The 140,611-nt window shown below is 44.2% G+C and overlaps 10 protein-coding genes, 1 long non-coding RNA gene and 1 pseudogene across 17 annotated transcripts; 10 read left to right on the top strand and 2 right to left on the bottom strand.

Moving 5' to 3' along the window:
* Window positions 1-4,790: 4,790 nt before the first annotated feature.
* epm2a (EPM2A glucan phosphatase, laforin) lies at window positions 4,791-11,952 on the bottom strand. Its single transcript, XM_047014501.1, has 4 exons — window positions 11,526-11,952; window positions 10,612-10,786; window positions 6,697-6,941; window positions 4,791-5,955 (listed from the first exon to the last, which is right to left on the bottom strand). Exons 1-4 carry the CDS (start codon window positions 11,770-11,772, stop codon window positions 5,672-5,674), a joined length of 951 nt encoding a protein of 316 aa, XP_046870457.1. The 5' UTR covers window positions 11,773-11,952; the 3' UTR covers window positions 4,791-5,671.
* Window positions 11,953-19,039: 7,087 nt separating this feature from the next.
* LOC124462827 (hydroperoxide isomerase ALOXE3-like) lies at window positions 19,040-24,310 on the top strand. 2 transcript variants are annotated; one of them, XM_047014493.1, is made up of 15 exons: window positions 19,040-19,132; window positions 19,245-19,411; window positions 20,126-20,330; window positions 20,461-20,542; window positions 20,855-20,977; window positions 21,367-21,470; window positions 21,641-21,813; window positions 21,916-22,059; window positions 22,140-22,343; window positions 22,558-22,644; window positions 22,789-22,955; window positions 23,048-23,169; window positions 23,258-23,358; window positions 23,493-23,568; window positions 23,774-24,310. In XM_047014493.1, the coding sequence occupies exons 2-15, from the start codon at window positions 19,265-19,267 to the stop codon at window positions 23,797-23,799; spliced, it is 1,761 nt and encodes a 586-aa protein (XP_046870449.1). In that variant the 5' UTR covers window positions 19,040-19,132; window positions 19,245-19,264; the 3' UTR covers window positions 23,800-24,310. The 2 variants fall into 2 exon arrangements, with proteins under 2 accessions (XP_046870449.1, XP_046870448.1); XM_047014492.1 differs by having other exon boundaries at window positions 19,042-19,132; window positions 23,493-23,663.
* Window positions 24,311-28,847: 4,537 nt separating this feature from the next.
* Window positions 28,848-35,542, top strand: LOC124462829 (hydroperoxide isomerase ALOXE3-like). Of its 2 annotated transcripts, none has more exons than XM_047014495.1 (15): window positions 28,848-28,958; window positions 29,072-29,239; window positions 30,272-30,476; window positions 30,602-30,683; window positions 30,964-31,086; window positions 32,337-32,440; window positions 32,661-32,833; window positions 33,148-33,291; window positions 33,372-33,575; window positions 33,790-33,876; window positions 34,021-34,187; window positions 34,280-34,401; window positions 34,490-34,590; window positions 34,725-34,800; window positions 35,006-35,542. In XM_047014495.1, the coding sequence occupies exons 2-15, from the start codon at window positions 29,093-29,095 to the stop codon at window positions 35,029-35,031; spliced, it is 1,761 nt and encodes a 586-aa protein (XP_046870451.1). In that variant the 5' UTR covers window positions 28,848-28,958; window positions 29,072-29,092; the 3' UTR covers window positions 35,032-35,542. The 2 variants fall into 2 exon arrangements, with proteins under 2 accessions (XP_046870451.1, XP_046870450.1); XM_047014494.1 differs by having other exon boundaries at window positions 34,725-34,895.
* A 4,537-nt stretch (window positions 35,543-40,079) lies between these two features.
* LOC124462826 (hydroperoxide isomerase ALOXE3-like) lies at window positions 40,080-45,689 on the top strand. 2 transcript variants are annotated; one of them, XM_047014491.1, is made up of 15 exons: window positions 40,080-40,190; window positions 40,304-40,471; window positions 41,504-41,708; window positions 41,834-41,915; window positions 42,228-42,350; window positions 42,746-42,849; window positions 43,020-43,192; window positions 43,295-43,438; window positions 43,519-43,722; window positions 43,937-44,023; window positions 44,168-44,334; window positions 44,427-44,548; window positions 44,637-44,737; window positions 44,872-44,947; window positions 45,153-45,689. In XM_047014491.1, the coding sequence occupies exons 2-15, from the start codon at window positions 40,325-40,327 to the stop codon at window positions 45,176-45,178; spliced, it is 1,761 nt and encodes a 586-aa protein (XP_046870447.1). In that variant the 5' UTR covers window positions 40,080-40,190; window positions 40,304-40,324; the 3' UTR covers window positions 45,179-45,689. The 2 variants fall into 2 exon arrangements, with proteins under 2 accessions (XP_046870447.1, XP_046870446.1); XM_047014490.1 differs by having other exon boundaries at window positions 44,872-45,042.
* A 4,534-nt stretch (window positions 45,690-50,223) lies between these two features.
* LOC124462830 (hydroperoxide isomerase ALOXE3-like) lies at window positions 50,224-57,349 on the top strand. 3 transcript variants are annotated; one of them, XM_047014497.1, is made up of 15 exons: window positions 50,224-50,337; window positions 50,451-50,618; window positions 51,651-51,855; window positions 51,981-52,062; window positions 52,343-52,465; window positions 53,716-53,819; window positions 54,040-54,212; window positions 54,527-54,670; window positions 54,751-54,954; window positions 55,169-55,255; window positions 55,400-55,566; window positions 55,659-55,780; window positions 55,869-55,969; window positions 56,116-56,191; window positions 56,397-56,436. In XM_047014497.1, exons 2-15 carry the CDS (start codon window positions 50,472-50,474, stop codon window positions 56,420-56,422), a joined length of 1,761 nt encoding a protein of 586 aa, XP_046870453.1. In that variant the 5' UTR covers window positions 50,224-50,337; window positions 50,451-50,471; the 3' UTR covers window positions 56,423-56,436. The 3 variants fall into 3 exon arrangements, with proteins under 3 accessions (XP_046870453.1, XP_046870455.1, XP_046870452.1); XM_047014496.1 differs by having other exon boundaries at window positions 50,227-50,337; window positions 56,116-56,286; window positions 56,397-57,349; XM_047014499.1 differs by lacking the exon at window positions 56,397-56,436 and having other exon boundaries at window positions 50,226-50,337; window positions 56,113-56,266.
* A 2,907-nt stretch (window positions 57,350-60,256) lies between these two features.
* Window positions 60,257-65,366, top strand: LOC124462831 (hydroperoxide isomerase ALOXE3-like). The gene is made up of 15 exons (XM_047014500.1): window positions 60,257-60,278; window positions 60,391-60,558; window positions 61,367-61,571; window positions 61,684-61,765; window positions 62,046-62,168; window positions 62,563-62,666; window positions 62,837-63,009; window positions 63,151-63,294; window positions 63,375-63,578; window positions 63,793-63,879; window positions 64,024-64,190; window positions 64,283-64,404; window positions 64,493-64,593; window positions 64,706-64,876; window positions 64,990-65,366. The coding sequence occupies exons 2-15, from the start codon at window positions 60,412-60,414 to the stop codon at window positions 65,167-65,169; spliced, it is 2,010 nt and encodes a 669-aa protein (XP_046870456.1). The 5' UTR covers window positions 60,257-60,278; window positions 60,391-60,411; the 3' UTR covers window positions 65,170-65,366.
* Window positions 65,367-66,070: 704 nt separating this feature from the next.
* On the top strand, window positions 66,071-70,413 carry LOC124462838 (annotated as a pseudogene).
* LOC124462836 (F-box only protein 30-like) lies at window positions 69,292-75,137 on the bottom strand. 2 transcript variants are annotated; one of them, XM_047014505.1, is made up of 3 exons: window positions 74,936-75,137; window positions 71,766-74,197; window positions 69,292-71,659 (listed from the first exon to the last, which is right to left on the bottom strand). In XM_047014505.1, the coding sequence occupies exons 2-3, from the start codon at window positions 74,154-74,156 to the stop codon at window positions 71,441-71,443; spliced, it is 2,610 nt and encodes an 869-aa protein (XP_046870461.1). In that variant the 5' UTR covers window positions 74,157-74,197; window positions 74,936-75,137; the 3' UTR covers window positions 69,292-71,440. The 2 variants fall into 2 exon arrangements, with proteins under 2 accessions (XP_046870461.1, XP_046870460.1); XM_047014504.1 differs by lacking the exon at window positions 74,936-75,137 and adding an exon at window positions 74,791-74,898.
* Window positions 75,138-80,204: 5,067 nt separating this feature from the next.
* On the top strand, window positions 80,205-102,904 carry LOC124462833 (metabotropic glutamate receptor 1-like). Its single transcript, XM_047014502.1, has 10 exons — window positions 80,205-81,065; window positions 84,132-84,381; window positions 93,715-93,950; window positions 94,285-94,293; window positions 95,499-95,745; window positions 96,557-96,722; window positions 97,542-97,668; window positions 99,882-100,248; window positions 100,379-100,942; window positions 102,079-102,904. The coding sequence occupies exons 1-10, from the start codon at window positions 80,339-80,341 to the stop codon at window positions 102,899-102,901; spliced, it is 3,516 nt and encodes a 1,171-aa protein (XP_046870458.1). The 5' UTR covers window positions 80,205-80,338; the 3' UTR covers window positions 102,902-102,904.
* A 2,128-nt stretch (window positions 102,905-105,032) lies between these two features.
* On the top strand, window positions 105,033-118,503 carry rab32a (RAB32a, member RAS oncogene family). The gene is made up of 3 exons (XM_047014503.1): window positions 105,033-105,432; window positions 112,349-112,626; window positions 117,116-118,503. The coding sequence occupies exons 1-3, from the start codon at window positions 105,219-105,221 to the stop codon at window positions 117,263-117,265; spliced, it is 642 nt and encodes a 213-aa protein (XP_046870459.1). The 5' UTR covers window positions 105,033-105,218; the 3' UTR covers window positions 117,266-118,503.
* A 4,153-nt stretch (window positions 118,504-122,656) lies between these two features.
* Window positions 122,657-128,797, top strand: LOC124462835. The gene is made up of 4 exons (XR_006955490.1): window positions 122,657-122,771; window positions 125,015-125,154; window positions 126,868-126,955; window positions 128,635-128,797. It is a non-coding gene; the product is annotated as an uncharacterized LOC124462835 (long non-coding RNA).
* Window positions 128,798-128,801: 4 nt separating this feature from the next.
* On the top strand, window positions 128,802-140,172 carry adgb (androglobin; the record flags this gene model as incomplete). Its single annotated transcript, XM_047014489.1, has 10 exons — window positions 128,802-128,816; window positions 129,199-129,300; window positions 131,299-131,393; window positions 132,209-132,383; window positions 132,479-132,563; window positions 134,980-135,130; window positions 138,018-138,060; window positions 139,235-139,436; window positions 139,838-139,901; window positions 140,068-140,172. Coding segments are annotated over exons 3-10 (828 nt in total), but the record flags the coding sequence as incomplete, so codon positions are not given.
* Between the last annotated feature and the right edge of the window lie 439 nt (window positions 140,173-140,611).

Raw genomic sequence — 140,611 nt, 5'->3', positions numbered from 1 at the left:
AATGCAGGTGCAGTTTGCTGTAATTTGATCAAATTACCCAAATGTCGCCAGGGCTGAAGGGCTTTGTTCTTTGCAACACAGAGAGTAGAACAAAGTTGGTTGGAATTTCATTACAATAATGACTTTGCTCTCTCCATGTGCCAGCACTGTTCTCTCACACAATGCTGGAATGTGGCACTGTTCAAGCTTGTCTTCCCTTGCTTTTCATAAATAGAAAACAATGAATAATTAATTTAGAAATCTTTTAGGAACCAAACACTCTGATGGTGTGAGTAAAAGGCTACATTTCAATCTGCACTTTAATTTGTTTTTGGTAATTAACTGATGTGAATTGCCAGGAAAGTCTAACTACAAAACACTTGCACAACAAACTTTTTCATTATTACTTGCATATGCAAAGTTAGATTTATTTAATTGATTACATAAACTTGAACAGCCCAAAGATTAAAACAACACCTGAATGGAAAAACAGCCAAGTGTCACATGTATCCCAATTTCTTCTTGCTGCAAGTCCAGTTCTCTCCTTAGAGTCACGAGGTCAAGCTAATCATTTTGGAGATCACGCCCCAGCCCTCCTGTCACAACAGTCTCTGATTGGACATTTGACCTTTTTTTGTCACTCAGGGCAGAGGCAGTGTGGTTGGACAGAGTTGCCATGGGTAACTCTATAAGACAAGCTCACAATGGGGCTATGATTTTACTGCAGGAATTCAATACCTTTGATAAACAAGTGGACAGCCTTCACAAGCACAGGAAGTGGAGTGAAGAAACCTTAGTAATAAACCTTGGATCCATGGACCCTGATGTCTCTTATATATTACATCTCTCTATCTTGCATCAACTCTGAAATGGCAGCTCATTTTAAGTACCCAGGCCTGGTAGATGGTGGCTCATATAAATAAAGAGCAAAAGAGTCACTGGCTTGCTGAGGCCAGGGGTGTACAGTAACACATTACTAGACACTGCTACAGCTCCCCGCCAAGATGTGGAATCTATTGATCTGGGATACAGCTTTATTTACAGAGCCCAGGAACGTTGCTGCCTCGATACCTGCAAAGTGGATCTGCTGTCAGGTCCAATTCAGGGATGATAAATGATACACACTGTTCAGCAAGTCAGCCAAACTGTCTGACACAGTGGATTCAACAGCATGAGTTCTTCCAACGCATACAATTGACTGTGTAAAATTATGAAATGTCTTGCCTCCGTTTTCTGTTGCAACAGTTTATGGAGGGAGCTTATGCAAAGATACACCAGGCTTTAGAAACAGAAACTGGGTTTGATTCATAGGTACACTGAGATTTATACACAGAAACACTGGGGTTCACATACAGGTACACTGGGGTTCACATACAGGTACACTGGGGTTCACATACAGGTACACTGGGGTTTATATACAGGTACATTGGTTTACTTTTTTGGCCCAACCACACCCATAGAGAACATTGTATGTTTCTAACAGTCTGTCACTCTCACAGTCTGTCTGACACAAAACACACATACACACACAGCACATGGTGGACTGTACCAATGCGTCACCTTCCCAACATCCAAATGAGGATATGTTCTGCAGATGAAATCAATGTGCGGTGGCGGTATATAAGATAGAGTGGACAACAGCCACTTATTGACAGCCAAGACGGATTCTACCACAGCCAGCGACTCCAGCGGATGCTGATTGAGGGTGGGGGCTTGTCAAAGGAAAAGACTTGCTCCATCCATTTCCTGCTTTTCAGCCCAGTCGTTCCTTTTCTCATGATGACTGGTAATGCACCTCAAATGAGTGGAAGCACTTGAGCGTTGAATGGAACTGAGGGAGGTCATCCATTCTGCCTCGGAATTTCAGGAGCTGCCATAGATGTGGTGTTAGGTAGACCCTGTGAGTCGATTTCAACAGCACAGCCTTTGAGGCGGGCCTTGAATGTCTTACTGTGTGTGATGGTATCGTACACAAGCTAGTGAAGATAGACGACTCATTGAGCTCCCTTAATAAATGCAAAAGCTTTTGTGTTTATGTCAATTCTATAGAAGTTCTGTCAATAGCATTTCTGTAATGTGCACAAACACCTGTGTTTTGATTTGTGGCAGGACTAACCATAAAAAGGGCAAGGGACCAACTGTTGTCAACTGTTGCTCAGCCACAGGCTGCTTGGCAGCATGGTGACTGTGTGATTTTGCACTCAACATGGTCTTTAAATATCTGTAACAAATATCTGAGGTATTGGAATCCCATGAATTGCGTGTGTAAGATTGGGGGACTCAGATAGACCATGAAATTGTTTGCGTGTGTTTACAAGTTGCAGAGATGAACAAATCACAGAGGCACAGATGGTGTGTCAAAGGGATGAACAGGTGAATAGATGCAACTCTCGAGAGGCATTCCTGCAGTCTGAATGCAAAATGCCAAAAGACTGTGGAGTCCATGCACAAAGAGGCCCATCATTTCCAGCTGATCTGGAGGGAATTGGGGTCCATTATCAGACTGTGAAAGGCTGGCTGAAGTTTGAACAAGACACCATCACTGGTGTGAAACTCGTAGTACAATCCCTAGAATAGGAATATGCATCAGTTAGAAAGATAAATATGAAACATTGCTATATGGATCCTGTCAAAGCATGAATTGAAATTCAGAATAAAGGCCCTTTGACAGTTTTAAAACATCACTCATATGTCACAGACATGCAAGTAGTTCAATGTTCTCAGTACATTTGTACGGTGTAAGACTAGACTTGGAAGCTATTGCAGTGTAGCTGTACTTCTAATAGTGTTCTAACCTGAGCACTCTCTCTTGAATTATACAACACAAGCTAACAAAACAAGAATCATGCCATTCAAATCTGTACCCGGCATTGTCATTGCTGACAACACCAGGATATGAGACGTTCACGTCTTACCAGATGTTGTAAACTGACTGAAATAAACATGGATTTGCTTGTTTTTACCCCAGGAACATTTGCTACCTTATCTGAAGTGTACTTTATTTATATTTCAACGGTTGTTCAAGACAATTCTTTACCAAGAAAGCACTTTTTTCTTGAAACCTTTTTCTGCTCTACCTTCAGCCATCAACATATGAGTACAGAAGCCTGCCAGGGGGCTTCAGGGACAGAGAGAGAGAAAGATGTTCCTGAAGGCTTATTCCACCTCAAGACAAGCACCCCCATGTCTTTCCAATGCTCCTATGTGGTGCATGAAGAGCTATCAAATCCACCACCCACCTTCGTGAGACTAGGAATAGTTCAAACAGTTCTCCCTGATTCCTCTCTTCATAAATGCTCTCTATTACCAGGTGCCAAAGCACCTGTATGCCTATGTGGATGTCTATGTTTGCGACGGGAGTCCGGGGGTGAAAGTAATACATATAAAGTGTGGTTGTTTGTAGCAGGTGGCCAATCGAAGCGTCTGCAGGTAAGAAGATCCACGTCTCCATGATGAATGGCTGTCGGACGCAGACAGGCGCACACTTATAGAAGCCGGCGGAAGATGAATGTGAGATTTCTGTGAGAAGCCATGAGTTCACGCTAAATATACCACCCTGAAAATAAAGCCAATACACTTCAACAAAGCAAACACTCTCCTTTTTCATTGGCTGGAAAAAAAACGTACATGGTTTATTTATAAAAATGCATATTTTTAGCCTGGAATTGTAGACTGATTATCAATAAGCAGTTGAGGCAAGCACCCTTTAACTGTAAGGTCATGGCTTTCTGAGTAATTCAAAAAGGTCCTGGCACTTCAGGGGCTCATTAAGATAAATCTTCCCATAGCCGGTAAATGTGAGGCCTTCCGTCTGATAGGATTTATGTTTTTATTTGATATTTTCTTCATCAGGCGTATAGTTCTCCCCTAAAGATAACTGTGACTGACTCACTATAGGTCTTCCTTCTGGAAGATATGAATTGGCCTGCTTCCATGACAAAGCAGACATTTTACCAGTCTTCTGATAGTTTGAGCCTGGGATTTCCCTGAGATATTATTGGTGATATTTGGACAGCGAGAGTAAGTGGATTTAATTGTAGTAAATCAAACACGGTATTATTGTTTGAATATGCATAGATCACATACTTGCCCTATATCATGTAATATACGTAATTGGAAAGGGTCGACTTAGTCCTCCTTTCCTCCTGACTTTGCTAGAATATTGAACAGCTCTGTCCAAACCCGTCTTTGTAAACAACCCTGCCTAAACCTATTTGTTTCAATACCCATTAGCCAACCAAGAGTTACTTCATTGTATTGCAGAACTAAGACAAAAAACGACATCTGTGTGACACAACCATTACTGGAAAAATAGTAGTAAGGTAAACTGTGAAGTCACATTCAAAGAATGAGTGTGTGGTGGGGCTTAAATCAGGAGAATGAATGTGTCATTCTGAGAACACAGCACAATGGATCCATTCATGCTGACTGCTCACCTGGAACAGATGTGAGAATAGGAGAAAGACAAAGGGAAAGAGTTCATAGTTTACTGTAATAGCATGTACTAGAGCAATATGTATTGACTTCAACCCACCACATAAAGAGCACAATGAGAATAAAAGATTGGGGATTAGTTTATGTGTCATACATGAAGTGGTCCAGGGGAAGGATGCCGTTAGTGTTTATTCCCCCTAAATGGACAGACCTGAACATATATATATTTTTTTTTTTTTTACAATGGAAACACAAACAAGATGAACTGTATCTGAACATCTAAAAAGTTTGGAGAGTCTGTTTTTCATTTATTGACTGAAAACAGTAAACGTGGAGGGAGGAACTGCACAGCTTTTCCACGGCTTTAAGGTTTTGTTTGTTTGCTTGGCTTTATTTTGCAGGAAATGACAATTTCCTTTTCACAGGCAGCATTAAGACCTCTACACAACAAAGACAACTCTACCATTTTCCTTTACAGCTTTGGACGGTGAAAACACTGAATTTCTGTGAAATGCCACATAAGTATCTGGGACTCGGGAGTAATCCTTTATACGTATAGAGACAAATCTGGCACAGAAGATATCAGGTAAAAGGCAAGAGAGAAGAGAGAGACTTACTGGTTTATATTTCTCTCATTTGTTCGACTCTCGCAGGTACAAATGTGGTCATTGCCCACTTTGCAAACTCTACTATTCAAGCATCTGGGAGTTTTTCAAGTTTTTGATTTATTCAGCCATCAATGTTCTATTAGCAGTCGACAAAACAAAACTTCAAGGTGCCTTTTCAAATGTCAGCTGAATCCCTTGAATAACAAAATCCTAGGATTGGACAAAAAAACTGATAAAACGTCCAATGATGACAGCTAGACAAAACTACAGGGAATCCTTAAATACATCAAAATGTTCAATTCAAAATATTCACAAAATAACTGAAGGCAGTACAGTATGGACACAAACACACCTCAACTGGATGAATCGTTTCTTTAATCTGTTTTGGCAGTTAACAGAATGTTTTCAGGCTACCTGAATATTGACCAGAATAGGACAACCACTCAACTAAAAAGGCCGTTTTCATCAAATTGAACTTTTAGTTATATGACCATCTGGCAACTTGCACAATAATCATGGTGATTGGACAAATGTATTTTGGTAAAGCATTCGAACTTGAAATATGTCACACTTTAGGACCTCCGGGTCCATCGCCTCTAATCCATTCACAGTTTGCAACTATCCCTTTGAACCACAAGGGGGCTCTATTCTCAAGTCTGTGGGCAACAACCAGATGAGCGTAGCTGTCCAAACTTGAGTAGAAAGTCTTCCCGGGCGCAAACCAAGGCCTCTTCATCAATGTAGACCGCCGCCCTCCTGGCTGCAACAAAGTACTCCACCTTCCTCAGGCTCCAGCCCAGGATGTACATGAGGAGACCACACACGGCGGCAGTGGAGCGGCCTACGCCCGCGTTACAGTGAACATAGACGGTGTGACCGTGCTCTAGCAGACCGTGCAGTAGGAAGACAGCCTGGGGGAGCATTCTTATTCTGCCTGTACAGGGAAACATTTACATAGGGGGGAACCATGGTTAGTTACCATGTTATAGTTCATAGCACATGACTCACTCATCAAGTAATAGGAACCATATGGATGGATTACCTAGGATTGGAGACAAATGGCATTTAGGTCTGCACATGCTGCAGTCAGGAGCTATCCAAACTGTAGCATTCTCAATCACTCTGTCATTTTTCCTAGATATGTTGGACAGGTCTTCAAATCTATCAAACTTTCTGACAGCTTTTGAGTTTTGAAGTTTCTGAATGAATACCGTGAGACAAGGGTGTTCCACTGAAGGAGACTTGACTTGTATCCTTTTAGATCAGACGCCAGCTACCCTATTGTACCCTATAAAATAAGTTGGAGGAGACCTCTGCTCAGTAAATGAACACTCCGGTTTTGATGTAGGTGACATGGGTCAAGAGAGAAAGAATGATAATAGGTTCAACATTTTCTATTTAAGAATGATTGAAGTGTTTCTCAATTAGTACTACTATTCAAGTGTTTCTGAATGCTTTTTAGTTAAGTGTTAGAATGAATGGCTACTTCTATTTCACATGGCTTTTGCATCTTATGTTCTGCTATGAAAAGTTTGGGCTGTGACACACCTCAGTATTGTTTTAATCCTCCTTTACATTTGCAACATAAATGTGGTTTCTCTGGGTTGTCATAATATCCTATAGGATCTACAGGAGATCTTATTTACTCCTGAATCCTTCCCAAGATCCTCCTCACCCTCCGTGCTCATGTCTGGCGTGGGGATCCACACGTACACCAGGCCGCTGTCCTTGTACAGGTGCATCATGGTCTCTGGAGTCATGGGTTCTCCAGGGTCGTGCCGGCAGCCGTGCGAGTTGTTGACCACATCCCCTTCCGTCTGGAAGTTCATCACCGCTGAAACGCCCAGCTCCTGCTTCAGCTTGAGGGTCACATGCTCCAGCTGGCGAGGACAGCTGCCCAGCCAGACCCTGGGAAGGATCCTGAGGGAAGAGCAGGGAGCACGGAGGGTTAAGGAGGAGTGCGTGGAGGGTACAGTGAGGATGACTGCGGAGATGCTCGGCTGTGTTGTAATGGACCCATGAACAGAGTGCAGTCTGAAGGTCCAGGAAGGATGGGAGAGCAAGGTGAGGGAGGAGTGGTGAGGCGTGAGGTGAAGGGTGCTGGAGCCTTAGGGACAAGGGGTGAGAGTGACAGAGCTTGTCAGAAGCCCAAGGAGAACGGAAGTATTTTTAGAACCACTCTCCCAGATCGACCACATGCCAGCCAGCTAAAGCTGTTCTCTCATCTTATTTTTCTGTGCAGGAAAAATAGGCAGGGAGGGAGGGGCTCTCCCTTCTTAGAAGAACCTCTATTCTATTCCTCTCTCCCTCCCTACTTGTCATTCTCCCCATTGGTGATATTCCCCTGACCTCCTCCTCTGCCTCTCATTTTCTGCCTTGTCACTCTCTGGCTAGACTTCGTTTAGCACTCATTAGCATGCATAAACTCTGCTGCAGAAGGAAGTGACACGTAAAAGAAGGGACGGCGTCACTCAGGGAGGTCCTCGAGTGAGACCGCAGGGACCCTTCTGGTTAGGCCGCCAGCGGGCAGGTACTAAGAGACCTCTGGGTATTATTGAAAAACTGGGGCAGAGTCGCACACACAGACAAGTCTGTGAGAGAGCGCACATGCTTAGAAGCTTAATGTGCTCCTCACCAACCTCCAGTCATCGCTTTAGACTACCGTTTGTTTTCAATGCAAAAACATTAAAGCAAATCGTTTTTTACTTTTTAAATGTAGTCACACCAATGAAATATGGGCCTACCAACGACAAAGGTAGAACTGACTGCACATTCTTGAACTGCCATGTTTACATTTCTGTGGTACATTTTCTTGAAGGTGTATCTTTTTTTTTACTCAATGTTTGTCTTCATTTGGCTGTGGTGATGATGCTACAGTAAGCTCATGTGGGAACATCTTTCACTGCGTAAACTTGGCCAGACATTAAAGCACTAGCATGGTGGCAGAGGAGTGCTTAAATCCTTGTTCACAATACGCAAACAAACATCCAAACCAATAGATATGTTGGAGAAATTGAAGATGTAACACATTTATCCTGTATAAGAATGATTCTGTGTTCAGCATTCCTTGTGTGTAGAGAGAAGCCTACCCCCAAATCTGGACTTTGGGTAACATGAGGCATACGTAAACAAGGTGACCTGGGCTGACCACTCTCTATTCGTATGAACAGGTTTAAATCTTATTATGAAGATGTAGGCAAAGTCATAACCTCTTAGAAATGCATTGGGAATCAGAAACTTGAAAAGAGACACAAAGTCTCTTTCAAACTATTAATGAGACATCTGAGGCACCTGGGACTTGTGTGCGTGTGTCTGTGTGTGTTTGTGTGATACAAGGGGCTACAACGACACAAGCCTAGAAGTCTAATTTAAAAAGTCATCATTTGAGGAGACATACAAGGACATTATGCCTCCTGATACTCAAGTCCTTGACCAAAGCTTGTAAGGTTTTGACCACAAATTAAAACTGCCTGGCCCCTGCCAACCACGCTCATTTTCATGCAGGATCTGTGCTCCATGCCTCTGAGGATCCAGATCCTTTTAGCAGTGTCCAGGAGCCCTCACCAAAGGGTGTGACCCTGGGTTAGAGGACACATGTATTTTTGATCTGAATGAGATGACTGAACGAGATGTGAGTGGAGTAGCTCCTGGGTGGATGTTGTGCTGTTGTGCTACTGGCTGAGAGAGCACACTCCCTTTCGCTCATGTCATTTATTCACTCGCATATTCACTTCTCATTCAACTCCATCTCTGTTTCCAGAGAGTTCCGAAAGGGCATAGAAGACTTTTAGTACAAGCAATTGTTCTGTTCCAAGGGAATTGACACAATTTTACCAGACCCATTATTATGCACAGCGAAAGGACTCTCACCATCTTTCAAAGGGAAAGTTTGAACGATCCAAAATATGATGACGGTAATTGTGATGACAATCTGCCTGTCATAAAAACATATTACCAGTGACCTCCCAGAGGTCTTTCACACTTCAAACCCATATCAATTTAGGGTCTTCAACCCTTTTAATCTCTCATTCCTGTAATGGATTTGGCACACACAAGCGGAATGAGCTATCTATGAGGTACCTGGAGGACAAGGTGTGACTGCTCCTTCTTTTTCCAAACCTATGAAAGGAAAGGTTGCAGGGGTTGACACATTCCAACCACTAATGGTTTAACTTCACGAGGGAATGGGCGTCTCTCTGAAATAATTGCAGAGTATCGCACGGAACCACCTTGCCACCAAGTAATTAAAAGCTGTGCGACATGTGACTGGGATGGTGTCTTTCCACCTAACTTTATGGAGAGAGTGGGGTGTCACTGAAGATGGGACCGAGAATAAAGGCCCATATTTTATCGACATGAGCTACAGTTTACAAGGAGAAAAGAGGAGGTACTCTTATAGGTAGGGTAGTGATCTATATTGGAAGTTATTTCTCTATTCATCAAATGTTAATGGTATAGGTAGGTTGACCGCCATTAACATCATATGTGTATAGCATTGAGGGATAGAGTTATGGCTATAGAATGACCTTGCAAAAAAACTATTTTCTCACAATGTTTTGTGTTAACCACTTCAGGAAATTCCACTGGGGATAAAGCATGTGAAAGACAATGTGATGGAAGACACACCTTCTAAGAAAACAACATCTTTACACATACAAAAAAATATATATAATTATAATAGAGATCCTTCAAAAGTTCCATTAAAGGGGCCATCCCACTATGTACGGAAACAGACACACAATGACAGTAACACATACAGACAATATTAAACCTGAACACGCACATTGCCCCCTAGGGAACTCATTAATGTTGTAATGTTGTGAAATTATGTACTCATCCATTGAACATCACAAAGGGCAAAGGCAAGCAAATAATAACTACTGACAAGTGTGTAGAATGACTGGAGAAGGATGCTAGATTAGAAAGTCACTGTGCTCCTCCAAACCTGGTTAGCTCTGGTTAACCCTAACTGACCCTGTTTTTCACAGTACTGGTCAGCTACAGTAGCCATACTGGCTATCCAGGGCCTTGCTTTACTGTTGTACATGTCAAAGTTCACTTGTATGCCATTTTCTGGTAACTTTCTGAATACAAAAGCCAGAACACCTCTGAATGTAGGGATGGTCCATGCAGATAATAACATCCTATCCAATAACCTAAAGAAGGCTGTAGGACTCAATGAAATTAAAATTGTAATAATGCAATCAGCAACTGTCTCACAGCAGACATTATAAAAAAATGTTGATGGTCAGAGGTCAATTCTATAAATAAAATATAATAAGCTAATAAGAAAAAAGGATGGCTAAGGATGGCTGGATAGTGTGGATGGCTGAAATACCTCTACTCCTTTTCTCTTCAACTATTTCCATCAATTTACATAATCCGTTTCTCCTTTTGCTCTCATCCCTTTCTCACAAATATTGCCAATGTGACCATTGACCTCTGACAGGGCAGATCTTCAGCAAGGTCATGTTTAAGGCTTGGTTGAGTGGGCAAAAGGATGTTTACCCTATAGGTGTATGCCTTCACCCCTACCTTTGACTACGTTACCTGAGGGAGAAGACAGAATTAGTGAGACCGGTTTGCTCACCTGGAGAAATGCATAGCTTGCTGGCCCGCCACACCAAAGTAGAAGTCAGTTGTGTGCTTCATCTCATCTGTGTGGCCAGTCTCCTCAATCCAATGGCCAATGGGGTGACAGTAGACACCGTCCACCAGATTGTTCTCATCATACACACAACATCGGTCATGATGGGGCCCATTGCCTGGATATCCAAGCCAAGATCATAATTATCCAAAACATAGTAAGAGTAAGTGACACAAATATTCTCTCAAATATTCTCTAGATTTACATATATTTAAAGTTAAGGGTTTTAAGCTGTTTAAGGCCCCACGATTGGTCCCCCCCCCTTCCCCCCCCCCCCCCCCCCCCCCCCCCCCTCAAAAAAAAGAAAAACATTGTTGTTTTTTTGTTTTCAGGTTAGAATTGGATACATAGGGTTTGATTGCAGCATGGGCCTGTGATACAAGAATGAGACAGAACTGTTTGACAAACTATGTACGACTATGTCCACCTGTCGGGATGGACTCTTGGGCCAGAAATGCACTTGTCACACATCAGCTCTAAAGCTGGCACGCCAGAGTGGGGCAAGCTGCAGCCTCCCGATTCCCGAAAGCGCTTCCAAAAACGTGTCTTTGCTGCCATCGAGTGGTAGTACGACTGACTTACAAAAACAAAACAATGTTGAGAAGTATTCGAGAGGGACCAATCATTTTAGATTATATGCACAGGCGATATCATTTTCTATTATGGAGTCTGTGTTATGTCAACTACATGCCTACTACATTTTCACTCACCAAGCGAAACATAGGGTGAGGTAGCCTATGCAGAATATCTCCCTTAACAAATGGTTCATTATTTAAGAGTCTTTAAGAGTGTTGATGGGGTTTCGTTAGGCCTATGTGTAATATTAAACTGTAACAATTTAACCAGGTGAGTAATACCTTCCCAGATGAAATTGCCAGCTATTCTTTTAATGAATTTGAACCACAGGCTGTCTTTGCACGGCTCCGCGAGCTGCACGTCGCCGATCCAGAGGCAAGGCTCGTGCATTGACAGGACAGCCTGTGTAGGTTTCATAAGAACCGCCTTGTTCGGATCCCAGTGACCCATCTCTGGACAGGAACCCAAAACATACACGTCAATGTCATTGCACTCCGGAGTGAGAATTACACCGAATCTGTAAAACATTGTTCAGAGATGAATGCACTGTCCTAACAGCAGTGTGCTTCCAGATTTGGCTAGTGGTCCGGATTAACCAGTCGTTTCAGTCGTTTCACTGTGTACTGATTGTAGGTCCGTTTCTCGTCTGCGCTAAAAGCAACATTTGACTAGCTACTATGGCTACAGATTTTATTTGTAGCCTGCGCTCTGCAGTGTACCTACGGAGGCTGAGAAGGGACATTTTTCATGGGTTGAATCCAATTTTGCGCAGATTAAAACAGCAATAGGCTACAGTGCATTAATTCACAAAACATATTTTATCTTGCTTTGTTTCATCCATCATCAAGTGTAGAAGTTTCACGAGTGAGAGCTAAGGGACACATAAGCATATTAAGTTGTGTTTCTGTATTTAGGCCCCTTTGAATGATGTAATTGACTTATCCCTGGGTTATTCCTATGGTTCCACAAACTGATATAACATATGTTTTTGTGGGATCTGTGAACTTCAGCAGGACTGTGCTGCTCTCTGCTGCCATTTGACCAGAGTTTCTGAGAGCCCCAGACAGCTTCAGAAGGAGCTGAACCTAGTTAATATGTAACTATTTGTATCAGATGCAATTCTTAATGACCCCCTCCTTGAAGGGTGTGGACAGAAGGAGTTGTAAGGAGAAATACAGGTGTGAACTTCCAAACAGAGTTGTTTTTCACTGCATACACAGGGACTTAGGTGTTACTGTTGCTGGTCACCGTTTTGTTTAACGAATGTTTTTGTTTTCGAGGGACTAATCAAGAAAATTAGTCATGCATCATGATTGCCTTAAAGACTAAAGCTGGTAAGGAGATATCTCCATATATTTCCTGTACCTGTCAGAGTTATCCAGGACACATGGTGGCTGGAGAGTAGGATATCCTGTCCAGTTAAATGAAAACCCTACATTTTAAACCTAAGTGACTAGTCTAAATTGTATATTTTGAGGATAAGGAAAATACCGATCATATCAATAGTGTAATAATAATAATAGTGAGTTTCCCCACTGAGAACTTCCCATCTGTCCTTCTTGTCTTGCTCCAGCAGAGATTCCAATACTGTTTCTCTTCTCCCCAACAGATGAAGAAGTTAAACTTTGGGTACCAGAGAAGGTTGTGGGGGCTGGTGATAGAGAGGATGTCACCTTCCATGTCACCTCTCGCCTGAGACCAGCGCTGTTGCCATGACAATCAGGTGGTTTAAGAGGACAGAGTGTATTTACCTGTATAAGAACGACCAGGTGATAGAGGCGAGGGGCTACGAGGGCAGGGCGAGTCTGGTCACCCAGGAGCTGGAGAGAGGCGAAGTGTCTCTGAAGCTGAGAGAATACGGGGGATCAGATAGAGGAAAGTACTTCTGCCAGGTCATCCATGGAGAACAGTTCAAGTAGGAGGCTATTGTGGGACTTTGGCACAAGGATAGTAAGTGTTCTAACAGCTACAGAACAAAACTGTCCACATGGACACAAACACAACACAAATACATGTATTATTACTGTAAATATAAGTTTGCATACATAGGGTTATGCTGCACATTCTAACCACTCTGTTATGAGTCTGTCTATACAGTATCTACAAACTTTAACGAGACACATTCACATTACTTAGCAGTTGTGTATATAAGTGAAAGATTACACTGATGTACTGCATGAGGTGATGGGGACCTATAACTTAGACCAGCTGCATGTCAAACTGTAATATGTCAAATTCAATCATTGCACTTGATCTGTCTGTTAATTGGAACTTAAACATGGCAATTCATCATCCTTAGGTAAGAGGAAGAACTACATGTATATGATTCATGGTATCTATATCTCAATGATTTTTCTTTTTACTTTTATTGAATCAGGTGTACATTCAGTGGGTAAGTACAAAACCTAATTTTTTGGTCCATGTTAATAGGGTGTTATTCAGAGTTACACTCCAAAAAGCTGTGTAAGTTGAGTAAACTAGCACTATCTGTTTGATAACATACTAAGTCATGACTTTTAGCATTATATTGACGTCTCTTACTTTTGACTACTTTTGACATTTAGTAGTTTTAGTGTTTCTTCTAAACAACAATATCATGGCGATATAAATACATTTTAATCATATTGAGGAAATCATGAAGTTGAAAAGCAAGGGGAAAAACTTCACCAAGATGGACAGAGAAAGTGTGTCCAGTGAAGCCCGAAGGTTGATGGGGGAGTGGAGCAGGCTTTTCATACAAAATGGGTTATTGTACCGACAAACTGGACCTCATAAGCAGCTGGTTGTTCCAACAAAATTCAGGCCCCTTGTTCTAAAATACCTGCATGATGACATGGGCCATGTGGGTGTTGAGAAGGTCCTGAATCTGAAGATTCTATTGGCCATATATGCAGCGGGAGGTGGAGGATTACGTCCTCAGAAAGTGTGCATGCATTCAGCAAAAACATCCCTCTATGAGAGACAAGGCACCAATGGGCTCCATCTCCACAAGCTCACCTTTTGAATTAGTCGCCATTGACTACCTCCATCTTGAACCGAGTAGTGGGGGTTATGAGTATATCTTGGTCATAATTGACCATTTTACACGCTTTGCCCAAGCTTATCCCACTAAAAATAAATCTGGCAAAACAGCTGCAGAGAAACTATTTAATGACTTTATCCCCCGTTTTGGCTTCCCGGAAAAACTCCACCATGACCAAGGTCGTGAGTTTGAAAATGGGTTGTTTCAGAGGTTAGAGCAATTGGCTGGCATCTCGCACTCTAGAACAACCCCGTACCACCCCCAGGGGAATCCAGTAGAAAGGCTAAACCGCACCTTGCTCCAGATGCTCCGGACCCTAAAAGAGGAAAATAAATCAGACTGGAGGAACCATCTGCCTTACATTGTTCACGCATATATTGTACAAAACATGACTCAACAGGGTACTCACCATTCTATCTCCTTTTTGGGAGGTCCCCGCGTTTGCCAGTGGACCTAGTTTTTGACCTGAACTCTACCACTGAAAAACAAACAAAACAAGTTTTTGCAGAGAAGTGGGCGAGATGAATGAAGGAGGCCTACTACATTGCCTCAAAGACCAGTCAGAAATCATCTGAGAAAGCGAAGCGTTACTATGATCGTGGGGTCAAGGGGGTCACACTTCAGCCAGGTGACCGGGTGTTGGTACGGAACTTGTCAGAGCGGAATGGTCCGGGGAAACTTCGAAGCGACTGGGAGAAGACCATCCACCGGGTTGTTAGCAGAGTGGGAGAGGTGGCCAGCCCGGTGTATAAAGTCCAAGATGAAAAGGGAGTCAAGCGTGCCCGTGTCCTACATAGGAACCTGCTCTTACCTGTCAGCGACCTCCAGCTGGATGGGGACACCCAAGCCAGCCCATCAGTGCACCAACGACCGGTGAGGACAAAGAGACCCCAGGGGCAGAGGTGCTCTGACGCTATGAGCCGAAGTGACTCAGATGAGAGCGAGGAAGAAAGCTATACTTTGCGTCCTATACCCCATCGTATCATAGATATTGGAATGCAGCCTGGCTCATCTCACTCAATGAGTCAACCACGCAGTGGTCAGTCGACATTAAGACCATTAGTAGCAGAGTTTCAACCCCCTGTTCTACCAGTTAATCCGCTGGAGCAACCTGCACAAGTTCAGGGAGTGCCAGAAGTCTGTGAAAATGTCAGTAATGACCTTGAGGGTGCGGAACGGGTGCAAGAGCAGGAAGAGCTCATGCCGAGAAGATCTGAACGCACAGTGAGACCAAGAGAAATGCTCACATATCAAAGCCTGGGTCAACCGTCATACCAACCTGTAGTCCACGCAGTAACATATCACCCCCCTTTCCTGAATGACCTGTTGCCATACCCCTCGTATCTTGCTTGGCAGCCTCATCAGAGACCAGTATTGTGGGGCTATTAGCACTGGGGAGTAGTTGCAAATAATCAAGATGTCAGGAGAGCTCCTCTAAAAGTGGGGGAGAGTGTCGCGGGCTATCTTCAGTGCCGCACGCCCATACACATCATGCTTGGTTCACTCCATTCCACTAGGGACAGCGAGGTGTCATTGGATGCATCCTGCAAGGCAGGGAGGGATAAAAGAAGGAATTGGAGAGCTTTTGTTTGAACTCCATGCCTTGACACCTGTGTTTGTTCCTTCACTTTTCAAGGTAATATAACCTTTTCTTGTGGGTTTTTAAACTGCTGCAAATGAGTGTGGATGATCTAAAAACAAGCATACTAGTAAGGGGGGTGTTGCGTTGGTAAAAGATGTCTGTGTGTGTGTTTGATGTTTGTACATTGTGATTAAACATGGTTTTGGGCCACGGACGGTGGTCGCCTGTGTTGACTGATGATGCATTTGGCAGTGAATATGAAATGATTTTTGTAGCCTGTCTTTTATTGTAGTCTGTTTTTACTGATTGTTAATAAAAGTGAACTCCATGCCTTGACACCTGTGTTTGTCTCTTCACTTTTCAAGCGTAAGGAACCTGTTTGTGCTGGCCCAAGTTCCCCTAGGCTTGAGGCCCGTAACATTATGGTTGCCGTTTTTTTTATCATGGTGCTATTATTAAAATATCAGAATACTAGAAATTGAATTATAAATTTAATCTGGAGATTTCCACGTCCACACAGCCTCTTTAATAACTTTGCTTGAGGAGGTTTGTTCATTTAATTAAATGTCCATTTTTCCTATTCCATCAGACCCTGAGTCTTAGTCTGGTTGAAATGAACGTCCAGTCAAGCTGGAGACTTGAGGGAATTCAGTGAAATGTTAATGCAATGCATTATTGTATATCTGACCTGATAGTTTCTACCATTACTGTTGAAGGCTATTCACAAAGTCCAGCTGACAAGCTTGAAAGAGAGGAATCTGCTTATTTGCTTGGTAAGTATTCGAAACGCCATTGATCAGGGAGGTACAGAGTCTATTGAATTGGGAGAGATTAGTTGTGAAGTCTTGTATAGCTACTAAACTTAAACCTCAAGTCTGTGTTAGTTCTGAATATAGAGGATTGATAAAGAACAACCATTTTTTTTACAAAAATATATGCCTGCTCAATGATGTTTTCATCAAATGGTCTAAACCCAACACATTATTCTCCCCCGGCAGAAAATCAGATCTACAATAAATTAATAGAGGAGAGAGACAAACTACTAGAAGACAGATTAAAGAGTGAGCGGGATCTAGAGAGTGAAAGCTATCAGAGGAAGTTCAGTCAAGACAATCACGTATTAGATTTGAGCATTTATTGTTACATGACATGGACATAGATTTAACTTTGGCGGAGTGAATGATCTAAGGGAAGCACTCCCTGCCTCCTCGATGCAACACATACATGACTTGACATATGAGGCAGGGAGCAATAGAGATATAATCCCCCTGGCGGACAGAAAATACAGACAGCATGGGGGAGAAGGGGATGGTGGAGGGCGGCAGCAGCACTGATCATACAACAAATGAGTGTGTGCGTGTGTGTGCCTATCCGCGCGTCTTTTAAAGACGCCTTATCGGATGTGTCCCAATGGATATGCACTTAACATGGGTGTGGTAGTGGGCGGAGTGAAGGAAGGTGGAGTAAGCCGCCTTACGTCCCCGATGATTGAATGACACGCGTTGCCCGATTGCCCTGCCTGAACTAGCTGCGCTTATGAGTTTGAGAAAAATGTGGCAAGTTTCAGTGAAAGTTGTGTCTATTTTTAAGCAAATTCTCTCTCAAGAAGTCACTCATAAAGATACCATCAGTTTAGAGATATAACAAGATATTTCCTCCAGGAACACATTACATTTATTGGTGACTTGTTGCACTGCATTGGCTAGTTTTTAACTGATTTAATTACTTGTACTCGCTGTAAATTATATTATTGTTGCTTGCTTTCCTACAGGTAGGCTACACTAACACTTTTGAGGTTCATGTTTAATTTGTAATTTGTTTAACTACATGCTCTTATGTTTCTTCCTATTGGCACTTATTTCCTTGTCACAATGCATGCTTCATGTTTTGATTACCCACAATGTTTTTGGAGGTATCTCGTTGTTTATGATCATTGACCTATGCACTTTTGTAAAGCTCTCTCTTGGAAGTCGCTTTGGATAAAAGCGTCTGCCAAATGAATAAATGTAAATGTAGATGTAAATTTGCCTGAAGTTTTCTTCGTGTCCACAAACAGCAGTTAGGGACCATTAACAGTTTCCCAGTACTCCTAAAACTGTCAACTGGTTCTAGCTCTCTAACCCAATGGCAATGACACATTTCAAACTCAATTTGTTTGAGTCTGTTTGTATTCAATAATATATAATTAAACAATGTTCAAGTTTTGTTCCATAGCACCTTGGTCATGTGACCTAATAAACCAGTGCCTGGTTCATTAGATTTTTGAGCCACAGACATACCAATAATCCAACAATCATAGTTAGACACATTGTAAGTACAATACTTAATACAATGTTTAATACAATTAATGGTAATTGTATCCAAGTCACAAAAACATTTGGCATTTTCCAGGGGAGGAGGAGGCAGGAGAGGCTGGAGCAGGGGAGTTGAGGAGAAAGAGGCAGGAGAGGCTGGAGCAGGGGAGGAGGAGGAGGCAGGAGAGGTGAGAAGGAGGTGGCAGGGGAGGCTGGAGCAGGGGAGGAGGAGGAGGCAGGAGAGGCTGGAGCAGGGGAGGAGGAGGAGGCAGGAGAGGCTGGAGCAGGGGAGTTGAGGAGAAGGAGGCAGGAGAGGCTGGAGGAGGAGGAGGCAGGAGAGGCTGGAGCAGGGGAGGTGAGGAGGTGGCAGGGGAGGTGAGGCGGAGGAGGCAGGAGAAGATGGAGCAGGGTAGGTGTGGTGAAGTCTGCTAGAAGGTGGAGATGTTTTCCAGCATGCCTCCTCATTCATCAGAGCATCAGGAGGCACTGCAGGTGCCCACAGGCAACATTCATGTTTTGCACATGGACACTTGCAAAATTACAACTTTGCATAGTGCTCGGTTCTCAAGCAAATTTTCAACAAAATTACCACTAGAAAATGTGCACATACACACACACACACACACACAAACACACACACAAAGACGGACACAGAGAGTCCTGGAATTGTAGTATACATCAGAAAATGAGCCTAGAGAAGATAAAATCTCCAGGAGAAGACCACCTCAGGCCATCCTGGGTAGGCTCGAAGTCAAACTTCATTCCAAGATTCTTAGTTTAAACCAACAATTAAAGGGAGGATGAGACTGACCTTCTCTATAACCTTAGGGGGTTATTTGCATTCCAGCCTGCTAGATGTGACCTGTTTTACAACCAAATTGTTATTCTTCAAGGGGAGGAGTTGTACAAATATATAAAGCTTCCAAAACAAAACTGATCTCTGGTCAAGAGAAAAAGCTAAAGCAAGCTTAATCTGAACAGGAGTTAACGGTAGGTTCTGTTTTCATGTATTGGGATGCAGGCTGTTTAAAAGACACATGCTGCAATTAATACCCTGGAATCCATGAAGTTGCACAGTAAGGTTTTTTCTCATCTGTTCTAGTGATTTTATACCAAACTATCATGGCAGAGTACAAAGTAGAAGTGACTACAGGCGATAGGGCGCTGTCTGAGACATCTGACTATATATATGTCACACTGATTGGAACAGACGGGCAGAGTAGCCGCACAAACCTGGACAACTATGGTCTAGATTTCCAAACTGGGCAGGTGAGTTAAAAACCTATGAACCGTTCAAAATCCATAGTTTTTTTCATGTGATGAGATATAAGAATGTTTCTTGAATCACATGTGAACCCTTTTAGTAGATCATTTTCTGCATACTAATCTGTGCTGGTTACTATGTTAGATTGATAAATGAAGGCCAGTGTCTCAAGTTGTATGAACTTACAAATGTATTTGACAATACTGTGTGCAAAAAGAAACCAGGCTAGGTTAATGAATATAGCCTATATACTTTGTGTTATTGCGCTGTAGATTGTCTCACTGTGCTCCTGGCTTCATCATGTCTGTCTTTGACATAGCAAAACGTGCAAAGAGTACTAATGTTCCCATTTTGTTTAAAAATCAACACAATTTAGCTAAAAATATTATATTTATAAAGATGGTGGATATTTTGACTTGAGCTGATAAAATAGAATCACTAGAACAAGCCAAAACTGAAATGCAATACTGCCAATCCATCGAGAACAAGCTGGGTGACAACACTGAAATGCAATATGACCGAAGCATTTAAGCATTTGCTTCAAGCTGAGGAACTAGGGGTGGGGTCTTGATCTTACCACTCCAATATCCGTCAGAAGGAGATGTTTGCATTGGGACATGAAAGTAACAGCCTCTCAGACACATGGCATCCTGCTCACTTATTATTATTATTCATTTAAATATTCTTATTCAATGATAATTGTCCATCTTGTATGTCAGACGAGCAGCTACACTGTCACCAGCACCTCGTCTCTGGGGCGCCCCCTCCTGGTCAAGCTGGAAAAAGAACAGTTCCTTTACTTGCCTGAAAACGAGTGGTTCTGCTCCAAGATCGTCGTGACGACCCCGGAGGGTGATGTCATCCTGTTCCCCTGCTACAGATGGATTTCCAGGGGGGAGGTTGTAGAGCTCAGGGGAGGGCAAGGTAAATCTGGAATTTGTATTTGTTAAACAAAATAAGCCTTCAGTTATTCATGAAATCTTGTAAATAAACATTGCATTTATTTAATAACGTTAGTAAATGATGTAGCCTAAGTCTTTTCACTATCTCTCAGCCACCAAGGTTTTTGAGGATGAGCTTCCTTTACTGGTTAAGCACAGGAAACAGGAGGTGGAGCTTCATAAGCAACTGTTCAAGTGAGTGATTGTGTCTTTGTACTTGCTCTGTGCTTAGGCCAATGCACATTATTATTGACATGCAGATACAATTAGCTGCATCTGCAATGTATTCACTTTATATTGTCTAGCTACTAGTTACCCTCCCAACATTTCCTCTCCAAAGGAAACCCTTTGAAACTATAAATGAATAAAGTTAAAAAAAGTCAATTTACTTCTTTAGAAAACTGGCTAAAGTAACTAGTTTCCTAATTCATTGAAGAATTACCAATTGAAATGTTTTGCTGTGTTGCTTCAGAACCTGTGTTTGCATTCTCTTTTTTCAATATTCAGGTGGGCTGAATATGCAAAGGGGGTGCCTTACATTAACAGCATCACTGACACCTTTTCCCTCCCTTCTGAAGTCCGATTTTCCTTCTCTAAACTTGGGGACTTCATCTACACCAAATCCATGGCGTGAGTTGCTGTTTATTCACTCCAAATTGACAAGTACTGTGCATTGTATGTTAATGATTGAGGTACTGAGTAAAACATGTTGTTGATACACAACACACGTACTGGTATGCGTGTGCGTGTATGTAGTGCTATATGTAAGGGATAATGCCCGACGAGGTGTACAATATCACCTGCGGAGGACGGTTGCTTACGCGGAGTCCATTATCAGGTGATATTTTACACCTCGTCGGGCATTATCCATTACATATATATACATACACACACACACAGTATACTTGTAGTTTGTGTAAAAAAAAATTTTAAGACACAGCTACAAAATAACCTTGCTAAGTTTTAATTGATTTGTTTTAACCTTTTACCGTTTTCCTGTTGTCCAATTTCCTCTCCAGTTTGGCTGAGCTCAACCTTAAGGGTCTTGCATCCTCCACTGAGCACTGGAAATCCTTGGAGGACATGAAGAAGGTCTTCTGGTACAAGAGGACACCCATAGCAGGTAGATAAACAAATCCTCTTGAACAAATGCTCTTTTGTGCTTTTTGTGCTTCTTTTGCAGGAATACAATATATCTCAAAGAGGGCTTTCATATTGTCTGTTGTAATCCTCTTTGTAATTTACCCAATATGTCTTGTATGTATAAAATGACAATCAAAATGCTCCTTCCAGAGTACATCTATGACCATTGGAAAGATGATGAATTCTTTGGGTCCCAGTATCTTAATGGAACCAACCCCAATGTGATCCAATGCTACTCCAAACTTCCCCCCAACTTTCCTGTCACTGACGAGATGGTACAGCCCTTCCTGGAGTCTGGGAGCTCTCTAGCCAGAGAGACCAAGGTCTGAGTTTAAATTGTTAATGTGGATCTGAGATATGCAAACTGAGTTTTCCTGTCTTCCATAACAGTGCAGTTAAGATGATATGTTTTGTTTTCCACACAGGAAGGGAACATATTCATTTGTGACTATAAGAAACTAGAGGGTTTGCCAACCAGGGTTGTCAATGGTGAGCCTCTTCCTCTGACTCCAGGATTCTGTCTTTTCTACAAGAACCCAGAGGACAAATTGCTGCCCATTGCCATCCAGGTACATTAATGCCAAAAAGATGTTAGCCTGTATTATAGACATACACCTCTTTGTTATTTGACCATTTTCATTTCTCACAGCTGGGACAAGTACCTTCGGAGCATTGCCCCATCTTTCTGCCTAGTGACTCAGAGCATGACTGGCTGTTAGCCAAGTTATATATGAGATGTGCAGATTTCAATGACTATCAGATTACTCACCATCTACTGAACACCCACCTGCTGGCAGAGGTCTTTGCAATGGCAACCTTTCGGAACTTTCCTGTGATACACCCCATTTACAAGGTACATTTTGTGTAAAATAGTGCATTTCAATATGGACACTTGGGTCCAGTTGTACACATTGATTCATGGCTAAAAACATGTAAATGGTGATATGGAATTTTAAAATATAGGCTTTTACCAAAGCATAGTACTTCGGTAACAATTGTCTTTGTGGAATTTTTGTAACACAATGTATTCACTTTTCTTCTCTCCACTGTTCTTATTTGCATTCCAGATGCTGACTCCCCACTTTCGTTACACTCTGCAGATAAATGTCCTTGCTCGTAAACGACTAATCAGTCCAGATGGACCCCTGACAAATGTACATTGCCATTCATAAGTTTACATTTCCCTTAATATCTCAGTGTGAAAAGTGAGAGTTCAACAGAACTAGATCAGGGTTGATCCAGATTATTGTGTTAGCCACAACAGTTTATTGTTGTGACTTGTGTGTTTGTTTCTTCAGGGTTTGATAGATGGAAATGGTCTGAAAGAACTTTTGAAGAGGTCACTGTCAGATTTAACTTACAGCTCCCTCTGTCTGCCGGAGGACATTACTGCACGAGGAATGCAGTTCATCCCCCACTATTACTACAGGGATGACGGCCTGAAGCTGTGGAAGATCATCAACAGGTAGCGCAAAGCTGTTCAGCTGTTTTTGGATTAACTTCAAACTGAACCCGAGCTCTGAAGGTCTATTCTCTGTGTTGTGTTTTGTTTTATAGCTTTGTCAAGGGGATGGTGGAGTACTACTACCCCTCTGACAGTGAGGTGTCCAGGGACTCGGAGCTCCAAGACTGGATTAAAGAGATCTTCATGTATGGTTTTCTTGGAAACAGCAAGTCAGGTACTCAGCCTTAAAGTTTGCAAATGTCTCTGAAGGAATTGTTGAATGTGACATGTTTCAGAGACAGTGACTGCTCTGGTCTTTCCAGGAATCCCTGAATCGTTTCATACAGTGGGCGAGCTGGTCAAGTTCATTACAATGATCATCTTCCTAGTCTCTGCTCAACATAATGCTGTTAACATGGGACAGGTGACATTCAAATAGTCAATAAGCTCATATATATATATACACATATATATTTATCACATGCTATTTCCCTATATGTAACCTAAATTACATGCATTCCATTGTTCTTTTCATTTTTTATATTTTATGCCTAGTAGTTTGACTACTCCAGTTGGATTGCCAACAACCCCTTGTTTCTGAACAACCCTCCTCCGACCACGAAAGGGAGGTCTGGTATGCACTCTATCTTGAAGACCCTACCAAATGTTGGCACCTCAGTCAACAACATGGCCTCAGTGTGGTTGCTCAGCAAGAAATTTGATGACTTTGTGAGGATGCCTATAGTTTTTTATAGGAGCAATGATAATAATTGAGTGAATTCAAACTTATCTCTGTCCATTCCATAATTTTCATCAAGACACCATTTCTTGTCCTCCAGGTTCCCCTTGGAACATACCCAGATGAATACTTTGATGAGGCTTCTCCCAAGAAGATGAAGAAGCAACTGCAGACCGAGTTGTCCTTCCTGAGCGAGTTCATCAATACAAGGAACTCAAAGCTGAAACTGCCATACATCTACTTGAACCCTACAAATATTGAGAATAGTATAACAATATGAGTGATTTTGTAGAAATAAATGTTTTGGAACTGGTGTTTGTAACACCCCCTAGAGGCAATTTATGTTCTGCACGTCTAAGTAAACTTTGAAAGGGTGTAGAGCCTGACACTGTGATAGCATAATGACAAATGTGAAGTAGGAAGGTTTTGCATTACACTTGAAGTTGAAAGGCTTCTGGAATATGAAGTAATGTGTGCCAGGAGATTGTAAAATTTCATGCAATAGTGTTGCAAGAGAGGGGGTTATTAAAATGAGAGTTGATTTGTGTTAGAGTAGGGGTAGTGGTAGTTTGTCCTTACTGTGAAAAGTTGTTGATGCTGTATTCACCTTGCTTTGCAAATAAAAAGATAGATTGGATTCTGGACTCAGACATACAAGGAAATATTAGGACCTTGATCGGAGGGGGGCGGGGGGGGGGGGGAGTTGTACAAATATATAAAGCTCTTTAGTCGAGAAAAAGCAAAAGTAAGCTAAATCTGAACAGGTGTTAACGGTAGGTTCTGTTTGCATGTATTGGGATACAGGCTGTTTAAAAGACTAAGACTGAAATTAATACACTGGAATCCATGAACTTGTACAGTAAGGTTTTTTCTGATATGTTTTATTGATTCAAACAATCAGTTCAAGACAAACTGATGGCATGAGTGAAAACTCTGTCTCTCAGCCATGCTTCAATACATGAGTTGGACAGCACAGATATAGAATGCACAGAATTACTTTGTAACAGGTCTTCAGTGGTCAGTGCGCTGATGCACTAGAACATTCAGCAGGTGAAGTGGTCGTTAATCACATAGCCCTAGTTGTACATGTACATGATTTTCCTTACTGTCTCCCCACTGTCTGGGCTTTGTGCCATATTCTGTTCAGAGGGGGCCTCGCTGCAGGACATCTTGACCTTACAGAGACTCAGGCTGCACATGTACACAGAAAATCTGCTTTACAGTTTGCTAGTAATTCCAAGCATTTCCTCTTGTGGAACCGTATTACAGTTATCAAAACTCCAACATCCTACCCATAGACCTAGGCTATTAAACCAAGATACTGTCTACACCATGTTGAACTTCTGGCTTGTCAGGTCTTGCGCTGTAGATTGTCTCACTGTACTCCTGGCGTCATCATGTCAATGTTTTAGACATAATCAAAAAGTGCAGAGTACTACTTTTCCCATTTTGTTTCAAAATCAACACAATTTGTCCAAACATATATATTCTATTCATAGCAATTGTGGATTTTGACTAAAATAAAATCACCGGAACAAGCCAAAACTGAACTGAATTATTTCACACAAAAAAAAAGGGGAAAAAAAGAAAGGTAAGTAACAAAAGGGTTCTATCTGCGCAACCAAAAGATGTCCCTATACTAAGAAAACATACATGGCACACACTCCTTACACAGGGCTAGAGACCGAACAGAACAGGTTTTAAATGTGGACAGACAGACGATTGGACGAGTGCAGGGTGTTGGCGACGGGGGAGTGGTGACGACAGCCAATCCTGGACGGAGGTTGATGAGCGTAGGTGCAGCGGTGACGGGGAATGGAGGCGGGAGCCAATCGCTGACGGGCACCTGGTTGCAGCAACGAGAATGAGGGGAAACAGAAGGGAAGACAAGCACACAACAATGCAGAACACGCATACAAGCACGGCGAGGGATGTAACACAAGTGAATAGGTACTCTTTCCGCCAAACATCACTGCCATTGCCTTGGCCCCAGGATCCTCTATGACATTCCTTGCTTGATGTGGGAGCAGAAACACATTGGACAGGACAGGACAGGATAGTTGATTCACCATTCACAAGTTTCTGGAACGCTGTCTGTTTGCCAACACAAAAAATGCGGGTTGTATCACATCCTGTGAAGGCGTGAATAAACAGCAACTGGGAACACAAGTCACTACCCAGAAGGCGTTTCATCTCACTAATGTTGTACACTTCAGTAGTTTTGGACTCTAGAGGCCTCTATTGTTCGTCCCAGCATAGTAGACGAAAAGAATGAGTATGTCTGTATCCTCCCCTATCAAGGTTGTGGGCTGATGTTCTTAGGCCTTAACTGGAGCTTTGACAATGTCCACGTCAGCATCACCTGATGCATTACTAACAGTGCAGCCCTTCTCCAGCTCCTCGGTCATAAGATTGAGAAGTTCTTGTTTGTTGCAAGATCTGGAAAGGAAATCATCCTTTCTTCCCATAAAATCAGTCTCTGCATTGAAGTTAACAATGGGGTGAGTGTTTCACCACGTCTCTGATGCGTATTGTCTTTGATGGAAGGAACTTTGATAAAACTTCAAAAACAACTGTTGCTTTACCATAATGGTGTATGGTAAAGTCTGCATATGGCCCTCTTTTTCCATGCCAAGCGGTGAACCAGGGAGCCACCGTCAAGGGTATATTGCTCAGTTGGTGGGATAGAATCCAGGACAGTTTTTTTAGATGTCTTGCTTGAGAAATCAGTGAATGCCTGCGCTAGTTGGGGCTTGTTGGCTTTACAAAAGATATCCTTGCCTTCGAAAAGGGCTGAGCTAGTAGCTCATTACTAGCCTGGCTTCCAGCCCAACTTAGCCCCGCCCACACCAAAAATTTGGTCGGGAAGTTGGGTCTGGAGGGGCTCGTATTGGGGACAAACTATATTAAACCAGGAGCTGGGCGGACCAATGAAATTGCCAGGGTGGGCTTTATACGACGATGGACAGATGATGGACAGCAACGTAATCAACAACGTCACGAAAGAGCAATGGGTGGAATTAGTTAACAAACTAATTCATAGTAGTTAATTAACAAACAACAGATTTCGTTGCTATGATTGGTTGTAGGTCTATCCAATTGAGCGAAGAGGCTTTTGTTTTATGAGTTCATTTGTTTTATTACATCTTCCAGGGAAAACTCAACTGTTCAGTTTTCAACATGATCATGAACTGTCCTGTTGCCAGACTGTGGCAACATAACTGTTCCCATGGAGGAGGGGTGGGGGTAGGTGGTTTAGGTGGTCAAGGATGAATTTAGCTGAAACAAAATGGTATACACTGAGCTGCCAACAACCTTTCAATGAAGCAAGCAATATCAAATGTCAGTATTCTCTTCCACCATAGTCTGAATTGCTGAAAATTGTGAATTCAGTTTTGTTGGGTTTAGTATAATGTATGTAAGTAAGTAAATTGTATTTATAAAGCACACTCACAACACAGCAAGGCTGACCAAGGTGCCAAACAAATGCACAAAAACAGTAATCCAAATACATATTTAAAAAGCACTATAATATACAAAGTAAAAACAAAATACAAAACAGTCAACAACAGCAAAACAAGCAACAGCACAACTCAAGTGGTGGGAAACGCCAGAACATAAAGGTGGGTCTTGGATTTAAAAATAGACAAAGATGGAGTCTGCCTAATAGACAGGGGAAGCTGAATCCACAGTTTAGGACCAACAACTGAAAAGGCCCTATCACTTGTGTGTATACAGCGTGATCGGGGAGTGTATAAAAGTAGCTTGTCCGCAGACCTCAGTGACCTAATGGGTGTGTGTAATTTTAAGAGGTCCGAGATATATGAAGGGGCCTGTCCATTAAGAGCTTTAAAAACAAACAATAACATTTTAAAATGTAATCTAAACTGGACAGGAAGCCAGTGCAAAGAGGCCAAGACTGGGGTAATGTGGTCAAACTTTGTAGTGGACGATAAAATTCTGGCAGCAGCATTCTGCACCATCTGAAGACGGTCAATTGAGGACTTGGGGAGACCATCATAGAGGGAATTACAATCATCTAAACGTGAGGTGATAAAAGCATGAATGACAGTTTCAAGGTCTTTAAAAGACAAAGCAGATTTGACCTTGGAAATCAGTCGTAACTGATAGAAACGATTTTTCACCACAGAGTTAATCTGCTTGACCAACCCAAGGTCCGAGTCAATAATGAACCCAAGGTTCCAGGGGCGTGTTTAGGGAGTGGCCTAGGGTGGCACGGGCCACCCCTGAAATCTGATTGGCCACCCCAATATATGATTGGCTATATGCCCAGTCAGAGGCGGGCCATCCCTGGTGCCACCCCTATTAAAAATGTCTGGACACGCCCCTGCAAGGTTCCTAACATGTGAGTTGACACTAGAGAAAAAAATTACTAATCATTTTACGAAGACTAGCTCTCGAGCCAGCAGGACCAAAATGATCACTTCGGTCTTTTCCTAGTTTAGTTGGAGAAAATTACTTGAAAGCCACTTTTTTATATCCGCAATGCAGTATAAAAAGAGGTTAAACAGTATCATTGGGTTTCAAAGGCAGATCAAGTTGTGTGTCATCAGCATACAAATTATGCCACCTTGATACTCATCTATAGCTTAACATCTATAGAAGATGCATTACATTACCTTATTCAAATTGAAATGAGGGACCATTTTAGAGGGTTCACACACAGGCCTCTGTCCGGGCTAATTCAGAGTTAACTTTTACATTGAATGTCAAGTCTGTGTTTTAGCAACAACAACAAAAGTTTGTGTCCAAAAACAGGTGGCCTACTGAGTAGGTATTACATGACATAGGCTAAATCGTTTACATCTCTGGTTTACCCCAAACAAAGATAAAACCTTACAGTAATCTCACAAAATTGTGCAATATTAATTCACAACTGTCAACAAAGTTACCACTATAAAATGTGCACACACACAAACAAAAAGACAAACAGAGAGTTCTGGAATTATAGTATAGATTAAAGAATGAGCCTGCAGAAGAGATATATCTTTTTCTGAGAAAACTTCAGGCCATCCTAGGTAGGCTCGGAGCCAAACTTCATTCCAAACTTCATTCTTTGTATAAACCAACATAACAATAAAGGCAAGATGTAAGAGATCATCTCTAACCTTAGGGGTTTATTGAGCCTGCTGGATCTGACCTTTTCCACAACCGAATTCTTTTTCTTAAAGGGGAGGAGTTGTACAAATATATAAAAGCTTCCAAAACAAACCTGATCTCTAGACAAGAGAAAAAGCAAGCAAAAATCTGAAGAGGTGTTAACGGTAGGTTCTGTTTTCATGTATTAGGATGCAGGGTCTTTAAAAGACACAGGCTGTAATTAATACACTGTAATCCATGAACTTGTACAGTAAGGTTTTTTCCTCATCTGTTCTAGTGATTTTCATACCAAATTGTCATGGCCGAATACAAAGTAGAGGTGACCACTGGTGAGTGGCTGCTGTCTGAGACATCTGACTATATATATGTCACACTGATTGGAACAGACGGGCAGAGTAACCGCACACACCTGGACAACTATGGTCTGGATTTCCAAACTGGGCAGGTAAGTTAAAAACCTATGAACCATTCAAAATCCAAATATTTTGTTCATGCCAGTGGATGATGGGATATAAGAATGTTTCGTGAATCACATGTGAACCCTGTTAGGAGATCATTTCTGCACACTAATCTGTGCTGGTTACTATGATAGATTGATAAATGAGGGCCAGTGTCTCAAGCTGTATGAACTTGACAATGTATTTGAAAATACTGTGTGCAACAGGAAACCAGGCTAGGTTAATGAATGTAGCCTACAAACTGTGTTCTGCCAAGTAGGCCTAAGCTATAAATACTGTAGGCAATAGCCTATTATAAGTAGTTCAGTCAAGACACTCACGTGATTGATTTCACCATTTATTCATATACATGAACATTTGTTTTAACACTGGCGGAATGGATGTACATGGAGAAGCGCTCCATGCCTTCACTGCAGCATGCATGACATGAGGCAGGGAGCAACGAGTTAAATGGGTGATATGACGCACGCTGCCCAAGTGCCATGCCCGAACTTGCTCCGCTCATAAGTCATATTCTCTGTTTGCTAGTCATTGCAAGCATTTCCTCTTCTGGAACCATATTTCAATTGGTATATTTCAAAACTCCAATATCCTACCCATAGACCTAGGCTATTAAACCAAGATACTGTCTGAACCATGTTGAACTTCTGGCTTTATCATGTCTGTGTCTTTGACATAAGCAAAGTGTACAAAGAGTACACAGTACGTTTCAAAGTCAACACTATTTGGCCAAAGATGTATTATAACAATTGTGGATTTTTGGACTTGAGCTGATTGAATAAAATCACCAGAAAAAGTCAAACTGAAATGCAATACTACCAATCCATCGAGGCATTTGCTTCAAGCTGAGGAACTAGGGGTGGGGTCTTGATCTTACCACTCCAGTATCCGTCAGAAGGAGATGTTTGCATTGGGACATGAAAGTAACAGCCTCTCAGACACATGGCATCCTGCTCACTTATTATTATTATTCATTTAAATGTTATTAATCAATGATAATTGTCCATCTTGTATGTCAGACGAGCAGCTACACTGTCACCAGCACCTCGTCTCTGGGGCGCCCCCTCCTGGTCAAGCTGGAAAAAGAACAGTTCCTTTACTTGCCTGAAAACGAGTGGTTCTGCTCCAAGATCGTTGTGACGACCCCGGAGGGTGATGTCATCCTGTTCCCCTGCTACAGATGGATTTCCAGGGGGGAGGTTGTAGAGCTCAGGGGGGGGCAAGGTAAATCTGGAATTTGTATTTGTTAAACAAAATAAGCCTTCAGTTATTCATGAAATCTTGTAAATAAACATTGCATTTATTTAATAACGTAAGTTAATGATGCAAGTCTTTTCACTATCTCTCAGCCACCAAGGTTTTTGAGGATGAGCTTCCTTTACTGGTTAAGCACAGGAAACAGGAGGTGGAGCTTCATAAGCAACTGTTCAAGTGAGTGATTGTGTCATTGTACTTGCTCTGTGCTCAGGCCAATGCACATTATTATTGATATACATTTAGCTGCATCTGCAATGTATCCACTTTACATTGTCTAGCTACTAGTTAGTCTCCCAACATTCTCTCTAAAGGAAAACCATTGAAACTAAATAAACTGTAAAAAAGAAGTCAATTTACTTCTTTAGAAAACTGTAACGAGTTTCCTAATTCATTGTGATGAATTACCCATTGAATGTTTTGCTGTCTATTTGCATTCTCTTGTTTCAATATTCAGGTGGGCTGAATATGCAAAGGGTGTGCCTTACATTAACAGCATCACTGACACCTTTTCCCTCCCTTCTGAAGTCCAATATTCCTTCTCTAAACTTGTGGACTTCATCTACACCAAATCCGTGGCGTGAGTTGCTGTTAAAACACCTCAAGTTGACAAGTACTGTACATTGATTGAGGTACTAAGTAAGACATGTTTTGAAATATACACAACACACGTATTGGTATGTGTGTGTATATAGTGCTATATATACACACACACACACAGTATACTTGACTGTATACTGTGTAAATTAGTATTGGAAATACAATGAAGTTTCAATGCTGAACAGTTATGTTTTATATAAGTAACCTTCACCCGACTGAATCTTGGCTAAGAATCAGTGGTAGCTAGGATGGTATTCCCCACTAATGGCTACTCAAGGAAATGAATGAGGGAGAAGGTGGCTACTAAAATAATGCACTTTATTTATAATATTGCACAATCCTATAAAGTGCTCACACAAGCCACTAATACAAAGTGCTGCACCAAAGCTGCAATTTTGCTATTATCACTGCTAAAAAATAACAAAGATCAAATGATCATAGTAAAATCACCCCAAAAGAGGGCACTCTCACGGCAAATACATAAAAGGACAGGAGTAGGTCCCGCCAAACAAAATCGGTGAAAAGCAAAACACAACTTGGAGGTGGTTTCATACACGTACATCAAAAGGCACACATTGTAGCAGAGCATAACCCAAACCCTGAGCTGCTGGTTTACACTAGTTGAACGGGTACAGGGAATAGTTCAAATATCTAATTTCGTACTAAATATAAGGTAGGGAAAAACAGTGGCTACTGACTCCTGAAAAGTAGCAAACTACCCATTAGTTACTTGCCCATCGAAGATACTGAATTTACAGGCTATCTGTTCAATGCTTCATGTAACTAAAATACCTGTACGTCTGTGCAGGGTCATAGACTGAGTAGTTTTAGCACGGTGCACTATAAAGACGTTAAGTGCATAATCAATACAGAGCAGTGCAGGCACACACATTTACCTTTATAACATTCAAAATAAAACACAAACACCGGTAAGGATGGGCTACTGCTGATTAAGCTATGCATAACCTGTTTTTAAAAGAACGCCTGTGACCCTTACCCGCTTTATGCGTTTGTCTCGCTCTCATAGCAAACAAAAGGCCTGCATTTAATTGAAATTAGCTATCAGGTGACTCATTAGGCTTGGTCACGTGAACCAGGTGACTCCCTGACATCCTACCCCTCACATAAAATTTGACATTTCCAGTCAAGTACAAAATAACCTTTCAGAATTCACTGAGTTTTAATCAATTTTTATTTTTTACGTTCCTGTTGTCCAACCTCCTTCTCCAGTTTGGCTGAGCTCAACCTTAAGGGTCTTGCATCCTCCACTGAGCACTGGAAAACCTTAGATGACATGAAGGAGGTCTTCTGGTACAAGAGGACACCCATAGCAGGTAGATGAACAAATCCCTCAAACAATACTATGCAACCAACCAATAAATTCTCAGCACAGCAGTACTTTGCTCTTTTGAAAACTGTGCTTTTATGCCTTTTTTTGTTGCAGGAATACAATATATCTCAAAGAGGGCTTTCATATTGTCTGTTGTAATCCTCTTTGTAATTTACCCAATATGTATTTTATATATTAAATGACAATTAAAATGTTCCTTCTAGAGTACGTCTATGACCATTGGAAAGATGATGAATTCTTTGGGTCCCAGTATCTTAATGGAACCAACCCCAATGTGATCCAATGCTGCTCAAAACTTCCCCCCAACGTTCCTGTCACTGACGAGATGGTACAGCCCTTCCTGGAGTCTGGAAGCTCTCTAGCCAGAGAGACCAAGGTCTGAGTTTAAATTGTTAATGTGGATTTGAGATATGCAAACTGAGTTTTCTTTCATAACAGTCAGAGAGTCAGGTGGCTGAGCGGTTAGGGAATTGGGCTAGTAATCTGAAAGTCGCCAGTTCGATTCCTGGCGACCAGTTCGATTCCCGGGCGCGTCAAAATGACATTGTGTCCTTGGGCAAGGCACTTCACCCTACTTGCCTCGGGGGAAATTTTCCTGTACTTACTGTAAATGGCTCTGGATAAGAGCGTCTGCTAAATGACTAAATGGAAACAGTGCAGTTAACATAATACATTTTGTTTTGACCACAGGAAGGGAACATATTCATTTGTGACTATAAGAAACTAGAGGGTTTGCCAACCAGGGTTGTCAATGGTGAGCCTCTTCCTCTGACTCCAGGATTCTGTCTTTTCTACAAGAACCCAGAGGACAAATTGCTGCCCATTGCCATCCAGGTACATTAATGCCAAAAAGATGTTAGCCTGTATTATAGACATACACCTCTTTGTTATTTGACCATTTTCATTTCTCACAGCTGGGACAAGTACCTTCGGAGCATTGCCCCATCTTTCTGCCTAGTGACTCAGAGCATGACTGGCTGTTAGCCAAGTTATATATGAGATGTGCAGATTTCAATGACTATCAGATTACTCACCATCTACTGAACACCCACCTGCTGGCAGAGGTCTTTGCAATGGCAACCTTTCGGAACTTTCCTGTGATACACCCCATTTACAAGGTACATTTTGTGTAAAATAGTGCATTTCAATATGGACACTTGGGTCCAGTTGTACACATTGATTCATGGCTAAAAACATGTAAATGGTGATATGGAATTTTAAAATATAGGCTTTTACCAAAGCATAGTACTTCGGTAACAATTGTCTTTGTGGAATTTTTGTAACACAATGTATTCACTTTTCTTCTCTCCACTGTTCTTATTTGCATTCCAGATGCTGACTCCCCACTTTCGTTACACTCTGCAGATAAATGTCCTTGCTCGTAAACGACTAATCAGTCCAGATGGACCCCTGACAAATGTACATTGCCATTCATAAGTTTACATTTCCCTTAATATCTCAGTGTGAAAAGTGAGAGTTCAACAGAACTAGATCAGGGTTGATCCAGATTATTGTGTTAGCCACAACAGTTTATTGTTGTGACTTGTGTGTTTGTTTCTTCAGGGTTTGATAGATGGAAATGGTCTGAAAGAACTTTTGAAGAGGTCACTGTCAGATTTAACTTACAGCTCCCTCTGTCTGCCGGAGGACATTACTGCACGAGGAATGCAGTTCATCCCCCACTATTACTACAGGGATGACGGCCTGAAGCTGTGGAAGATCATCAACAGGTAGCGCAAAGCTGTTCAGCTGTTTTTGGATTAACTTCAAACTGAACCCGAGCTCTGAAGGTCTATTCTCTGTGTTGTGTTTTGTTTTATAGCTTTGTCAAGGGGATGGTGGAGTACTACTACCCCTCTGACAGTGAGGTGTCCAGGGACTCGGAGCTCCAAGACTGGATTAAAGAGATCTTCATGTATGGTTTTCTTGGAAACAGCAAGTCAGGTACTCAGCCTTAAAGTTTGCAAATGTCTCTGAAGGAATTGTTGAATGTGACATGTTTCAGAGACAGTGACTGCTCTGGTCTTTCCAGGAATCCCTGAATCGTTTCATACAGTGGGCGAGCTGGTCAAGTTCATTACAATGATCATCTTCCTAGTCTCTGCTCAACATAATGCTGTTAACATGGGACAGGTGACATTCAAATAGTCAATAAGCTCATATATATATATACACATATATATTTATCACATGCTATTTCCCTATATGTAACCTAAATTACATGCATTCCATTGTTCTTTTCATTTTTTATATTTTATGCCTAGTAGTTTGACTACTCCAGTTGGATTGCCAACAACCCCTTGTTTCTGAACAACCCTCCTCCGACCACGAAAGGGAGGTCTGGTATGCACTCTATCTTGAAGACCCTACCAAATGTTGGCACCTCAGTCAACAACATGGCCTCAGTGTGGTTGCTCAGCAAGAAATTTGATGACTTTGTGAGGATGCCTATAGTTTTTTATAGGAGCAATGATAATAATTGAGTGAATTCAAACTTATCTCTGTCCATTCCATAATTTTCATCAAGACACCATTTCTTGTCCTCCAGGTTCCCCTTGGAACATACCCAGATGAATACTTTGATGAGGCTTCTCCCAAGAAGATGAAGAAGCAACTGCAGACCGAGTTGTCCTTCCTGAGCGAGTTCATCAATACAAGGAACTCAAAGCTGAAACTGCCATACATCTACTTGAACCCTACAAATATTGAGAATAGTATAACAATATGAGTGATTTTGTAGAAATAAATGTTTTGGAACTGGTGTTTGTAACACCCCCTAGAGGCAATTTATGTTCTGCACGTCTAAGTAAACTTTGAAAGGGTGTAGAGCCTGACACTGTGATAGCATAATGACAAATGTGAAGTAGGAAGGTTTTGCATTACACTTGAAGTTGAAAGGCTTCTGGAATATGAAGTAATGTGTGCCAGGAGATTGTAAAATTTCATGCAATAGTGTTGCAAGAGAGGGGGTTATTAAAATGAGAGTTGATTTGTGTTAGAGTAGGGGTAGTGGTAGTTTGTCCTTACTGTGAAAAGTTGTTGATGCTGTATTCACCTTGCTTTGCAAATAAAAAGATAGATTGGATTCTGGACTCAGACATACAAGGAAATATTAGGACCTTGATCGGAGGGGGGCGGGGGGGGGGGGGAGTTGTACAAATATATAAAGCTCTTTAGTCGAGAAAAAGCAAAAGTAAGCTAAATCTGAACAGGTGTTAACGGTAGGTTCTGTTTGCATGTATTGGGATACAGGCTGTTTAAAAGACTAAGACTGAAATTAATACACTGGAATCCATGAACTTGTACAGTAAGGTTTTTTCTGATATGTTTTATTGATTCAAACAATCAGTTCAAGACAAACTGATGGCATGAGTGAAAACTCTGTCTCTCAGCCATGCTTCAATACATGAGTTGGACAGCACAGATATAGAATGCACAGAATTACTTTGTAACAGGTCTTCAGTGGTCAGTGCGCTGATGCACTAGAACATTCAGCAGGTGAAGTGGTCGTTAATCACATAGCCCTAGTTGTACATGTACATGATTTTCCTTACTGTCTCCCCACTGTCTGGGCTTTGTGCCATATTCTGTTCAGAGGGGGCCTCGCTGCAGGACATCTTGACCTTACAGAGACTCAGGCTGCACATGTACACAGAAAATCTGCTTTACAGTTTGCTAGTAATTCCAAGCATTTCCTCTTGTGGAACCGTATTACAGTTATCAAAACTCCAACATCCTACCCATAGACCTAGGCTATTAAACCAAGATACTGTCTACACCATGTTGAACTTCTGGCTTGTCAGGTCTTGCGCTGTAGATTGTCTCACTGTACTCCTGGCGTCATCATGTCAATGTTTTAGACATAATCAAAAAGTGCAGAGTACTACTTTTCCCATTTTGTTTCAAAATCAACACAATTTGTCCAAAGATATATATTCTATTCATAGCAATTGTGGATTTTGACTAAAATAAAATCACCGGAACAAGCCAAAACTGAACTGAATTATTTCACACAAAAAAAAAGGGGAAAAAAAGAAAGGTAAGTAACAAAAGGGTTCTATCTGCGCAACCAAAAGATGTCCCTATACTAAGAAAACATACATGGCACACACTCCTTACACAGGGCTAGAGACCGAACAGAACAGGTTTTAAATGTGGACAGACAGACGATTGGACGAGTGCAGGGTGTTGGCGACGGGGGAGTGGTGACGACAGCCAATCCTGGACGGAGGTTGATGAGCGTAGGTGCAGCGGTGACGGGGAATGGAGGCGGGAGCCAATCGCTGACGGGCACCTGGTTGCAGCAACGAGAATGAGGGGAAACAGAAGGGAAGACAAGCACACAACAATGCAGAACACGCATACAAGCACGGCGAGGGATGTAACACAAGTGAATAGGTACTCTTTCCGCCAAACATCACTGCCATTGCCTTGGCCCCAGGATCCTCTATGACATTCCTTGCTTGATGTGGGAGCAGAAACACATTGGACAGGACAGGACAGGATAGTTGATTCACCATTCACAAGTTTCTGGAACGCTGTCTGTTTGCCAACACAAAAAATGCGGGTTGTATCACATCCTGTGAAGGCGTGAATAAACAGCAACTGGGAACACAAGTCACTACCCAGAAGGCGTTTCATCTCACTAATGTTGTACACTTCAGTAGTTTTGGACTCTAGAGGCCTCTATTGTTCGTCCCAGCATAGTAGACGAAAAGAATGAGTATGTCTGTATCCTCCCCTATCAAGGTTGTGGGCTGATGTTCTTAGGCCTTAACTGGAGCTTTGACAATGTCCACGTCAGCATCACCTGATGCATTACTAACAGTGCAGCCCTTCTCCAGCTCCTCGGTCATAAGATTGAGAAGTTCTTGTTTGTTGCAAGATCTGGAAAGGAAATCATCCTTTCTTCCCATAAAATCAGTCTCTGCATTGAAGTTAACAATGGGGTGAGTGTTTCACCACGTCTCTGATGCGTATTGTCTTTGATGGAAGGAACTTTGATAAAACTTCAAAAACAACTGTTGCTTTACCATAATGGTGTATGGTAAAGTCTGCATATGGCCCTCTTTTTCCATGCCAAGCGGTGAACCAGGGAGCCACCGTCAAGGGTATATTGCTCAGTTGGTGGGATAGAATCCAGGACAGTTTTTTTAGATGTCTTGCTTGAGAAATCAGTGAATGCCTGCGCTAGTTGGGGCTTGTTGGCTTTACAAAAGATATCCTTGCCTTCGAAAAGGGCTGAGCTAGTAGCTCATTACTAGCCTGGCTTCCAGCCCAACTTAGCCCCGCCCACACCAAAAATTTGGTCGGGAAGTTGGGTCTGGAGGGGCTCGTATTGGGGACAAACTATATTAAACCAGGAGCTGGGCGGACCAATGAAATTGCCAGGGTGGGCTTTATACGACGATGGACAGATGATGGACAGCAACGTAATCAACAACGTCACGAAAGAGCAATGGGTGGAATTAGTTAACAAACTAATTCATAGTAGTTAATTAACAAACAACAGATTTCGTTGCTATGATTGGTTGTAGGTCTATCCAATTGAGCGAAGAGGCTTTTGTTTTATGAGTTCATTTGTTTTATTACATCTTCCAGGGAAAACTCAACTGTTCAGTTTTCAACATGATCATGAACTGTCCTGTTGCCAGACTGTGGCAACATAACTGTTCCCATGGAGGAGGGGTGGGGGTAGGTGGTTTAGGTGGTCAAGGATGAATTTAGCTGAAACAAAATGGTATACACTGAGCTGCCAACAACCTTTCAATGAAGCAAGCAATATCAAATGTCAGTATTCTCTTCCACCATAGTCTGAATTGCTGAAAATTGTGAATTCAGTTTTGTTGGGTTTAGTATAATGTATGTAAGTAAGTAAATTGTATTTATAAAGCACACTCACAACACAGCAAGGCTGACCAAGGTGCCAAACAAATGCACAAAAACAGTAATCCAAATACATATTTAAAAAGCACTATAATATACAAAGTAAAAACAAAATACAAAACAGTCAACAACAGCAAAACAAGCAACAGCACAACTCAAGTGGTGGGAAACGCCAGAACATAAAGGTGGGTCTTGGATTTAAAAATAGACAAAGATGGAGTCTGCCTAATAGACAGGGGAAGCTGAATCCACAGTTTAGGACCAACAACTGAAAAGGCCCTATCACTTGTGTGTATACAGCGTGATCGGGGAGTGTATAAAAGTAGCTTGTCCGCAGACCTCAGTGACCTAATGGGTGTGTGTAATTTTAAGAGGTCCGAGATATATGAAGGGGCCTGTCCATTAAGAGCTTTAAAAACAAACAATAACATTTTAAAATGTAATCTAAACTGGACAGGAAGCCAGTGCAAAGAGGCCAAGACTGGGGTAATGTGGTCAAACTTTGTAGTGGACGATAAAATTCTGGCAGCAGCATTCTGCACCATCTGAAGACGGTCAATTGAGGACTTGGGGAGACCATCATAGAGGGAATTACAATCATCTAAACGTGAGGTGATAAAAGCATGAATGACAGTTTCAAGGTCTTTAAAAGACAAAGCAGATTTGACCTTGGAAATCAGTCGTAACTGATAGAAACGATTTTTCACCACAGAGTTAATCTGCTTGACCAACCCAAGGTCCGAGTCAATAATGAACCCAAGGTTCCAGGGGCGTGTTTAGGGAGTGGCCTAGGGTGGCACGGGCCACCCCTGAAATCTGATTGGCCACCCCAATATATGATTGGCTATATGCCCAGTCAGAGGCGGGCCACCCCTGGTGCCACCCCTATTAAAAATGTCTGGACACGCCCCTGCAAGGTTCCTAACATGTGAGTTGACACTAGAGAAAAAAATTACTAATCATTTTACGAAGACTAGCTCTCGAGCCAGCAGGACCAAAATGATCACTTCGGTCTTTTCCTAGTTTAGTTGGAGAAAATTACTTGAAAGCCACTTTTTTATATCCGCAATGCAGTATAAAAAGAGGTTAAACAGTATCATTGGGTTTCAAAGGCAGATCAAGTTGTGTGTCATCAGCATACAAATTATGCCACCTTGATACTCATCTATAGCTTAACATCTATAGAAGATGCATTACATTACCTTATTCAAATTGAAATGAGGGACCATTTTAGAGGGTTCACACACAGGCCTCTGTCCGGGCTAATTCAGAGTTAACTTTTACATTGAATGTCAAGTCTGTGTTTTAGCAACAACAACAAAAGTTTGTGTCCAAAAACAGGTGGCCTACTGAGTAGGTATTACATGACATAGGCTAAATCGTTTACATCTCTGGTTTACCCCAAACAAAGATAAAACCTTACAGTAATCTCACAAAATTGTGCAATATTAATTCACAACTGTCAACAAAGTTACCACTATAAAATGTGCACACACACAAACAAAAAGACAAACAGAGAGTTCTGGAATTATAGTATAGATTAAAGAATGAGCCTGCAGAAGAGATATATCTTTTTCTGAGAAAACTTCAGGCCATCCTAGGTAGGCTCGGAGCCAAACTTCATTCCAAACTTCATTCTTTGTATAAACCAACATAACAATAAAGGCAAGATGTAAGAGATCATCTCTAACCTTAGGGGTTTATTGAGCCTGCTGGATCTGACCTTTTCCACAACCGAATTCTTTTTCTTAAAGGGGAGGAGTTGTACAAATATATAAAAGCTTCCAAAACAAACCTGATCTCTAGACAAGAGAAAAAGCAAGCAAAAATCTGAAGAGGTGTTAACGGTAGGTTCTGTTTTCATGTATTAGGATGCAGGGTCTTTAAAAGACACAGGCTGTAATTAATACACTGTAATCCATGAACTTGTACAGTAAGGTTTTTTCCTCATCTGTTCTAGTGATTTTCATACCAAATTGTCATGGCCGAATACAAAGTAGAGGTGACCACTGGTGAGTGGCTGCTGTCTGAGACATCTGACTATATATATGTCACACTGATTGGAACAGACGGGCAGAGTAACCGCACACACCTGGACAACTATGGTCTGGATTTCCAAACTGGGCAGGTAAGTTAAAAACCTATGAACCATTCAAAATCCAAATATTTTGTTCATGCCAGTGGATGATGGGATATAAGAATGTTTCGTGAATCACATGTGAACCCTGTTAGGAGATCATTTCTGCACACTAATCTGTGCTGGTTACTATGATAGATTGATAAATGAGGGCCAGTGTCTCAAGCTGTATGAACTTGACAATGTATTTGAAAATACTGTGTGCAACAGGAAACCAGGCTAGGTTAATGAATGTAGCCTACAAACTGTGTTCTGCCAAGTAGGCCTAAGCTATAAATACTGTAGGCAATAGCCTATTATAAGTAGTTCAGTCAAGACACTCACGTGATTGATTTCACCATTTATTCATATACATGAACATTTGTTTTAACACTGGCGGAATGGATGTACATGGAGAAGCGCTCCATGCCTTCACTGCAGCATGCATGACATGAGGCAGGGAGCAACGAGTTAAATGGGTGATATGACGCACGCTGCCCAAGTGCCATGCCCGAACTTGCTCCGCTCATAAGTCATATTCTCTGTTTGCTAGTCATTGCAAGCATTTCCTCTTCTGGAACCATATTTCAATTGGTATATTTCAAAACTCCAATATCCTACCCATAGACCTAGGCTATTAAACCAAGATACTGTCTGAACCATGTTGAACTTCTGGCTTTATCATGTCTGTGTCTTTGACATAAGCAAAGTGTACAAAGAGTACACAGTACGTTTCAAAGTCAACACTATTTGGCCAAAGATGTATTATAACAATTGTGGATTTTTGGACTTGAGCTGATTGAATAAAATCACCAGAAAAAGTCAAACTGAAATGCAATACTACCAATCCATCGAGGCATTTGCTTCAAGCTGAGGAACTAGGGGTGGGGTCTTGATCTTACCACTCCAGTATCCGTCAGAAGGAGATGTTTGCATTGGGACATGAAAGTAACAGCCTCTCAGACACATGGCATCCTGCTCACTTATTATTATTATTCATTTAAATGTTATTAATCAATGATAATTGTCCATCTTGTATGTCAGACGAGCAGCTACACTGTCACCAGCACCTCGTCTCTGGGGCGCCCCCTCCTGGTCAAGCTGGAAAAAGAACAGTTCCTTTACTTGCCTGAAAACGAGTGGTTCTGCTCCAAGATCGTTGTGACGACCCCGGAGGGTGATGTCATCCTGTTCCCCTGCTACAGATGGATTTCCAGGGGGGAGGTTGTAGAGCTCAGGGGGGGGCAAGGTAAATCTGGAATTTGTATTTGTTAAACAAAATAAGCCTTCAGTTATTCATGAAATCTTGTAAATAAACATTGCATTTATTTAATAACGTAAGTTAATGATGCAAGTCTTTTCACTATCTCTCAGCCACCAAGGTTTTTGAGGATGAGCTTCCTTTACTGGTTAAGCACAGGAAACAGGAGGTGGAGCTTCATAAGCAACTGTTCAAGTGAGTGATTGTGTCTTTGTACTTGCTCTGTGCTTAGGCCAATGCACATTATTATTGACATGCAGATACAATTAGCTGCATCTGCAATGTATTCACTTTATATTGTCTAGCTACTAGTTACCCTCCCAACATTTCCTCTCCAAAGGAAACCCTTTGAAACTATAAATGAATAAAGTTAAAAAAAGTCAATTTACTTCTTTAGAAAACTGGCTAAAGTAACTAGTTTCCTAATTCATTGAAGAATTACCAATTGAAATGTTTTGCTGTGTTGCTTCAGAACCTGTGTTTGCATTCTCTTTTTTCAATATTCAGGTGGGCTGAATATGCAAAGGGGGTGCCTTACATTAACAGCATCACTGACACCTTTTCCCTCCCTTCTGAAGTCCGATTTTCCTTCTCTAAACTTGGGGACTTCATCTACACCAAATCCATGGCGTGAGTTGCTGTTTATTCACTCCAAATTGACAAGTACTGTGCATTGTATGTTAATGATTGAGGTACTGAGTAAAACATGTTGTTGATACACAACACACGTACTGGTATGCGTGTGCGTGTATGTAGTGCTATGTGTAAGGGATAATGCCCGACGAGGTGTACAATATCACCTGCGGAGGACGGTTGCTTACGCGGAGTCCATTATCAGGTGATATTTTACACCTCGTCGGGCATTATCCATTACATATATATATATATACATACACACACACACAGTATACTTGTAGTTTGTGTAAAAAAATTTTTTAAGACACAGCTACAAAATAACCTTGCTAAGTTTTAATTGATTTGTTTTAACCTTTTACCGTTTTCCTGTTGTCCAATTTCCTCTCCAGTTTGGCTGAGCTCAACCTTAAGGGTCTTGCATCCTCCACTGAGCACTGGAAATCCTTGGAGGACATGAAGAAGGTCTTCTGGTACAAGAGGACACCCATAGCAGGTAGATAAACAAATCCTCTTGAACAAATGCTCTTTTGTGCTTTTTGTGCTTCTTTTGCAGGAATACAATATATCTCAAAGAGGGCTTTCATATTGTCTGTTGTAATCCTCTTTGTAATTTACCCAATATGTCTTGTATGTATAAAATGACAATCAAAATGCTCCTTCCAGAGTACATCTATGACCATTGGAAAGATGATGAATTCTTTGGGTCCCAGTATCTTAATGGAACCAACCCCAATGTGATCCAATGCTACTCCAAACTTCCCCCCAACTTTCCTGTCACTGACGAGATGGTACAGCCCTTCCTGGAGTCTGGGAGCTCTCTAGCCAGAGAGACCAAGGTCTGAGTTTAAATTGTTAATGTGGATCTGAGATATGCAAACTGAGTTTTCCTGTCTTCCATAACAGTGCAGTTAAGATGATATGTTTTGTTTTCCACACAGGAAGGGAACATATTCATTTGTGACTATAAGAAACTAGAGGGTTTGCCAACCAGGGTTGTCAATGGTGAGCCTCTTCCTCTGACTCCAGGATTCTGTCTTTTCTACAAGAACCCAGAGGACAAATTGCTGCCCATTGCCATCCAGGTACATTAATGCCAAAAAGATGTTAGCCTGTATTATAGACATACACCTCTTTGTTATTTGACCATTTTCATTTCTCACAGCTGGGACAAGTACCTTCGGAGCATTGCCCCATCTTTCTGCCTAGTGACTCAGAGCATGACTGGCTGTTAGCCAAGTTATATATGAGATGTGCAGATTTCAATGACTATCAGATTACTCACCATCTACTGAACACCCACCTGCTGGCAGAGGTCTTTGCAATGGCAACCTTTCGGAACTTTCCTGTGATACACCCCATTTACAAGGTACATTTTGTGTAAAATAGTGCATTTCAATATGGACACTTGGGTCCAGTTGTACACATTGATTCATGGCTAAAAACATGTAAATGGTGATATGGAATTTTAAAATATAGGCTTTTACCAAAGCATAGTACTTCGGTAACAATTGTCTTTGTGGAATTTTTGTAACACAATGTATTCACTTTTCTTCTCTCCACTGTTCTTATTTGCATTCCAGATGCTGACTCCCCACTTTCGTTACACTCTGCAGATAAATGTCCTTGCTCGTAAACGACTAATCAGTCCAGATGGACCCCTGACAAATGTACATTGCCATTCATAAGTTTACATTTCCCTTAATATCTCAGTGTGAAAAGTGAGAGTTCAACAGAACTAGATCAGGGTTGATCCAGATTATTGTGTTAGCCACAACAGTTTATTGTTGTGACTTGTGTGTTTGTTTCTTCAGGGTTTGATAGATGGAAATGGTCTGAAAGAACTTTTGAAGAGGTCACTGTCAGATTTAACTTACAGCTCCCTCTGTCTGCCGGAGGACATTACTGCACGAGGAATGCAGTTCATCCCCCACTATTACTACAGGGATGACGGCCTGAAGCTGTGGAAGATCATCAACAGGTAGCGCAAAGCTGTTCAGCTGTTTTTGGATTAACTTCAAACTGAACCCGAGCTCTGAAGGTCTATTCTCTGTGTTGTGTTTTGTTTTATAGCTTTGTCAAGGGGATGGTGGAGTACTACTACCCCTCTGACAGTGAGGTGTCCAGGGACTCGGAGCTCCAAGACTGGATTAAAGAGATCTTCATGTATGGTTTTCTTGGAAACAGCAAGTCAGGTACTCAGCCTTAAAGTTTGCAAATGTCTCTGAAGGAATTGTTGAATGTGACATGTTTCAGAGACAGTGACTGCTCTGGTCTTTCCAGGAATCCCTGAATCGTTTCATACAGTGGGCGAGCTGGTCAAGTTCATTACAATGATCATCTTCCTAGTCTCTGCTCAACATAATGCTGTTAACATGGGACAGGTGACATTCAAATAGTCAATAAGCTCATATATATATATACACATATATATTTATCACATGCTATTTCCCTATATGTAACCTAAATTACATGCATTCCATTGTTCTTTTCATTTTTTATATTTTATGCCTAGTAGTTTGACTACTCCAGTTGGATTGCCAACAACCCCTTGTTTCTGAACAACCCTCCTCCGACCACGAAAGGGAGGTCTGGTATGCACTCTATCTTGAAGACCCTACCAAATGTTGGCACCTCAGTCAACAACATGGCCTCAGTGTGGTTGCTCAGCAAGAAATTTGATGACTTTGTGAGGATGCCTATAGTTTTTTATAGGAGCAATGATAATAATTGAGTGAATTCAAACTTATCTCTGTCCATTCCATAATTTTCATCAAGACACCATTTCTTGTCCTCCAGGTTCCCCTTGGAACATACCCAGATGAATACTTTGATGAGGCTTCTCCCAAGAAGATGAAGAAGCAACTGCAGACCGAGTTGTCCTTCCTGAGCGAGTTCATCAATACAAGGAACTCAAAGCTGAAACTGCCATACATCTACTTGAACCCTACAAATATTGAGAATAGTATAACAATATGAGTGATTTTGTAGAAATAAATGTTTTGGAACTGGTGTTTGTAACACCCCCTAGAGGCAATTTATGTTCTGCACGTCTAAGTAAACTTTGAAAGGGTGTAGAGCCTGACACTGTGATAGCATAATGACAAATGTGAAGTAGGAAGGTTTTGCATTACACTTGAAGTTGAAAGGCTTCTGGAATATGAAGTAATGTGTGCCAGGAGATTGTAAAATTTCATGCAATAGTGTTGCAAGAGAGGGGGTTATTAAAATGAGAGTTGATTTGTGTTAGAGTAGGGGTAGTGGTAGTTTGTCCTTACTGTGAAAAGTTGTTGATGCTGTATTCACCTTGCTTTGCAAATAAAAAGATAGATTGGATTCTGGACTCAGACATACAAGGAAATATTAGGACCTTGATCGGAGGGGGGCGGGGGGGGGGGGGAGTTGTACAAATATATAAAGCTCTTTAGTCGAGAAAAAGCAAAAGTAAGCTAAATCTGAACAGGTGTTAACGGTAGGTTCTGTTTGCATGTATTGGGATACAGGCTGTTTAAAAGACTAAGACTGAAATTAATACACTGGAATCCATGAACTTGTACAGTAAGGTTTTTTCTGATATGTTTTATTGATTCAAACAATCAGTTCAAGACAAACTGATGGCATGAGTGAAAACTCTGTCTCTCAGCCATGCTTCAATACATGAGTTGGACAGCACAGATATAGAATGCACAGAATTACTTTGTAACAGGTCTTCAGTGGTCAGTGCGCTGATGCACTAGAACATTCAGCAGGTGAAGTGGTCGTTAATCACATAGCCCTAGTTGTACATGTACATGATTTTCCTTACTGTCTCCCCACTGTCTGGGCTTTGTGCCATATTCTGTTCAGAGGGGGCCTCGCTGCAGGACATCTTGACCTTACAGAGACTCAGGCTGCACATGTACACAGAAAATCTGCTTTACAGTTTGCTAGTAATTCCAAGCATTTCCTCTTGTGGAACCGTATTACAGTTATCAAAACTCCAACATCCTACCCATAGACCTAGGCTATTAAACCAAGATACTGTCTACACCATGTTGAACTTCTGGCTTGTCAGGTCTTGCGCTGTAGATTGTCTCACTGTACTCCTGGCGTCATCATGTCAATGTTTTAGACATAATCAAAAAGTGCAGAGTACTACTTTTCCCATTTTGTTTCAAAATCAACACAATTTGTCCAAAGATATATATTCTATTCATAGCAATTGTGGATTTTGACTAAAATAAAATCACCGGAACAAGCCAAAACTGAACTGAATTATTTCACACAAAAAAAAAGGGGAAAAAAAGAAAGGTAAGTAACAAAAGGGTTCTATCTGCGCAACCAAAAGATGTCCCTATACTAAGAAAACATACATGGCACACACTCCTTACACAGGGCTAGAGACCGAACAGAACAGGTTTTAAATGTGGACAGACAGACGATTGGACGAGTGCAGGGTGTTGGCGACGGGGGAGTGGTGACGACAGCCAATCCTGGACGGAGGTTGATGAGCGTAGGTGCAGCGGTGACGGGGAATGGAGGCGGGAGCCAATCGCTGACGGGCACCTGGTTGCAGCAACGAGAATGAGGGGAAACAGAAGGGAAGACAAGCACACAACAATGCAGAACACGCATACAAGCACGGCGAGGGATGTAACACAAGTGAATAGGTACTCTTTCCGCCAAACATCACTGCCATTGCCTTGGCCCCAGGATCCTCTATGACATTCCTTGCTTGATGTGGGAGCAGAAACACATTGGACAGGACAGGACAGGATAGTTGATTCACCATTCACAAGTTTCTGGAACGCTGTCTGTTTGCCAACACAAAAAATGCGGGTTGTATCACATCCTGTGAAGGCGTGAATAAACAGCAACTGGGAACACAAGTCACTACCCAGAAGGCGTTTCATCTCACTAATGTTGTACACTTCAGTAGTTTTGGACTCTAGAGGCCTCTATTGTTCGTCCCAGCATAGTAGACGAAAAGAATGAGTATGTCTGTATCCTCCCCTATCAAGGTTGTGGGCTGATGTTCTTAGGCCTTAACTGGAGCTTTGACAATGTCCACGTCAGCATCACCTGATGCATTACTAACAGTGCAGCCCTTCTCCAGCTCCTCGGTCATAAGATTGAGAAGTTCTTGTTTGTTGCAAGATCTGGAAAGGAAATCATCCTTTCTTCCCATAAAATCAGTCTCTGCATTGAAGTTAACAATGGGGTGAGTGTTTCACCACGTCTCTGATGCGTATTGTCTTTGATGGAAGGAACTTTGATAAAACTTCAAAAACAACTGTTGCTTTACCATAATGGTGTATGGTAAAGTCTGCATATGGCCCTCTTTTTCCATGCCAAGCGGTGAACCAGGGAGCCACCGTCAAGGGTATATTGCTCAGTTGGTGGGATAGAATCCAGGACAGTTTTTTTAGATGTCTTGCTTGAGAAATCAGTGAATGCCTGCGCTAGTTGGGGCTTGTTGGCTTTACAAAAGATATCCTTGCCTTCGAAAAGGGCTGAGCTAGTAGCTCATTACTAGCCTGGCTTCCAGCCCAACTTAGCCCCGCCCACACCAAAAATTTGGTCGGGAAGTTGGGTCTGGAGGGGCTCGTATTGGGGACAAACTATATTAAACCAGGAGCTGGGCGGACCAATGAAATTGCCAGGGTGGGCTTTATACGACGATGGACAGATGATGGACAGCAACGTAATCAACAACGTCACGAAAGAGCAATGGGTGGAATTAGTTAACAAACTAATTCATAGTAGTTAATTAACAAACAACAGATTTCGTTGCTATGATTGGTTGTAGGTCTATCCAATTGAGCGAAGAGGCTTTTGTTTTATGAGTTCATTTGTTTTATTACATCTTCCAGGGAAAACTCAACTGTTCAGTTTTCAACATGATCATGAACTGTCCTGTTGCCAGACTGTGGCAACATAACTGTTCCCATGGAGGAGGGGTGGGGGTAGGTGGTTTAGGTGGTCAAGGATGAATTTAGCTGAAACAAAATGGTATACACTGAGCTGCCAACAACCTTTCAATGAAGCAAGCAATATCAAATGTCAGTATTCTCTTCCACCATAGTCTGAATTGCTGAAAATTGTGAATTCAGTTTTGTTGGGTTTAGTATAATGTATGTAAGTAAGTAAATTGTATTTATAAAGCACACTCACAACACAGCAAGGCTGACCAAGGTGCCAAACAAATGCACAAAAACAGTAATCCAAATACATATTTAAAAAGCACTATAATATACAAAGTAAAAACAAAATACAAAACAGTCAACAACAGCAAAACAAGCAACAGCACAACTCAAGTGGTGGGAAACGCCAGAACATAAAGGTGGGTCTTGGATTTAAAAATAGACAAAGATGGAGTCTGCCTAATAGACAGGGGAAGCTGAATCCACAGTTTAGGACCAACAACTGAAAAGGCCCTATCACTTGTGTGTATACAGCGTGATCGGGGAGTGTATAAAAGTAGCTTGTCCGCAGACCTCAGTGACCTAATGGGTGTGTGTAATTTTAAGAGGTCCGAGATATATGAAGGGGCCTGTCCATTAAGAGCTTTAAAAACAAACAATAACATTTTAAAATGTAATCTAAACTGGACAGGAAGCCAGTGCAAAGAGGCCAAGACTGGGGTAATGTGGTCAAACTTTGTAGTGGACGATAAAATTCTGGCAGCAGCATTCTGCACCATCTGAAGACGGTCAATTGAGGACTTGGGGAGACCATCATAGAGGGAATTACAATCATCTAAACGTGAGGTGATAAAAGCATGAATGACAGTTTCAAGGTCTTTAAAAGACAAAGCAGATTTGACCTTGGAAATCAGTCGTAACTGATAGAAACGATTTTTCACCACAGAGTTAATCTGCTTGACCAACCCAAGGTCCGAGTCAATAATGAACCCAAGGTTCCAGGGGCGTGTTTAGGGAGTGGCCTAGGGTGGCACGGGCCACCCCTGAAATCTGATTGGCCACCCCAATATATGATTGGCTATATGCCCAGTCAGAGGCGGGCCACCCCTGGTGCCACCCCTATTAAAAATGTCTGGACACGCCCCTGCAAGGTTCCTAACATGTGAGTTGACACTAGAGAAAAAAATTACTAATCATTTTACGAAGACTAGCTCTCGAGCCAGCAGGACCAAAATGATCACTTCGGTCTTTTCCTAGTTTAGTTGGAGAAAATTACTTGAAAGCCACTTTTTTATATCCGCAATGCAGTATAAAAAGAGGTTAAACAGTATCATTGGGTTTCAAAGGCAGATCAAGTTGTGTGTCATCAGCATACAAATTATGCCACCTTGATACTCATCTATAGCTTAACATCTATAGAAGATGCATTACATTACCTTATTCAAATTGAAATGAGGGACCATTTTAGAGGGTTCACACACAGGCCTCTGTCCGGGCTAATTCAGAGTTAACTTTTACATTGAATGTCAAGTCTGTGTTTTAGCAACAACAACAAAAGTTTGTGTCCAAAAACAGGTGGCCTACTGAGTAGGTATTACATGACATAGGCTAAATCGTTTACATCTCTGGTTTACCCCAAACAAAGATAAAACCTTACAGTAATCTCACAAAATTGTGCAATATTAATTCACAACTGTCAACAAAGTTACCACTATAAAATGTGCACACACACAAACAAAAAGACAAACAGAGAGTTCTGGAATTATAGTATAGATTAAAGAATGAGCCTGCAGAAGAGATATATCTTTTTCTGAGAAAACTTCAGGCCATCCTAGGTAGGCTCGGAGCCAAACTTCATTCCAAACTTCATTCTTTGTATAAACCAACATAACAATAAAGGCAAGATGTAAGAGATCATCTCTAACCTTAGGGGTTTATTGAGCCTGCTGGATCTGACCTTTTCCACAACCGAATTCTTTTTCTTAAAGGGGAGGAGTTGTACAAATATATAAAAGCTTCCAAAACAAACCTGATCTCTAGACAAGAGAAAAAGCAAGCAAAAATCTGAAGAGGTGTTAACGGTAGGTTCTGTTTTCATGTATTAGGATGCAGGGTCTTTAAAAGACACAGGCTGTAATTAATACACTGTAATCCATGAACTTGTACAGTAAGGTTTTTTCCTCATCTGTTCTAGTGATTTTCATACCAAATTGTCATGGCCGAATACAAAGTAGAGGTGACCACTGGTGAGTGGCTGCTGTCTGAGACATCTGACTATATATATGTCACACTGATTGGAACAGACGGGCAGAGTAACCGCACACACCTGGACAACTATGGTCTGGATTTCCAAACTGGGCAGGTAAGTTAAAAACCTATGAACCATTCAAAATCCAAATATTTTGTTCATGCCAGTGGATGATGGGATATAAGAATGTTTCGTGAATCACATGTGAACCCTGTTAGGAGATCATTTCTGCACACTAATCTGTGCTGGTTACTATGATAGATTGATAAATGAGGGCCAGTGTCTCAAGCTGTATGAACTTGACAATGTATTTGAAAATACTGTGTGCAACAGGAAACCAGGCTAGGTTAATGAATGTAGCCTACAAACTGTGTTCTGCCAAGTAGGCCTAAGCTATAAATACTGTAGGCAATAGCCTATTATAAGTAGTTCAGTCAAGACACTCACGTGATTGATTTCACCATTTATTCATATACATGAACATTTGTTTTAACACTGGCGGAATGGATGTACATGGAGAAGCGCTCCATGCCTTCACTGCAGCATGCATGACATGAGGCAGGGAGCAACGAGTTAAATGGGTGATATGACGCACGCTGCCCAAGTGCCATGCCCGAACTTGCTCCGCTCATAAGTCATATTCTCTGTTTGCTAGTCATTGCAAGCATTTCCTCTTCTGGAACCATATTTCAATTGGTATATTTCAAAACTCCAATATCCTACCCATAGACCTAGGCTATTAAACCAAGATACTGTCTGAACCATGTTGAACTTCTGGCTTTATCATGTCTGTGTCTTTGACATAAGCAAAGTGTACAAAGAGTACACAGTACGTTTCAAAGTCAACACTATTTGGCCAAAGATGTATTATAACAATTGTGGATTTTTGGACTTGAGCTGATTGAATAAAATCACCAGAAAAAGTCAAACTGAAATGCAATACTACCAATCCATCGAGGCATTTGCTTCAAGCTGAGGAACTAGGGGTGGGGTCTTGATCTTACCACTCCAGTATCCGTCAGAAGGAGATGTTTGCATTGGGACATGAAAGTAACAGCCTCTCAGACACATGGCATCCTGCTCACTTATTATTATTATTCATTTAAATGTTATTAATCAATGATAATTGTCCATCTTGTATGTCAGACGAGCAGCTACACTGTCACCAGCACCTCGTCTCTGGGGCGCCCCCTCCTGGTCAAGCTGGAAAAAGAACAGTTCCTTTACTTGCCTGAAAACGAGTGGTTCTGCTCCAAGATCGTTGTGACGACCCCGGAGGGTGATGTCATCCTGTTCCCCTGCTACAGATGGATTTCCAGGGGGGAGGTTGTAGAGCTCAGGGGGGGGCAAGGTAAATCTGGAATTTGTATTTGTTAAACAAAATAAGCCTTCAGTTATTCATGAAATCTTGTAAATAAACATTGCATTTATTTAATAACGTAAGTTAATGATGCAAGTCTTTTCACTATCTCTCAGCCACCAAGGTTTTTGAGGATGAGCTTCCTTTACTGGTTAAGCACAGGAAACAGGAGGTGGAGCTTCATAAGCAACTGTTCAAGTGAGTGATTGTGTCATTGTACTTGCTCTGTGCTCAGGCCAATGCACATTATTATTGATATACATTTAGCTGCATCTGCAATGTATCCACTTTACATTGTCTAGCTACTAGTTAGTCTCCCAACATTCTCTCTAAAGGAAAACCATTGAAACTAAATAAACTGTAAAAAAGAAGTCAATTTACTTCTTTAGAAAACTGTAACGAGTTTCCTAATTCATTGTGATGAATTACCCATTGAATGTTTTGCTGTCTATTTGCATTCTCTTGTTTCAATATTCAGGTGGGCTGAATATGCAAAGGGTGTGCCTTACATTAACAGCATCACTGACACCTTTTCCCTCCCTTCTGAAGTCCAATATTCCTTCTCTAAACTTGTGGACTTCATCTACACCAAATCCGTGGCGTGAGTTGCTGTTAAAACACCTCAAGTTGACAAGTACTGTACATTGATTGAGGTACTAAGTAAGACATGTTTTGAAATATACACAACACACGTATTGGTATGTGTGTGTATATAGTGCTATATATACACACACACACACAGTATACTTGACTGTATACTGTGTAAATTAGTATTGGAAATACAATGAAGTTTCAATGCTGAACAGTTATGTTTTATATAAGTAACCTTCACCCGACTGAATCTTGGCTAAGAATCAGTGGTAGCTAGGATGGTATTCCCCACTAATGGCTACTCAAGGAAATGAATGAGGGAGAAGGTGGCTACTAAAATAATGCACTTTATTTATAATATTGCACAATCCTATAAAGTGCTCACACAAGCCACTAATACAAAGTGCTGCACCAAAGCTGCAATTTTGCTATTATCACTGCTAAAAAATAACAAAGATCAAATGATCATAGTAAAATCACCCCAAAAGAGGGCACTCTCACGGCAAATACATAAAAGGACAGGAGTAGGTCCCGCCAAACAAAATCGGTGAAAAGCAAAACACAACTTGGAGGTGGTTTCATACACGTACATCAAAAGGCACACATTGTAGCAGAGCATAACCCAAACCCTGAGCTGCTGGTTTACACTAGTTGAACGGGTACAGGGAATAGTTCAAATATCTAATTTCGTACTAAATATAAGGTAGGGAAAAACAGTGGCTACTGACTCCTGAAAAGTAGCAAACTACCCATTAGTTACTTGCCCATCGAAGATACTGAATTTACAGGCTATCTGTTCAATGCTTCATGTAACTAAAATACCTGTACGTCTGTGCAGGGTCATAGACTGAGTAGTTTTAGCACGGTGCACTATAAAGACGTTAAGTGCATAATCAATACAGAGCAGTGCAGGCACACACATTTACCTTTATAACATTCAAAATAAAACACAAACACCGGTAAGGATGGGCTACTGCTGATTAAGCTATGCATAACCTGTTTTTAAAAGAACGCCTGTGACCCTTACCCGCTTTATGCGTTTGTCTCGCTCTCATAGCAAACAAAAGGCCTGCATTTAATTGAAATTAGCTATCAGGTGACTCATTAGGCTTGGTCACGTGAACCAGGTGACTCCCTGACATCCTACCCCTCACATAAAATTTGACATTTCCAGTCAAGTACAAAATAACCTTTCAGAATTCACTGAGTTTTAATCAATTTTTATTTTTTACGTTCCTGTTGTCCAACCTCCTTCTCCAGTTTGGCTGAGCTCAACCTTAAGGGTCTTGCATCCTCCACTGAGCACTGGAAAACCTTAGATGACATGAAGGAGGTCTTCTGGTACAAGAGGACACCCATAGCAGGTAGATGAACAAATCCCTCAAACAATACTATGCAACCAACCAATAAATTCTCAGCACAGCAGTACTTTGCTCTTTTGAAAACTGTGCTTTTATGCCTTTTTTTGTTGCAGGAATACAATATATCTCAAAGAGGGCTTTCATATTGTCTGTTGTAATCCTCTTTGTAATTTACCCAATATGTATTTTATATATTAAATGACAATTAAAATGTTCCTTCTAGAGTACGTCTATGACCATTGGAAAGATGATGAATTCTTTGGGTCCCAGTATCTTAATGGAACCAACCCCAATGTGATCCAATGCTGCTCAAAACTTCCCCCCAACGTTCCTGTCACTGACGAGATGGTACAGCCCTTCCTGGAGTCTGGAAGCTCTCTAGCCAGAGAGACCAAGGTCTGAGTTTAAATTGTTAATGTGGATTTGAGATATGCAAACTGAGTTTTCTTTCATAACAGTCAGAGAGTCAGGTGGCTGAGCGGTTAGGGAATTGGGCTAGTAATCTGAAAGTCGCCAGTTCGATTCCTGGCGACCAGTTCGATTCCCGGGCGCGTCAAAATGACATTGTGTCCTTGGGCAAGGCACTTCACCCTACTTGCCTCGGGGGAAATTTTCCTGTACTTACTGTAAATGGCTCTGGATAAGAGCGTCTGCTAAATGACTAAATGGAAACAGTGCAGTTAACATAATACATTTTGTTTTGACCACAGGAAGGGAACATATTCATTTGTGACTATAAGAAACTAGAGGGTTTGCCAACCAGGGTTGTCAATGGTGAGCCTCTTCCTCTGACTCCAGGATTCTGTCTTTTCTACAAGAACCCAGAGGACAAATTGCTGCCCATTGCCATCCAGGTACATTAATGCCAAAAAGATGTTAGCCTGTATTATAGACATACACCTCTTTGTTATTTGACCATTTTCATTTCTCACAGCTGGGACAAGTACCTTCGGAGCATTGCCCCATCTTTCTGCCTAGTGACTCAGAGCATGACTGGCTGTTAGCCAAGTTATATATGAGATGTGCAGATTTCAATGACTATCAGATTACTCACCATCTACTGAACACCCACCTGCTGGCAGAGGTCTTTGCAATGGCAACCTTTCGGAACTTTCCTGTGATACACCCCATTTACAAGGTACATTTTGTGTAAAATAGTGCATTTCAATATGGACACTTGGGTCCAGTTGTACACATTGATTCATGGCTAAAAACATGTAAATGGTGATATGGAATTTTAAAATATAGGCTTTTACCAAAGCATAGTACTTCGGTAACAATTGTCTTTGTGGAATTTTTGTAACACAATGTATATACTTTTCTTCTCTCCACTGTTCTTATTTGCATTCCAGATGCTGACTCCCCACTTTCGTTACACTCTGCAGATAAATGTCCTTGCTCGTAAACGACTAATCAGTCCAGATGGACCCCTGACAAATGTACATTGCCATTCATAAGTTTACATTTCCCTTAATATCTCAGTGTGAAAAGTGAGAGTTCAACAGAACTAGATCAGGGTTGATCCAGATTATTGTGTTAGCCACAACAGTTTATTGTTGTGACTTGTGTGTTTGTTTCTTCAGGGTTTGATAGATGGAAATGGTCTGAAAGAACTTTTGAAGAGGTCACTGTCAGATTTAACTTACAGCTCCCTCTGTCTGCCGGAGGACATTACTGCACGAGGAATGCAGTTCATCCCCCACTACTACTACAGGGATGACGGCCTGAAGCTGTGGAAGGTCATCAACAGGTAGCGCAAAACTGTTCAGCTGTTTTTGGATTAACTTCAAACTGAACCCGAGCTCTGAAGGTCTATTCTCTGTGTTGTGTTTTGTTTTATAGCTTTGTCAAGGGGATGGTGGAGTACTACTACCCCTCTGACAGTGAAGTGTCCAGGGACTCGGAGCTCCAAGACTGGATTAAAGAGATCTTCATGTATGGTTTTCTTGGAAACAGCAAGTCAGGTACTCAGCCTAAAAGTTTGCAAATGTCTCTGAAGGAATTGTTGAACGTGACATGTTTCAGTGACAGTGACTGCTCTGGTCTTTCCAGGAATCCCTGAATCGTTTCATACAGTGGGCGAGCTGGTCAAGTTTATTACAATGATCCTCTTCCTTGTCTCTGCTCAACACAATGCTGTTAACATGGGACAGGTGACATTCAAATAGTCAATAAGCTCATATATATATATATATATATATATATATATATATATTTATCACATGATATTTCCCTATCCATAACCTAAATTACATGCATTCCATTGTTCTTTTAATTTTCTTTATTTTATGCCTAGTAGTTTGACTACTCCAGTTGGATTGCCAACAACCCCTTGTTTCTGAACAACCCTCCTCCGACCACGAAAGGGAGGTCTGGCATGGACTCCATCTTGAAGACCCTACCAAATGTTGGCACCTCAGTCAACAACATGGCCTCAGTGTGGTTGCTCAGCAAGAAATTTGATGACTTTGTGAGGATGCCTATAGTTTTTTATAGGAGCAATGATAATAATTGAGTGAATTCAAACTTATCTCTGTCCATTCCATAATTTTCATCAAGACACCATTTCTTGTCCTCCAGGTTCCCCTTGGAACATACCCAGATGAATACTTTGATGAGGCTTCTCCCAAGAAGATGAAGAAGCAACTGCAGACCGAGTTGTCCTTCCTGAGCGAGTTCATCAATATAAGGAACTCAAAGCTGAAACTGCCCTACATCTACTTGAACCCTACAAATATTGAGAATAGTATAACAATATGAGTGATTTTGTCAAATTATTTTTGTTTTGGATCTGGGGTTTGTAACACCCCCTAAAGGCAATTTATGTTCTGCACGTCTGTAAGTAGACTTTGAAAGGGTGTAGAGCCTGACAGTGTGATAGCTTAATGACAATTGTGAAGTAGGACTGAAAAGTTTTGCATTATACCTGAAGTTGAAGTTTGAAATGTCATGTAATAGTTGTTTTTGAATGTATTACAAGAGACGGGGATATTAAAAGGAGAGTTGCTTTGTGTTCCGGGAGTACAACAGTACTTAAGATTTGTTGGATCCGATGTTAGTTTATTTCCTCCAGGAACACAATGTCACTTACTGAGGGACTCTTTGGTTAGTTGTAACTTGTTGGTTAGTTGTAACTGAGTTACCTACTTTTACTCACTGTAGATTATATTATTGTTGCTTGCTTTCTTACAGGTACACTCCTGCACTTTTAAGGTTCATGTTGTTTAATTTGTAACTTGTTTAACTACTTGCTCATGTTTCTTCCCATTCGCACTTGCTTATCACAATGTATGGTCATGTTTTGGCTTCCCGCAATTTTTTTTGTGGCTATCTCGTTGTTTATGATCATTGACCTATGCACTTTTTGTAAAGCTCTCTGTTGGAAGTCGCTTTAGATAATAAAAGTGTCTGCTAAATGAATACATGTACATTTAAATTTGCTACAGTGGGTGTAGTGGTAGTTTGTCCTTACTGTGAAAAGTTGTTGATGCTGTATTCACCTTGCTTTGTAAATAAAGAAAAGATAGATTGGATGCTGGACTCAGACATTCAAGGAAACATTAGGACCTTGTTTGGAGAGACCCTGAAAGAACCTGAGCTGTCTGTCTGACCCATCAGCAGGCCTTTCCTCATTCATATAGGGATTTTCTAAGTGATGGAGGACCTATCCTGAAAGTTATCTGTGTATCATGGAACCGTCCACAAGTATCAAACAAATAGGAAAGGCTCAATAGCTGGAAATGTGTCTATCCAACCAAGGATAGTATAATGACCATTTGTCCTGCAAGTGTCCCTTTGATAGTCACGTTGTTGACGTTGACTGGGGGTTCTTTGACGCTTGTTGTGTGAAATAAAGATCCAAAGAGGTCCAAGTACAGTTCCAAGTGATTTGGTTTATTACTATTATTATAACTGGATGATACAACTTGTGGTTTGAAAATAAATAAAGTCCTAGAGCACAAACCAGCATCGAGGCCTATCCTCGACCACTGAGCCTGCAAGATAATCAGCAAGGTCAAAAGCTGTGTGCTCCCAGTCAGCCGCACCTCCAACAGGTCACTCTCCCATTTAATGGCCTTTTGACCTGTAGAGGGCACAAATTCTCGGAAAACAGAAACAAGTGCAAGCATTAAAGTAACATAGAAATGACTCCTACAGATGGACTTGATCACCAATATAAACATGATAACATCATTGATTGGGTTCCTTATAGTAGGGAGAGATGTGCAAAAGGTTATTATACGAAGGATAGAAGCATGACATTTGTTATGTCCTTGGATGATCTTAAGACACCCTAGAAGGAGTGCCCCCAGAAAATCTTAAACACAAAATAGGTTATGGAAGAAATGCAATATGCCGCGTAAACAGGTGACAATTGACTCAGAAGGCACCTAAAGGACTTCATTAAAGCATGACCTTTGGCACACATCCCCGGCCCTGGGGTGAGAGAGAAGAACTGAACATTATAGAACTGTCGATAGTTAAATTACACCTGGAGGTAGAATGTTGACTTGAGCATGGGGTGAGGGGGAGTGAGAGAAAGAGTGAGATGGGTCATTGAAATGGTCATTAAAGAAATATAAACCGTATAGGCTACATATTGCACACCCATTTTCAAATAACATGATATTACATTAATTGTTCTTATATTTCTACTGCTAACCTACCATTTTCAGGGTATCCACTGACTCGACATATTGCACATTCTTTTTGTCACCTGATAGGTACAGAACACAATTTGATAGACTACTTAGCATTCATGCAAATCAACAACTGTCCCAGACGAGTGTCTGGGTGACCAGTGACAAACGGGCTGCCAAAACATCCCTACAGTAGGACACCTTGTGAATGTACGATCAGTGTATTTGTAAAAGTGAAGCTTAACTACACAAAAGGACAGTCATTCAGTATCTATGATTAGGGTTACACCTGTGAGTCTTAATTTTCACCCCCTGAATACTATGCAAGAAGCCCCAGGTCTACTAGAAAACAGACCATTCCTGTTTCCCACCTTTTGCCACCTGAAACTGTTGGAGGCATCTGGTGTAACATGTTTAGTAAGTTCTGGTGCCTATTAACTCTCCAGTTAACCTTCTGGTCTCATCAATTGCAATATATGACGTTTAGTATGTGACAAATCCTTCAGATACATTTGGATATTCAGAGACATGAAATAGATGGAAATAAATTATCCTTCAGTAAGTCTATTAGTCAGACTTTTCTTCCCTCTAGGTCAGGACAGTCCAACCCTCTTCTTAAAGAGCCACCCGTCTGAACATTTATATTTTAATAATCAGCTGGTTGATCACCAAAATAATTTGTGTCACAACTAGGGCTGGAGTTTTAACAGGAATGTTTTTGATATGTGTACACAAGTATGAAAAAAAAGATTCCCATTTCAATGGAATCCATATTAATCTTAAAGTAACGCCGATGCAGTTTTTCTCAGTTGCTTTTGTGCCCACATGTCAGATCACAGTTGAAATTCTATAAAACCAGAAACTACTTGTTCAGCCTTCAAATCCTCTGGTCATTCATGCATATGATAAAAACAATTATGAGTGTGGGGGTTTAGTTGCTATGGCAGGTCTGTGTATTCTGGGTGTGGGGTTGCAGGTGGTCCTGGGCAACACATACTGTATGTAACCTTTTGGCAAAGGTCTTTTCTTTACGAAATGATCTCATCCAAACAACATCTAACCGTGTGGCACCACATGTCCTTTTGCACATGCCAAATTACAACTTTGCACAGTGCTCGCTTTTCCAGCAAATTGTTTACAAAATTACCACTCAAAAACATGCACACACAAAGACACACACACAGAGTCCTGGAATTGTAGTATAGATTAAAGAATGAGCCTGCAGAAGATGAGATCTCCAGGAGAAGTCAGAACACTTCAGGCCATCCTAGGTGTAAGCAGACCAGACTCAGGATCCAAGTGCAGAGGGTTTATTGTAGAACAGGGTAGTCCAGGAACAGGCAGAGGTTGATACACAGGCAGACAGGGCTATATAGGTAATCCAAAATCATAATCAGGTCGATGCACGGAACGGACAAAACGATATAAAACAAGGCTCAGACAGACTGTTTAAGAAAAGAGTAAACTTTGCAAAGTAACTACTAACTCTAAGTAACCCTTTCCTTCCGCTGCTTGCCTTTTTAACAAGGCCCCATACAGACACTCTGTCACTTACCTTATAAACTCAGTCACATTAACTTTCAGTATTATTCAGTAATGAAGTCAAACTTAATTCCAAACTTTATTCTTCATTTAAAACAACAATTAAAGGCTAGGATAAGGGGTAATTTGCTTAAAAACCTGCTGGATGAGACCTGTTTTACAACTGAAATGTTATTCTTAAAGGGGAGGAGTTGTACAAATATATAAAGCTTCCAAAACAAACCTGATCTCTAGTCAAGAGAAAAAGATAAAGCAAGCTTAATCTGAACAGGAGTTAATGGTAGGTTCTGTTTTTCATGTATTGGGATGCAGGCTGTTTAAAGACACAGGCTGAAATTGATACCCTGGAATCCATTAACTTGTACAGTAAGGTTTTTTCTAATCTGTTCTAGTGATTTTCATGCCAAATTGTCATGGCCGAATACAAAGTAGAGGTGACCACAGGTGAGTGGCTGCTGTCTGAGACATCTGACTATATGTATGTCACACTGATTGGAACAGACGGGCAGAGTAACCGCACACACCTGGACAACTATGGTCTGGATTTCCAAACTGGGCAGGTAAATTAAAAATCTATGAACCATTCAAAATCCAAATATTATTTTATTCAGTGGATGATGGGATATAAGAATGTTATAAGAATATTTTGTGAATCACATGTGAACCATGTTAGAAGATCATTTCTGCACATTAATATGTGCTGGTTACTATGATAGATTCATAAATGAGGGCCAGTTTCTCAAGCTGTATGAACTTGAAAATGTGTTTGAAAATACTGTCTGCAACAGGAAACCAAACTGTGTGTTCTGCCAAGTAGACCTAAGCTATAAATACTGTAGACACTAGGCTATTGTAAGTAGAAGTCATATTCTGTTTGGTAGTAATTGCAAGCATTTCCTCTAGTCTAGTGGAACCTTATTACAATTACCAAAACTGCAACATCCACCCATAGACCAAGGCTATTAAACTAAGTTCTGCACAATGTTGAACTTCAGGCTTCATCATGTATATGTCTTTGACATAAGCAAGACGTGCAAAGAGTACTAGCTTTCCCATTTTGTTTCAAAATCAACACAATTTGGCCAAAGATATATTCTATTTATAACAATTGTGGATTTTTTGACTTGAGATGATAAAATGAAATCACCGGAACAAGCCAAAACTGAAATGCAATACATCGAGGCATTTGTTTCAAGCCGAAGAGCTTGGTATGGGGTCTTGATCCTAGTGTCCGTCAGAAGGAGATGTTTGCATTGGGACATGAAAGTAACAGCCTCTCAGACACATGGCCTCCTGCTCACTTATTATTATTATTAGTATTCATTTAAATGTTATTAATCAATGACAATTGTCCATCTTGTATGTCAGACAAGCAGCTACACTGTCACCAGCACCTCGTCTCTGGGGCGCCCCCTCCTGGTCAAGCTGGAAAAAGAACAGTATCTTTACTTGCCTGAAAACGAGTGGTTCTGCTCCAAGATCGTCGTGACGACCCCGGAGGGTGATGTCATCCTGTTCCCCTGTTACAGATGGATTTCTAGGGGGGAGGTTGTAGAGCTCAGGGGGGGGCAAGGTAAATCTGGAATTTGTATTTGTTAAACAAAATAAGCCTTCATTTATTCATGAAATCTTGTAAATAAACATTGCTTTTATTTAATGATGTAAGTCTTTTCACTATCTCTCAGCCACCAAGGTTTTTGAGGATGAGCTTCCTTTACTGGTTAAGCACAGGAAACAGGAGGTGGAGCTTCATAAGCAACTGTTCAAGTGAGTGATTGTGTCATTGTACTTGCTCTGTGCTCAGGCCAATGCACATTATTATTGATATACATTTAGCTGCATCTGCAATGTATCCACTTTACATTGTCTAGCTACTAGTTAGTCTCCCAACATTCTCTCTAAAGGAAAACCTTTGAAACTAAATAAACTGTAAAAAAGAAGTCAATTTACTTCTTTAGAAAACTGTAACGAGTTTCCTAATTCATTGTGATGAATTACCCATTGAATGTTTTGCTGTGTATTTGCATTCTCTTGTTTCAATATTTAGGTGGGCTGAATATGCAAAGGGAGTGCCATACATCATCAGCATCACTGACCCCTTTTCCCTCCCTTCTGAAGTCCAATTTTCCTTCTCTAAACGTGCAGAATTCATCTACACTAAATCCATGGCGTGAGTTGCTGTTGAATCACCCCAAATTGACAAGTACTGTGCATTGTATGTTAATGATTGAGGTACTGAGTAAGACATGTTGTGGAATATACACAACACACGTATTGGTATGCGTGTACAGTACCAGTGAAAAGTTTGGATACATTTTCCATGTGTGGAAAATGTACTTTACTGTATATAGTGCAATATATGTGTGTACACAGACACACACACACACACATACAGTATACTTGTACATTGTGTTCATTGTTATTGGAAATAAAATGTCATTTTAATGCTTTAATTTTTTTAAATAGACACACAGTCAAGTACAAAATAACCTTTCGGAATTCAGTTTTAAACGTTTTCCTTTTTAACCTCTTACCGTTTTCCTGTTGTCCAATTTCCACTCCAGTTTGGCTGAGCTCAACCTTAAAGGTCTTGCATCCTCCACTGAGCACTGGAAAACCTTGGAGGACATGAAGAAGGTCTTCTGGTGCAAGAGGACACCCATAGCAGGTAGATGAACAAATCTTCTTGAACAAATGCTCTTTTGTGCTTTTTATGCTTCTTTTGCAGGAATACAATATATCTCAAAGAGGGCTTTCATATTATCTGTTGTAATCCTCTTTGCAATTTACCCAATATGTCTTTTATATATTAAATGACAATTAAAATGTTCCTTCTAGAGTACGTCTATGACCATTGGAAAGATGATGAATTCTTTGGGTCCCAGTATCTTAATGGAACCAACCCCAATGTGATCCAATGCTGCTCCAAACTTCCCCCCAACTTCCCTATCACTGACGAGATGGTACAGCCCTTCCTGGAGTCTGGAAGCTCTCTAGCCAGAGCGATCAAGGTCTGAGTTTAAATTGTTAATGTGGATTTGAGAAATGCAAACTGAGTTTAATTGTTAATGTGGATTTGAGATATGCAAACTGAGTTTTTCCTGTCTTCCATAACAGTGCAGTTAAGATGATATGTGTTGTTTTGCACACAGGAAGGGAACATATTCATTTGTGACTATAAGAAACTAGAGGGTTTGCCAACCAGGGTTGTCAATGGTGAGCCTCTTCCTCTGACTCCAGGATTCTGTCTTTTCTACAAGAACCCAGAGGACAAATTGCTGCCCATTGCCATCCAGGTACATTAATGCCCAAAAGATGTTGGCCTGTATAATAGACATACACTTCTTTGTTATTTGACCATTTTCATTTCTCACAGCTGGGACAAGTACCTTTGGAGCATTGCCCCATCTTTCTGCCTAGTGACTCAGAGCACGACTGGCTGCTAGCCAAGTTATATATGAGATGTGCAGATTTCAATGACTATCAGATTACTCACCATCTACTGAACACCCACCTGCTGGCAGAGGTCTTTGCAATGGCAACCTTTCGGAACTTTCCTGTGATACACCCCATTTACAAGGTACCTTTTGTGTAAAATTGTGCATTTCATTATGGACACTTGGGTCCAGTTGTACACATTGATTCATGGCTAAAAACATGTAAATGGTGATATGGAATTTTAAAATCTAGGCTTTTACCAAAGCATAGTACTGCGGTAACAATTGTCTTGGTGGAATTTTTGTAACACAATGTATTCACTTTTCTTCTCTCCACTGTTCTTATTTGAATTCCAGATGCTGACTCCCCACTTTCGTTACACTCTGCAGATAAATGTCCTTGCTCGTAAACAACTAATCAGTCCAGATGGACCCCTGACAAATGTACATTGCCATTCATAAGTTTACATTTCCCTTAATATCTCAGTGTGAAAAGTGAGAGTTCAATAGAACTAGATCAGGGTTGATCCAGATTATTGCGTTACCCACAAGAGTTTAGTGTTCTGACTTATGTGTTTGTTTCTTCAGGGTTTGATAGACGGACATGGTCTGAAAGAACTTTTGAAGAGGTCACTGTCAGATTTAACTTACAGCTCCCTCTGTCTGCCGGAGGACATTACTGCACGAGGAATGCAGTTCATCCCCCACTTCTACTACAGGGATGACGGCCTGAAGCTGTGGAAGATCATCAACAGGTAGCGCAAAGCTGTTCAGCTGTTTTTGGATTAACTTTAAACTGAACCCGAGCTCTGAAGGTCTATTCTCTGTGTTGTGTTTTGTTTTATAGCTTTGTCAAGGGGATGGTGGAGTACTACTACCCCTCTGACAGTGAAGTGTCCAGGGACTCGGAGCTCCAAGACTGGATTAAAGAGATCTTCATGTATGGTTTTCTTGGAAACAGCAAGTCAGGTACTCAGCCTAAAAGTTTGCAAATGTCTCTGAAGGAATTGTTGAACGTGACATGTTTCAGTGACAGTGACTGCTCTGGTCTTTCCAGGAATCCCTGAATCATTTCATACAGTGGGCGAGCTGGTCAAGTTCATTACAATGATCATCTTCCTTGTCTCTGCTCAACATAATGCTCTTAACATGGGACAGGTGACATTCAAATACTCAAGCTCTTCAATATCTATATAGAATTTCCCTATCTATAACCTAAATGACATACATTCCATTGTTCTTTTCATTTTCTTTATTTTATGCCTAGTAGTTTGACTACTCCAGTTGGATTGCCAACAACCCCTTGTTTCTGAACAACCCTCCTCCGACTACGAAAGGGAGGTCTGGTATGGACTCCATCTTGAAGACCCTACCAAATGTTGGCACCTCAGTCAACAACATGGCCACAGAGTGGTTGCTTAGCAAGAAATTTGATGACTTTGTGAGTATGCCTATAGATTTAGACAGGTGCAGTGTTTAATTGAGTGAATTCAAAATGTATCTCTGTCTATTCCATAATTCTCATCAAGATTACAATTTTTTCTCCTTCTTCAGGTTCCCCTTGGAACATACCCAGAAGAATACTTTGATGAGGCTACTCCCAAGAATATGAAGAAGCAACTGCAGACCGAGTTGTCCTTCCTGAGCGAGTTCATCAATACAAGGAACTCAAAGCTTAAACTGCCTTACTTCTACTTGAACCCTACAAATATTGAGAATAGTATAACAATATGAGTGACTGTCAAACTATTTGTTTTGGATCTGGTGTTTGTAGCACCCCCTAGAGGCAATTTATGTTCTGCACGTCTTGTAAGTAGACTTTGAAAGGGTGTAGAGCCAGTGCAGAACACTGTGATGGCATAATGACAAATGTGAAGTAGGACTGAAAGGTTTTGCATTACACCTTAAGTTGAAGGGCATCTGGAATATGAAGTAATGTGTGCTAGGAGATTAAAAAATGTCATGCAATAGTTGTGTATGTTATTTTACAGTAAAAAAAGATACACTGCTGTGGACGTTGTTTCCTTCATTAATGTGTTTACTGTGTTAATGGACTGAGGATGGGAGTAGGATTTGGTTTTCGGATTCGGACAAATCTTAACCAGTGGATTCGGTATTCAGCCGAACCCCAAAAATCTGGATTTGGTGCATCCCTACTTGATTTATTGATTAAATGGAATCATAGATGAAATGTCTAGGGGGAGGTTGTTTAGCTAGTAGTGAGCAAATGTTGTCTGCAAATATTCTCCGTAGCATGAATGTCACCAATTGTGAAAAAAGTTAGACTTTTTTTGATACCTTAGTTGTCATTCTTCACTTTCAGACTTCCATTGATGTTTTCTCCTAATTGTGTAAATTTGCACCTAACAGCAGGCCTTTGAGGATGAGCTCTCTACTGGTTGAACACGAAGAACTCTGAGTTGACTACCTTACATCTACATGAAACCTGCAGTTTGAGAATAGCAATTTGATTTCTCCTGTGGTTATGTTGTCACCTACACTATTAGACCTTTATACCTTTGATGGTACAAAGGTGCATTTACTGTGAGCAACATTTGCATGGCTTCTGTACATCAGTGACTTCTGCACTGTACATCAGATATCCCTGTGTAAACACAGCCCACGCTGTCTACAGGACAAAGGCTTCCTGTCACCATTCAGGAGTACATGACTGAACAAGACGGAGGTGATCAGAATCAGTGTTTTTGCAGGTATGTTCAAAACACTTCAGTTAGTCTGTTGAAAGGTTGCTTCAGTCCAAGTTAGGCCTGACCTATCTGTTGATCTGTGTCCAGGGGAATTAATAATATGGTAAAACTGTACAAGGAATCCATCCGTAGAAGTGTTAGCTTGTATTATTTTTGAATGGTACAGTCATCAAGACTATTGTACGGAGGTATGTCAAAATTATCTAAAGGACCAGCTAATACTAGCATTCCTCAGAAGTCTATATCTGTACGGAAAAATAACGGGCAAAGCATTCAAGATATTTTCATTTGTATTATCTCTCTTATTTTAAGTGTTTAACTTCCCCATGGGTAGTTACAAAGTAGTGGTGACCACAGGTGACATGCTGCTTGCTGGCAGCTATGACAATGTACACATCACGCTGATTGGCTCTGAGGGAGAGAGTGAGCCAGTAAACACAGGACAAGACTTAATGTTTCAGAAGGTAAGGAACCAGAGGAAACAATGAGGAGACTAACTGAACAACACAAAACAGTCCTTTATGGCACCAAAAAATAAAACTAACAACAACAACCATGTTTCAGGTCAAAAGCAGTTAAACACTAGACTCCTCCAACCCTTTGAGCAGCTCAATTTAACTATCTTGCATTGGACAGCTGATTTACTGAAATGCTTTACATGTGGAACGTTTTTGCATGTCACTACCTATTTAAGGTTACACATTTCGAATGACTTCCAATTTCAAGTGAGTAATTTGTTGCTGATGTACAGTTGGACCAAATAAGGAAAAACGCTGTCATTCATCTACAGACAAGCAGCTACACTGTCACCAGCGCCTCCTCCCTGGGACGCCTCCTCCTGGTCAAGCTGGAGAAAGAACAGTTACTTTTCATGCCTGAAAACCGTTGGTTCTGCTCAAAGATTGTCGTGACGACCCCAGAGGATGATGCCATCCTGTTCCCCTGTTACAGATGGATTTCCAGGGGGGAGGTTGTGAAACTTAGGGGGGGCAAAGGTGGGCCCACAGTCTGCATTAGTAAATGCCACATGCTAGTTCTTCAAACTGATTTATGAGCAACGTTTCTACAGTGACCTATGCACTTTGTAAAACTCTCTCTTGGAAGTCGCTTTGGATAAAAGCGTCTGCTAAATGAATAAATGTAAATGTAAACTTGTATGGAGAGATTTGTTTGTCATGACAGACATTGTGTCATGCTTGAATAACCAATAGCAATAACACTAGCATATTTTTCTCTTCCTACTGTAATTCATTACAGCTACTAAGAGCTTTGAGGATGAACTCCCTTTCCTGATTGGCCAGAGAAAAAAGGAGCTGGATCAGCAAAGAAACCTCTACCAGTTAGTCTTCTTCAGGGGCTCCACTATAAATGACTACACATCACATGACATGTCACATGACAGTTTCAACAAGGATGTATGTGTCTATGAATATGTGTATGCTTTAGATGCTTGTGTTTATGTGTGTATAAATGCATGTTATATCTCCCAGGTGGGTTGTGTATGCTGAAGGACTGCCCCAGATGAACTGTGCCGGTGATATATCAGCTCTGCCTGCAGGATTACCTTTTCCTGTTTCCAAAATAGCAGAGATGGAGTTTACCAAGAATACCAGGTGAGTTCAAAACTAGCAGATACATATTATATAACCTGTGGCACTCACTAGGGTCAAGTTGACATATATTCACGCACAAACCCAACTTGAACGATTAAGGTAAATTCAACAGCGCACATGTCATTGTCCATGTTGCTGTCCCTCTCAGTTTGATTGAACTTCAAATGAAGGGTCTTTCTACTTCCACCGAGCAATGGAAGGACTTGGAGGAGATGAAGAACATATTCTTTTTCAATAAAACACCCATCTCAGGTAGAGGAATAGAGCTCACCAGTGTGCCACAATCTGCCTTCTGTACAAATGTGTCTGCCTTCAGTAACGCTTTTAATGTGTATGATATAGATTATGTCTCGGAGCATTGGAAAGAGGATGACTTCTTCGGGTTCCAGTTTCTAAATGGAACCAACCCCAATGGGATCAGAGTCTGCAGGAAGCTGCCTCCAAACTTCCCTGTCACTGACGAAATGGTGAAGTCCATCATTGACGGAAACTCTCTAGCTACAGAGATGCAGGTTAGTAAAGCTATATACTGTATATACAAACCATTTCTCTACAGTATACATGACATGTATGTGGACTTTTAAACAACGCAAACATCACATTTTATTTTGAGTTCCATGCATTTTCCTTTGTGACTACAAGAGGCTTGAAGGCTTGCCCACCAGGACCATCAACGATAACCCTCTTCCTCTGACCCCAGCACTCTGTCTGTTCTACAAGGACCCAAAGAACAAACTGCTGCCCATCGCCATCCAGGTCTAGCTCACCCACTGAGGACGCTAATGACAGGAACACAATATCTCTTTCATAACAATTCATAGCCATTCATGATTTTTCCTTTTTCTGTGGTCTTGGACTCTTTCACCTCACAGCTGGGTCAGAAGGCCTCGGAACAGAACCCCATTTTTCTGCCTAGTGACTCTGAGTATGATTGGCTGCTGGCCAAGATGTATGTGAGGAACGCAGATTACATAGAGCATCAGTTTTGCTATAATCTACTCGGCACTCACTTCCTGGCAGAGGTCTTTGCTATGGCCACCTTCCGTAACCTACCCATGACACATCCACTCTACAAGGTAAGGCAACCTAGCAAACAACGTCAAAATACATCAATTAATCCCTGTGGCAAATTTTGCGTTTGGCATGCTTGTCTTGATGGACGCTCTAAAAATCAATGTACAGTAGGATTCATGTCTGTAACATGAACTCGGTGTGTTTTAATTCCCTTTCCTCCTCTAACTTTTCTCCGTCTACTCTTGTTCCAGTTGCTGATACCACACTTCCGTCAGACCTTGCAGATCAATGTTCTCAGTCGGGAGAGGTTGTTTGGCCCAGAAGGAGTTCTAACAAATGTAAGAAATGATACAGTTCAGCTACGAAGATAACCTACACAAATGACACCATAACGAATCAAATCCTATCTGTTTAGGAGACAGCTTTGGGAGTGGAGGGGATGATTGAACTCATGCGGAGGTCCTTGAAAGATATATTCAGCTCCCTCTGTCTGCCGGAGGACATTACTGCATGAGGAATGGAGTTCATCCCCCACTACTACTACAGGGATGATGGGCTTAAACTGTGGAAGGTCATCAACAGGTGGAGACATACCAGCTGCCATGAACCAACTTTGTTCACATGTTAAAATAAGCATCATGTTATTATTATGATTGTATTGAATCGTGTAACGATGTCCTTGTTTTGAACGTAGCTTTGTCAAAAGTGTTGTGGAGTACTACTACCCCAGTGACAGTGAGGTTTCCAGGGACTCTGAGCTCCAGGACTGGGTTGGAGAGATCTACACTTACGGGTTCCTCATAAAGAACACCTCAGGTTCTAAACCCCATTCTCCCCCAAGACAGCTACAGCTGTGAAGTTTAAACTGCTACTGGATCACCATTCAGTTATTATGCAAAAGAGGGACTAAATACAGCTAACTATTGATTTGCGTGTGTTTAAAAGCTGTTACCGATGTGAAACTTCAGAAAGTGGAAGAAATGATCAAGTTTATCACCATGATCATCTTCACAGTGTCAGCTCAACATTCGGCTGTCAATATGGGACAGTTGATATGCATGTAAATGAGTAGGACCAATTCTGAGGATTCAATCCTGTGACATTTGACATCATTCAGTGACTTTCTCCTCCTAGTTTGACTACTGTGGTTGGCCACCAAATAGCCCCTCACTGATGTGCAAGCCTGCCCCAACCACTAAGGGAAGCTCTAGCATGGAAACCATTTTGGAGACACTTCCAGATGTTGGCACTACGGTCAGAAACATGGCGTCCCTATGGCTCGTCAGCAAGAAATACTCTGACTTTGTGAGAGACATGCGCCCACATTTCCACTCTTAGTGATGTCACCTTTACTTTACACCCTTAGGTCACACCGCGAGGAACATCACAAACAATCGCCATCAACCTCTATTCGTCATGCACATTTGACGTGACTTACCGTAGTACATAGCTTCTGTTTCATGATTTACAGTAGGCTAGAAAGTAAGTGTTTGCTTTGTGGCCCTCAGGTTCCTCTTGGTTCTTACCCAGATAATCATTTTGATGAGGACCCACCCAAGAAGATGATTAAGCAGCTGCAAACAGACCTTACTTTCCTCACCATGTTGATCACTGAGAGGAATGCCAGTCTTCCACTGGCCTAAAACTACATGAATCCTGCTGAGATAGACAACAGTGCATCCATATGAGGGCACAACTGCCTTCCTGCCACTACGATCCAGCATGGCCGCAGATCCATGTTCAGTTTTCTTAAGAGATCTGCTATCATGCTTTTGAATACCAGTCTCGAATTTAATCTGTACAGAAATGTGTCTATGCTAAAAGCTTTTGTTCCAGAAATAACCTTTAAAACATTGTATTTTCAAAAAACCAAACCCACTAAGGGTTTTTAACCATGTGCACCTCTCACAGTTATCGCTGTCTTTTGGCATACAGTATATCATAGTTATAGCCACTAGTGAATCTTTGCAGAGCTGGCACCTGTGGTAAAGACTTTTAATTGAACAGTAAAACTACATGCATTGTTGGGATATTTTCATGCTAGTTTTTATTTTGGACCTGGTTCGTTTACACTTGTCCAATCCACCAAGAACCCACTGACCGTTGCATTTCATGACCCCAATAAAGGCATTACACGGAGGAAGAGTTTGGTTAACTGAACATGGGTATAAGATTGACCTGGGATTAGGAAATCTGATTAAAGTGCGATCATAACTTCTGTTATGCAAAAATGATGTAATATGGTAAACAACTTGCTTATTCCACGACTATGACCGAAAAGGCAGGACGCAGCCAAGACATCCGATGATTTCAGATTTGACAAGTCTCTCGCAGGGAATTGGAATATAAAACTGCTATGTACATGTTTTTTTCTCCTATAAAATCACGTTACGAAAATATAGGGGGACAATTTCACACCACACCATGCAAATAAATGTTATAGTGTACTTATTCTGCTCCTCCTATGGTTAAACTGCAGGTGAATGTGCTACCAGCTATAACCATATCAAACATGTCAAGTGTTATTTCTTCCTTTAAGGTTCTTCTCCGCCCACATCCATACGACACAGAACGGTCCTTTACAATATCAAAAATAAAGCTAACAACAACAAAACGAGGGTATTCAATGACACAGTGACTGTGGTGCATTTAAGAGAGGTTAAGTATTGGTTAGGTCAGGTGTTGCTCCTGGTGCAGTTTGAGAATTTCGAGGAGGCCACGGCCGTGCACAGGACAGGGACGTGCGGTGCACATGGAAGGCAGCGGGAAGGCCTCGCTCTTGCGTTCTACTGTGTTGTAGCGACACTTTCCAAGGTGGTCGGACATGCTAGGGACCTTGGCGAAGCGCCATTCGCTGACCGGGCTGAAGGCCGTGCTGAATCGCCACACCTGCAGAGACGGGCCAGGCATTGACAAAAGAGAGGATCTCATGTCAGCAAACACTTGAAATTGTTATCAAAAAATGTGTAGCGATCCATCCATGCATGTGTCTTACCCTGTCCTTTATCTGCCATGAGAAGGAGCCATTGGCGTTTGGGTAGTGCTTCCTCTCCCAGCGGAGCTCCACGATGCCTCTGGACTGAAGCAGGCTGGAACACACGTCCCTCATGGTCCGCGACACCATGGATAGCTGGCACAGGCTGAAGCCGTCCAGGAAACCGGCCACATGGCGCAGGATCTCGAAGGGGAGCCCGCTGAACTGGTCCACCTGAGATACGTTCACATGTTCGTCGTCTGGGCCAGGCTGCACGCCGAACGACCTGAGGTTCCGGTCGTGGATGACCTTAGACCCTTGCGTGGAAGGGCACAGCCTTCGCTGGGAGTAGGTGCAGCCGTAGTACGCTAGCGGGCACCGGTGCTCCATCCACCCGTTGAGGCCTGCGTGGATGTCCTCGTGGACGTTCTTGAAGTGGGACGAGTACTCGTCCCTGCGGAACAGCTGGCCGCACACAAAGGAGAACATGTGCTGGAAGCGGTTGGAGGGAATGTTCCGGATCTGAGGGACCTCCTCCAGGACTAGGTCAAGGCGCAGTGTACGGAAGGGGCTGGGGTAAGAGAGCTGGGGGGCGGCGTGGTCACAGGCGGACGCCGAGGCTACATCCCCTACCCTCGTGCTGGTCACCAGGATGGCAGCGGGGAAGGTGAAGGTTTGCGTGCCGAAGTCAACGTGGAAGCCGTCTACGTAGACCGTGTCGGAGATCCTGCGGCACTCTCGGGACTCTTCCAGACAGAACAGGAGGGCCGCGGTGATCAGGTCAATCTCCCCAAGGCCCATCGGGTCCTCTTCCTGCTCCAGGTCGGACGTGTCCACTGCCTTGTCCTCCATTTTGGGTCTATACCTATACAGCGACCGGTCAGAGAACAGAGTTCTCCGCCCATTACACAGGGTATACTGGCCTAGGCCTCGGAGCAACTGGTGATTCTGGAACTTGCGTTCAGTCCCCCTGTCCTCCAAGACCACATGCCCCGCCCGCTGTGCAATCTCCTGCTGCACCTGCAGGGGAGGTGCTAGAGGCAAGACTGAGTGAGGCGTTGGCTCCTGACGAGGAGCAGAGGGCAGCGGAGGAGCGAGAACAGAGTGGACTCGGTCTTGCACCGCAGCTGAACAGATTGGCTCCAAAGAGGACCCGCTAGGTCCTTCCTGTGGATTATCTGCTGCGTCTGAGGCGTGGCACTCTGCCCCGTTCTCCGTCCGTTTCCCATCCAAACAACCATTGCATAGACTCTGCTTGTCCCTGACCTCGGTAGAAAGCTCCATGGCCTGACCTGAAAGCTCTGGCAGTCGATCGGTGGCCTCCACCACAGCAGCGTGGCTGACGGCTCCACTGACTGCTGGGATTAGTCCTGCCATGCCATCTTTCACGTCCACGTCCGTGGGGTCCACTGGCTTTGATTGGTGGGAGCTGCAGCTCGGCTCCACCCTCAAGTCAGACAGGGCTCTGTTGATTGGGTCTGTGTCTTTCACCGTGTTGCCCAGCACGCCCAGCGCTGAGACCAGACTTCTCCTCAGCTGCACTGTGGCCTGGTGGAGCTGGCCGTAGCACTCCTTCACACCCACTCCCTCAGTTACAGGGGCTTTAGACTCCAGGCCGTTGGAAAGTTCCACAGCCCCGTCGCTGCCCTCACTGTGCGGGACCACTGATGCTTCGTTGACACATTCCAATTGGTTGTTGTCCGAGGTGCTAGCGCTGCTAAGGACATCCAACGCTGCTGCCAGACTTCTTGCTGTCTCCACTGTGGCCTCGTACAGTTTGCTGTACTGCTCCTCGTTCAAACCGTTTATCCCGTTAGCAATTTTATCTTTTGCCGAGGTTGGCGGCAACACTGGTGGCAAGGCCAGGGAGGAGCAAGGTTCAGTAGTTGATGCCATGGGGGGACAAGCCACTGAAGTAGCCGCGGGTTTGACTGAGTCTGATAAACTGTTCCTCTTGCTCTCTGCTACCGGCGGACTTCTCTCAATGGTGGGCGCCATGGCAACCACCTTGAGGGACTCAAGCAGCGTGCGCTGGTCCTGCAGAGCAAGCGCCATGTCCAGCTGCTCCACTTCCTCCACGCCTCGACTCAGGCTCTCATACGAGGTGTAATCCAGGCAGCTCACAGGCCACCTGTTCCACTCCATGGTGCAGCATACCACACCGGCAGGACACACTTGCAAGTGCGCCGGCATCCGGTGGCGTATCAAGGTGGCCGGGCATCCGAAGCCACTGTTGAGGCAGGGCACCCTCTCCAGGGGGCAGAGGAGGCGGTGCTCGCTCCCTTTGCATGCGTGGAAGGAAGCCCCGCAGACCAGGGAGCAGGTTACGAGGTCACAGGAAACACCTCGCTCAGGTCTGGTCATGCACCTCTGGCTCACACAGGTCACACAGTGGGCATGCTGCTGCTCCATCGTCAGGGGGAGCGAAGTGTTTAAGTGGTGGGACCACCGCACTACAAAACACAAACAATGTATTTTAACCTCTTCTATTGATTCTTGTTAAAACGGAACAGTACACAACATTAAATACTACTTGGGTAGTCTACTACTTCTTGAATTTAAAGGTCATATATATTAATTGAAAGTGTGTGAATTGGTAAGCTACATGCGGAGAGCATAGCATGCACATGGCATCAGTTATTGTATCAACAATTTGATTAGACGGGAGTTTGTTTTACTTAGCTTAGCACAGCTAAATAATAGAGTAATGTAATCATTTATCAACCGCAAGAGCTAAATTGGTTGACAACTCCAGGAAACGAGGATTTAGGCTCACTTGGGCTACCTAGCCATCTTGTCAACCAGAAATGACATAGTCTAAGAAAGCAGGCTAACGCTTAGTTAGCTAAGCCTGCAAACAAGCCATATACACTAGACTATCGTTAATGCTAGCGATCTAATACGCGTAGTTCGAATATCTAAAGCTAACTGTATGCTAATCAGTAAATTGCTGTCACTATGGGGGAAAAATGCAAATGGTTGTAAAGATATGATTTATTATTGTTAACCAGCAATCGTAGCTAAGAATCAATATATTCTTTCTTACATGATTCTAACCGTGTCGCATCATAAATGACGAAAGAACTCTGTCTCAGATGTCCCATCAAGAACTCTACTCGCTAGCAAACTAGCTAACAAGCTAGACAGAACTTTTTGCTTTTTTGTTTACCTAGCTAGCTGGTGCTACATACCGTGCCGTTGATCTGATCCGGCCGCTCACTGCAAATTATGTTAAAACCTTGCTTCTTGTCCAGCATCCATTCAAATCACAAATGGAGTTTACCAAATATTTTCCTAGACATTCAATCTCTGCCTTTCCGTCAACCTACTCTAGTGGTATTTCTCTGACTGGCCGCTGCTTACAGTCATTGGACTGCTGTCTGACCGACAAGATCCGATTCCGAGGAAAGATCACAGTCGCTCCCATTGGACAATGATTGTCATACCGTAGGGTGGACTAACATAACATGTATTATCAGTTTAGATTTATATTTTTAATACGTATGTAAACTAACGTAACTTAAATTGATCCGTAGTCAGATTTTAGTTCAAGGCTACTTCTTCACATTCTCACAAAAACAGTTTTTGGGCGTAATTTGGGGTAATTTTTTTAAACGTTCCACTGCTTTAATTTTGTGTCTTTCCTCTTGTCTAGTGCAAACCATGATAGACCAAGCAAAGGAGCTCTTTAATATGGCACCCCCGTTAATTTATTTTATTAACATTGTCAAAAGACATCCATCCTTACAATAAGATCAAAATTGTTTCATATACAGATATTTTTTCAAAGAAAAAAACATCAACACATGATGAGGTATATAATAGGTGTCAATATAAAGAGGAAAGGTTCAATTATTTGTAGATGTCCATAGTTCTCACAGGTTTTCGGCTTGAAAGTCCTTTTAAAGTTTCAAAATACATTTTTATATCAGCTTTAATGGAAGATATTAGGCATCCTTCCAGACCATTTACATTTATAAAAACTTAAGTAACAAACATGTTTAAGGTGGTTCTTGTTTATATCTTCTGTCAAAATAATAAAAATGTCTCCATGTTAATATCAACATCAAACCATAAAAAATGTACATAACCCCCGTTCATTTCTATGTAAGTGCTCAGTGGCGCAGTGAGGCATGCGAGAGCGAGAAACGGACCGCGTCGTATTTTAACTTATGGCTCGTCCGGTCTTGCGCAGTAGAGTGGCTTGCCATGCTGCTCGTGCACGCTCGCAACCAGCTATATACGTCATACCTTGCGACAGCCAGTTGTGCGCATGTAAGCTAGGGCAAATGTGTCTACTCTAAAGCATTACCATAGACATATTGGCTGTTTATCAATCCGAGGAACTTTAAGAACGTACTTGCGTTCATGAGAAGAATGTTTTTGCCAAGCGTCCTTGCCAGAACGGTCTTGCAAGACCGTGAGGACGGAGAACGTGAGATGCGTGTGTTCTTACATGTACATGTATTCATTTGTGTTCTTGGCTATTGCTTAATACCCTGGACTCTGCGGTATGACAACACTGGCAATATCAGCACAACATTTGATAAACTGTTGCTGGATTGTGTTTGTGTATAAGGTAACATTTGTGTTTTATGTAGGCTCCTACTAGACTTAATAAAGTGAAAAACAAACAAAATTCTTGTGAGAGTGGAATCAATGTGGAGCATTGGCTCCCTCGCGAGGCAGGAACACTGGGAGAGAACCATAGAGTATGTACCACAACAGCAGAGACAGGAACAGTAGTGTGTTGGATCTCATGAGATGAATGGTTTAAGCATGGTAATCCTTCCTCACAAATATGGATGTTGATTTGACTATCAACAAACCAGTGCAATGTATGAGCAAGGAATGTCAAAGGCTAACATAAAGGTTATTACATTGCCTATTGTATACTAGATTTAAATGCATGGCCACAAGTAAGTAGGGCTTATCTCAAGCAGATTTATAGGTTTAAAGAGGTTTCATACCAGATTTTGTATCAGCAGGCATATTCTATTTTTGTTAGAGATCATTTAGAAGATAGCCTAAAGGTAAAAACGTTGTTAAATCATTTTGATACACTAATGCATGCTACAATTAAATATCTGCATAAACGTAATTTAGTAGAAGACATAAGGCAGGGTTAGATTTGAAAGGGTCTTTAGTAGCCTACATTAGTTCAAATAATATGTAGAATAGTTTACATTCACACAATCTGTCAAGTCGAATACAAAGGCTGGAGGACAGCAGCGGAATCTATGACAACTTGCATCAGTCGATTTTCCATTGCTTTGTTCGAGAAAGTGACAGTTATCCGAGGGGTAACACCACAAGGCAGTTACAGCTTTACAGAGATATGTCGTTTTACCGGGCACTGGTCAGACCATCTGTTCTTTGACAATGGTTCTCTGTAGCGCATATCAATTCGAAAAACATCCACGCCAGTCATGGATTAGCTTTCAGGGGATACTTTGAAAGCCCGAGGCAGAGTTTGGCCGCGAATGAACTCCTCGCACTGTCCCCCCAAGCCTTGTAGGCCTGCATCCAAGACTACGTCTCTGTCTCTCAAACATGTCTCTGTTAATCTGAATCAACATCAGATTCATGACCCCGGGCTTGCGAGTTCGTCTCCATAGCCTAATGTTTATTTGTGATGTGGCGCGCTGGACCTGACTCACGACTCTGGACCATATCAAGCAGCGGGGGAAGATCGGCGTGCCCTGAGGTTTGGGGCGCATCTGCTGGAGCTGCTGCGTGGGATTCTCCCGTTGGGGTGCATGTGAACTCACTCACTTCGTTAACGGAGGAACACGTCATCCATATGGCCTGTCTTTCATTTGGTCTTTCTCACGTTATCTTTCCTGTTTTTAACCACACGGGGGCGTGATTGTTTCACTAAAACGATTATTTATTAAAAAAAAATAGTAGCAGGTCTCATACAGTTTATGCTTGTTGGACTCTAAAGTAGTGATAGTCATAGGGGAAATGAATGTCATGTTTTAACTGTTAATGTTAGGCCTATTCCACCCTTAAATGCCTTTTTCCGTTTTGCCGAGATAACATGATTGACATAAATGCACTCGGCATTAGTCTTAAAAACGCGCCTCATGTAACGCTGTCCATGGTACTGAAATGTTCTTAAATCCAAACTTGGGGGACAATTAGTTCATTAAGGCAATACATGTGTTATATGTATTCATAGATTAAAATACTGAGGTGTTGATATATGAATAGCCTACCGATTGAGTCAGTCATATCCTATTTTCATGTCAAGTAAATACATTTAAGTGCCATGATTCGGACACAGATATCGGTAGGGACAGGCCGATATATTTTATTAATCTGTGCAACAATGCAATTTGTCTGATACGGGTGTGATTCTCTTCAACGATACACTACGTCGCTGTGATTGATGACTTTAAACGTCCTTCTGAAACATGTTTTCAAGGTTTTGACTGGTCGTAACGCTTGTCTTGTTGCATGCCGATGTAGAAAAATAATGGCACGTTGACCATGTGCTAAAAACCAAGAAGGGTAAAGTCGTAGCATATTGTGACATCCATTCATAACAAGTGACGCACCCTCTCTTTCTCGTATTTTTCACTAATCCTGGGTGTGTGTGACAAATGAGTGAGATAATGGTTGAAATGGAGCTGATGGGAGCTTTCCATTAGAGCAAATCAATGAAATGGACCTTTCTCTCTTTTATTCCGTGTATTTATCTCTCTCTCTTCCTCTCTTTCTTACACATGCACATTTCACACGAACATTTCGAGTGCCTGTAAGATGGCAGGCAGTGTATGTCGGTTGTTTACTTATTGAACGCCTGCTGCCTGCCTGCACTGGTCCCCTCGCAAGGCACTGGCTTTGTGAACTATTCGTTTTTCTATTTCTCCAAAACATCGTTTGATAGTTTATCTCCCCATGCCTTCTTTGTAGTTGTTTTTGCCAAAGTCTAAATTCTGCCGCTATAGTTTACCAATTTGTTTAGGTAGCCGTGTAAATTACTCACTATTTTAGACTGGGGGACCTCAGATTTAAAAACGTGTCATAATTCTTTAAATGAGAACTCTCGAGACTGACTCACGGCCGGTCCGCAGGCAAGTCTGGGCCCCTGTACTTTGACGTCAACCCGCATGAATCAGAGAGATTCTCAATCCTCTCATCACTGCTGTAAAGGAATGTGCTTGAATGATGACTTCCACTACGTTACCTCGTCAACCATCAACAAATAAACGAGGGCGTTCACATCCCCTGAGCGTGGATGCTGCAAAACGGGATTGGGATTCTTTGGTCATATCATCAATCTTACCTGTCTTTTCTGTTCATCGCAATGCTCAATTGCGGCACAATGCAGGATCAAGCTGATTAACCCCTATCCTAAAAAATGAAAATGATCATCTATAAATAAGTGACTTATAGTGCTTCTTAAACGCCTGCCTATTAAAGCTGCAGTTTATGTGACCCGGTTTTTGAGATGTGGTGAGAAAAAGTGGCAGAGGGAGAGAGGACGAAAAGGAGGGGTGAAGGGCTCTCGTGCTCTCACTGGAGGAGAGAGAGAAAAAACGTTCGCTGGTGGAGCAATACAAACTCAAGTATCACATCCAAGGACCGCGCGGCACAGAAGACGGAGGAAGACACGCGATATGTCTTGCGGATTCAGGTACGTCTCAAGTTCTTCCAGTCCAAATCCCTACACGAAATGACAGAATGAGGGTACAATACAGACAGTGTCAATTCAGGTTCGACCGTGAAACTGGCAGATAAAGGCAGGTAAGTGCGTATATAGCCATCCTCACACTGTAGCCTATAAGAAGCTGCCTCTTTCGACACAACGTATTTCATGGAATGTTTTGAATGAGACCAGGAGTGTGTGAGTGCTGTGTTCTGGCAAATGAAGGTGAAAAAGCAATTTTTATGTTTGACAAGAAGGATCTCTCAGCCAATAAAGAAATCATTGATTTTGTAAACTGTGTTCAATTAGGCTCTTAAAAGACTTCACGATACGGTAATGATATCCCGTCAGTGTTTCCAAATATAGATAGTTGTTTGTTAGGCTATGATTTCATGTGTCCCATTTCAGTAGATTTATTACTCTAGTTAGTGGATGAATTTCAACCTCTACATTGAGTTGGTGGTATAGCCTCTAGCTCATTACCGGCACCTGTTCGAAGGCGTTTCCTCACTGAGCTTGAGTGTGTGTGTGCGCTGTCCTTGGTGCTGAACTGTACTTTTCTTCAAAGGACATGGGGGGAAATGATGCCATCCGTAACATTTGGGGGAAACTATTACAATGTCACTTGGCGTACTATATTATAACTACTGATTGATGTTGATATGTAGGCCCATAGTATTCCCTCAACGAGGGAGTCTGCTGACGTTGTTAACTAAGAAAACTGAGTCGTTCACGTGGCTGTCTTGCTAATGGTCGTTTGCATTTCACAGTAGTCTGTTTTAATCTCTCTGCAGGTGTATGTGGATATGGTCCAGGCATTGTGCTCTCACATCATGGTCACTGGGTTAAACGTGGATATACACTGACAGACTGCCAACGCTCCTGCTCAACTGCCACGAGCGGATAGTATGCCCGCACAGCTGGCACTGTTCACGCGATGTGGAATATGGCACGCGTAAAGATGGGTTTCCTCGCAGTCCTCTGTCTCCCGACTTTATTCTTCGACGTATTCGTGCTGTCCCACAGTGGCAATATCTACGAGAGGGCGGCAGTCCCGCGGGCCGTATCCCGCTCCGTGGCCCGGATGGATGGCGACGTGATTATCGGTGCGCTCTTCTCCGTTCACCACCAACCGTCTGCTGAGAAAGTGGCCGAACGAAAGTGCGGGGAAGTCCGCGAGCAGTACGGCATACAGAGAGTGGAAGCCATGTTTCACACTTTAGACCGGATCAACGCCGACCCCTATTTGCTCCCCAACATCAGCCTGGGCTGCGAAATCCGAGACTCCTGCTGGCACTCCTCCGTGGCCTTGGAGCAAAGCATCGAGTTCATCCGGGATTCTCTCATCTCCATCCGGGATGACAAGGACGGGTCTAAGTGGTGCATCGACGGGACACCATCCACCCAGCCTCCACCCAGTAAGAAGCCCATTGCCGGGGTAATTGGGCCGGGCTCCAGCTCCGTTGCCATCCAGGTGCAGAATCTCCTCCAGCTCTTCAACATCCCGCAAATTGCATACTCTGCCACAAGCATCGACCTAAGCGACAAGACGTTGTTTCAATACTTCTTACGAGTCGTGCCCTCTGACACGCTGCAGGCCCGGGCCATGCTCGATATAGTAAAACGGTACAACTGGACATACGTGTCAGCGGTGCACACGGAAGGTGAGTCGCTTACAACACACAAAAACGAGTTGGGCGTGGAGAGATTTGGCCATAATGGCGCAGACATTGATATTGATATTATAGTTTTTTGTGTAGTTGTCAAGTGGATTTTGTCTAGTCAGTGGGTTAAATAGAGAAGCGTCTCTACACGAGAGAAACATGTGCTCCCATTAGACAGTTACAGAACTTGTCATGGAACTATTACACACTCAGTCAAGAGCATATGAGAGTGATAGCATAGCCTACTCTAGACAGTCCAATTTTAGATTGTAAAAAACTATAAGTACGGTTCAGGGAATCTCAATATACTGAGCAAGCTTTTACTGGTAGGAGAGAGGCAGTGTCAACGTCAACACTGCATGCACACAAAACATTTAGTCATTTCTTTATTTCTCTCTCTCTCTCTCTCTCTCTCTCTCTCTCTCTCTCTCTCTCTCTCTCTCTCTCTCTCTCTCTCTCTCTCTCTCTCTCAGTTTTACACATACGGACAATAGATACACACTGTATCATATCATCTATTCCACCCCAAATACTAATTGTTGTCAGTGTTCTCTGATTGCACTGTCACATGTGCTGTTGTGGGTTTTATTTGCATCTATTCACATAATGGGAAATTTGATTGGGGGCTAGATGGGAAAGGTAATTAGTCAGCACGCCTCTCTCTCTTTCTATCGTTCACTCTTTCCTATTTTTTATGAGATGCTAATGCTATTCCATTAGAAAATAACAAGGGGACTGTGTCATCTCCGTTATTTGCATATCTAAGCATGCCTTAATGGATCAATCAGACAATCCATATTAAACAGGGCAACTAATGTGCTGCTTCTCTCTGTGTAGCTGGGCATGTTGTTCTCTTACCCCAAATTTACACAAACCCAGTTTTGTGTGACATATTGTAATCTACAGTAGTAACTCTTTTTTGACGGGAGGAACCTGCCTAAAACAGCCTAAGGCGTATCAGTATGAACCTGATACAAAGATTTTCAATTGACAATTATAAAGCATCTTGCTGTCCTAAGATCTTCTCCTGAGGAACTATGGGTAATGTAATAGATTGGGGATCAGATATCAAGAGTTGTAATGTGACAGGCAGGTGTCACATTAGTTCCCAGGTCACTGTTAGTTTAATAGGCAGAGGGGGTGTCTGCATCACTTGCAGTGCTCTGAGGCAAAGCTAGGGGGCACCAGGGATCTGACCAGGTCCAGACCCAGGGGAGCCCCTGGGAACTGAACTAACTTCCTTTCATAAGACAACTCACAGTGAATGTGCAGATTACTAATAATTGCACCCATTGAATCATTTTAGATCACATATTAAGCCATGGAGGGGGAGAGAGAAAACTAACAGGGGCTTTGCATGTGCCTGGCCAAATATGGCTTATTTAACTAATGCCTCACAGCAAGAGTAAGTGTAGGTCAATATAATGATGTATAACTAGATAAGCATGCAATGCCGTGGCCCCAGCATGAAATAATTGCATCTGACAAAACAAACCAGGTTACAACATCACGATTGCCCTGAACATCTTGCTTTTGGTGAACGGACAGTAGGATATGGATTGATGGAATGAATCAGGGGTTATTGCATGCAAAAGAGTACAAGGGGCTGCGGATGGATCTGATCTAATTGCAGTTATGTATACACACTCTATCGATGGTTACTTGTTATGAATTGACCTTTGTGTCTTAGGATGACGGATGGGATGTGCCTGTCTATTATATCCAGGTGAAGTCAGCCTCCATACTGCCTCCAGAGAGCTCAGATAGGTGGAATGAGAGAGAGAAAAGGGGGGGGGGGTCACCACGGTCTGCCCACCCCCACCACACGTTCCTCTCTCTTTTACACTACTTCAGACAGTTGAAATGCAACCTGTTGCCCATAGCAACAGCCAGGGGTTTGCGATTGCATAAATTACCTGGCAAGATTAGCATCAATCTTGTGGAATGTACAAAACGGGTTTCAGTGGCCAGAATCAAATCGACGTCAATATAAGCCCCCATTCCCCCGCCCTCTGTCCACACATCCAACCATTGCCCACACACAGCCCAGCCCCGATGGAAAGAGAAAAATAATTGGATATCATGATTCATTTTCCAGGAGGAGAAAAAAATGAGGCAATTGAAAAATATCATCAAAGGACTATTGAAAAACCAACACATGGCCCTGTCTATATTATTGTGCCAAAGTAAATGCATTAGACTGTTGCCAGTACAGCCCTTTCTTCTGTGGTCAAATGAAACCTGTTGACTGTACAAAGAAAAAGAGGGACTTCTCTGGCAGCTGATAAGACACCTCCAGTCTTCAGACTGAATACCCCCTCGCTGTTCCCTGGATGCCTTGAAAGGTAGAGCTGCATAGATATTAAAATCAGTTTGAAAGCTTCCTAACTGTCCCTCATCTGCAACAAATTGCATGCTCTACATTAAAGCATTATACTGAGAAGCCCTTCAGACTGTTAAAAGCTGATTTGGACATCCTGTCTGTAGATCTAGGGTAGTTCTACAAACCCCATGATGTCTGATTGCAATCAGTTAGAAGTCTCCCAGACTCCTTAGTTCACTGTCATAGGAGTGGGACTGGAGGATCCTCACACACAACTTGACCTGTCAGAATCATCATACTGCCCAGCAAGTCTGGCGAGTGTGTGTATATATGTGTGTGTGGCTGGTGTATGTGCAGGTGCTTTTTATTAAAAGGCTTGAAATATTTGGGATAATAACAGAGATGTAAAATTCAGTGCTGGAGGTTGAAAGATGTGCTTCAAATATGAGGAGTTGTGAGACAGCTGTCCCTGGAGGTAATACCAGTCGATACAGCCGGCTTTCTCCACAATCTGGGTCCTCCTCAATTGAAGCTCACTTCCCTCCACTACTTACGCGAGACAGGGAAGCTAGGCATTTGAATCTTCATTTTAACGCTGGACCCAATTTCTGGGTCACTCAAAACAACGACAAATCATTTCCCAGATTTCGCAGTCGAACTAGCAGCTCCTCTCCGTCCGCCATTTTGTTTGTCTTCTGCGATGAGTGAGTGACGTGACTCCTGTGCGTCCTCCTTCTCCTCAGGAAACTATGGGGAGAGCGGTATGGAGGCCTTCAAGGAGCTGGCGTCTCAGGAGGGCCTGTGCATCGCCCACTCTGACAAGATCTACAGCAACGCCGGGGAGAAGCACTTTGACCGGCTGCTCCGGAAGTTGCGTGAGCGTCTGCCTAAGGCCCGCGTGGTCGTGTGTTTCTGTGAGGGCATGACCGTGCGCGGCCTCCTCATGGCCATGCGACGTCTCGGCGTAGCCGGGGAGTTCCTCCTCATCGGCAGGTAAGATGTGGCCGTGAACCACCCCACTCTGATTTTGGGGTCATTTGGTACAGAATTCATGCATTCTGTTTTGCTGCCGTGTTTTGCTGTCGTGTTGCCCGCCTAGGAAAATATACTGGATGCCTCTAAACCATGCCTAAAAGATGCTAGGGAGCATTGGTGATGAATAATTCGTAACTCTGTCAGAGACACAGCGACTGTGTCCCTCCTCGATTCAACAATGAGCTGTTAGCTGCTGGATTCAGCTTCAGGAGCCCTTGGCAATGACACCCAGCAGAGCGGCCACCTTTTCACCTTGCACCATGAGCCACAGAGTCAGGCTGGAGGCACTAGAGGCATGCAAAGTTGCCCACAGTTCCACTACAGTGGGTAGAGGATTTGACATAATGAGATATCATTTTTTTTTTCTTTTCTAAAGAATTAGTCCGATTCCTCTCATCATTTAAAGCTGCACACAGGCACTTTCGACCTCTCTTGCTCTCTGCCGATTCCCTTCCACTTCCAAGCCCTTATTCCACCTCCATGATCTCTCTTGCCCTGGTGAGATAGGGTGTTACCCAGCTCCTAAGCTAGACAGGAGGACATGGTAATAGGGATGACTGGGGTTTTGTTTAACACCACTTTATCCAATTCCTTAAGTCCAGAATCAGCAACCCCAGAATACATTGCACACTGCCTTCCTTGGTTTCAGCGATTTTCCTGAACCGAGCAACTCGGCCCGGGATATCCTCGGACACACTGATTGCCTACAGCGTCCATCAGTTTCACCCAAAAAGCAGAAAACAGCATTCAGGCCATGACAGCCTCACATTAGGCCCTCAGAATAGCCTAAGTGAAAGCCTTACGCAGTCATAAGAATGCACCGTGAGACATGACCGTCACCTTGTCCCATGTTTTGTCATCTTGGGTCCAGCAGACAGCACATTGTGGAGTGGGTTCACTGAAGGACAATACTTTTATCTGTCAGCATTGTGTCTCAGTCAGAGGATATTATTAAGACAGTTAGAGTGACCGGGAGAGGAGGCAGGGGTGGTCTGTGATCCTGGGAGATTTGCTGAATGTTGCTCCAGAGCTCAAGAAACAAGCTTATCTTCATCTGGTTCATGTATTTTCTTGTTGTTTTTCTAATCTTTGAGACTTGTTCTCTCCTGTCACCTCCCGATGGATGTGGAAGAGGTCTTTGGCTGGCTTGTTGTGCAAGTCGTGTTGAGTTTGAAGGTCGTTAGAGCCTGGGCACCTATAGCAGGTTCATGCCATATGAATTATCCATCATAATGATGCTCTCTCTGTCTCTGTTTCTGTCTCTTTCCCTCTCCCTCACTCTCTCTCCCTCTCGCTCTCTCTCGCACACACTTTCTCTCTCCCATTTTACAGTATCTATCTTTACTCCTCTCCTCTCTCTCTTTTTTCTCTCTCTCTCCCTCACTATCTCTCTCTCCTCCATTGGAGAGTGGGTCTTTTTTTAGCTGATATGGAGGTCTCCATGGGCACGAAGAAGAAGACTGTAGGTCCTCTTAGCTCCACATGCTTCTGGGTCAGAGAAAGAGAGAGAGAGAGAGAGAGAGAGAGAGAGGAGAGAGAGAGAGAGAGAGAGAGAGAGAGAGAGAGAGAGAGAGAGAGAGAAGAGAGAGAGAGAGAGAGAGAGAGAGAGAGAGAGAGAGAGAGAGAGAGAGAGAGACTAATAGACAGGAGAAAGTGCGACATGACAGTGAAAGAGATGAATACTGAGAGATTATTATTCTAGGGCAACACTAGCACCAAACAGGGTGTGCGTATGTGTGTGTTTGTGTGGTCAGAGATGCTTGGTGGTTGGCTGACAGAAATTAGCTAATCCAAACATGGCCTGCTATTTTATGCTAATTTGTGCCTTCGCCTCTCCGCAGAGTGAGAAAACGTTGATGTGTGTGTGTGAATGTTTGGAGTGTGTGTGTGATACAGAGTGAGAAGAAGAGACAGTGACAATAAAAGAAACAGAGAGAGCTGAATGTTCAGTGTGACCCTGGAAGAGAGCCAGAGAGGGACTGAAAGACCTTATGAGACCACACAATTGAACAAGGGAGTGAGAGAGAGAGAGAGAGAGAGAGAGAGAGAGAGAGAGAGAGAGAGAGAGAGAGAATATACTGTAAGTGACCGATGGTGGCATAAGAGGCGAGACACGCAGATGAAACAGGGAGGCAGACAGGCAGAGAGGAGATGGCAGACAGTCAGACAGACAAGATGCAGAGGCCGACAGGCAGACATCCAGAGAGGCAGACAGGCAGACAGTTAGACAGGCAGACAGGCAGAAAGGAGGCAGGGAGGTAGACAGAGAGAAAGGACAGAAAGGAGAAATAGAAGACGAGAGAGAGAGAGAGAGAGAGAGAGAGAGAGGGAGAGAGAGAGAGGAGAGAGAGAGAGAGAGAGAGAGAGAGAGAGAGAGAGAGAGAGAGAGAGAGAGAGAGAGGAGAGAGAGAGTGAGAGAGAGGAGAGAGAACCACATTGAGGGCGGCAGATTGGGAGAGGGCTCTTGTTTTTAAAGCGAGGCTGTTGAACACTCCCCTCACCTGCCCTTCAGTTGAGAGCCAGATGCAGTTTCCTGGTAGAAGTGCTTCATTCCATGCTGGCTGCAGAGGGCTTCTCTGACAGATAGCCACTGCCCAGTCATCCTGTTCATCTCCAAGTCCACACCAGATGAGCTTCTGTCTCCATCTCCCTGTGATGTTTAGCCGCTTCAGTTTAACCCGGTAAAAGGAATCAGACAGTCGCAGATAGCAACTGTCTCCGCCGCAAGTCCGGAGATAGTCGCCGGAGTTGCGCAACATTTCTCTCTCTCTCACTTTCTTTTTGTCTTCTATTATTCCTACCCTATTTGCCTCTCTCTCTCCATTCAGTCCATTTTTTATCTTGTTGGCCCCTGGAGCACCTCCAATAACAAGCATTTGAGAGGTTGTCTGGCTGTTTTTTCCTTCCCATTGAAAAATGACACAGGTTCATCTGAGGTACTGAAAGAAAACAATTTTCTTTCTAAAGCATAGTTTATGCCCAAAAATATTATTAGTGTACTTCACAAAAGAAAATGTCAAGCTTGCTGCATTTTAAATCTAAAAATTAATTGATTTCTGAATCTACTTAAAATGTTGGCTTGTCATTGTACCAAGTAGAGGAATGAAAAGTATAGCCCGACATATTTTCTGGTGGCTTCTCTTTGGGAACCAAAACAAACGTAAAACACTGTGCCTCCCAAAATTTCCAAGATATACCAACGTGTTGAAATGAGGAACACTGAGGCCTTTCGCAAACATTGTAAAAGCTCTGAGCTTGGGGCTATTCAGTTAGCAGCAAAACATTTTGATGACAAATGCAATTCTCTTGCTGAATAGATATAAATATACGTGCAGGGTTACTTATTCACTTACATTCTGAGCTTGGGCTCTTGCTTGAAAAATAACCAGAGAAAACTGATGAGTTCTAATGAAGTGAGCTTCATACACTCTCTCAATAGAACTCTATTACCTGCTTTCATACAACACCTGACATGGGAGTGGGTTTGTGTTGAGCATCAGGGGTATTGTAGTCCTGGTGCCAGTCTTACTGTCATACTTTGATGAAGCACGTTTGGATAGGTGTCCTGCACAGATGTTTCCTCTCTGGGAGGGGGGCTCCTCATAGAGGCCCTCAGAAGAGACTGGGGGCTTAGAGAGAAGGTGTGAAGGACGGAAAGTCGACTGTGCTCTAGCCTAGACACACACACACACGAACACGGGCACACACATAGACGTGCTGGGATACAACACTGACGTAAGGGAACACCAAGATTCCAAAACTCTTCTCTTCTTTTTCCTTCTCTTCACACACAGTGAATGTGTAGTTCATAGTTCCGTGGCCTGTCATCCCAAACAACAAAATATAAATACACATGCTCTCCATACTGTAGACATCCTAAGAAAGAAATATTAGCTATAATGACAAATGAGCAAAACCAAACACCGTGTGTTAACAACGTCCATGTATTTACAGTCATTTAGACAGCATACCCATGAGACAACCAGTGAAGAGTGATTTTTTACTTCACACTTTATTTATACATTTTTGTATTACGTGATACAAACACTGAAGCTAAATACCCCCAGTATTGACTGATAGGTGCATATGTACACCTCATTCTGGGTGTCTGTTCCATTATCATTACCATGCTACCCCCCGGCCCCCCCACCATTAAAATGCCAGTGTGGAAGCAAACCCACCCACAAGCTTGCAATTAACACCATCACTGGGCTTCTCTCTTCCTCTAATGCTACCTCAATGCTGTTATTACTGAGCACATTTGCATAAGCTGCTTTTCCACTTGTAACACTCATTTCTGTGCCGTCCTTTTGCCAAGATTTCAGCGTTCTTTTTTTCCTTTTTTGGAGTGCATATTCCCGTCACGTAAATGTTCCTTTGCTTTCCAGAAGTGGTCAGATTGAGATGGTGGACGGCAGAGGTTGTCTGGCTCATTGGGCGACTGTCTGGATTGTTTGTCTTTTACAGTCGGCCTACCGTTTGAATGCTTGAAGGAGGCAGAAAAAACCTGTGAGGGAGAGAAAGAAAATGGCTAAAATACGAATACATCAGAGGCCTATCTTTGTTATGTTATCATTTTTTCCTTTTCACATTTATTTTCTAAATTAAATGTTGACTAATTTAGCGAGTCTCCAGGAAGTACTTGGAGACACAGAGGGGCGTATGTACGAACACTTAGGGCCTCATTTATCAAGCCATTTGCGCCTGTTTCCAAGCGTTAATTGTTTGCAAAGACTGACTTACCGATGCGGGCTATTTAGGGTCAGCCTTTAAAATGCAAGAGGCCAGTTACGGTCATTGTTTTCCAGCATGAAAAAAGAATTACTTATTTTTCAAAAATAATTCCACTGTACGCTACCTAACTACATAATGACTGGTGACAGTTTGGCTTCTGAGTAACCATGGCTATAAGTCACAGGAAGATGCTCCATGGTTGGTCTCTGGTATCCTCACATACATTTACAAATCTCTCACTTTCCCTTGCTTGAATGATCCCCTGGTTTGTGTGTGTGTGTGTCATCTTGCATCATGCTCCTACAAACTGGGTTTCCTTTCCAGAAACCTCTTTCTGTCCTTAGACTTCCATATTCAACACATTAGCTGCTAATACATTAATCATGAGGAATGAGGACTTTGGGAGATAAGATCTCTATCATATTGGGACCACTATCTCTAGTCCCCCCGCCTCCCCTTCCTCCTCCATTTTGCTCCCCATATGACTCACTGTGTCAGTTTAAGTTTAAGTAGAGTTTAGAAGGATATGTCATGGGGAAAGGTCTTGGTTGTAATATGAGGGTTCTCAGAAATGTGTCTCTTTGGCGTTCAGCTAGTGGCATTAGCTGTGGGGTAAAAAGTCAGTTTCATTCTCACAAGTTAGCGTGTTGCTAACGTTACTGTCACCATGGAGATTTTGTTTTGTTTAATGAGAGACTCCAGTGCCAGGCTCTCACAGGAGCTCCCTCAGACAGCTAGTCAGTCAGAGTAGCTCTGAACAATGCCTCCCCTCCACAAGAAAAACCACGCAGCATCTTTAAGGAAAACAAGTCTTGCAAAAGTTACAAACATTAGACTTGCGATACAAGATACAGTATGACCCATTACACCACATCTTTTAGATGTTTAAACGACATGATAGGTTTTTAGTTTTATTGGGATTTTTAGGGGTGTTCATTCTGGAGTCATGGGTGCTTCTCTTTCCGTTGCAGTAAACACAATGTTCACAAGGAATGTGAATATTCATAATGTACCACCGATTCTTATTGAAAGCGACAACACATCACCAAGGACATCTCTCTCACTCAAACGAACAAATCTTGTTGTTGTCATCGTTATCCATGGCGGTGCTTTCCTCTGATCAGGAAGGACTGGTGGATGACATTGAAGTGATCAGAAACAGCGTGCTGGGTAGGCATCTGGATGGAATGGTTAGATCAGACCAAGCTGAGGCAGGAAACAGCTCCCGTCTTCAGACACATCTCACTGCCCCGCTTACCCTGCTGACGCACACACACACACACACACACACGCATAGAAGACACACATTTGCGCACGGACGCACAAACATACGCGCACGTGCACACGCACACTCACCCTAAAGTAGCCAGACGCGATTACAAAAAGGCGTCATCCGACGTGAGGAACAAGTGAAGTGGCAGCAGGTAGCTCGAAGAGAAATCAGTTTTGGCAGCAGTGGTCCCTGTCGATGGAGGAGAGATGGATCTCCGAACTGGGGCGTGATGAATAAGTAAAGGCTGCTGGATGGGTTTTTAATGGATCACAGCTTGGACAGGACCTTCTCTGCTGCCTCGGGAGAGGCCCGGCGCCATGTAGCTAACAAACCACCACTTCCCTCATGCAAAATGAACTGGATCTGGGAGAAAGAGAAAGGGCGAGCGATGGAGAGATAGAGCAACGGGAAGAGAAGGAGATGAGGGGGAAAGGATGGGGGGGAAAGATGAATGGGAGGGGGAGGGGAGGGAGGGAGGAGAGCGATAGAGAGTCAGCAGGGGAGATGGGAGAGGAGAGAGAAGAAGAAAAGAATGAGTTGCAAGACATATACATAATATATGTATGTATATAGTGAGAGAGACGCACACAGATAGATTGAGGGAGAGAGCGAGGCAAGAGAGGACTAAGAGACAAGTGTAGAGATCATTGATAAACGCGGCAAAGACGGGAGGGAAAGAACAGCATGTGGAATCTGAGGTAAAGAGAGAAGTGTGATCGACCTGTCTGCGTCGCCTTTCATATGTCACAATCATTGTATTGTAATGAGTTCGTTTGAGATGCCACCCATTCTCAATATCTGAGGTGATAACTTTCCTGACAGCGAGTTAAGCTGGTACAGTATTCAAACAGCAGTGCTGCCGCTCACGTCAACTGGGCACCAAAAATGATCTCTTCCTTTCGTACTTTTTAGGAAGCTCTGATAATCCATTCCCATGTGGACGCCGTGCATGTGATTAAGTTTCCGCCCTGCCAATTACTTCACGACAGATTCATAAATATACAAATGGGTTCTTTCAATGTGGAACTGGAGCACCCAGTGTCTTGGGAGGCCTCTCCGCTCCAGCTCTTAACGACCACTCCAGGCACTACACACAATCTAACTTTTGGCTTCACCAAATGTTGTTTCGCGACACTGTGCATGTGTCAATCGTCCGCCTCTGGTGCGTACAGCTCTAATTGACCACGTGACGCATGTGATTTGCCCCTCCGACACACAGTGCATGCTGACAGGGAAAACCAACCAATCAGATGGCAGCTCACTGGGCTGGACGAGCCTTCATTTCAGCTGTGGAGGGTGTGATGTGGAAGCGTGTGGTGGCTGTTTCCATGCTCCTACTCTCACTCTTGTAACTTGTAGTCATAAATATCGAATGAAGGTTACCGTTAACGACAATCACGATTATGCAACTCATAGAGCCCGCTGATTACACAGTGTACTTTCCTTATTGTGCTCCCCTCCGGTGCGCTTGTTTTGATATGCCATCTGTGGCGTGTGCGGCACAGACGGGTGGAGCCTGATAGCACGGGAAGGCAGAATGTCGTTTCTCTTTATTACAAACTGGGATGCTGAGGCAGCCATGTGTGTCTACCTCTGGAGCTCCTCATGCATTATGTATGCTGGAGGTAAATAAATGCTCCACGCAGTCTCTCTCCCAAATCCAATCTCTCCTGTGGCATTGCAAGCTGTTCTCCCTGCCTTGGCCACAGAGGATTGGAGTTTTGCTGTTGTACTGTATTGAATTGAGCTCTTCAAAGGAAGTTACAGTAGGTCAAAGCAGAGGCCAGGCCACTGATGGGAGAGGTGTGGAAGGTGTAGAGGAACAGTAATTATGTTCTAGGTGGGAATATTAGGGTGGCGGGTGTTTGGGAAATAACTTGCACACAAGTAGACATGCGCATAGTGACAGCCCCACACACACACTCTGGAACGCGTGCATGCAAACATGTGAACACACCGACACGGCTGCAAATACACACAAACACACGTTCAAAAGTCACACAGACACCATTGGTGACATGCACATAGTGTTCCTCAGAGAAATAAATGGGACTGTGACCAATCAGACCCACGGGTTTTTTAACCTAAACTCAATTTGGAGAGGGGGAGATGGTGCTGTTTGCTTAATCTTTCTAAAAATACATTAACAGAGCCTTGCATTTTTTTAAGGTATGCTAAAGTGTCTGTATCACCAGTGAGATTGAGAGTGAGGAAAGATACATGTAAACCTAAAACCAAGAAAACCAAATAAAATCCCTTGAGGGCTGACTGCTGCTGTTAGTTACCCTCTGTGACTCCTTTTCCAATTCCAGAACATTCCTGTGTCTTTCAAACCTCATTTAAAATGGTTGAACATGGCCAAGAGATAAGGTTTGGACTGCCCCCTTACACACGATGTCTCAGGTAATTGGATACTGGCTGACTCACTCCCTAATTGGTGGATATCTGTCAATAGCACAGGTATTTAAGGCACCAGCACATTAGGGATGGTGAGAAAGAGGGAGCGCAAGAGAGTGAGTGAGACAGAGAAAGAAAGCAAGAAAATCCTCGCCGCACCAAACCAGACAACCACAAATCAGAGCAGAAAGGGGCATGGCTTAGGGAAACAAGATTAATTTATTGAGGTTGCCTGCACACTATTCATTTGTTCCTCCCATGAGGAGTCCAGGGGCTTTCTCGACCAAATGAGCCAAGCTCGTCACAGACAAACAACAAGATGGCTGACAGATTTTAAAGCCATCTAGTAAATGGGATCCATTCTTTCTCCAGCAACCTTTGGTATCAGTCGGCGCTTAAAAATGGAGAATGGCCTAGCTAGCTATTAGCTTAGAGAGCTTCGGGGAAAGATCTTTGTTGCAGGTTCTGGTTACAGGACTACACTCTGTGCAGACTTCTTCCACCCGATCTTTCTTAGGCATCTTATTTTAACACATAACATAACTGACACATAAATGTGTGTCAGTCACACATACAATCAGTTTACAAAGCACAATGGAGAAAATATGAGAACTCCTCTCATAGAACCCAATAAAGAAAAGCAGAGCACTTCAGTGTCACTAAATGTATGTCCTGAATGAGAAGCTAGCTCACACACACATCACGCTCCAGATTCTGGACAGGATTCTTGGCTGTGTTGGGGGTGTCTGTGTAGACACATTCTCCAAATGCTGTGGTCCAAGAGATGAATGGAGAAAGTCCGTTTGGGAAAATATTTGACATCTGACGTTGTTTCTCTCTGTTTGTGTTCTCTTTCTCTATCTCTATCTCCCCCCCACCCCCACTAGTGATGGATGGGCCGATCGGGATGAAGTGGTGGAGGGCTATGAGCAGGAGGCTGAGGGTGGCATCACCATGAAGCTGCAGTCAGCGGAAGTCACGTCATTCGACAATTACTTCCTGAAGCTTCGTCTGGACACCAACACCAGGAACCCTTGGTTCCCTGAGTTCTGGCAGTACCGCTTCCAGTGCCGCTTGCCAGGACACCCTCAGGAGAACAAAAACTACAAGAAAGTCTGTTCTGGTGAGAACAACATCAAAATACTACCAAGCCTGGTTTCCTTCTACAAGTTACAATCACGGGTTATGATTGGTAGAGGAATGATGTGAAAATGAAATTATTTTAGCCAAGCATAGTGGTACACAGGTAAATTAGATCATCTTTAAATGCTTGGCTTAATGTGAGCCTTGTGTCCGTGTAAGTAGTTAGTTGCCCCTATGTCTTTGTATCCTTGTTAATGAATGATGTATTAGTAGATTTGATTTAGACGGGACCTGATAATACCTAATGAATAATGATAATTATATCAATCTTCCTTTTCTCTTTTCTGAATATTCTCTCTGCTTGCCACTGACAGGTGACCTAGGTAAATTGATATATTGTCCCGACCTGTTGTTCTACTTACTAATGTATTTTTAACCACTAACTATTAGTTTGGTAATCTAACATAGGCATCGTCTAAAATATTCAATCATTGAATATGATTTTTAGTAATTTAGAATAGTGTCTGTCATATTGAGTGGTATGACAAACATACCAGGTTAGAATATCGCAGAATTTATGAATCTACAATTGCACAACAGCAAAGTTGTAGTTCGCTGTTCTACAATCTCTGTTGTTATTCTCTGTTTCTCAAGATCTCCAAGGTGGTAAGTCCATATTTCCAAACACAATTATTTGATCGACCTGCACTTCCACTGAGTAAACACCTCACTCTGGCGAGACTTGTTGGGTTTGACTGAAGCTCAGATGATCACAAATGTCATTCATGTCACCCTACAACCCCAAATAAGAAGGCAGCTCAGGGGGGGGGCACCTGCATCAGTCAAACTCTACTGTAGAGCACTTGGGATGTCTTGACCTCAGAAAGCACCAAAGAAGGAATGAATCACAAACACAAATCTGTGTTCACCACCCCACCTACTATGGCACCCTGTGTGAGTGATGTGTTTAGACCGATCCCCCTCCTTCCTTTGTGCATGCGATTATAGTCAGGCACAAAAAGAGCCATGGAATGTGGGTGACTGAGTAAAAGATGGGGACAGTATGTATGCCATGAACTGGAGCTGAACACAGGGCAGTGAGCCAGGTAAGCTGTATGCTTCACATGTATGCTGTGTTAAAAAGGTTCACCTTCCAACTGCTAGCATCTTTTTCCCTGGTGCAGAAGCGCTATGATAGTTATGCGCTGTTATGTTGCCTTAAAGAGCTTATTGCTGGCTGACAACACATTGCTCGTTGAACAACATGGTGTCCCAGTAATGGTCCATAGATCAGATTTTCTAAATGAATCTTTTGGACACCATATTGTTTGTATAGTAATTATACTGTGATGCCATAAAAAGAAGACACTGGCTTCTTTTGTCTAACATCACTATGTAGCCAAAAGGGGTAATGGAAATAGAGGTACAATTTTCCTGCTGTACAAGATTATCTTGTAGACTATACATGGGCAGTGCAGTGCAACTCCAGTGCAAAAAAAGAAAACAAAATGGTTACATCCCTCCTTCAACGCCATCAACACGCCACCACTCATCGTCTAACTTCCCCTTATTTTCCTTGCGTCCTCAGGTAACGAGAGTCTGCATGAGAACTACGTCCAGGACAGTAAGATGGGCTTCGTGATCAACGCCATCTACGCCATGGCCCACGGCCTCCACGACATGCACAGCGAGCTCTGCCCCGACCAGCCCGGACTGTGTGAGGCCATGGATCCTATTGACGGCAGCAAGCTGCTAGGCTACCTGCTGAAAACCTCCTTCAGAGGAGTGTCAGGGGAGGAGGTGTACTTTGATGAGAATGGGGATACCCCTGGCAGGTGAGGGAAACGGGGGGAGGGGGTTCGACGTGAGGGATGGAGGGAGGGAGGGAGGGAGGGAGGGGAGGAGAGGCTGTGAGACATGAGGTTGCTATGGAGAATTGTTAGTGAGAGGGATTTCAGTGTGACGACAATCGGGCTGCGACTGGAACAAATTGAGTGTATCGGGCTTGCGGCACCAGTCATTTCCACTTATCTGCAGTCCCTGAGTCCCTCAGACAGGGGCTGACGAGGCCAAACACATCTCCACACAGGTAGAGGTCAGGCAGAACGCTCAGAGACATGGCTGATAATCACAGCAGATCCTGGTTCAATGCCCACATGGGGCCTTGTGTACAGTCAGTAAAGGGTCCTACTAAGTGGTCCTAGCTGAAATTGCATCAACTGGTGTTCTACTACACGGTTGTAAGCCGCCGTTAATACGATTTTGGATAAAGGTGGTCTCCTAAGCTAAGGTACCGTTATCATTAAATTACCTGTCACTGATTCACTCGTGCTTTTCCTTGTCTCCAGTCTTTATCTCCTTATCCCCTCCGTTTTCCTCTCTCTCTCTCTCTCTCTCTCTCTCTCTCTCTCTCTCTCTCTCTCTCTCTCTCTCTCTCTCTCTCTCTCTCTCTCTCTCTCTCTCTATCTCTATCTCTCTCCTCTCTCTCTCTCTCTCTCTCTCTCTCTCTCTCTCTCTCTCTCTCTCTCTCTCTCTCTCCACCCCATAATCTTCCCTCCCCCACTCCCTCTCTCTATCTCCATGTCTCTAAACTCTTTTTTTTCTCCCTCACCATTCCTCCTTCCCCCGCCCCACCCCCTTGAACAGGTATGACATCATGAACCTGCAGAGCGTGGGGGACGGCTACGACTACCTACACGTGGGTTCCTGGCATGAAGGAATGCTGAGCATCGAGGACTACAAGCTGTGGATTAACAGCAGCGACATGGTGCGCTCCGTCTGCAGCGAGCCCTGCACCAGGGGACAGATCAAGGTGAGGGACCCCAGTCTGGGGCGTCGGGCCTGGGATGGGCCTACTGTAGAAACAGCCCTTCTCTTGACCCAGGAAACAGACCAGTAATGAGTTGTGAGTGATATCCCTGGAAGAAATGCATGTAGTGTATGAGGAAACGTTTCCCTCATTGTCAAGATCGGCCAGAATTGGCTTGATACTATAAATGAAACATATCATAATTCTGTATCATAGAACTATCATACAACTATGACCCTACCTATATGTTAAATATGGTATTTAAGCAACAATGTATGTAGTTCGACTCTCTCCCTCTCTATAGATACCTACAGTACCAGGTTAGCAAGGGGAGACTACTTGGTACAGCATTCCACATCAAGTGTAGCTGGAGGCAGTACCTAGAGAATGTGCAGCCAGGTCTGTCTGGATCCAGCCCTAGTGGGAAGCCCCCCCGAGGGAGCATGCACACTCTCCAGCCTGCAGAGGCTCTTCCTGTTAGCCTCCTTTGTTCCCCAGCTCTTTACCCTGCTTACCATACCACAGCCCCCCTCACAGCCCCCCTCTCTGGGAACAACATCGCGGCTGCCCTAATTTCTTATCAAACATTGTTGGAGCTTCAACCGTTCAACTCCACCGGTTTTTTGAAAGCACAATCAGAAGCATTTGGACTTAATAGCTCCTATGATGTCTGACAGTGTTACATCTGAGGGTGTCTTTATCAAGTTTGTTTGGGCTTTGGATGTTGTTATTCTTTTGTTGAGGTGGTTGGGATTGTAGTATGTTGACACCAGACACCATCTTTGTGTGTGTGATTGAATGTGTGTGTGTGTGTGTGTGTAGGTGATCAGGAAAGGAGAGGTGAGCTGCTGCTGGATCTGCACCACCTGCAAGGATAACGAGTATGTGCAGGATGAGTTCACCTGCAAGGCCTGTGAGCTGGGCTGGTGGCCCGATGATCAGCTGGAAGGTATGGCAGACAGATCCTCCCTTCTCCCAGACATACACTCTCCCCGTCTCACCTTCCTCTCATTACCCATCATCAAACTCCCCTGGCGTCCAGTCCCCTCCTCCTGTCTTCCCAGCTTCTAACCTCGAGCAGGTCTCCCAGGGCTTACCCCGACAGAGCGCATCATCCTTTCTCAGTACATGTCTGTCCCCTGTTCTCACTCCTCCGTACCCGCACATCACCAAGCCCCTGGCTCAGGCTAGCTATTGTCTGCTAGACTTAGAACACACAATCTGCTCTGCCCCTAACTTAACCTGTCTGCTCCCATAGGTACACCGTGAACCTTTCGGCTCAACCTAAATCTGTCTACCTGTCTCGAAGCCCAACAGTGCCATCCCATTACAAGCCTCATCTCATTTCACACCTTTATCCTGACAACTGGCATTTCAAAACCAGCCTTTCAACGCCTCTGGCGTCTCCCTTCTGCCCCCGATGTCAACCCGTCTCGCTCCTCTACCCCCTGTCTCCCTCCTGTAGTCCCTGTCTCCCTCCTCTAGCCCCTGTCTCCCTGCTCTACTTCCTGTCTCCCTCCTCTACTTCGTGTCTCATATGGTCTATCCCCTTGTTTCCTCACATCCTATTTTGTTCCCCTCTATCACATCTCAGCTACAGAGCCTTCTCACTGCGCTCCTATTTTTCAATCTCACCCCTTTGTTCTCTCACCTGCTCTCTGTCCTTCTGTCTCAGCTCCTCACTTGCAATTGCAACTTTGCAACGCAAAGTTGCAACGCAATTGCAACGCTTGTCTACTCCCCCCCCCCCTCTCTCTCTCTCTCTCTCTCTCTCTCTCCCCGGCTTCCTCTTCAGTCTGATCTGTCGTGACCCAGCCGTTGTTTTGACAGTGATTCGCTGAGCTGGGGAAGCTCTCTCAGTGGCTAGGTGAAAGATCCTATTAGTGCTTTGAGAGGCCCGAGGTAGACTTCACCAGTTTGTCGTTCTGATTTACATTTACCTGAAGAATACTGATGCTTGTTTTGTACTGTATACTGTCATTTGGGTTTCTTTGTTTTGTCACCTCATGTACATGGAGAGAGCTAACTTGCACTCTGAGGGGCTGCTGTGTGTGGGAAGGTGTGGGGGGGAGTTGTGAAGTGATTTTTTGAATTATTCAAAGGTCTACTTAAAGCTTAGACAGGACAGTATACAGTAAGTTTAGAGGAAGAAGGGATTTGAAGCTTTGTGTGAGAGTGGATCAAGATAAGTGCATTTCATCTTGCCACCCTTGACCATTCGCACTCTGGCAAAGGAGCAATGATAATCTCCCTCAGCACGACTGCTCAAGCCCTACCTGAACGCCTTACATAAAGAGTCTTTGTTTTTCACGGTGAAATATTTATTTGGGTACTGAGCAGGTAAATACCAAGGGATTCATTTGGAATGAAGAAAGATGCAGTTTTATGTCCAGACTTAAAATTGAGTTCACTGGCAATTCCAGAGATTCCGAAGTTCTTGTGATTTGGCTTAGGAGGACTGCTGTATCCAGAAGTGTGAGTCTCGTGATGACGGCGGGATGGTCTAGTCTGTGGTGGCAGTGACTGTAATGCTATCAGAGGCAGCGAGTAATTCATGGGTTCTTAAGCTGAGTCTGGGGACGTCACTTTTCTTCCTTTAAGCTTCTACAAGTCTCGCTGCGTAGGATGAGGAAACACCAACGCCATGTGATGGACAGGGCAGACACACACGCCTGTGCACCAACGTACGCACACACACACACACACACTGACACACATTCGCACAAACACTCTTGCTGTAGTATGAGCTTGTGAGGAAAAGCTGACAGATTCAGAGCTTTGAGATGCGTATGAGTGTGTGTGAATGTGTAAATGAGTTCCTGAGCAGACCATCTTTGAAGTAGCTTGATCATCCCTGTATATTGTATCTCTCCTCTTCCTCGATGTTTCCAAATCTAGTCACCATGTCTATGCTTTCCATGTCTCCCTTGCAGATAATCCTACCCCTCACCCATCTCCTCCCATTCATTCTATCCTTGTCCTCCCGTGAAAAATTCTTTTTTTGTATTGTTTTCTGTACAAAGGTTGACCTTGATCTTAAAAATGTTTTTGTCAAGGGCAGACATTAGTCACACAATGTACAAAAGTCAACCTACCGTTTTGAATACACAAGTCCAAAAGACAATTCTTGAGAAACTAAAGTCTCCATCTTCCCCGATACAGTCTGCCAGCCGCTGCCTCTGAAATACCTGGACTGGTCCGACGTGGAATCCATGGTGGCGGTGGCCTTCTCCTGCGTCGGCATTCTCATCACCTCCTTCGTCACCTTCATCTTCATCCTGTATCGAGACACGCCCGTGGTCAAGTCCTCCAGCCGGGAGCTGTGCTACATCATCCTGGCAGGCATCTTCATGGGCTACATCTGCCCCTTCACGCTGATCGCTCGGCCCACCGTGTTCTCCTGCTACCTGCAGCGCCTCCTGGTCGGCCTGTCCTCCTCCATGTGCTACTCCGCCCTGGTCACCAAGACCAACCGCATCGCCCGCATCCTGGCCGGCAGCAAGAAGAAGATCTGCACCAAAAAGCCCAAGTCTGTCTGTCTATTGTTTATTGAACAATCACATTCACATAATGCAAAAAAATGTTTTTATCAATCTATAATTAGCTACAAATCTATACAAATTTGTTGACACTTCTAATACGTCGAAATCTCCCTCCAGGTTCATGAGTGCCTGGGCCCAGGTGGTGATTGCCTTCGTGCTGATCAGTTTCCAGCTCTCCCTGGAGATCACCCTGATCATCCTGGAGCCCCCCATGCCCGTCAAGTCGTACCCCAGCATCAGCGAGGTCTACCTCATCTGCAACACCAGCACCGTGGGCATGGTGGCCCCGCTGGGCTACAACGGCCTGCTGATCATGAGCTGCACCTACTACGCCTTTAAGACCCGCAACGTCCCGGCCAACTTCAACGAGGCCAAGTACATCGCCTTCACCATGTACACCACCTGCATCATCTGGCTGGCCTTCGTGCCCATCTACTTCGGCTCCAACTACAAGATCATCACCACCTCCTTCTCCGTCAGTCTGAGCGTCACGGTGGCGCTGGGCTGCATGTTCACGCCCAAGATGTACATCATCATCGCCAAGCCGGAGAGGAACGTGCGGAGCGCCTTCACCACGTCCGACGTGGTGCGCATGCACGTCGGTGACGGCAAGGCAGCGTGCGGGAGCAACAGCCTGCTCAACATGTTCCGTCGGAAAAAGACCAGCTCCGGCAGTGCCAAGTGAGTCCCAAAACATTTTTCTTCCAAATGTATTGTGTTAGGATTTCATGATTAAGGTCAACTATACAGTGAGGGTGAAGTATTCTAGCACAGATCCCCCTTCTGAGGTAACAACAGCTAAAACCAAGCTGAGTTGGTTTGTATTAAAAAAAAAAAAAAACTGGTATTAAGACAATCCCCAAACTGATAGACTTTGAAGTGACTGGGAGCATACCTTACCTGTGTTGTGATATAAGTACTGACTTAATTGATCTAAATTTGTGCTCAAGCTGCCCTAATACATGCTCAAGATGCCTTACTGTCCACAGCAAAGACACATTGGCAGTGTCTAAAGTAAGGAAGGAAACCAAAAAGGATGGGGGAGTGTTTGATCTGAATGTTGTCTCTCACCCTTCCCCTGCAACGTGTTTCTGACCCATCCCTACTGGACTGAGGGCCCTCTGCCTTGTACTCAAGCAGGCCCGTGTTTAGATTCAGAGATGCTCTGCTCCTGTTCTCCAGGGCTGTCTTCTGAGAGTATTGCATATTTAGATACTAGTGATTTGGTGTACAGATAGAAGGTGATCAGTACTGTAGACTCTCCAGCTCTCCAGCACAGGAGCCGTTCACACCTGACCCAGCCTTTCCTTAATGTAAACCCAGATCCTAGCATGAAAACCTCTCCGTCTCCCTCACTAATCACCCCGAGAAAGCCAACCCAAGCCTGCTCTTCACGGCACTAAACCCTGTGTAATCTGCAGACCAATACAGGCACTCGATACATTTTAACAATTGCATGTCGCCCATTTCAGCTTGACAAGCACTTAGATAAACAGGTGGAATTTAACAGGATGGCTTTTAAGTACTTTGACGCTAACCATCTAATGTTCATAATGCCCTGTTGGCAGCACATTATGAATCACTATGTATTAACAAACTGCTCCAGTTGGGAAATGGATTACCTTTTAGAACTAATGATCTTAATCACCTTGTCTGTTACTGTTAACGTAAAAAAAAAAGGTATTTTAACATCCATTAGAAATGTTGAAATGCTGCTTTTGTAACAGTTCATAATGTGTGCTGCTGCTGTTGTTATTGCAATGTGCTCCCCCTCCGGTTTCCTGGGATAGTAATGGCAGTCTTTATCTCGTTCATAGTTCTAATGGCAAGTCTGTGTCATGGTCTGAATCAGGTGCAAGACACCCTCCGAGGGGGGGGAATGTGTGGCACAGACTGTCTGTGCATGTGAGGAAACAGGAAGCCGGCTCGAATCAGATGGCGGTCATCCGGCCCCTAACTAACGCACCCGACCCCCACAGCTGCAACCCCGTCACCCCCGGCCCTGGCACAGACCCCCACCCCCCACACCAACCCAGCACCAAGGCTCTGTACAACCTGGTGGAGGAGGAGGAGGGAGACGCGGCCCACCGCCCTCCCTGGACTCCTCCCTCCTGCTCTGGACATCTCCACGGGCAGGACTCTAACAGGTCGCCCTCTTATTCTCCCCCCGCCCACGCATCGGGCTGTGCCACCGTGCGCCCGCGGGGGGCTGTGGTGGACACGCACACCTCAAATGTCCCCCGAATGAATGACGCCATGGAGGCAGCTAACCTCACCGCCACCCACCAGCCACTGAGCCTCTCCCCCTCCCAGCTGCAAGAGGGGGCCTTCGGAGGAGAGGGGCTGTTGTTGCCCCATGAGGGCCTGGAGAGCGATGAGTTGGACCTCCTGCACAGCTACATGTACGACGCCAAGGAGGCGGAGGAGGAAGAGGAGGACGTGGAGAATCGGACTCAGAGTAAGCTGACTCTGGAGGACTCTCTGGCTCTGACCCCCCCTTCCCCCTTCCGAGACTCTGTGTGCTTGGGTGGGTCAGGGTCCGGATCCCCCATCTCTGAGTCTGTCCTCTGCAGCTCCCCCAGCTCTGCCTACGCCTCGGTCATCCTCCGGGATTTCAGACAGAGCTCCTCCACACTGTGAGAGCCTCCTGGACCGTGGCATTAACAAGATCAACAAACAGAGCGTGTGCACTCGGCAGATTTGACTCACACCTACATGCACACTTACATACATATACATGTACACACACACTTGTATGCATATATGTATATGTATATATACACATATACACACAGTTCATAAATACATGCACATACAACATATCTTAAAAGCATCTCATTATATGTCTTTACTAGTATATGTTTGTATTTTCTCTGTCATTTGCTTGCTTTGTTAGATTTTGCGGTCAGAGAGCAATCAGAGGGAAGAAAAAGAAAGAAAAAAAGCTGTTGTATTGTTCAGGAACAATTACGTATCTCAACGGTGGTTATTCACCCCAGCCCGCCTGTGAACTTTCAGACTGGGAGAACTCTTGCTGTGCCAAATGGATTGAGCCAAGCTGGGAAACACAGCTGTAGCTATCGTTTGCCTCTTATTGTGCATTTGAATAGCCAGTATGCTACAGTGTAAATGGAGAAAAGCCAAACTGCTGTGCATAAGAATTACTGGGGCTTGTTTAGTGATTTGGAAAAGATGAAGGGCCCAAGCTGATTGAGGACCACAGCCCACAATGCATTGCGTGCTTGGACCAATCAGCTTTGCACAAGCTCTAAATACCGTACCTGTATTACAGTTCAGGTCACGTGAGTAGCAGGCACACCCCCCCCCCCCCCCATATTATTTTTTTCCCCTTTTGCTGAGACTTAGACATCAATAAGATACGCTCACCTTTGCTTTCACCTCTTTCCCATCTATACTACTGGCCTCTTTGCTATTTATACATACAGTGTAATCTGCCAGAAAGAGAAATTAAGTTGTTTTAAGATAAAGAGTGCAGTACATTGAGGTTACTTATTAATCAACTGTCGATGCAGTATTACAGAATGTGTGTCTGAGTTTACTGTAAACCCACTTTGTGTTCAGTTGGCACCATTGGATATTTGCGCTGTATGGATCCTGGTGTTCCAATCCAAGTTGTTTCCAGATATCTGCATTCATGTTTACATTATGTAGCTGCTCTCTCCAGATACTGATCACACCTCTTCTTGAGCGTGGAGTGACGTGGGCTTGATTGTAGGCAACGGTAATATTGTTTACCACATTCACATACAAATACTATGCCCCATGGGGTATGCTGGGTTAGCATGGGCTGCTAAGAGGATGAGGCTCTGTTTTGCATACAGTATGTGAATGATTTTTTTTTGGGGGGGGGGGGGGTGTTGCTGTTTCATTGTACTGGGACTATACTTGTAAAAGTTCTCAAAGTTTGTAATATTGTTGAACCATCTCTTGTTTTTTTCACATGGATGGTATGTTTGTAATATCAGTAAATGTTTATATTTAGAATGTGAAACAAATATTTATACGTTTTGAAACGGTCTTACAGATATGCTTGTGACAGAGCTGTGTGTTGACATTGATTTGGGTAACTTTTCAGATACAATCATAAAGTCATCCGTATTCTCTTTTAAATATTCAGTTGTAAAGATAAACCAATGGGTAGTTGCTTCTTGTGACGCGATTATGAGCTTCAATCTGCTTAGATCTTGTATTATAAATTGCAGTTGTATCAGTTTTCTTGATCTCAAGTTTCTTAGTACTTTAATAATAAGAATGCAACTTTCCAAAGTACAAAACATGAATATACAGTCCATATAGTATTATATTGTAATTGTCATTACAAAAATGTTATTTAGTATATTAGTGTAAATTGTTTCAAGACTATAATCTTTATGTAAAGTAATTCAACAAGTCACCAGTTTTACACTGTCAACGCTAGAATGAGATAGGTCTACTGTAGGCTACATGTTTTGGCAAGCTGAACAATGCTGTAAAATAAAAAAAACATTTTATAGTAAGATTACATTCGATTCCACGAGTCCATGCTGTAACGATTAAAATAATGCATTGGACTGCGTCTGCGTGAATAGAAACAATAGTATTTCGATTGTGTCGATTTTTATATTGAACCATATTCAATGTGTTTGACTTACAAATACAATACAGTCAGCCCGAGTGTGCCAGTTCTACTCGAGGGAAAAGAATGACCATGGGTAAAATGTTTTGTAAATGTGAAAGGATTGTCTGAAAACTACAGTAGGCCTATAAACCAACATATTTCCGGGTCCTATGACTTATCAGGTGGTTTGGTAAGTAGGAGGAGGAAGGAAAGCTAGAGCACTATTACAGCTCTTTAGCCCATTTTCAAAACCGTCAGACTGTTTCCAACATCTGTGAAGAAAAAAGGAAGTACAGGACTTAGAAAGTTGACAAATTGCAACTGCGGCAATTTCACACCATGGCGGGAGGGTCGGTATCGGAGTGTAAGGAATACTTATTCAAAGTGCTGGTGATTGGGGAATTAGGCGTGGGAAAGACCAGCATCATTAAACGTTACGTCCATCAGCTTTTCTCCCAGCACTACAGAGCCACTATCGGGGTTGACTTTGCGCTCAAAGTTATCAACTGGGACAGCAAAACATTGGTGAGGTTACAGCTATGGGATATCGCAGGTAAGATGATGTTCTTCCTTGTTGTATAATTTAGAATAATGAAAACTGTTTGAATGTTTTAGTTATGTTCACACTTGTTCTGTGAAACAGATTATTCGTATTTTAACATTTGCTTATGTGCGGTGACAGCGCAGTAGCCCAAAGGCAATTGCCTTGAAATTCACAGGCGCTCGTGAAACCATGAGCGATCTCCCTTGAGGCTACTGTAAATAGTGACTTTGGGTTTTCCATAAGAACATTTCTGAAAAGCCTACAAATAACCCTTTCACTATAAGTGCAGGTAGCCTATTCCAGACAGACGGGAAATATTGAACTTTAGTTATTCCGTTTTTGTTTTGTTGTTTTCCAGTTATGATTACATTAGTGAACATAATTGCCAACGGAATGTAGGTCATGTTATGGGCTGGTAGCTCGGGCGCCCGTCCCGTGCGCAGAAACTCATGACGAGATAGTCGCAGTCACTGAAATCCTGCTTCAATCCTGCAGTTGGCAACGCATTCCGAGAAGATTAATGGCAGCAGAAACTTCAATATACCAAACGTTCACTTAAAGAGTCTTTCTCCTATCTGTTAATTGAATGGCATGTAGGTGTGAATACCTTGTCTAAAGTGGGATGAAGTTTCTGAAATAATACGTTAGGCTAAACCACTTGATAAACCAAGATAAGTTTTCACTCCATAGGGTTTGGAGTAGTAATGTATGAATGCTTTATTAAAACTTCACATCAAAGACCTGTCAAAACTAAACATAGGCCCACGTTAGGTAAAACACACATACTTTAATAGGTTTGGCGCATACCTGGCCCGTATGAGTCAGCAAAATATTCTACAGTACAGAGTGTACTGTAAAAGTATGATGCATTACCGCAGGTAGAGTTAAGTGTTTTTACAGTAACAGCAGTCTCATGCGCCTCAATGGTGTGTACGATGGTGAGCTACTCCTTTCCTAAAAGCGCCTTCTCAATGTTGATATTCCAGTGCTTTTAGTTGTATTTCTTCTTGCGTGAGATTTAACAGGAACAAAAAGTAAAGTGTGTTCGTGGGTCTGTGTCTGCCCAAGAGATATTTAGAATGCGTCAAATGTGTTTTCGGTGTGTGGTTGTGATTGTATTTGTTTGTGTATTGTTCAATGCTCTGAAATGGTTGTTTGGTATTGGGGATGAAGCAGGCCTCATCATTCCTCACTCATACATCACACTGTGTCAGAACCAATACATAGCCCTGGCTCGTACATCACCCGTTTCTCCTCAGCAAATACTTCTCAGTCTCCCTGCTGTTCAGCACAAAGACTATGCACTGGTGACAGTAATGCAGTCTGCCAATTGGGCTCCCCCAATGAATGGTAATGAGTAATGGTTAAATTGCCATCAGGATGTGTGTCTGCTTTCTGTAGCAGGAAAGCGTGACTTTGTCAGGCTGCCGAGAACCAAACAAGTTAAACATGAGCACCAGTCAGGGGCTGGGGGAGAGGGGGGGAGAGGGGGTGACTTGATGTATGTGTATGTGTACATGTGTGTCATTTATATCTCAGTTGAGATCATACCCCATCTTTACAGGGTTTCATCCTCAGAATAATGCCCTCTCATAAATGTGTGACAATGTGAGATAAAGGCAGACAGGCTGGTGTCTACACAGACAGATAGACAGACACAGGGAGGGTAGACACTGCTGTTTTCCGACTGATACCTCCTTGCGGTGCAACAAGAGAGTGAGGCCGTCAGAACAACCGGCGTGTCTGTCACTTATTCAGATCGGCAATGGGACGGCGTGTGTATTCCTGGCGTGGCGGCGGTTGTGCCTGTGTAGGTCCAGACACTACCGTACGCCACGACGTCCAGGAGGCCTGCCAGCGGAGGCAGCCTGACACAGACGGAGAGCACTCTATCAGAGGGAGCTGTGAGGGTAAATAACACACACACACACACACACACTCCTTTGCTTTCACTGATATCATTCATAGAGACAAGCTGTGAGAGAAAACGCACTTTCAGATATCCCTATCGGATGAGCTCTGGGGTAAAACACACACACATGCACACACACTCAGACGCATCATTCGCACCTACAGTGAGGCCTAGCCTGGAGGTACTCTGAGGATAAAGAGGACTTAGAAAAAGAGTGACAGAGTGAAAGAGAGTGGAGCCCTGAGGTGTGTTTCGCCTCAGGTCATTATGTCCCATCATTAAGTCCTTTAATCGAGCAGAAAAATGTCTCTATGGCTACACTGAGGCTCAACGTTACAGTTGTCTTTACTTTCCAATAATGATTACCATCGGGGGGATGGAATGATAGTAATCAGGGCCTAGTGGAAGATGGATGCCCATTGGAAGTCAGTGTGAAGCCTGGGACTTGCCCGCCCCCTCTGGCCCAGAATAGCTGGCCTCTTCTGGGCTTGTCTGAAGCAAGGACAGGATGATTACCACCATGTTGCTGTGAAGTAAGTAAGCCTGAGCCTTGTGCCAAGGATTTAGAAATTGTGAGAGAATGGCTACTTCACTCATGCACTATGGGGGGTGGCTGAGTGGGGGAAGGATGGAATGGTGAGAAAAAACACTCTGAGGGAGGAAAGCCTAAAGCTAGCTTGGTTTTTACTTAGTTGGAATGAGGGATTGTTTTAGAAAGGTTCTTTGGGACTGTAGTAAGTAGCAAACACTTCCTCATGAGCTGCCCAGTGGAATGTAGGCATGTGGGGGAATCATGAGTTCAGGGGCTTTGTTTCAGGGCCAGGACTGTACTAACGTAAAGCGCTAAAACCATAAATGGTCATGGGTTCCTCCGGTGCCGACGTCTTTCAAGCGTTGTAGAGGCGTTGCGTGGTTTCGCAGCCCAGACGCCTCAGAATAACAGAGAGAGACTGCCGCTGTTGCCTCTGCCGCGTCTGGCTTGGACAGTTTCCATGGTAACCCGCCTGCAGATATCATTATGACCACGACCAGACGAAACTCTGGTTGCTAGGGCTCTGGATGAAGAGCAGTCCCTCTCTCTCTCGCTTTCTCTCTTTCAGTCTATAACAACAAACTCCCACAAGGATTAAGGTGAAAAGAAATGGACGCCCTCACCTTAGTCTGTTTGTGAAGTAAACACCTTCCTCTTCCTACGTAGGAAAACGTGAATGTGCAAAAATTCCCTGCAAAGTTTTCAGTGACCAACATAAATACCTGCTCCTGGAAGACTGAAAGTGAAAGGCAGTGAAGGAGTTTCCTTGGGCTTTCTAGCACCTTTGTGTTTCACTGTTGACCTTGATGATCTTATCATCTTAAAGGCTGATTAAGTCATCGTAAATTCTGCTGCTTCCTTGTCATTCCTGCGAAATGTACCGCCTTAAGTACCAATATGAATAGCTGATGTCCTCTGCTAGAACAAACTAATGAAGTAGTTTAAACCATTTCCTAGCGGTATTAAGCAAGTCAAAACAGACCTCCTGTCCTGTGTCTCATGTAGATTAAGTTAGAAACAGTCTTTGTCTTCTCCAATACAGCACTTATGATTCTCATTTGTCCTCATAAACTAGCTATTGTCCCCTGCCACAAGGTTCTGCTGTGAAATAGAGGTCACCCTTTAAGTCAAGAATCATTTATGTGTTATGCCTGCACCAAGCGTGTGTGTTATTGATCAGTTTAATCGAGCACGGAGAGCCATGCTCACTAGTTTCCCTTGGGGGGGGAAATTTCTACAGACTGAAGACTTCCTCTTCAGAATAGCAAAAGCAGAAAGGCATATTGATCCTAAAATCAGAGTGGCACCCATTGGAGTTTGATATTGACACCCACAAACACACTCGTACACACATGCTTCATAGCATTTCCAAGGCCAGGTACATGTTTTATGTTGCCATCACAATTGAAGTAACTAAAACGGAAATGAGCAAATCTGACATACAGTCGTCATGGTCATATGTGTAGAGTATGTTGCATAACTGGATCCTCCAGCTCACTGTTGAGAATGATAGTCGTGCTCAGAGCACACCTTTGTTTGTACCGTGCTAGTATGTACTAAACCCTGTTTGTAGGTGAGAGAACTGAGGCACAGACAAGGTCTGTTTCTATCATGCGTTTCCTCCACTGTTCACTGCAGAGCAGATGTCAATTAGGAGGTTCTGAAGCTCACAATCACACACCTGGCCTTTCTGGTCTATTTCTTTTCACTATAGCGTCAAGCTAGAAAAAGCTTCATCAAGAGATGGGAAAAAAAACACTTTACTTTGTTTTTCCCCCTCCCAAGCTTTTCACAAAAGCTCCAACATTGCTCTCCTGCTTCTCCTAATCAATAGCTGACATTTGTAAAATATTAGAGAGTGTTTGTTCAGATGATATTTGATAGCCCAATAGCCATTCAAGAGGTTTTGTGGTGTCTAGCCTGCACTTAGACGAGGCTGCCAATTAAAAGCCATTAACATTTTTACATGAAAACCCCCTGAAATAAGCTTCCTCTTTTCTGTTTTAATCTCTGTGCTCTTTCAAAGCCCCCCCCCCCCCTCTCTCTCTCTCTCTCTCTCTCTCTCTCTCTCTCTCTCTCTCTCTCTCTCTCTCTCTCTCTCTCTCTCTCTCTATTTCTCTCTGCTGAGAACCAAGAGGCCTGGAAATTAAAGCCTTTTTTCAATCCATTGGCTCTCTGTCCCAGTGTCCTACTGTGTTGTGCCCCTGGATGATTCACCTGGGGTTAAAGCGACTAAATTTAGACACTCAATTATGAGCAATTACTGGCAGGCCTGTAGGCTCCGCAGTGTATTCAGTCCCTCCCTCACACCCGCTCTGAGTCGCAGTGTCACCAAGCGCCTGGGTAACTATATAATGAAGTGAAACTGCGGGAGGGGTAGCAGCCATCACGGTTCCTCAAACCCCTTTCTTAATTCCGTCTCTTTCACTCTGCCGAACTGAACAGGGATGTGGGTAGAGCACTGAAACCTGAGTTGGTTATCTCTGATTGAATTAAGTGTGGTGCGGAAAGAATGTCACACTTGTGAATAGACAGTTTTGAGGGCAGCCATTTTTAAATGCTGCCGCATGCTGGCAATTTATCGGCCGCTTTCAGACATAATAGTCAGGTTCTTTCTTCGAGTTTACATCGAGAAGTAGCCGTGAGTCAATGGATCTCAGCTGTGCTTGAAATGTCAGTTTACATGATCAGTTCTCTACACCACTGTTGATACTTTAATAGGCTATTCACGGGGCAATGTGTTTAAAAAGTTATTCTTTCACTGTGTGGATTGCCGTGTAAAGGAGTTGGATGTTGTTGAAAAATTGGATCTAGACGTTGGACATTGAATTGATGGAACCTATGAAATCATTCTCAGATACCCAATCAGAGGTCACCACTGCCTCAATCTAAAGATTGAGGCTTCCTCAATGTTCTTCAGATAACCATTCCAGGGAGAGAAGGATGTGTGTATCTGTCAAAGAGCAGTCTGACAAGGGGTGGGGGTGGGGAGATGATCACAGCTCTGTCTGTTCCTGTCAGCTTCAGCTTTGGACCTGTGTTTCTGTCTCCCCGGTGAGGCGGTGGGGCAGGTAGTGTTCAATGGAGCGTAGGGTTTTTCCTCATCTTGCGGAACAGTCAGTCAGTCAGTCTTTCACACACACAGCCTGACACGGCTGAGGACGCCAGGGGCACACAGGGGTCGACGTGTTTCCAGGAAGTGTTGGGATCCAAGGGGCGAAGTCAAGAGGTGCTGATCAGAGAGGTAGGGTGGGGGTTGGGGGGGGGGTGGAGGTGTGACCCCAGACAGGTAAAACGGAGGTAACGTCGTCACGTTGAACTCCCCGACCAAAGATTCACCGCCTCAGAGCACAATCACTTCACGGATGAGGGAACAGAAGAAATCTTCCACATCAACTCAAAAACCTGCTTCCTCTTACAGTTTTTGTCCAGTTCCCTTTTGTGCAAATTCATCTGGGCGTGGTTTATTTGTCTGATTTGTCTCATACGTAGCGGAAGTCCTATTAGCTGTTGTCAGTTATTCTTTATGTTCCACATTCTCCACAGACACATATCCACAACACCAGTCACATCAACAATATCAATATCCAAATCACAAAACCACAAGGGCATTCACCAGGAGACAGTCGGAAGCGATAAGGACAAAAAAAATCTGATCTCTGAAGTGATGTGGCTGTATGAGTAGAGTTTGTCTCAGATTGATAGTGACACCCAGGATCCCACTGGTAATTCCCCTTGCTTTGACTTTGTGAAACATCGACACAGATTTCAGGGCATGAATACAGAGAATGGGTTCATTATCATGGCAGATTTCTTTTGACTTGTCTCTTCGGATTACAGTGATGACAAATTACAGAAAGTGGGTCAAGAAAGCGCGTTCTCGTCATCTTTCTTCAAGTCCTCGAAAAAAACCCTGTTAGCACGCCGTTTTGGGACGGAGATGGAATTAATGTCCGGTCAAGTCTACAGTAAGCCCCAAACTAGGCGATTTTTTGCTTTCCTCCTAAAAACCCCCCTGTGTGATACCATCCTCCCTCATTTCTCGTTCCAAGCCCAATGCTTCAATTCACGAAACAGAGAGATTCTAACTGCATGGGCTCTTCCAAGAAACTCAAATGCGGATCCCGTGAGATATTAACACATGGTTGGTGGACAGAAATGTCCCCAGGCAAAGTAATCAATCACATACACATAATGGCCTTGTTGTGGAATGCTGTGGAACCAGGGCAGATAGATTGATATCTGACGTCGGATGTGTGTGAACCATGTTTGAGATGAAGCAGACGGCTTCTGAGATCATGCCGGCGAGGATAGCTCCCCCTAAAACTCTACCACTATCTGCTTGATCTGGCTTCATACATAATCCTCTAATTGTTTGAACTCTTGCTGCCCTTTTGCGTTCCTCTTTAGTCCATGATCTACTGGAACTGGATCATTGTTCGTGTGTGTGATGAATAGCGGTGTGCCTGCCTCCCCTTCAGGTCAGGAGCGCTTCGGGAACATGACGAGGGTGTACTACAAGGAGGCAGTGGGAGCCTTTGTGGTGTTCGATGTCACGAGGGGCTCCACGTTTGAGGCTGTGTCCAAGTGGAAGCATGACCTAGACAGCAAGGTGAAACTGGCCAATGGCAGCCCTATACCCTCGGTGCTGCTGGCCAATAAGTGTGATCAGAAGAAGGAGAACTCCAACAGCACCTCTCTCATGGACAACTTCTGCAAAGAGACTGGCTTCCTGGGCTGGTTTGAGACCTCTGCCAAGGTGAGTCAGACTCAAGTATGCACTCACAATTACACTCTCACTCACATACACACACACTCACCCAAAATAACATACTTTACTTCCACACAATCACATCTCACATGCATAATAACTTCCACATGTACACTGGCTTGTACACAGGCTTGCGGACACACACAAACACTCAAAAACACATGTTGTGGATTACGTCTGGGCCTAAGGTTTGAGTGTAAAAAAAGGCTTTTGTTTCCTATTTGAACAACCAAACTTCAGTTGCAAACACAAATGCTTTGCTCTTTTCTCTGCTCAGAAGAGTTTTCTGGCACTTACAGTGCAAATCTAAGATGGCTGACCCACCTCACATTGTTCACGGTAAACCGGTACTCAAAAAGGCCCAGTTATAATTAACAGCAGTTTACAGGTTGAAATCATGCTTCACACATGAATGATATACTATGCAGAAAGCTAGTCATTAATCATAAAAGTGGTAAGTGATAAACTGTAACTGTAAACCCATACTTTTAACTAGGTAAATCTGCTAGCGTAATCCTTGTACTGCCAAATCGAATTAGTAGTACTGCGGGTCATAGTACAACATTTACAAGGAAAGTGAGTCTGAAGAAAAGGAACTGCATTTCCCAATATGCCACTTTGAATGCTACTCTGAGACAGCATAATGGCCTGGTGTTGCCAGCATGCGATGATAGTGGTTCTTGTTTTCGTCTCAGTGATAAAACGCTGTCCCGTTTAATGTTTCCTCATCTTAAAAACATTCAGAAGATTTGCCATGTTTACGGGTCCCTCTGCCTGGCAGTAATAGGATTGTATTTGCTGTTATTGGGTTGAGTCTCTCGGGAAACATTGAAAATGTAATTTGTTCTGTTTCAGATCACTGAGCAGCCGAATCATATTTAGGTTCTCTCTCTAGTTTCATAGAGTTTTACTCTCCGGGAATATGTATCCTCTCGAATCAGAACATGACACGTTCACGCGAGCACATGCGGAGAGGAATGTTTAGCAGTCTTTCCTGCTTTGGAAATATGAACATCGGTTAAACTGAGGCCACCAGCAAAAGGCTGGTTGTGGGTTCATTTATGCCCATGTGCGCTTGCTTCTACATGCCTGCAATGCACGTGTACGTGTGCACACTGCATGTGTGTGGGTTTGTGTGTGTATCCACGTTTGCTTGCGACTGACCGCCTTTGTGTGGCAGTTCACCTGGAAGTCTGTAGGTTTCTGCTTGTCCCCTGTCACTGTGATTCCACTGGCCCCACTAGCCCCGAGCCCAGGGGAAATCAGTGTCCTATGCTCCCCTGCATGGCTCCTGTCCTTCCCTGGAAGGATCTCCCACACCTGACAGCCTCTGCACCAGGCCTGGCAACCTCTCTAAGTCAAGCACCCCCATCAGCCTTTAAAAATGTATCTTCTCAAATGATAAAACGCACACACACGCATTTTTGTAAGTGTGTTTGTGTCCAGGGTCTTTACTTTGGGTTAAAGGTGACAGTGACACACACAGCAGAGATCCAGTGACTCCTGGGGAACTCGTTCAGAGACCCCGTGCCACAGTACCTAACAGTGTGGCTCTTCAATTTGGGTGGATTTTGGGATAGACTCAGCCTTTCTTTGTCTAAAACTATTGAGGTGTTGGAACCAGAAAGAACTTAGACAGGCCTGTTGATTTAAGATAGTTTAAGCCCACCCCGTGAAAGCAAAGGAGGCTCCTTGCTATCTTTCTTTTCTATAGGCAAAAATGCTTCCGTGCTGAATAGTGTAGTTCAGTCCTTTGCTCTTCCATCTTCCGTTCTCGTGATACAGTTGGATGCAGCTGAGGATGCCGAGGCAGCATGAGCTGCTGGAATACATCCTGTTTGCTTTCAGGTGTGAGGAGAGAAGTCGCCCTGGGTCATTTCTCAGGGAATAACCTCTGAACCTGTGCTTTATCTCTGTCTCTTGTTAGAACCTTGAGAAATATACTTATCTTTGTGTGTGTGTGTGTGTTGGGGGGAGGGTGGTGGTGTTTGAACTCATGCCCTAACAGTAGTAGTATCAGTTGTATCAGAACGACAAATACTCTACTGCGGGGAGACCTATTCTCAGGCTTCGTTGAATGTGAAATCTTGCTGCTTCTGTATTCCCTTTTTTGCCACCTACAACTGTGTGTGTGTGTGTAACAGAGAGAGAGAGACTGACAGAAGGTTTGCCAGTACCCAGCATGTGCCGAAACATGTTCCTGAGATGAATGTCTCCATTAGGGAATGCAAGTCAGTCTGCCCTCACAATTTCTGGCACCTGGTGTGTGTCCTGCATCTAGTTCAGTGTCTGTGGTATCTCTGTGTCTGGTTCATTGTGTGTATGTACACTTTACATACATTTCCAGAGTAATTATCTAATCTATTTAAGATGAAATTTCCTATTCTAACCAAAAGTTTCCTGTGTACCACTAACACGCCCTACTCCCCTTCCTACACTCTCTCTCTCTCTCTCCTCTCTCTCTCTCTCTCTCTCTCTCTCTCTCTCTCTCTCTCTCTCTCTCTCTCTCTCTCTCTCTCTCTCTCTCCCTCACACTCTCACACTCTCTCTCTCTCCTCTCTCTCTCCTCTCTCTCTCTCTCCTCCTCTCTCTCTCTCTCTCTCTCTCTCTCTCACACTCTCTCTCCCCTCACACTCTCTCTCTCTCTCTCTCTCTCTCTCTCTCTCTCTCTCTCTCTCTCTCTCTCTCTCTCTTTTTCTCTCTTCCTCTCTCTGTTCCCTGTTCCCCCTCTCTCTTCTGTTCATCTGGGACTGTTACTCTTCTCCTGATTTACGAAGGGATGATGTAAAAACACAAAGCTCTCGGGAGCTGATCAACCTGACAACTGATGCAACCCAAACAAAACAGACCCAAAACAACAACCCAAACATGAGGAAGGACAAGATAAGTCACAGACTTATAGAAGTCACACACATACTGTTCACTCACATGCTGTGCACACACACATACACAAGTTTTGCAATATTGTGTTTTGGTGTGTATAGCTTATTTGTGTGTGCATAAATAATGTATACTCTATACACACATGTGTAAGTTCACACACAGCTCATATAAACAATCTTGGTGAATGACAGATTCAGGCTACCGGTATACAGCCTTAATGTAGTCAAACTGTTGAGATATCTCTGTCTCTGTGTACTGTTAGGAGGGTAGCAGGGGTGTATTGGCATGCTAAACATAGTATCTTACGTGAGAGACTGTATGTATGTGTGTCAGTGTGTGCGGGCAGCCATGCGGGCAGAAGGCTGCCTCAAGCTATATCCCCCAGGGAGTCAGGGAGCGGGGAAGACATACAGGTCACGTGACTTCCTGTGACACTTGTGCCTAAGACGTTCTTCAGACAGGCGGTGGGCTGGTTGCATCCCATCATTATTTAATTGTAGTGTACTCTTCTAAACTCCTTTGACCGTGTAAGGTTGTCCAAATAGGCCCTACAAACTGATCACACATCATCAAATATCTAATCAGATTGTGTTTGTGTACAGCTATATTTTCACATGCAATATCACAAAGGGCTTTAGATATGTTATGCTTATAGACTTCAATAATCCCAGACCCAACCCAGAAGAAGACAACACATTTCCCTACACTGGTACTAGTAATAACTAGTAATAACATAACACAACATAGCTAGTAATAACATAACAAAGCCCAGCAGAGTCTTTACCAGGGTCAAATGTTTGAGCCCCCCCCCCCCCCCCCCACCACCTCCCTAACCCACAACCCATCATTTCAGTTCCGTGCCTTTGTTGTCCAGTCACATGCTTTCCCTGGGTTTCAGTATTCCTAAGATGCCCTGGATAGGCCTATCTCTCTGGAGTGGCCCTCAGTCAGTCTTAGTACCCACAGAGACACGTTAATATTCATAACTTCATAACTCCTCCAAAGAAAGGGATGACAGCTTTGTGCTGAACTCCCAGTGAAAGACAAAAGGAGGGATGGGTTTGATTTTACCCAGCTGTTAACTTGGTCTCTTTCGCTTTCTCTCTCTCTCTCTCTCTCTCTCTCTCTCTCTCTCTCTCTCTCTCTCTCTCTCTCTCTCTCTCTCTCTCTCTGTCTCTCTCTGTCTCTCTGTCTCTTTCTCTCTCTCTCTCTCTCTCTTTTTCTCTCTCTCACTCCTACTCTCTTGGATTGTCCCACTCTGAAATATAAAGAGCTACACTGGAGTCATGAAAGAATCATGTGGAGATGGTAGGAGTGTAAATCCTGTTAGTGTGTGAGTGTGAAGGTCTTCTGAGGGCTCCCAGTCTCTTGCTAATGACGGTTGAGGAGGAAACACCTACTTCTACTTAGCGTTGGGGTGAAAATGCCAGGAAAATATCATGGTCTTTGTTCCAGACGGGAAACAGGGAGGCTTCACTCGAGAACTGTCTGAGACTTGAGGCAAAGCACACTTTTCTGCTTGCAGATAGAACCATGGTTAATGTCATCCATTTCTGCATATTTGACCTTGGACCTTTTCTGACCTTTTCCCCAGGACAACATCAACGTGGACGAGGCAGCACGCTTCCTGGTGGAGAACATCCTGCTGAACGATAAAGGGCTACCCTATGAGGAGAGCAACGGAGAACGCATCAAACTGGACCAGGAGACCATAGCTGCTGAGAGCAAGTCTGGATGCTGCTAGCACTAAGCCTTCCCTGGTACCACACCGCCCATCCCCCCTGTGTCTCTCTCCAGAGAAAGAGGGTGCCAGCTTGTGTGCTTGGATGGATCCTCAGTGCCTCCCTCCTCTACCCTCCACACTCCCACACTGAAGTTTATTTACTCATGCCTTTCAGGAAGCTGTATCATAGCATTCTAATGGCCACCCTTATGCCCATGCCAAGAGAAAGGCTAGTCATTGATATGGTACATTATACCTCCCAACCCCCAATACCATGGCCCTTAACCTAATGGTCTTCACCCCATGTCCATTAACCCAGCATCTGTTTAGGCAGAAGGTCTTCACACACCCAACCAACATACTACTGCTGGATCCTAAAACAAACGGCCTGACCTTCAGATGCCCCCCTCCCTAAGCTAAAGTGTGATGCAGTACAACCTCCAGATCAGGGTTAGGGAAAGGGTCAGACAGAGGATACTTGGTTTGACATAGAAACATCCCACATGACCACTTCCTCTATCTCATTTTCTATGTGCCTCTCTCTTTTTCTTCATCGTTTATTGTTTTCTGCCGTCCCTCTACCGCCGTTACGCCTGCCGTTACGCCTGCCGTTACGCTCAGGACCAGTCAAGAGATACAAATATAGGAAGGAAAATATGTTCAAATGACAGGTCTGAAAGTCATCCCTTTCCGATCGTTCAGTCAACCATTCTCACCACTCCAGATGCCACTCAAAATACAAGCTAATTCCACAATATTTTACTCTGTTCTTTATTTATCAAATCGATAATCATTTAGAGGGCGTTACGCACAGTTCAGCTTGAAGAAACTGAAACTTGAAGAAAATGGTGCCAAGTTCTGTTTTTTTGTAATATATCTGAAATAGTGTGAAGAAAATAATGCTCCATGCTCCATTTTTCTTTTTGTAACATGCAGATTTATGTAAGATTTCCAATGATTTCCCAAGCAAAGTATATCATGTGAACACAAAAGGAGAAAAAAAGAAAAAGAGGTTACCATAGAAATGTGTATCTGTGTCTGTGTGTGTCCTCAGTAATGGTACTGAAAAGTACATCTTGAATGTGTACTTATAAAAAGTGTATGAAAGGTGATGAGGTACAAAAGTATCAGTGTAGGATAGGAATTCCACACAAGCTTGAGAAACAGCTTGTGTAAAATTATAATTTTTTAATAGGGCTGGGTCTACAAGTGTACATGTGAAACTACTCGGAGAACAAAAAAATAAATGTTTTAATTGATGTGTCGTGTGATGCTTTTTCTATCTTTATGAGTGAGGCGAATTATGTCTCAGAGGAATGGAGACTACTGTGCGTCATCAGGGGATCCCAGCTGGGCAAGAGAGGCAACTCACGGGATCACAACATTACACTCATATCATAAATATTCATATATAGCACAAGTATGTTCGTGTGCATGTGTGTTTCAGTGTAAATTAAATAAAAAAGAGCAAGATAGTGAGGGGCAGAGTGTGTATGTGTGCTGCTTCACTTGTGTTTGTGTGTGTGTATACTTTATGACAGTCAACAAACATACTCACACCCAAAGCATTGTGCAACATGCTGGAGCAAAGCTGTCCTCAGTAACATCAACCTATTGTCTTTACAGTGAATTTATAAGACTCACATGGGAATTAATAATACATTCGTAAGAGGCTGCGTGACAGATTCCGATTAGGCTACATGTAGGCAACATACAGTGTTTGTTAGTACGACTAGGCTAGGAAATGAATATGAAAGTGTTTTATACATGCGTCTTTTAAGCTAATACAAAAATCGTGTCCAAATAAACTATGTAGTCAACTAACGTTCTAACCCAACCTTATCTATAAAAATGTAAATACATAAACTAACTTACAGCATCGTACCCTTAATAAAATACTCATTTGGCAGCAGTCCTTGTTGCTGGGGCTAATTGGAATGCATGTCTGTGATGTGTTTGGACGTCAAGGTCATCTTTGTATTTCTAAGTTGCCAATAGGCATTAACATTCAGGGGACAGCAAGGGGAAAATACATTTAATTACTCAAATTATTATCTGACCAAATAAAAATTGAAAGCATCTCCCAAGTACAATTAGATGTAATGTAGAACGCAGAAAAAAAAAACGGATTTACTTCGAGGTGATTTGATATTATTTTCTCAATTAGTTGTATTAACGAATATAAATGAGTAAAAGAGAACATTTGGTTTTTTATATTATGAACGCATCGTTTGACTATAGCCAAGAGGCTCGAGCAGTGGGAGGTAAAACCTGGTACACCGTCACCCCTCCCAGAGCGTAGTCGCCTAGCAACATCTCAAACTTTCTCTCTAACTAGCCAACAGACAATGCAAGCACAGGCTAAACAAAGTAACAAAGCTATTCCCTTTCAGTCTGTTTAGCTAAGTAGGTAGTGCTGGTTGACAGACAACTACAAATAACACTAGTTGGCTTGTTGGCTTATTAAACACAACGTTCTGCACAATGTCAAAGGCGCCACCGAAGAAAAAGGAGTTGTCATCCAGCCGGGTTACTTCATCCCAAGGACAGACACCAAATAAAGAGTAAGATTACTGGCTTGCAGTGCAGCTAGCTAGCTAGCAAGATACCATAGCAAGCTGGAAATAGAACAGCTGTCTAACAAGTTGCTCTACGGTGACCACGCACTTTGATATCAGCTAATCGATATGTCGCAAAACTCAACGATTTCATACTGAAATCAACAAACGTTGTTGTGTTCCTTGTGTTCAGAACTGTACGGAATTACAGTGCTAGGCTATATTCAGAGCTTGAAAGCAAGCTGGCACAATTTGGCTATCTATGTGGCTTTAGGGCCTCAGCCTTGCCCCTCCATTCCAAAACCACCCAATTTAAGAGTTTCATGAACAAGCTGTACTCAAGGCATCTTGCCAGAGTTCTACTTTTCCAACCCCAGCCTCCAGGCTCTACTTACCATGCTAGTGTGGGGTCAGAACATGATAGCATAGATAACACCAAAGCACATTTATCTGCCTATTTCACACAGAAGAAAACGTCCAGTAGATGAAGCAGTGTAAAGCCCACACAGTATGCTGTGCTATTTTTGTGCTGACAAATACATAGACTGGAGTTTGCTGTCCTTAGAGCTTAGAAATGCCTTCAACAAAGTCTCACAGCACCTATTAAGGTAACATGCAATCTCTTGAAATGTTGGTGACCTCAGATACTCAGATCCCATGTTGGATATCGGATAGTTTTTCATGTATATTGTTGGTTTGTTGTCTTCCAGAGTCTTGTCCATGGGGGTCAGTTTGTCGGAGGGTCCAGTTGAGCAGAAGAGGTTCCGTTTCCCGGTGTGGCCGGAGTGGAACGAGGCGGAGGTCAACGCGGAGAAGTGGGACGCAGCCAAGGGTGGCAAGGACGCGAAGACAGGGAAGAGCCCTTGTGGCGTGAGTTTGGGCGTGGACGACACCAGAGTCAAGCGATGGATACATTTGATTTGAGTCAATGTTGCATTTGCATGGATGTATATTAGATTAGTGCCAGTGCACATTGCACTTTTATACCAACCACAACTTATATTAACTGTGGTGTCTCTCACCCTCCCCACCCCCCCCTATTCTTTTCCCCCCTCTGTGAAGCACATTGTGTTCTGGTATGACATGCACTATTTAAATAAAGTTTGATTTCATAAGCTGTTAAAGCCTCCAAAGCCACTGTTAACAGGAATACCTTAGATCATCACAATTCAAGTATCTTGCCGTGTGCAATGTGTTCTATGCAGCATATTCCTTGACTTTAGTGTCTTTTTCACAGCCCTTCTTCGAAGACCCTGAAGGAAAGGTTGAAATGCCTTCGTCCCTGAAAGTCCACTCCTGGAAACGCCCATCTGAGTACATTCTCACCAAGGTGTTCTATTAGCTCGAAATGTTTGTACAGTACTCTTTTAACACATGACCAACACACTTAACACAATCTCAGACACCTACTGTACACAGCCTGAACATGTTCATGGCACATGCTGTGTGACACAAAACATTGTGCTTGTTATCAGTAGAGGCCACAATAAAAATGTAACCCTGACCTATTGCCTCAGCGCTCCTTATCGCACAGTTCAACTGCATGTCAGCAAGAACCCAACCCCCCGCAGCCTCATTAGGTGGTGTGCAGGTATGTACGGCTGCCAACAAAGAAGTCCTCTCCACTGTACCGCACACGGCCTAATTAATCAAATGTGCTCTCTGCGTGTCTCCAACGTAGTGCCACGCGGTAATTGCATCGCTCCACTTTCCTCCCATCTCCCATCTCTGGGTGCAACGCTAAGCAATTAAGCTTCCTGCTCTTTGAATTAGCGCTCACCAGCACAGGTCACAAGGCTCCTTCCACTCCACCATGTCAAAAGGGTTCCATTCATTTGGTATGAAAGGAACGCCGGAATAATCACACACGTAATCAAGCGAGCAGGGGCTGCAGACGCCACAGCGTGTTCCTCCCCTTCCGCCCCTCCGCCACCCAGACTGCACCCCACAGAACTCCTCCGGTTAAGGAATATATATATTTTTTTTTTCTATGTACGGTTGCCATGACAATGGAAGCGCTCCATGAGAAGTGGGGAAGAAAAAAAATGCACAAAGGAGACCAAATCATCTCCGCTGACCCAAAGCGACAGACTTTCTCTCTGCTGTCGAAGGCTGGAGTCTTTAATTCCTATTTGATTAGAGGCCTGTTGAAGTCAATTAACTCCGTAATCAAATATTCATTGCAAACATGGCCTCCTGAGAAAGGGGCTTGCTGGAGATCTGCGCGGTCGCTGGTACATCTAGAGAAGCATATCTCAGAAGTAGATTGAGCTTCATTAATATTTCCAATTGAAACAGATGGGGTATAGCCATCTAATGAACTTCCCGTGGCTGTTTGAATGAGTTGGTCTGTGGAGATGCAGCTTCCTCAACTTATACGGTTCAGTTGTTCCCATTAAACCTTAAGTTCACAGTCAGGCCCCGGTTGTCCACCAATTATATGGGAGTAGCAACAAATGTAGAAAGTTGCTTTCTCCGTGCAGTGATGTAACTTCACCCTTTCTGTTTTAGACTCCTGTGGTGGTGGAGAACGAAGCCGCCTTTGATCTGACATCAGCCAATGAGCATCTGATCTGCAGCGAGGTAAGCTGTGATCAAGGACAATGAATAAACAACCTAAGGGGCCCTCCCACTGCTGTAAGTCTGTCTGACATGTGAGAGACAATAAAGAATGCTCCGGTATCGATCAACTGAATGACGTGTGGTCGTAGTGTGAAGATGTTGATGAGTTCATGTCTCGTTCAACCAAAATGTCGTTTTCAACCACTTAGATGATCCGGTGTCTCATCAGTGAGATGTACATGGTGTGGAGGATCTGTAAGGGATCTCCGGGGGAGCAGGGATGTGTGGATGGGCCAGGGGGCGGCTGGAAGCCCTGGGAGCACATCTACTCGCTGTGCAAGGTGGTGAAGGGACACGTGCCTCTTTACAACATCTACGGGAAGTACGTGGTCAAACTCTACTGGATGGTAAGCATCAGCCTGGCTCCTGGTCAGGAATCAGCCCCCTGCTGTCCCCTGGGCTTTCCTCAGTCCACTGAGCACCGACTTCCTTGGCTCCATCCTTGCAATATACCCGTGCATCGTTTAACCAAGAGCGGAGATAGCTGATAACTGCACCGCTTAAGAAACACTGCAGCCTGAGCTTTCACAAGACGAACGCCAGGCTGTGCCCAGAATCCCAGGGGTCAGCTTGTTTTCAGCTACATACACCTGGGGGGGGGGGGGGGGGGGGGGGGGGGGGGGGGGGAGAAATCTCTCCCTGACTAGAGTTCTGTGCCGGGGCCAAGCAGGATGGAGTGGTGAGGGATGCAAGATGGACGCAACCATATCCCTTTTGGCCCCAAATCAATGCTGCAGGCAGATCTGTTGCAGGAAAATGAGGTGTGACGGTGGGAACGTGTACATTGCAGTCTAGGTTGCACAGTCTGGGGAGTTGCAGTCTTGATTGGATCCATCCTATATTGAGCCTAGTTTGCGGTGGGTGCTGATGGGACGTGTGTTTTCTTGTAGTCCACAAGGATGTAGGCCACGTATGTATTGGATGTGTCCAACCAGCTCTGGAGTTATTGAACCATAGAACGATATGAGTCGTTGAAGATTTGAATGAACAGCAGAGGGCCGGTGAGAGACGGCAGGAGAAGAGGCTGCGTAGGGGAGGGAGCTGCTGGAGTCCTGGCTCTCATGACGGGGGGGCGTGACATGATCGCAGGCAGCAGCTCGCGTGCCAGCTCCAGCAGAACGCCAACAGATGGATGAAGAGAGACACAATGCTTCCTCTCTCCCGTCTTTCTCTTTCCGGCCCTTTCTCCCTGTCCCCCCCCCCCCCCCCCCTCCTCTCTTTCTCTTTCTCTCTTTGGCGGTCTCCTCTTAGTTTGGGATCTCTCCCCCCCCCTCGCACCATTTTGACTGTCTCTCTCCTCCGTAGCTCTCTCCTTAACTTTCCGTGTTTCTTTCCGTTTCCCTCGACCCCCCCCCCCCCTTTCTCTCACACTCTCCCTTCCTCTCTCCTTTCCTCTCTCTCTCTATCGCTCTCCCTCTCCCAGTCTCTCTCTCCCTCTCTACCCCCTCCTTCCTAATAAAGCTCCTTCACACTACGTCCAGTCTTATCAGTGGAAAGGGTGAGCTTGTCCTGAGGGTGATGATTAAGATGGGGGCTGCAGGAGGAGAGAGAGACACAGCTGTGAACAGTCAGTCAGATTATAGCCTGCGTCTACAGACTAAGAGACTTAGTGACACTGTGAAACTCCTGCAGATAGCTGTCAGTCAACCAGCTAGCCAGGCAGCAACCCTGACTGCAAAGCTAGTCAGTCATTCAGTCAGTCTGTCAGGCAGCCAACAAACCAGGCAGCTTGTCAGTCAGTCAGCCAGCCGGTCAGCCAATCAACTGAGCCAGTCGGTCAGTCAGTCTGCTACCGGGGATGTATACCGACATGAGACAAGCTGCTAGGTACTGGCAAGCTGATGCTGATTAAGAGGGCTCCACCAATATGCCCAGCTGAAAGCTAGCCTTCTGACAGTCAGGGAGGCTGGAATCCAGCTGGTTGGTTCTTTCTTTGGTTGTTTTCAAACTGTGTGTGAGAGTTGTGTGTGTGTGGCGAAGGGGGTTTGGTGGTGGTGGGGAAGGGGAAGGGGGGGGCGGTGGGGGGGATATATGGGCGGGTTTGTACATGGTCTGGAGTGTGTGCTTGGAAGAAAAATCAGTTTCAAGAGTGCTGCAATAAAGTATTACTGAAAAATGAAAATGTAGACGTATGAAGGGCCACTTGTGTAGTGTTCGGTTTCAAACTACCATGTGGTGACTAAGTGTAGCAGCAGTGCAGTCACAATTGGATTACTCCTTGATGTCTTAAATAGCAAATGAATTGAAGGAGGAAAAATAGACTCATATCCTGAACATTGACAGCCCGGCAGGGGCAAAATCAGATTATGTAGCAAGCTATTAAAGACATAAGGAGAATAAAAAGCTGCAAGTCTAACTTTCACACAATAGTCTAGAATTAAATATACCATATGTTCTTGCTTTGTCAGTTTCCTTCAGTCATATATTGCTTATTTGCTTTTCTCCTCCCTCCTGCTTCATTTCTCTTGCTCTGTTCTTTCTCACCCACGCTCTTTCTGTCCCTCCTCTCTCCTTCCTTGTGCAATCTCTTCTTTACCCTCCCTCCCTCCCTCTTCTTTCCCTCCTCTCTGACTGGTGTCCACCTCTTCAGGGGAGCTGGAGGAAGGTCATCGTGGACGATGTCTTACCGTTTGACCAGGACAACAACCTGCTGCTTCCTGCCACCACCAACCAATCAGAGCTGTGGCCCATGCTGCTGACCAAGGCCCTTATTAAACTGGCCAACACAGAGTGAGCCAGACATATCACACTGTCATCCCACTATACTGCTATGATGCTGTACTGTCATGCCGACCCCATAGGACCATGATAAACATCTTAAGAACTTGCTGAACAAAAATACTACCCTGTTAAACCTCCATACTAGCCTGTCAAACCTCCATACTAGCCTGTCAAATCTCCATACTAGCCTGTCAAATCTACATACTAGCCTGTTAAACCTCCATACTAGCCTGTCAAACCTCCATACTGCCCTACTAAACCTCCATACTAGTCTGTTAAACCTCCATACTAGCCTGTCAAACCTCCATACTAGCCTGTCAAACTTCCATACTAGCCTGTTAAACCTTCATACTAGCCTGTCAAACATGCATACTACCCTGTCAAACATCCATACTAGCCTGTCAAACCTCCATACTAGCCTGTCAAACCTCCACACTAGCCTGTCAGGCCTCCACACTAGCCTGTCAAACCTCCATACTAGCCTGCTAATCTTCCATTCTACTCAGCTAAACCTCCCTGTCAAAGCATGTACTTTCCAACTGAGGGTCCAAATAAACAAATCCATTTCATGCACACAGGCACCATTTCCCTCAAACATTGTCTTATTCTGGTCCTCCCCTGCTGAGGGAGCACTGATGTGTCAACCCATACTGTACCCTTCAGATTATCCATCTGTTTACACAGGAATGTATTACCCCCTGTGCTGTAGGGAGGGAGACGAGGTAACACACACACACACATTCTTCATTTAGCTGACTCAGCTAAACCAGACCCCCCCCCCCACACCTTCTCATCTGTCGATCCAGAGTTTGGTGACACCCGTGTGCGTGTCTGTGATTGGAGGATGTACGCTTTCCTCTGTGCGCTTGTATTCTTGTCAAAGGTCCACACATGAATGTTTCATCTCAGACAGGATACCTGGAGCCTCTTGGCTTGTGAATCTTTCATGACCGGAGGGAAAGTTCAGGGGAGAGACTTTCCCCAGGTGTCTGCAGCAAACTCTGTTCACAGTAGAAACACAGACAGCAGAGCCCTGCAGTTCAGATCTGATCAAATCAAATGATGTGCAATGTCCCCTTGAATCCCAGCATGAAGGCTTCAGTGCCATTTGAAAACCTGTTAAGAGGGGTTTCGATAATAGATAGTGGACGTGGTCACAGTTGAGGCTGGTGATCAACTTTTATTGATTTGGTTTTATGGTGCTTCATTACTGGGTGTCTGGACAGGTTGGGAACAGGATCCCTGGAGGTCCAATTAGAGCAACAACCATCTGCTTCAGCAGAAAAACACCACCAGGATAGCACTCACACTCACACACATATACACACACTCGCACACGGTCCCGCCTGCACACACACATACCCTAACAAAACAAAATACAAAGGAAGCCATTTCCTTATAATCCCTTTGCGCTAACTGTATTATAGTTCTTTGTATTGTTTTTGTTCTTTTTTTTTCTCGGTAGCAGTCCCAGAGTCACCTCTTGTCATTTGCTGTCTAACAGTGGAGTGTGTTGGCAGTCTGGACCAGATATGATAGCATAGCTGGGGTTGTGTTTTCTATTGCATATCCTTCTAATTGCTGTCAGGTTCAAATCTGCCTGCTGTGAACGGAAACCAGACTACATGGGGAGATCCAATAGGCCCCTTACAACCAAAAACGTGTTCTCTCATCTGCTATTCTGTCTGTCTTGTCTGTATGTTGTGTGTGTGTGTGTGTCAGTGTGGTGTCAGAGCAGAGGAAGGAGCTGGGAGAGTTCACGGTCATCCATGCACTGACTGGCTGGGATCCCTGAAGTCATCCCTCTACAGTAAGCTCTTCATCCTCCTCTCGCAGCCTCCTCTCTCTCTCTCTCTCTCTCTCTCTCTCTCTCTCTCTCTCTCTCTCTCTCCATCTCTCTCTCTCTCTCTCTCTCTCTCTCTCTCTCTCCATCTCTCTCATCTCTCTCTCTCTCTCTCTCTCCATCTCTCTCTCTCTCTCTCTCCTCTCTCTCTCACTCTCTCTCTCTCTCTCTCTCTCTCTCTCATCTCTCTCTCTCTCTCTCTCTCTCTCTCTCTCTCTCCTCTATCACTCTCTCTCCATCTCTCTCTTTCTATTTCTGTCTCTCTCTCTCTCTCTATTTCTGTCTCTCTCTCTCTCTATTTCTGTCTCTCTCTCTCTCTATTTCTGTCTCTCTCTCTCTCTATTTCTGTCTCTCTCTCTATTTCTGTCTCTGTCACTAACAGTCACCTCTTTTGCACTCATTTGCTCTCTTTCTCTCGTTTTCTGTAACCTCGGAAATAGATGAAGCTAAACTGTAGCTAAAACAAGTTCCACAGTTCCATGTTGGTACTAAGACCCTGTGTTATAGACACAACCAAAAATATCTTAAAGCTGGTGTGATGTCGGATTGATTTTACATTACATATTGCCGTTGCTTCTCCGCAACATTGCCTACACCATCTTTAACAGACTGACCCCTTTTAATTATCAAGTCAAATATCCACGAAATGGAATCATTGCTTTACTGAGTTTAGAGCTGAGCTGCTGGAGAGAGTGTAGCTGTAGAGAGGAGTATGTGTGGTTTGGGGGAAACGTGCGACGTGTTCTTTCTTCCACAGCAGGTACTTAGTTGACAGTGGGGCCCCCTGGGGACACCGTTTCCTTTTTTCCCTTGACACACACACCAACGCACACACAAACACACGCACACGCAGTTGGAAGCACCCTCTCCGCAGCGCCTCTGCAGGAGAAGCTTGGTGGGATGTAGAGTAGTAGTAGTGGGAGGGTGTGTGTGTTTGTGCGTGGGGGGGGTGAGGGGGTGGGCGTTGCAACAGGCAAGGACAGGTTACCAATACAGAACTACAGAAATACGGAGTATATACTATACAACTGAAGAGAGATAAAAATAAAAAAAAGATCCAATATTGAAAATCAAAGTATGCAAGGCTGTGCATGGGGTACAACATATACAGAACCATTTAACTGTGATAATTTGCTACTTGGTAAAAGCTGGCTGAGTGTGTGGGTTGAGGTGCCGGCTAGCCAGTGTTTTGCCTTCGCTCCTGGCTCCCACAGCAGGAAGATAAGCCTTTTAAAACACCCATGAAATGTAGCGGTCCATGACTCATCATAAGCGTGTGACAGTGCCATTATTCAAGTCAAATTACAGCATTTGTATAGGAGCCCCCGGCAGATTTTCTCCATAAAGAGCCCGCCGGTAATGAATATGGAACAGGTCCAGTTTAATGATAGACATCCACCAGGGCCTCGCTCGAGAGGTTTCGCCACCTCTCCACACCCCTCGACAGAGCAGGAGGACCCCAGGGTCCACCAACATCAAACAGCCTGACCTTTGACCCTCGCCCCTACCCTGCCGGTCAGCAGGAGTCGCGGAGGGGCAGCTAAGCACCTTGATCTAAGGAGCCGCTAACACGGTTGGATGTGATTCCGGCTGGTCGCTCCTCCATCACTAATCACCTGACGGGGGACGTGCGTTGTGGTCGGCAGGTGCAGGCTTTTGGGGCATGTGTGGGAGTTCCTGAAGAAGAGCATTCCCACGTTCCAGTACGCCGACGACAGTCCTGAGGAGAAGCCTCTGCCGGTGGAGTCCACGGCGGAGAGGGAGGCCCAACTCAACGACAGCAAGAGCGAGTCTCCCCCGACAGCCAGGACCCCGGAGAAAAGCAAAGGTCGATAGATTACCCACCCACCCACACACACACACACCTTCCTACACCTCGGGCAATCCCCGGACCTCAATTACACATGCACTGATTGGATCACTTTGATTACACAAGGCTAATTGAGCAAGTAATTTGAGTCATTGATTAGATTAGAATCCCTGTGTGTGTGTGTGTGTGTGGCGATGGTTTTTATCTAATCGGTCGCAAAGTGTTTAGGCTAATTGAGTCATTAGATATGTGGGAGTCAAGAATAATTGGGATATAAACTGTGTTGAGAGCTATTGGTGTTAAAACAGATTCATACTTTCCAATCGGTGTCAAAACAGATTCCTGAAGACCTTCTTTATCTTCAGGCTGAAGAGGTGTTAAACCAGTGTTGTTGTTCCAGACTCAGCCAAGAAGAAAGGGAAGGAGGACAAAGACAGGAAGCCAGCCAACATCAGCGGCCCCTCCGCCCAGGCCCAGCCCACCAATCAGCCCACAGCAGAGGGTAGGACACATGCATGCACACGCACACTTGTCCTGTAGTGATTCTTCAGTGCACCGAGTGTCATTGATTGATATATAGACGTGTGTGTGTGAGAGTCTGTATGTGTACTTTATATAGACAGTATAAATACACATACTATATAGGCTATATACTGTATATTCTGTACTGTATATACACATACTCACTAAATATATACAGTCTATATATGTACATATGTGTGTGTATACGTGTGTACTGTACACAAAGCTCCATCTTTCCCTCACATCCATTATTCAGCAGGTAAGGAGCATGAAGATTAATATTTCATAGTCATGCAGAATCACAGTATACATCTCTGAAAACAGCCATTAATAATTTCACCTGGATCTTGTAGTAATCACCCTTACACCCCTGAATCATTCATAATAAGGACCTGGACTTATAAGCAGGAAGTACCTTCATCATACTCGCCCTCAAACTGCCACCAGCCACTGCATAGCCCACCTAACCCACCTCAGCCAATGACTACTTGGCCTCGTCCTTTTGTTTCACGCATCACTTCCTGTCTCCCTTCCTCCTTATCTGATATTGAGTGGTTCATAGTTAGATGCATGTGTCACACAGGCAGACTTATGTTGTGAAGGGGGGGTGAATTCTTTATTGAGCCTTGGGGAGCTGCTGTTAATGAAACATTAACAGCGACAAAGCATGCCGGTGGTGTTGTGGTGGAGGTTGGTTGAGGTTAACAGCAGGGGTCATCGCAGTGTTGTGGTGGAGGTTAATGACAGTGGTCATCGCTGTGTTGTGGTGGAGGTTAATGACAGGGGTCATGGCTGTGTTGTGGTGGAGGTTAATGACAGGGGTCATGGCTGTGTTGTGGTGGAGGTTAATGACAGGGGTCATGGCTGTGTTGTGGTGGAGGTTAATGACAGGGGTCATGGCTGTGTTGTGGTGGAGGTTAAGATAGGGCAGTGTGAAGACAGGCAGGTGGACAGGTACTGGAAGGAGAAAGAGCTGTGTGAGTGAACAGTGCAGGGGGTTTCCAACATGGGCCATCCTCCTCACTGTCTCCTGTTCTCTCTATCAAACACTCTAGTTCTCTCTGTCTGTCTCCCTATCTCCCTCTTTCACAATCTCCTTCCCCCACTCTCAGCTTCACAATATTTAACGTGAGGACGTTTTAGATGCAGCGACATTCACGATGTGCTACCAATCCTAAATCTTTGTGCTTCATGGAGATTACACACATGTTAGCGCTCTCTCACACACACACACACACACGCACGCACACACACACACACACACACACACTACATGCACACAACTCCCATTTGTTGCATTTTCCTTGGAATCAGATTATATTTGTACACGTCCAAGACCGTGTCTCTCCAGTCAGAAGAGATCATTCCTTCTCATTCATTTCTTAACGTGAGCTTCTATTTCCATCCCCAGGAGCAGCTCTCTCCATACTGTGTACCTCAGTCTCCTAAATTGATTTTCCATGTCTTCTGACTTAAATGCACACATCATGTGATACACACTGTGTGGAGATTTGACATAGAGGGCAGATTCTCCCAGAGATTGCCAGGCAGAGCTTATCTCCAGCTGTGTCAGGCTGCTGCCTTGCCCTAAGATGAAACCAGATATGGTCTTGAATTCTCAGGGTAAATATGATAGAATGATCCGTTTTATCATTCTAGATGTTTCTTATACTTTGCCTGTCTCTCTCTCTCTCTCTCTCTCTCTCTCTCTCTCTCTATTTACTCAAATTGTCCTTCTCTTTCTCTCTCCCTCTCACTCCTTCTCTTTTTCTCACTCTCTCTGTCTTCTCGCTTTCTCTGTCTTCCCACTCTCTCTTCTCACTTTCACTATTCTTCTTTTCCTCCCTCTGCCTGGTGTGTCCAATCCATTCCTCCTTATCTATCTAGTCTGGCCCATCCTCAGATGACCCACAGGAATTTCTGAGCTAATCTCGGTCTGTACGTGTGTGTGTATTTATGTGTGTGTGTGTGTCTCCAGGCTGTGCTCCCCCTCCTGCTCCAGAGATAGTGGTGTGTGCCAGCTACAAGCCTGTACACCTGCTAGAGAAGGAGACCTCAGCCCTGGCACAGATGGTATGGCTGCCCTTCTGCCCTTCACACTGGCACACTGGCGTAGCAACCCACTCCAGACCCTCACACCAACATAGCAACACACCCCAGACCCTCACACCAGGATAGCAACCCACCCCAGACCCTCACACCAGCATAGCAACCCACCCCAGACCCTCACACCAGCATAGCAACACACCCCAAACCCTCACACCAGCGTAGCAACACACCCCAGACCCTCTCTTCACGATACAGAGGCTACACACACAGTGTGCCCCAGGAAGAGCTGAATACAACTCAACTCCATAAACCAAACTAAAAGCTCTTGCCTGCTGCAGACAGCGAAAACAACTGCGTTCGAGGCATGTGTGATGCTTGTCTTACGTCAAGCCGGCCCTGACCAGCTAACCCAGCATGTCACCCAGGCTCCTGCTACAGTACTGCAGCTAGCGGTGCCCCCAGACACAGAGCACAGTGTGGCAGATATCTGCCAAGCTCGCCTGTTCTGGGGCATGTTCTGGCCTATTTGGACCGCTAGCCCCTCAGCCTCGCCAGGCTCCCTCTATTATTTAAACACACACTGACCCAGTATCCTTCCTGGAATGGATTCCCCTTTCTGTCTCCGCTGAAGACGCCCCCAGTCACAGATCTGGAATCAGTTTACCCTTCCCCCCATCCCTGACCTCCACTCTTACACTCACTCACACTGAGCACCATAGCAGTTGGCCCTGGGTCAGCCCCCTGGGTCAGCCCCCTGGGTCCTGCCAGAAAGGCACAGAAGGAGTGGAGCAGATCAGTGTGCAGTCTGACTAGGGTGTATGTGTGTGTGTGTGTCCCAGGCAGACTCCTCGGAGACTCTCCGCCAATATGGCCTGCTGCATCTCTACAGCCACCCGGTGCTGGTGAGCCGGACTCGCTCCTGCCCCCTGGTGGCCCCGCCCATATCTCCGCCCGTGCCCCGCTGGAAGCTCATCCGCCCGCGCAAGGAGAGCCTGGTGACAGACGAGCCCCGGGGTTAGAGGGGCAAGAGTGTGTGTGGGGGTGGGGTGGGGTGGGGGTGCTGGCAGAGAGCACGGTAGAGGTTTGAGGGTGTCGTCCTCTCTCCTCAGAGCCCGCCGTGGTGAAACTAGAGCAGCACATCGAGGTCTGCAGCCCCTTCCTCCACTACAGAGTCCTGCCTGCTGCTCCTGACAAGTACGTACTCACACTGAAACACGCACTGAAACACTCACTGAAACACTCACTGAAACACTCACTGAAACACACTGAAACACACACTGAAACACACACTGAAACAGACACCGAAACACGCACTGAAACACTCACTGAAACACTCACTGAAACACTCACTGAAACACACACTGAAACACACACTGAAACACTCACTGAAACACTCACTGAAACACGCACTGAAACACTCACTGAAACACTCACTGAAACACACACTGAAACACACACTGAAACACTCACTGAAACACTCACTGAAACACACACTGAAACAGACACTGAAACACGCACTGAAACACGCACTGAAACAATCACTGAAACACTCACTGAAACACACACTGAAACAGACACTGAAACACGCACTGAAACACACACTGAAACACTCACTGAAACACTCACTGAAACACGCACTGAAACAGACACTGAAACACGCACTGAAACACGCACTGAAACACTCACTGAAACACTCACTGAAACACTCACTGAAACACACTGAAACACACACTGAAACAGACACCGAAACACGCACTGAAACAATCACTGAAACACTCACTGAAACACTCACTGAAACACACACTGAAACACACACTGAAACACACACTGAAACACTCACTGAAACACTTACTGAAACACGCACTGAAACACTCACTGAAACACTCACTGAAACACACACTGAAACACACACTGAAACACTCACTGAAACACTCAATGAAACAGACACTGAAACACACTGAAACACACACTGAAACACTCACTGAAACACTCCCTGAAACACTTACTGAAACACACACTGAAACACACTGAAACACACACTGAAATACTCACTGAAACACACTGAAACACAAAGGGTACGCGGGCATACACTGTAAGACGCACACACGCACACTGTAGCAACATGCACACACACAGGCGCACAGTAAAAACACGCAAATGCACGCACAGGAACCCACGCTAACCTAGACGCACGCAGTCTAGACACGCGCGCACGGTCTTAGCATCCCGGCCGCTCGGCCTGTGCTTCTTCTGAATGAAAAACAATCAGACAGGCAGTCAGTCAGTCAGCGTCTGGGGCAGGCTGCCCACCCACACAGTACAGCTGAGTACTCTACATGCCCTGTAGCTGCCGGGTGCTGGGTGGGCGCTGGTGGAGGCGTTGTTTACTCAGCCTCTGAGACGGCAGCAGCAGCAGCAGTAGTAACAGCAGCAGCAGTAGTAACAGCAGCAGCAGCAGTAGTAACAGCAGCAGTAACAGCAGCAGCAGCAGTAACAGCAGCAGTAACAGCAGCAGCAGCAGTAACAGCAGCAGCAGTAGTAACAGCAGCAGCAGTAGTAACAGCAGCAGCCGCAGTAACAGCAGCAGCAGCAGTAACAGCAGCCGCAGTAACAGCAGCAGCAGCAGTAACAGCAGCAGTAACAGTAGCAGCAGCAGTAACATCAGCAGCAGTACTAACAGCAGCAGCAGCAGTAACAGCAGCAGTAACAGCAGTAGTAACAGCAGCAGTAACAGCAGCAGTAACAGCAGCAGTAACAGCAGCGGCAGCAGCAGCAGCAGTAACATCAGCAGCAGTAGTAATAGCAGCAGCAGCAGTAACAGCAGCAGCAGCAGCAGCAGCAGTAACAGCAGTAACAGCAGCAGCAGCAGCAGTAACAGCAGCAGTAACAGCAGCAGCAACAGCAGCAGTAACAGCAGCAGCAGCAGCCTCGTCTGGGCTGACAGAGATTCAGTCTCCTTCATGTATAGGACGCTCTGACTGGATTTCATCCCTGCAGCATGATATCCATGGTGGGAGGTCAAACGCACACAAACCATTTGAATGCGCCTCCTTTGATTAGACGGTATAAGTCAATGTTTTTTTTTTTACTTTGACTCGAAACATGTCCGAGAAGGTGTTTGTTGCGTGTTGGCGTTAGTGTCCATTAGCTTGTCGTGGTGTGCGATGAGAAAGCGTGTCGTCGCTGGACCGAGGCTTGTGTGGGCGATGTGGGATTGGTGTGTGTCTCATGTAGGCTGTGATGTGGGATTGGTGTGTGTCTCATGTAGGCTGTGATGTGGGATCGGTGTGTGTCTCATGTAGGCTGTGATGTGGGATCGGTGTGTGTCTCATGTAGGCTGTGATGTGGGATCGGTGTGTGTCTCATGTAGGCTGTGATGTCGGATCAGTGTGTGTCTCATGTAGGCTGTGATGTGGGATCGGTATGTGTCTCATGTAGGCTGTGATGTGGGGTGTGTGTGATGCGCTGTGATACCACGTGTGTGTGAGAGAGCATGTGACGGAGAGCAGGACGGTGTGTGACGGATCCCAGTCGGATTCACGTGTGAGCGTGGCGCATAAGAAAGGCTTATGTAACGCTTCCATATGTGTGCGTGTGTGTGTGTCGTCAGGGAGGCCCAGAAGAGCGCTCAAAGGAGGGGCGTGTGCAGCTCCACCCTGGAGTCCTTTGACGAGATGGAGGAGAGTGACAGCAGAGCGGGACCCGAAGCTGCTTCAGCGGAGCACAGCTCCAACCCTCTGGACCCCTGCGACACCCCAGAGGTACCACAACATACGCTTCGTCACCCGGCCTCGCTTGGCCCCATGCTGTGGTATCGGACCACGGACTCAGGCAGGACACATCTGGACGCGGGTCCTTCTCAGGCTTGGCTATGTCTCTCTTTCTCTCTCTCTCTCTCTCTCTCTCTCTCTCTCTCTCTCTCTCTCTCTCTCTCTCTCTCTCTCTGTCCTTCTGTTGGTGTCAGTCTTTCTGTCCATCCCTCAGTTGCCTCGCTCGTCTTTATCTCCCGCTCTGATCTCCATCCTTGTGTGGGAGTGCATTGAGTTGAGGGCTCATCAGGGCAGTGTTCACGGGTATCTCTGGTGACCTGAGACCCCTGTCCCTCCGGTCCCAATGTCACTGCTGGTGCCTGTCTACCGGGCAACCACTGACCACAGGGAAGTAGAGAGAGAGAGAGAGAGAGAGTTAGAGAGGGAGAGACAGCGAAAGAGAGACAGAGAAAGTGTGAGGGAGAGAAAGACAGGAATGAGGGGGGGGGGGGTGGAGAGAGACGTCGGAGGCAGTGTGGATAGAGAGAGAAGGGTGGAGAAACAGACAGGGAAAGGAAGCTGGGAGAGAGAGAGAAAGAGAGAGAGAGAAGCCACAGTGGTGGAAAAAAGCGTCACGTTGTTACATAAAGGGAGAGGTCATGTACCCTGGCGATAAAAAAAGCAGCTCAATTAGAAGGGAAGCCATCAGTATGTATGTCTCCCAGGGACTCATCAGCCAGCCCTGCTAGCGGTGCAAAAAGAGCTAATAATCACCTCTTGTGTAACTACAGCCACATTTAACATGTACAGTATGGATGTAAGTTCATTTGTTTGCGTGTGTGTTTCAGTGTGTGTGTGTGTGTGAAAGTATTTCATGCGGTCAAGTCTCAATCTCATCGTCCCCCTAATGCCTGCATCACCCCACTCCACCCTGGACGTCGAAAGAACAAACAGTTAGGCTGCTGTGTCAGAATACACAGGAAAGCATTCAATGGGTGCTAACCTCCAAGCACACTGTGACGCAGGATCGACACCACAGGACTACAACTCCCAAAATGCCACCTGACCCTCTTGAGAAGATACAGGAGAACGAGACCTGTTTCAGTGACTCTTGGGCCCCAGTGTGAATTTTTTGGAAAGGTTCCTGAAGGCTGAGTGTTTTTTTCCCACTACAGTTCTTGATATTGGTCACATGAATCCAGAATGCTGACCCCTGCCCCGTCAAATCTCTGCTCATAACTGACGCACTGCAGTTTTCAACCCCGAAGCACGCCGACACAGAAAAGACTGCGTTTGCTCGTGTTTTCACTGCAGTCCTTCTGATGCGTTTGAGGACACCCCAGGGGGGAGCTGGATGTTGGGTTTGGAAGGAAGGACTTTTAAGAGGACAGACTAACTTTGGCTGCCTCTCGCTGTGGGGGAGTTCCTGCCAAGTCACGTCATGCTCGTTCAGAGTGAGCACCCACCAAAGTTGTGGACCGGAGGAAAAAACAGCAAGATCCCGTGCCAACTTGATCAGTAGAAAAGACACAGCGCAGGGACGCCTCTGTGACGAGGGCCAGGGGAAGGTGCCAGAGCTGGGGTGAGAGGGGGTTCATATCTCTGTGACGAGGGCCAGGGGAAGGGGCCAGAGCTGGGGTGAGAGGGGGTTCATATCTCTGTGACGAGGGCCAGGGGAAGGGGCCAGAGCTGGGGTGAGAGGGGGTTCATATCTCTTTGACGAGGGCCAGGGGAAGGGGCCAGAGCTGGGGTGAGAGCGGGGTTCATATCTCTGTGACGAGGGCCAGGGGAAGGGGCCAGAGCTGGGGTGAGAGGGGGGTTCATATCTCTGTGACGAGGGCCAGGGGAAGGGGCCAGAGCTGGGGTGAGAGGGGGGTTCATATCTCTGTGGACGCCTGTTTGATCGTCTGACTGGTTAGCCTTCTTGACTTCGACAGGGCAGATTTGAGAGATGTGCCTTCCAGTTATTTCTCTTTCCTTTCACTCTCTCTCAATTTCTCTGTGTGGGTTTGTCTGTATCCGAGGTGGACAGGGTGAAGTGTGTCTCTCCATCACAATACCCAGTTCCCTCGCTGGTTCCTGGGTGCCAATTCAAACAAGCCATGACTCACTCTCTCTCTCTCTCTCTCACACACATAAACACACAAAACACACACTCGTCTCTGACTCATCCAAGGGCCTCCGTTTGAATACTCACCAAATTAGCCCTTGATTGTCATCCCTAGCTAAATGAGCACAGTTGGACAAGCAGAGCGCATCTTTGCTAGGAACATGTTCTAAACGGTATGATTATGCATATGCATGAAGGCGGCCCTAAAGAAAATGTCATGGAGTTGTTAGCTGGGCTACGAACTGCTGTAGCCATTTGTTGCCATGGTACCAGGGTTTCTCGAGATGGCCGACACATCTTCCCCCACTCGTTATGCGGAAAGTGAAAAAAGGAGATATTTTAAGGTTGGGATAATGACTTGGACTTAATTGCCTGTAAGGGGCACTGTCGCCATGTGAATGTGACTGTTTGTGTTTTTCCCTGGAAATCCCTTGTAATGGAGCAACATGCTATTTGGTACACAGCATGCGCTCTATGTTCTAATTTGTCTGAAGCTAAATGAGTTGGGACGGAGGGTGTGGGCCGTGAGGGGCAGGGGGGGGGGGGGGAGGAGTGGAAAAAAGGGAGGGCAGAGAGGGGGAGAGGGAGAGACCGTGAAGAGCTTTTGGCAACAGTATTTAACTTCAATATTCATGGCAACGAAGCATACCGAGATGAGCGGAGCGCGGGAAGGGGGGGAGTGAGGTTGCTACTGGGGCGTACCACACTGAGCCTGCCTCCTCTGGCTCTTACCAGCCGCCCACTCACTGGTGCCCCTCCCCTCACCCCCCTGTGCTCCTGTCCCTTTAGGTTACTGTGGAGGACAAGAGGAAGGACGACAACACCACCAATGGTAAAGCCACTCTCCAGTCCACCTCCTGTCACCAGCCTGACTCACTGGAGCTGCACTCCACACCGTGCTGGCCACACTGTGGAACACTCACACACTGTGGAACACACACACTGTGGAACACACACACTGTGGAACACACACACACTGTGGAACACTCACACACTGTGGAACACACACACACTGTGGAACACACACAATGTGGAACATACACACTGTGGAACACACACACACACACACTGTGGAACACACACACACTGTGGAACATACACACTGTGGAACACACACACTGTGGAACTCACACACTGGAACACACACACTGTGTAACACTCACACTGTGGAACACACACACTGTGGAACACACACACCCTGTCACGTAGGGCTGTCAGACCCACAGAGGAGAATATATGGAGCAAATACAGTAAATAATACAGTATGAATAGTTTGATGGAGCCATGTGATTAGGAGGGCGTTTTCTTCCACTGTACGTCTTCCCCTTCCTCCTTCCTTCCGTTCCTTTGTTTCTCCTTCGCCCCGTTGTTCCTTCCACCCCTCATCCATTCCTCTCTTCCACTTCTCCTTCCTCCCTCCATACCTCCTTCCCTCCTTTGCTCCTTTCCTTCCCTCCGTCTCCTCCCTCCCCCCCCCCCCCTCCCCTCCCTCTCCCTCCTCCCTCCCTCCCTCCCTCCCTCCCTCCCTCCCTCCCTCCCTCCCTCCCTCCCTCCCTCCCTCCCTCCCTCCCTCCCTCCCTCCCTCCCTCCCTCCCTCCCTTTGTTCTTGGGCAGAGTCTTTGAAGATGGAACGTTGTCGCCTGACAAGCAGCTAGTTACCCTGCCTTCTTCCATCCTCGTTTAGTTGCTTAATAACACCTGCCGTTTGACTAAGGAGACCACCATGACTCAGCATGGCTGCAGTTTCTCTCAAGACTTTGAACTGGTCTCTTCTGGTCTCTTTGAGCCAGCCCTGTATGAGATGAAATAGACAGTCGGGTGTGTTTCTCTTCTATATAGAACGGTGGAGTTGGTTTAGTTCGAAGCTATCTGTCTCCATGCTTGTTACTGGGCCAACAGGTCGGTACAATAATAATGTTGTGGAAAGGTTTGGGAATTAGCTTCAAACCCAAGTCCAAAACAGGGAGTTATGTGTGAGAAATATGTGTGACCTGTCCTTTTTTCAGACCAGGAAGTTGTAGAGGCGGCCCCGGCCCTGGCTCCTGCCCTGGCCTCAGCCCCAGCCTCGGGCCCGGCCTCAGAGAAGCCCAAAGCAGGGGCCAAGGTAGCCAGCCCAGTGCTGCTCCAGTCCCAGGAGGGGCTGCAGTGTGACAGAGCCATGCTGCAGGAGACCTGGGTGGACCTGAATGACTTCGCCAAGTGCTTCCAGTAACAACTCCTTTACACACACACACACACACACACACGCAAATATACACACATGCACGCACACACAGCAGGGTTTCCCGCAGCACTTAGCCGCCTTAACAACACACGCCTGCCACCTTGACTACGTTGTCCAATATTAATTTTTTTAATTTGCGATTTTCGCCGTGTTTCCGCCAGTTTTCTCCCTTTCATTCCAACAGCAGTCTCCCTTCTCTAGAGAACTTAGTTTTTGGAGGAGAACCACCAACAAATCTCACCCTACCACCTTGACTAACACATTTTCTGCTACATACATCCCCACACACGGGACTTGTGCTGTCCTCCAGTTCGGACATGGCTTTTGGTACGCTGGGGTTTTGAGGTGAAGATGTGGATGTCTCTCTGTGCTTCTCTCTGTCCAGGACTCTCCTCGTGTTCCACAAGACAAACACCTATCCAAACCACTCCCAGGCGTCACACTTCAAGGTAAACCACTGTCTGAAATACCTCGGATGTCGCTCCGAAACGCCTCAAAAGGTGCAGACGGCTTTCCACCGAATGCCTACACGCAGTCGTTACGTTGCCGTCGCCGATGGGAATACCGGAAGTGACGCACGCGGGGATTTCATCCGCCGTGTGTTGTTGTCACCAGAGCACCATCTCGTCCAAGGCGTCGGCCTCGGTGATCACCAGCACCGCAGCCTCCACCAACTCTACCGGACGCCACCCGGGCCCCTCCTCTGCTGCCCTCGCTCAGGTACACACACACACACACCTAAACACACACACACTGGCACACGCACACACACTAGCGTGCACACGGCGCAGCAACGCCCACCAACGCACTCCGGCGCGCACACTCCCACGCGGTCGCAAGCGGGCTCCCGCAGCACAGCCGCTCTGCCCCATTTCACGTGCGCCGGAGATGACCTGCCAGTGACCCGTGGCGGGGGGCATGGCCCAGCTCCCAGGTGCTGTGGGGCCCGGGTGCAGCGTTGACTCCACCCAGGGGAGCCGCACTCTGGTTGGTTCTCAGAGCACACCTCCTGCACCTGCAAAGTGTTATCAGAGTGTTTGGAGCACAGGCAGCCCTCCCCTGAGACCCGCTCAGAGCCTGCCTGCCTGCCTGCCTGTGTGTGTGTGTGTGGCATTTTGTATTCTGTAGCAGTGTTTGACTGTGCCTTTCATCCTGGGCA

The sequence above is a fragment of the Hypomesus transpacificus genome, unplaced genomic scaffold (genome assembly GCF_021917145.1).
Source record: "Hypomesus transpacificus isolate Combined female unplaced genomic scaffold, fHypTra1 scaffold_253, whole genome shotgun sequence".
Classification (NCBI taxonomy): Eukaryota; Metazoa; Chordata; class Actinopteri; order Osmeriformes; family Osmeridae; genus Hypomesus; species Hypomesus transpacificus.
The sequence above is the reverse complement of the archived record's forward strand: the minus strand, read 5'-3'. Positions and strand labels throughout refer to the sequence as shown.

Excerpts from the sequence above, each read along its gene's own strand:
- epm2a (XM_047014501.1), bottom strand. The coding sequence starts at position 11,772 with ATGTTTTACAGATTCGGTGTAATTCTCACTCCGGAGTGCAATGACATT. Across the intron at positions 10,787-11,525 it reads TGGCAATTTCATCTGGGAAG|GCAATGGGCCCCATCATGAC; the intron begins GTATTACTCACC and ends TTGGATATCCAG. Across the intron at positions 5,956-6,696 it reads GCCAGACATGAGCACGGAGG|GCAGAATAAGAATGCTCCCC; the intron begins GTGAGGAGGATC and ends TTCCCTGTACAG.
- LOC124462827 (XM_047014492.1), top strand. The coding sequence starts at position 19,265 with ATGGCAGAGTACAAAGTAGAAGTGACTACAGGCGATAGGGCGCTGTCT. Across the intron at positions 20,543-20,854 it reads CTTCATAAGCAACTGTTCAA|GTGGGCTGAATATGCAAAGG; the intron begins GTGAGTGATTGT and ends TTCAATATTCAG. Across the intron at positions 22,645-22,788 it reads CAGATGGACCCCTGACAAAT|GGTTTGATAGATGGAAATGG; the intron begins GTACATTGCCAT and ends TTGTTTCTTCAG.
- LOC124462829 (XM_047014494.1), top strand. The coding sequence starts at position 29,093 with ATGGCCGAATACAAAGTAGAGGTGACCACTGGTGAGTGGCTGCTGTCT. Across the intron at positions 31,087-32,336 it reads ATCTACACCAAATCCGTGGC|TTTGGCTGAGCTCAACCTTA; the intron begins GTGAGTTGCTGT and ends CTCCTTCTCCAG. Across the intron at positions 33,877-34,020 it reads CAGATGGACCCCTGACAAAT|GGTTTGATAGATGGAAATGG; the intron begins GTACATTGCCAT and ends TTGTTTCTTCAG.
- LOC124462826 (XM_047014490.1), top strand. The coding sequence starts at position 40,325 with ATGGCCGAATACAAAGTAGAGGTGACCACTGGTGAGTGGCTGCTGTCT. Across the intron at positions 43,439-43,518 it reads TGCTGCCCATTGCCATCCAG|CTGGGACAAGTACCTTCGGA; the intron begins GTACATTAATGC and ends CATTTCTCACAG. Across the intron at positions 45,043-45,152 it reads GCAAGAAATTTGATGACTTT|GTTCCCCTTGGAACATACCC; the intron begins GTGAGGATGCCT and ends CTTGTCCTCCAG.
- LOC124462830 (XM_047014496.1), top strand. The coding sequence starts at position 50,472 with ATGGCCGAATACAAAGTAGAGGTGACCACTGGTGAGTGGCTGCTGTCT. Across the intron at positions 50,619-51,650 it reads TGGATTTCCAAACTGGGCAG|ACGAGCAGCTACACTGTCAC; the intron begins GTAAGTTAAAAA and ends CTTGTATGTCAG. Across the intron at positions 52,063-52,342 it reads CTTCATAAGCAACTGTTCAA|GTGGGCTGAATATGCAAAGG; the intron begins GTGAGTGATTGT and ends TTCAATATTCAG.
- LOC124462831 (XM_047014500.1), top strand. The coding sequence starts at position 60,412 with ATGGCCGAATACAAAGTAGAGGTGACCACAGGTGAGTGGCTGCTGTCT. Across the intron at positions 62,169-62,562 it reads ATCTACACTAAATCCATGGC|TTTGGCTGAGCTCAACCTTA; the intron begins GTGAGTTGCTGT and ends TTTCCACTCCAG. Across the intron at positions 63,010-63,150 it reads CTCTAGCCAGAGCGATCAAG|GAAGGGAACATATTCATTTG; the intron begins GTCTGAGTTTAA and ends TTTTGCACACAG.
- LOC124462836 (XM_047014504.1), bottom strand. The coding sequence starts at position 74,848 with ATGGGACATCTGAGACAGAGTTCTTTCGTCATTTATGATGCGACACGG. Across the intron at positions 74,198-74,790 it reads TGCGACACGGTTAGAATCAT|TGCGGTGGTCCCACCACTTA; the intron begins GTAAGAAAGAAT and ends TGTGTTTTGTAG. Across the intron at positions 71,660-71,765 it reads CATGGCAGATAAAGGACAGG|GTGTGGCGATTCAGCACGGC; the intron begins GTAAGACACATG and ends CCGTCTCTGCAG.
- LOC124462833 (XM_047014502.1), top strand. The coding sequence starts at position 80,339 with ATGTGGAATATGGCACGCGTAAAGATGGGTTTCCTCGCAGTCCTCTGT. Across the intron at positions 84,382-93,714 it reads GAGTTCCTCCTCATCGGCAG|TGATGGATGGGCCGATCGGG; the intron begins GTAAGATGTGGC and ends CACCCCCACTAG. Across the intron at positions 95,746-96,556 it reads AATGGGGATACCCCTGGCAG|GTATGACATCATGAACCTGC; the intron begins GTGAGGGAAACG and ends CCCCTTGAACAG.
- rab32a (XM_047014503.1), top strand. The coding sequence starts at position 105,219 with ATGGCGGGAGGGTCGGTATCGGAGTGTAAGGAATACTTATTCAAAGTG. Across the intron at positions 105,433-112,348 it reads ACAGCTATGGGATATCGCAG|GTCAGGAGCGCTTCGGGAAC; the intron begins GTAAGATGATGT and ends CCTCCCCTTCAG. Across the intron at positions 112,627-117,115 it reads GGTTTGAGACCTCTGCCAAG|GACAACATCAACGTGGACGA; the intron begins GTGAGTCAGACT and ends CCTTTTCCCCAG.